This window comes from Stegodyphus dumicola, chromosome 6 (genome assembly GCF_044657685.1).
Source record: "Stegodyphus dumicola isolate Sdum_Otavi_A_Nest chromosome 6, ASM4465768v1".
Lineage (NCBI taxonomy): Eukaryota > Metazoa > Arthropoda > Arachnida > Araneae > Eresidae > Stegodyphus > Stegodyphus dumicola.
In genome coordinates, this window is record NC_140773.1 from 225,779,282 (window position 1) to 225,923,460 (window position 144,179).

A 144,179-nucleotide genomic window follows, 5' to 3' on the forward strand; every position below is an offset into this window, starting at 1 on the left:
TATAAAGCCCCAGTCACATATATTTCCGCTGCACAGGACTGGACGTCGAAAGGGAAAATTCTCAGAACCCACACATTTCCACGAAGCCTACACGTAGCTAGGTAACATTTTTACTTACTAAATAGGCTTGGACGCCAAACAGTAATCGATTATCGCTCAGACTGAGTTCACGTAATCCTTCAGAAGCAGAACTTTCGTCTGATTGGTTGATCTCTACGAGGGACAGAGCTGCAGACGAAACATTTTTGGCGAGGAACAATGCCGCGTAGTCGGTACATAGTTTCCGTAATAGGCGCGACTTCGCTTCCAGCAGATCTGTTTTTTTCTAGGAATCCTTCCGTTTAAACTTGTGCTACCAGAATTTCGTTCCTCAGAAAAGTCCCGTCTAGCAGGGACCGCCGCTAGCTTTGATAACCCCTTAATAAGGTCTCAACCCTCGTAGACTCATTGGGATTTTCGAAGAGGCAGATATGAAAAACGAGCAATGCCCTTGTCGGGACTCGAACCTGGACCTGTCGAATACGCGCTGAGTGTACTACCGTTACACCACAAAGGCACGCATAAAGGAAGGATAAAATAAGTCCCCTTTTAAAGGGCGACTGGGGATTAGGAGACCCGATCGCCAAATCCTGGTGGTGAGGAATCATTATTCGCCACCTTTTTGTTCGAACACCATTGTCATCAGGATCATAGTCATCAGGATTTTTGAAGCAGGAGTACATACAAAATTAGTACTGCTCTCACCGGGGTTCGAACCGGGACTTCTGAAATACGTGTCGAGTATGCTTCCAATTACACCACGAAGGCATGCAGCAAGGAGGTAGAAAATACCTTAGATACTCCCCCTTTTAAAAGGCAACTAGGGATTAGGGAACCCAATCACCAAATCCTAGTTGCCAAGAATCATCATCCACCGCATTTCTTTAGTTCGAGCGCCAATGTACAACGAGTAGACCTCTCGAATACACTCCGAGTGTGCTACCGTTTCACCACGAAGGCAGGCAAAAAGGGAAGGAGAAAATACCTTATAACATTTTTGTTGCATAACTTATAATTCTTTATAATTTTGACCAATAGTTAAATTTTAGAATTTCTAGATTAATATTCTAGGAAATTTTACTCACGAAACGCGGGGATACTGTAGAAGGAGATGCATCTAACGTTGGGATATAAAGTTATTTCCAAAGCCCTACGGAGAAGCCATCTTGTACCCTGAACCCTATTTAGTATCATAATATTTCTAGTGACGTGTTACAGATGAGCTGAGGATATATCCAAGCCCTCGTATAATGCAACTAAAGTTTTCTAAGGATATTTCAGATCTGCTCTGCCTATTTCCCTATCCACTTAACTGTTGGCCGATATTTGCTCTTAAAAATAAGGGAATGCTCTTGAATACGTTTCAGGAAACTTCCTTGAACTCATCTATGTGCTTTATTTAGATAGTGTTCGAGCAGCTGATATCAGTTCGAGCTCTTTGCTGGTATCTAGGAGCAACTTGAATAAATCCATTTCTTGCAGCAGTAATTTGGTTAACACAGCGAGCAAGGAAGATCAATGCTAAATCAATTTCTTGCTAGATAGTTTGTTCGGAATTCGAGTTACGTGCAGAGATTTTTTTTTCCAGTTTGTGATGCCTCCTTTCCCAATATGATGCTTCTGAATCACTAGCACTCAAGATATCTTCTTAACTCAGCCACTTACTTATGTGTTCTGCACCATATATAGTTCCATACGTCTGCATTTTTATATAAGATCTGTTTGGTGTCTTCCTGGGGAACGATGATTCGTCCAGCATAATTTTATACTATTTAAAATAGGCTTAAAGATAGCTAGACCTTTTAATCTAGAAGTTGCATTTACATCCAAACAAGTCCGCTGTATTCTATAGATTAGGTAGTTATGTGACAAAATGAGTTATAAAGGAAAAGTGCAAAAGTAAAAATATTGTTTATTAGTTAAACGTAAGCAAATTGTCATATACTTAACTTGATACTGTCCTAGTTCACAAACAGGTGGTCTCCTTGAGGTTATATGAGTGTCAATCGACTCAAAAGCGTTTCAGTACTACATGTAGTTGAATATTATACTCAAAATATCATACCTGGAACAAACTTAGCATTGTTTCACTGCGACTGGTACACAAAAATCACACGATACATGGATTGTGTTTTCTTTAACTTTATTTAGTTACACTAATTCTAAATATGAATTAAGCTATGTCAAAATATGATACAAAATAAGCCAGGCATTATACATGGCTGTGACAAACACGATTTCCTATCAACCACTAGTCTTGCTGCCGCATGCAAACAGTAAAAAATAAATTTAAACTGTCGCCGAAAAATAAGCGCTGGATCGAAGACTATATTTTTGCGTTGTCCAAAGACAAATACACTCTTATTCAGTTATTAAAAAAAGATGTAAAAAGCATAGTTTTAATATTTCTACACGTACAATAAGGGGCATAATTTATATGAAAGGAAAAGAAACGTCAAAGTTTACATCTGCCTGGGAAAAGGTAAAAAAATGCATACCCAACAAAGTTACGTACAGATTAAATCTAAAGTCGCATCTCATGCTTTAAAGGAAAACCCAGCCCCCCCCAAAGAGCTATTGGAAAATCTTAAAATATCTTTTAGGAACTTTGAACATAATTATAAATTTGAATTAAATCTAATCAAAACCAAAAAACATGATATTCATCGCCTAACGCCGAAACATGTTTCTCAGCGTAAGGCTATGTGCAGATTGCTGTATGAAAATTATTTGGCAGGCGAAAAATGGAAATATGTAGTTACAATTGATGAGGATTGGATATATTTATCTGATTGCAATAAAAAAGATCGATTTACCACCGAAAAAGAGGAAAAAAAGACTTAATATGTTGGTTCATTTATGGTTATTGATGGATTCTCTTAGAATGCAAAACGTAAAATATGGAAAGCAGAAAAAATATCAAAATTAATTTAGATTACTGTCAGAAATATGTTTTACACCTGTTTTTAATGAAGATGTTACATCTCTTTATCCAAACAATCTTCACTGTGTTAAGCTCCATCGGAATAGGGCACAAGACATATCTCTAAATATATTGCTCTGTTTTTTTGAAAAAATGAGAAATAAAACCGGAATTGAAGCTTTTCCCTTTAAATGCACCCCACCCAAATCTCCTATGGGTTACCGTGAATTTGACTTTTAAAACAAACTATCTATAAAAGGCATAACAAAACATTGGATGGACTCTGGAAGATTGTGAAAGAGGAGCGGAATAAAACCAACCTTGTTGATTTAAGAAAAGGACTTTTATTTGGAAATCAAGACTTAATATGATAGTTCAAGTAAAGGGCTATTAGATTAAACATATTAGAAAATAAAATTCTAAGGTTAGTTTGCATCTTAAATCTTTCAAAAATTATTTAAATCTTTCCGAAATCATTGCAAAAATGTGTCAACACCCTCTCTATCTTCATCTTCCGAGCGGACTGATAACTGACAGCCATCAGGGATCTTACATTTTATACGTTGCTCGCAATACTCACGTGCACAATACCTGTGACAATTTCACAGGATTTTACAGTGAGGATAATTTTGAAATGCCCCATTTCCCATAGAAAATATACAAATTTAAAAAACTCAAATAAAGCATAGTATGTGTCGTTGAGGATATATAAAGATACCACACAGCATGAACGATTAAACTGGGGAACGGACATGTGCTCTTGACTAGTCAAATACCAGTGCAGCCGGGTTTGCATTAAACCTCTACGAAGCTGAGATGTGACACCAATCATGTGGTTCAGAAGCGAACGCGATGTCGAGATAATTAACCTATCAGAATTATTCAACTGCATTACCGGCATCACTTCGAGACGAAATGGCCGCATAGTCAACAGTTTGGGCCATGACTGTTAGTCAGCTTTCGACTTTCTATCGCCAGCTGAAAATAAATTTGCTGTTATGATCAGAAAGCATGAGGAATAAGTGTTTTACTGAATTACTTACGTGTAAGAAATTAGTTGCAAAGCTTTCTCAGAAGTTGTTATGCCTTTCACTGACTTCTAGAATAAATTCGTAATTCATTTCCTGATATCTTTTGTGAGTATATTTGTTTTTATTACATAAAAAGTTATATTTTATCAGACGCCGAAAGAATAAATGTAATTGAGCAAAGAACGTGAATTAAAATTTGTTTTCGCAATGGATGTTCTGTGACAATGATGTTTGATTTCTGGACAAAATTTTATAATCAACTATAGTAATAAGTATATAAGATTCCTAAAGAATAAGTATATAAGATGCTTAAAGAATAAGTATATAAGATACTATATAAGATGCTTAAAGAAGGAAGAGAATGGGCTGGAAATGAACCACAATTTGGTAAATCATCCACTTTAACTTATATCGTAATATTGTTACGAAATGTACAGGTACAGTGAGATAGCTTCTCCGCAAAGCAGGTTTAGGGTTGCCATAAAATGACAAGAGAAGGCAGTGTTGCCACGTTTGGCGACAAAATTGGCGATATGCCATGGACGGATGGAGAACTTTCTCGAACGAATTCTTACCGGATTAGACCAGAATGTTCTCGAACGCAAGTCAAAAGCTATATAAACCCTGCTGGTACGCGAGTGCCTCGTATCAAGTGTAAGATAGTTACTCTCAAGTTAGTCAGTCCGTGCGGAATCGATCGAGTTGACAGCCGGGCAGCGAGTGCCGAGTAGGTCGTCGAGAGCATCGAAGAGTCTCTTAGTGTATCGCGGTTAGTGCATCGTCGAGAGAGTGTGTTAAGCTCCGGGAACGACTGAACCGAAGAGTCGGGAGCTGTGCTCTATGTATCGTCGAGTGCATCGCGAGTTGTATCGTGGAGAGTCTCGAGAGTACGTAGAGTTCCGAGAACGACCGAGCAGAGTCGGTAGCTGTACTCTGGTGCTTTGCAGTGAAGCTGTCTCCAGCGTTATTGCCTGATAGTGTGAAAGCTGTGTCGCTGATGGTTCCAGCGTGTTTATAGTAGATCTTCGACGACCGTAAAAGTGTTTTGGAGCTGTCTTGATTAATACTGGCCAATAAAGAGTGTTTATATTCCATCAAGTTCTGTCGTCATTATTCACTCCAAATCCTCACGAACCGCTTAACGAATGTACCGAAGGAAGAAAATAACGTAACAACTGGTGTCAGATAAAAAAAAAGTAACACTATCAATGAAGAGAGAAAGGATTTTGCGTAAGGGCCGTATTAAGACTTTCAGAGGTTATAAGCACTCGAATGATTTTGCTGTCCCCGCATATGTTTACGCCAATTACTTTTTTAATTTAAAGAAATTTTTTGGTGTCTCTTTTCCTGAATACCTGAGTACCATTTTGTGGTGTCTTCTCCATTCCTTGATGCCCTGAGCACATGTATATTCTTAGTGATTTATCCAGCCCAGCTTGGTGTTTATCAATAATCGTATAACAATTAGCGATATTATTAAACAAGTTGCTGTATCATTTAGGATCTGGATCATTTAAGATATGATTTCTATATCATTTAGGATCCGGCATCATCTGGATTTGTCAAGCAAATTTCGAAATATTATATTATATACAATATTTATATATAATATTTATATATAATATTTATATATAATATTTCGAAATATCATTTCGAAATATCAATTTACAAGGGCATTCTTAATTAGCCCAAGTCTAATTTTAATTTCTTGTGCTGTTTTAGAATATCATAAAAGTGTGGTTAGACGTATGTCTGCCAAAATGAAAGAACTTTGGAATTCCTCTTCAGAAAACTGTGTGTTCAAAAGTAAAAAATAAACAGGTCCAGAATGGACCTCCAAAAATTATCCTTAAAACTTTCTCAGTTAGAAAGAGGACTTCTTTGGACCTCTTTTTCTTAATATTTTTTATCTTTGGTTAATGACTTTAATTTTATAAGCCTCCCCTTTCGAACTCTAATACTTTAGCTTTTTCACGTTTTTCATATTTTTCCCGACATATCACGCCGTGACATTCGTTTTCGCTTCGCTTCACCCGTTGCTATCCATATAAAATCGTTTCATTCCTCATCTTGCTGAAATTTTCTTTACTGCTTCTCAAGCAAAAAGCCACATAACTGACAGCTCTCGAAACTGACTTCAAACCCTAAACCAACTGAACACTGCTTTTCTGTCTAATTTTAAAATCAATTTCATATAACATTAAATAAAAACAAAATTGTAGTACGTATCCATAAAACATTAAGTTGTCTACTCAGGAAACGGAATTTGGCCGAGTAAATATGGACAAATTTCACTAAAACGTTGTCACATGTTTTTGTCTAATGTCTAAATGCTTTTTCAGCTAATTGTTTTGTCGGCTAACCTCTGTTGGACAAGCGTTGTTGGCTAAGTGTCTCGACCGCGGATTACCTTCATTTGAGACTATGGAAAACTGACTTGTATCCACCTTGCACTTGAGAAAAGTCATAAAATCTTCCACGCAGTCAGCCGTTCATCTGAATTCGAACCTAGAGCAAACTACCAGTTTTCAGCGATTTTACCACTTATCAGCTGGTCGATCACGTGAAGATTCATTCACTTTAGCCATCTGGTGATAAGTTTGCAAAATACCGTTTCCTGCTTTAGTTGTAAGCCGTCCAGACGGTATAGTGGTTAGGGGAGCTGACTGCGATACCAAAGGACCAGGGTTCAAAGCCTGGAGAAGACATGGCTGTAACTCTCCATTCTTTCATAAGAGATAAAGGTAGTCCACCACTCAGGCACCTCCATAGTAAAGTGACCACTGACCATCGCTTCTGGCCTTAGTAGTGGCCAACGTCTTTGATGAAATGTGCCCGCCTCTGAGGGAAAAAACTTAGTTGTCATGAAAGTTTCTTACTTCTGGAAAGTGCTGACTCTACTTTCATTTACGTATTTAGTTTATTATAGGAGTGCAGACTAGGGCTGTTTGTTTAAGGGAAGGAATGCCTTCAGGGAGGACGTTGGATCGTACATATATTACAGATGAGGAAAACCACGAAAACGTATATGGAGTCAGCCGTTCGCCTGAAATCGAATGCAGATCAGAACTACCAGTGTTCATCGATTTTACCGCTCGGCCGCTGGTGGGCTTACGTATTTAGACTAAAATTTAAAGTTTCCAAGGCTGATCTATAGAATATGGTAACTGGTAGTTTGGCGACATTTTGGAGGCGATAAAGTTTACTACCTGGGACTTTGGTAATAATGTGAGCAGTACTCAGTTCCGATTACGCATTATTTTGTGTGAGGGAGATGAAAGATCATGGGATATGTCATGTGATATTAATGGACGAATTACGGTTCTTTAATCGGAAAAGGGGGGAAATCGGGAAAAAATCTGGAAATTTTGTATTTGGCTTTATTCTGTGTTGTGTGAAACAGTGTTCGTTAATTTTTGGATCCCATGGCCCTAACTAAAGTGAATTCGAAATGGATATTTAGTGGGATTGAAAGGGGTAGTAATAAGTGTTTCTTTAAGGTTGTGCGAGATAGAAGTAAAGATGTTTTATTAAGTTATTTATTTTACCTGGTACCTTGCTGTGAACTATAAGTATGATTTTAAAGATCCTGAAACAGAAATAAGAAAAGTTTATCGGACACGTAATCAAGATTCTGAAGAAGAATAGGTAAGTTAGTATTTTTAATTATTTGAGGATATTATTTTTATGCATTGTTCTAAATGTAAGGTGGAAGTAAAGTAATTTGCGTAAACGTGCATGGAAATAATTTAAATATTTGACACTAAGTATTTGTAACCATTTGTAATGTTTGCGGTATGAATTAGTTAGTGACGTTTGTAATATAACAGATAATGTAGAGGTAAAAGTTTTTGGATATTTTATTTATTTTATACGGGGAAATGTTCATATTTGGAAAGGGTATATACTTTATCGCGATCAGGTAATTTCATATATGTTCTTTTTACCGGGTTTAAAGATTCAGAAAATTGTTATGCATTTTCGTGAAATTTTTCTAATTTATGAGAAAAAAGCAGTGTACATGGATATAGTGAAGAGTGTGCGCAATGCAATTTTTGTGCAATTCTGGGATGTTTTTTTAAGTAAAAATAAGTCGACGTGTACATGGTTTAGTGATATTTTAATTAAATGATAGTTATTTTGTGAATTTTATGTTTGTAGGAATTTGGTATACGTTTAAGTTGAAGTAAACGTGCATGGAAATAATTTAAATATTTGACACTAAGTATTTGTAATGCTTGCGGTATGAATTCGTTGGTGACGTGTATAATATAATAGATGATTTAGAGGTAAAAGTTTTTGAATATTTTATTTATTTTATATGTGGAAATGTTCATATTTGGAAAGGGTATAAACTTTTTCGCGATCAGGTAATTTCATATATGTTCTTTTTACCGGGTTTAAAGATTGAGAAAATTGTTATGTATTTTCGTGAAATTTTTCTAATTTATGAGAAAAAAGCAGTGTACATGGATATAGTGAAGAGTGTACGCAATGCCATTTTTGTGTAATTCTGGGATTTTTTTTTAAGTAAAAATAAGTCGGCGTGTACATGGTTTATGTGTATGTGTTATTTTGAAAAACGCGTAAGGAGTATGGTATTGTGCACTTTTTCCCAATTTTGCAGTGAATGTTTGTCATGATTAAGCAGTTTTGTTAGATAAAATTTCTAGCATAAGTGTAATTCAGCTAGTAGATTGTTGGAAGAAGTGTTCAGTAGATAAAAAGAAAAGAAACATGTCTTTACTTCGTGAATACAAAATGGCGGCGGGGAAAAAAAATAGAGGGTTGCTGTAGGAGAGTTGGTCGCCAAATTTTCGCCAAAAAAACGCCAAGTTACCATAATGTAAAGATCAACCGTTTCCAATTTTTATCACGTTGCCTAGCAACGGAAGGGATGATAACGCTCTAAACGATGGTAGCTAGCACGCTCACTATCAACGCTCTCCGCTGCTGCACAAAGCTTTCACGCATTTTTGTTGTGTTATGCGGCTACATGGGTTTCCTCTCAGGCAGTAGGCAGTCTTCTTTAAAAGTATCTCTCCTAGGGGAGGTCACGAGTGCTATCTGCTTAAGGAAAAGTGTACCATAATAAAGGACTTTACGGAAACGTTCTCGTATTCACGTTAAACAAGGGAAATACCACGCAGACTAGCCATTCATACAGCCTGTTAATCTGGGATCGAACTCCCAGTATTCAGCAGGATATAGAAGCTTAGTCATAATTAATTAACTAACCAAGTGCTGTTAAAATTATATTATTTTCCTGGTCATCATATTGTAAAACTGATTAAATGTTAATAAATTAATTTATTTCTTTTTACTACGTATTAAATTCTTACTTTAGATTAAGAATTAAAACTTTATTAAATTTCTCAATTTATTAACTAACACTAAAGCAATTAAGTATTTAGGTACTTACGTATTTTTGCCAACACCTTAGTCACCAAATTTTCAGAATGTGCCAAAATCTGGCAACCATGCGCATAACCATTCATCCGGCAAACATGCTGATAACAGCTTTTCAATTAAGCAACGCCGCCATTTTCATATGTGTTTTTTGTTGTTGTTGTATTCTAAGTTTCAACGGTTTTTATAAACAAATCGTGATATTTTTTGCCTTTAAAATTAGTTTCAACATTTGAGCTTGTGGAATTTGCCAGCAAGGGAAGAAACGGAGGTAAAATTTCTGCATTTCTGCAGGAATATAGATTTTTTCTGAAGTGAACAACGAGGAAATGCGTCTTCTAGATAGTCTCTGCTGCCGCGGTTTGAACGAAGCCCAGTCTCAGCAATTCTCCAATTTTTTTAAAGCGAAAAAGTTGTGTACTTCGGAAGAAAAACAGCTAGAAAAATTACTGAAAGATTCGGAGAAGAATGTAAGTAACATTATTTTTTAATGCATCACTTAATCCTCATCTAATCATTAAAATTTGTATTTTAAATTGCTAAAGTATGCTTTCTAGGCAATGTTCTGTTATCGGTACAGGATAAAAAAATGTATGTGCGTATGCATGTATGTATGGATATATGTGTTCATGTATGCTTGTATACATGTAAGTACCGAATGCATGTATGTAATATGTGTATATATGTTATCGGAAAAGTATGAAATACCGATATTCTCTAGAATGCCAGGGCATTGTATATAATACCAGACGTTTTTAGGCATGTTGTTTTAGACGTTTAAGTGTGAAACATGAGAATTATTACATACTTTCCTTAGTCATTGTATATAATACCTAGGCATTCTATAGAATGTCAAATGCTATTTTGGGAAAGTATGAAGAAGTATCCTGATAAGGCTATTACGTATGTCAACGGGAAATGCCGGCATTCTGTAGAATATACAAAAATATGTCACTATATTACACGAATGACCCGGCCTCTTGTCGACGTCAAGAATATGAACTCGGACAATACTTCCTAAAGAAAAGTGGGTGATTGTTTGAAATGTTGCAACTGTCTGTAACATGATAAAAATGAAAGGAACTCTAAGTTATATAATGTTAAAAAGCAGTGCCTTAGGGATACGACAATGTACTAGGAGATGCACAAAATGTTCTACATTAATTAGTCCCATAAAAATGCTTAATGTAACTAGATATACTAATGTAAATGTATTGTTTGTATAATATACTAATGTAATTATGTTATATTAATCTGTCATAATTAAACTTTATTAATCTATTAAGTTCATTGAAATAATTGCATACCGAGTTATTGAAACCGTAGGTGAATCTTCAGATTATGGTAACGATTTTTTGGCGAAAGTTTGGCGACCTAGTAACCTTTATCGTCTTACCAAAATGCCGCCAAACTATCTCTGTAAATATCTCTGTAAGTATCTCTGTAAATGTCTTCTGATGCTGGCCAACCAAACTCCCAGCGGGTATAGTAGTAAGGCGGAGCAGTACCTGTAAAAGTCACTGACGAAGTTTTAGTGCTCCGTCCACTTTTCCCTGTCCCTGTTTTTTGAATTAATTTTAATTTTTTTGGCTTGTATTTCCAGATAGATTTTAGAATTTATTTTACCTTTGACAGCACTTGCAGTTTTGAAACAAAGGGTGCAAAAAATATCCATTTCATCGTCTTTTTTAACATAGGCCACAGAAGGTATGAACGTTTTGACATTTTTTTCATGCAAGTGCATCACTCATTTCCTTTAAACACAGGCAAAAGGTATCAGAAACGGAATGTTTAAGATACTGAATGAATTGAAATACACGTGATATTCGAAACGAATTTGAGCTGTATTCCATATTTTACCGGTTTCTCGTTTAGCATTCTAAAGCATGCCTAGGAATTCTGTGAAATATGAATCGTTTCACACATTGCCGGTTAGGTTTAGGCATTATATAGAATGCCTAAGCATTCTATAGAACGCCTGATTTCAAAATGTGCCACTAACATATATATACATATATACATACATTCATACGTTTCTGAATCCGGTTCCTATATCAGAATAGTACCGTTTTCTTTTCGTATGTTGAGAATGCTTATCAACTTGCGATAAATATCTATAGTTTGAGAATCTTTTTAAAAAAGGCGCGAAAACCACCAACTTGCACTCTGTAACTAAATTCTGTTTTTTATCTGTAAAATCGCCAAAATGTGTCAAGATAGATGCATTCACACGTAAGTACACCTTGTACCACAAAAAAAAAAAAAAAAAAAAAAAAAAAAGGACTGTTTTATACCTCGCGTTTTACTGGACTGATTGTCTAAATTTAACTTGCGCTTTCCATGTCTCGAAAGCACGACTTAGGATATGTATCAGATTTAATTAGATTTATATATAGCATTGCTCTAAAATAGGGATTTTGGCATAAATCGGACTTTTTCTAAAATGGCATATCAAGTTTTTTCTATATTTCGATTCAACGATTCAAATTATGCCAAAGCGCCAAGCTTTGTAAAAATCGCACGAATAATTCTTAAAAAATTAGCTCTCAAAACTTTAGCTCCTCCATGTTAATTAAATTCAGTATATATTTAAATTATTCCTTTCACATTACGAAATTTAGGTTCATTCCAAATAAAATTCGCTTGTTTTTTATGATTTATTTTTGAAATTTGTATTTTTAAAAAAATTTTTATAAATTTTCCGAAACTCATTTTGAATTATAACTCATACATTTTGTACCATCATCTTAAAGTAGATATATTTCTAAGCATACGTGCAAAAAATTAGAGATTTTAATTCAAAATTTCCTAATATGCACGTGAATTCACATATTGGGATCATTTTGAAATTTTGCATATTTGTTATAAGCCATAATAACGCCACATGAGGTTTATGCACTTAATTATTTAAAAGGATGAACGATGACGTTTTTTCTTCTCTTGTACAATGAAAAAAAGGAATGGAAAATAGTTTGCCATAAAATAAGAAGTTCGACAAGTGAATTACCGTCGAGACACAAACTAAAAAAAAAAAAAACTGCCCCAAGATAAATTTTTAAATTTCTCCGTAAATTTCTGACTAAAAATTACAAAATTAAATATCTAGGCATAATTTGAATCCTAGATCGAAATATGGGAAAACTTTAGTATGTTATTTCAGAAAAAAATCCAATTTTGCGTCAAAATACCTATGCTAGAACAAATGCTGTATATAAAACTAATACACATCCTAAGTCTCGCTTTCGAGACACAGAAGACGCAAGTTAAATTTCGTCAATTGGTTCGGTAGAACGGGAGACGTAGAACTGTCCCATTTTTACTTTCTTATACGAAGTAAAAAGGAAGTATTGTAATCGCGAAAAGTTTCAGGCAGCATATTTCAATGAAAATATCCATTTTGACCGCTATCGAATGCAATTTAACGATGATTTTCCGTGATATCTGTACGTCAGAACAAAATAAAAGACTCTTTTCCTCCAAAAAAAAATTTAAAACTGCTTTAAAATTAATTCTGAAGAGCATTTTTCGTCGCGTCTGTACGAACGTATGTATGTACGTATCTTGCATAACTCAAAACCGAGTAGCCTCAGAACTGTGAAATTTTGCATATAGAACTGCTATAACATGTCGATGTGCAACTAGTATTTTGGTTGCAATAGGCCGCACCAAATGTATATATATATATATATATATATATATATATATATCCACTCTGTTACCCGGTTCAGTGATCTCAGTTTCTTTACTCTTATATGTTTGTAAATTGTACATTTTTTGCTTTAAAAATGATTGAATTATGTTGTTTTTATCTTTCAGTTAAGGTTTTTATGCCTTTATGAAATCTGTATGCAATATATTTAGAATTATCATGCAATATGTATAGAATAGTTGTTTAAGTGCCGCTAAGCCTAATACTTTTTTTTTTATGGCGACCATTGCTTGTTTATATTTGAAACAGCATAATAGTGGTTTTGTTGCCAATTTAGAGAAACTTAGCTTCGCAACATTAAAGGTAACGCCTTCATTTATTATTGCGAATTAAATCATGCTTAATGCATTCTGGAACGTTTTCGAGGAAATAAGTGTTTAAGATTTACTTCGTAATTTTTAATACAGATATTTTGAGTTTTTATGTATTTTTGCCTTGTGGCGAAGTGAGAACTGAATTAATTGAATGAGAAATACTCAATCGTCTGTGGAAAACTGTTTCCTTTTTGTTTTGTTTGCTTAATTGCTTTTATACATCGTTGTAGTTTTATTATAGTATATGAATAGAATATGTTGCAACGATTAGATAATGCTTTAAATGATATAAATTTTGTGCATTCTGAATTATAATATGAACAAAATATAATACTGTTAAGTGAACCTAACGCCAGAGTGTCGCTATGGTAAACAAATATAGTGAATTTTAAAGAGTGCATTTATTCTATTGTGGTTTATGCGCTGTCGACGAGTAGATTTAATTCTATCTAATAAGTTTAAATGAAATGCAAGAAAAAATGCGTATAATTTATTATTCCGTACAAGTAAGTCATGTGGTGTACACATCAGATATTTTTTAAATTTACGTGTGTGGTGTATCAGTATTTATTTATGAAGAACATAAATTATAAAAGGTTTCAATGAGTGAGGTATATGCATTGGGAAATATTAATCTTTTTAAATATTTAAGACTACTTAATTATGAGACTTATTTTTTTTCTCTTTGGAGGAAGTGATAAAATACCTATTTTTTATTCAGTGTACAATGTATATTCAATGCATAGAATTTATTTTATCATGCAAATGAGTTACATCAGTCTCATTCTGAAACACTGCCAGTCGCGCACGATTAAAAAATGAGCGAACTCTTTTGCTGCTGTTTGTTTTTAATTGCTCTTTTAAAAAATCTTCGGTGTACCCCAATTAAAAACATCATAAACCCTCTATTTTGTGATGAGATTTTACCAGCTTTAATTCTTATGAGTGAACTTTTTCACGCGTGTGTTTCCAAGAAAGCTAAAAAAAAAATTCTTTCTCAGCATGCGACACTTATTTTCATTCCTTCTTTTGCCCGGAACATTTAGTAACAAGTTGTAGAATTTTTTATCCCATACATGCTTAATGAGAAAGAAAGAGTATTTCTTTAATTTCTTCAAACAAATTAGTGGAATAAATGTTTTTATTTTCTTTACAACTTAGTCTCAGCTCTTTGATGAGAGTCTTCAATTTTAAGCACTGTCTAGTGAATAATATATAAATGCGAATCTCGCCACATGAGAGCTTTTTCATAATAGAAGATAAAAATACCACAAAATTTTAGATTTACAAATACCACAAAAGAAAATTACTCTTTTGTGGTATTTGTAAAATTGTTTTGTATCACAGATTTCTTTATAAATATTCTAATATTCTTTAATGAGTGAATGTGAATTTAAGACACCAAAAAAAGTACATTTCGCTTTGATGTAATTTCTTAAATTAATATTTAGTAATATTGTTATAAATTTGTTTAATTTGTGGACACATATCTTTAATTTGTTTCAAAAGGAAGTATACGTTTTCGGAAATCTGCCTACGCAAACGAAGACAAAAGGAAAACGTCGAGAAAGCGAGTGTCACAAGATAGTGGCACTACATATTAAATTTTCAATGTTACAGGCAGAGTACATCAAGTTTTAGCTTGAAGTGAACACTTTTGATGATACAGGGCAACCTATTTACTGCTTTGGTTTGCATTTTCGCATCGTTAAACTTTTTCTCATTGCAAGAAGATCATGTGTATGGCGAGTGGTTAATCTTCTCGTTATTTTAAGCAAACTCCGTGTACCAGAATACTCCCATCCGCAATGGTTTGGTTTCTGTTATTATGGCAAAGCCTCGAGGTCTATCTGCCTAAGGGGAAGCATGCCTTCATAGGGGACTTTCTAAGGAAACTGGCTGCTATACCAGTTACACATGGGGAAAACCATTCGCAGGATTCGAACCTAGGAACGAGAAGATCCGAAAAATATGGCAGCAACTTCGGGACATTTCAGCTTCGTAACAAGCCGAGAAATGCAAAGCTTATTTTGACTCGCCTCAGGATTGGTCACACTAGAGTGACACCTTTTGAAGGCTGAGAATGAGCCTATTTGTTGAAATTGTAATGTTTGTCAATCAGACCGTCATATTTTTAATTGAGTGTCCATGTTTTAATAGTCTTCGTGAGAAATATTTTAATAGCTGTGACTTACCTCTCGACCGTTTAATCGGAAGAGAGGTCAATCGTAATTTATTTTATTATTTAAAAGAGACTAGCTTTTATTACCTAATGTAATCTGATTTGAAGATTGTGTATTGTATTTTAATGTGTGCTTTTACTTTGTTTTTATATAACTTTATCCTCTGTATCTGGTACATTTGTTCGCCTTTTTTATTCACTAATAAATTTAGATCATCCTACCTCGTATTTGGCGCATTATATAATCATCTTTGGTTTTGCGCCAATAATCTTGCTCTCACTCTTTCACGAACTTCGGATCGAACTACCAGTGTTCAACGACTTTGCCGCTTGAGCAAAATTCCGCAATGTCTATCGGGTGGCGACAATGTCTGGAGTTAAACTCCACTTCAAAGTATGAAATTCATTTCTTTCTTTTTAAGATATGAAAAAAGGCGCTAACCACCGGCCCAGCGGTAAACTCGCTGAACACTGGTAGTTCCGACCTGGGATAGATTCCAGTCGAAAGGGATGGCTAGATGGCTAGTTTTGCCAATGTGTAACGTGCGTACGAACCAGATCTCCATGAAGAATCCTCCACGAAGGCATCCTTCCCCTTAGGCAGATAGCCCTTGTGTACTTTGCGTTAATGGAACTAAACCAAACCAAAGATAACGAAACTAAAGATATTCTCCCATAAATTCTTGTGATGTGGAATCTAGACAAAAATTTCTGTGCTTTAGTTATATACCGCAAAGCACACGAGGGTTGTTTGCGGACGGGAAGAGCAGGAAAATGCTCATACTATGAGCCCGTTTGCCTAAATTGGAACCCAGGTGGAATTTCCAGTGTTCAGTGGTTCTAACTATTTGGACTTCATAACTAGTGGACTAACTAACTGGTCCTAACTAGTGGACTTCCATGCAATTATCAGTATTCAACTAATGTTGGTTTTAAGACACAATAACACGCCGAATAAATACTAAATCAGAAGTCAAACAACAAAAATCAGCGTTATATTTACCAAATTTTCACAGGACTAGTTTCGATGGTTTTACCGAACCACCATCTTCAGCTGCAAAACCGCAAATGAACCAGATAGGAAATAATGATAAGATAAGATAAGAAAGCCTGGACAAGAATAAGCAAGTGGCGCCATCTGATGGTGAAACCAGAACTAAAACGTAATTTCTTTAAAGGCCGAAGGCAAATTTGGATTGGAATTAGGATCGTTAACTAGAACAGAAAGATTTTTATGAATGTGAAATGCCTCTAGAAAATCCAGTTCTCCAATGGAAGATGTTTTTTTGAATAATTTTGGCAGCAGAAAAACTGAAAGTGTGGTTTTCGGACCAACAATGTTGAGCAACAGAAGACTTCTGTGTTTCCATTTTTCTAACATATGCCTCGTGTTCCTTGACGCGAAATTTTAAGGCTCTCTTAGTTTGGCCAATGTAAATTAAACCACACTGGCAAGGAATCCTATAAATACCCCAGGAATTCATATCCGGAATGGGGTCCTTGAGTATAGAAGTTGGAATTTTATTGATGGGAGAATAAACAACCCGAAAGTTAAATTTCTGCAAAATATGTGCAACTTTATAGCTAATTGATGGAAAGAAGGGAATGACAACAGAATTTTTATAATCTCTTAAAACAAGAGTGTGCCTTTTAGTGTGTTGAGATGAGAATTTTTTAACTGCTTGATTAATAATGTTGGGTGGAAAGCCCCTGTTAATAGCTATTGCTTTTAAATAACTTAGTTCTTCATCAAGGGCTAGTTTGGAGGAGCAAACTTGAAGATCACGGAAAACATAAGAATAAAATGAAGCTAACTTTTGTTTAGTCGGATGACATGATTTAAAGTGTGGTGGAAGGCAAACCGATGAAGGTCTTAATTATAGAAGCCCCAAACAGGCTTATTTTTTGCTTTCTTTTTGCACGTGGTGTGGCCGCCATTTTGTGATTGCATGAGTTTCGGTAAGTACTTTTTTGCAATTTTCAAGTTATGTTTATATTTTGTATATTTGGATATTGTGCTTTGCTTGTCTGATTTCATGCATTTTGCTTACAAACGTTTTGTTTTCAATTACTTTCAGTGAGGGATTTTTCTGCTGTTTTGTGTGTGCTTTATTATTGTTTAGTTAATTTAGTTTGATTTTTTGTATTATTTATCATGCCTTCATCCGTTAATCGTTTCACTAAATTACGCCTGAAACGGAAAAAATTCCTGAATCATCTTGACTTTTTACTTAAATGTAAATGTAAAAAATTGATCCCCAATTTTATTCAAATCAAATCTAATCAAAAACCTTCGAGTCGCGTTTCAAGAATTCTGTTAAATTGCAAGCTTGCCTTACTTCGGTCCGTGATAAGGGATACACGTCAACAATTGTCCACTCTATAAGCTTCATCTGGAACTCGCTAAATCATATCCAGAATTCACTGCCCTTGAACAAAAGTCTTGGTCTAGAACGGAGAATGCAGTTAACCGTCATAAAAACACCCTTACAGTTAAATTCGAAAAACTTCTTTTACAGTCTTCCAGTTTAAGTAGTTCAAAAAATCTTCCCATTGTAAACATCAAGCCAATAGTTAATATTTCTAATGTTAGTCTTTCAGAAGAACAAGAGAGAATTCTAAAATATAATTTTAACTTCTCACAAACCTGTAAACCCTCGATTCCAAAGATTTTGGCTCCTATCGAAAAAGCTTTCAAGTTCAGTAAAGTTTGATTCACAGAAAGAAATGATTAGGCATCTTATCGCTCATAATGTGAAATTCAATAATAAACCTTTGAAACCAAATCTAACTGCGAGAGAAAGAGCTACATTGCGTGAAATTCATTCTAACCCGGATATTATTATTTCAAAGGCCGACAAATGTGGCCAGATAGTCGTCATGGATAGGAACACTTACATCGATGGTGTCACTAAACTCTTAAACGAAGGACCATATAATCCGATTCCTAAAGATCCTTCACCTTCGGACTTGTCAAAAATAAAAACTGCGATCAAATGTTCGCAAATCATTTCAGGCAACTTAAAACATTCACTTATCCCATCTGTTGCGAATTGTGCCAGATTATATGCTCTTCCCAAAATTCATAAAAGTGGTATTCTTTTCCGACCTATTGTATCAAATTTAGGTACTGCCTCGTATCCATTAGCTAAATATTTAGTTTCTAGATTTTCAACTCTATTAGACAATAACATTTACACCATAAAAAATTTCAATAGAGTTTGTAAAAAAAGTTAAAAACATTTCTCCTAGTAAAAACATTTCTCCTCATGGTTTCTTTTGATGTAAAATCATTATTCACCAATGTCCCAGTGGAGGGTCCATTAAGATGTCTAGAAACCAGACTTCGCGAATTTCATTTCTCTTGCATCGAAATTGATGAGCTAATTTCTCTCACTCAACTCTGTTTGAAACAAACACATTTTGTTTTCCAAAATAAATATTACAAGCAAACTGAGGGATTAGCCATGGGAAGCCCCCTCAGTCCCATCCTGGCTGATATCTACATGCATTATTATGAATCAAAATTGTTTGAAACTTTAAACTTCCCGGCATGGTTCCGCTACGTAGACGATACTTTTACTCTGTTTGAAGGTAATAAAGATGATTTAAATAAAGTTCTTTCAACAATGAATTCTATTGATCCTGCTATTCAGTTCACTTTTGAACTTGAGACTTGCAATTCTCTTCCGTTTCTCGACATTCTGGTCACACGTAACACATCCAACTTCAGTACTACGGTTTACCGTAAACCTTCATCGGTTTGCCTTCCACCACACTTTAAATCATGTCATCCGACTAAACAAAAGTTAGCTTCATTTTATTCTTATGTTTTCCGTGCTCTTCAAGTTTGCTCCTCCAAACTAGCCCTTGATGAAGAACTAAGTTATTTAAAAGCAATAGCTATTGACAGGGGCTTTTCACCCAACATTATTAATCAAGCAGTTAAAAAATTCTCATCTCAACACACTAAAAGCCACACTCTTATTTTAGGAGATTATAAAAATTCTGTTGTCATTCCCTTCTTTCCATCAATTAGCTATAAAGTTGCACATATTTTGCAGAAATTTAACTTTCGGGTTGTTTATTCTCCCATCAATAAAATTCCGAGTTCCATACTCAAGGACCCCATTCCGGATATGAATTCCTGGGGTATTTATAGGATTCCTTGCCAGTGTGGTTTAATTTACATTGGCCAAACTAAGAGAGCCTTAAAATTTCGCGTCAAGGAACACGAGGCATATGTTAGAAAAAAGGAAACACAGAAGTCTTCTGTTGCTCAACATTGTTGGTCCGAAAACCACACTTTCAGTTTTTCTGCTGCCAAAATTATTCAAAAAACATCTTCCATTGGAGAACTGGATTTTCTGGAGGCATTTCACATTCATAAAAATCTTTCTGTTCTAGTTAACGATCCTAATTCCAATCCAAATTTGCCTTCGGCCTTTAAAGAAATTACGTTTTAGTTCTGGTTTCACCAACAGATGGCGCCACTTGCTTATTCTTGTCCAGGCTTTATTATCTTATCTTATCATTATTTCCTATCTGGTTCTTTTGCGGTTTTGCAGCTGAAGATGGTGGTTCGGTAAAACCATCGAAACTAGTCCTGTGAAAATTTGGTAAATATAACGCTGATTTTTGTTGTTTGACTTCTGATTTAATGTTGGTTTTGTTTATTTGGTTATGGCAAAGCAATCGAGGGCTGTTTGCCTGGGAGAAGAGATGCCTTCGTGGATGACTTTCTAAAAGAACTGGCTCGTATACACGTTACACATGGGGGAGGCGGGAATTCACAAAACGCCCATGCAGCCAATCTGTTCGCGGGATTCGAACCTCGTACCGAACTACCAGTGTTCGGCGACTTTACCGCTCCGCCGCTGGATGTCAAGTGCCATTAGAAGAGGAACGTTTCAATTCTCCACAAAGGCATAATTAAATTTTCGACGCCTAGATGGTACCGTGGTGCGGGAAATGATTACGGATACCGAAGGGCCTGGGTTCGAATCCTGGAAAAGGCATGGTGCGTCCTTAATATAATGGCCATCACTTCCGGCCTTAGGAGTGTCGAAAATCTACAAAATAGTGCCCCCCGTTCGGGGAAAAAATGATTAAATTTACAAAAATGGGAATTTTGTAAATTAATTAAATAATTCACTTTACAGTTAAAATTCTACATTAATTATTCGAAGCGTCATTTTACAGCTTCACATTATATGAACAGTTAAGAAATAGAAATTTTTAATTGAAATATAAAAGTTATACTCGTACTTTTACGTTAGAAAGCTATAAAATTTTCTCCTTGTGCAGGTCACTAAATTTATAATAAGACAGGTACTATGTTTATATTCTCACAAGTTATATCTAGTTTGTTAGCTTGGAACGAAACTTCAAATATTTTATTTTTTCCTCATAACGAAATTAATTTTAAAATAAGGATTATTTTTCAGTATTGTATCAGTTGTACACAGCACGAAAGTTCTGTAATATTTCAGTTTTGGATTTCTATTCGGGTAAATGATTTTAAACTACAGTGTTATCTATACTGTATGTATGTCAAATAAATAACTAAATATCTAAGATCCAATAAAATGAAAATTTTCTTTAAATAAATATTTTTACACAAAGTAAATGTTTTCATACGATACCTTTCATTCACATGGTTAAAAAAAATTGAAAGCTTTCAGATTTTATATTATGCTCAAAGGGTGAAGTTTCCTTCCATTTACGCAAACAAACGGTTTGAGAGCACTTAGACTCATGTCTCTTTGGGATGAAAATATTTAAAAAGAGCATATCTTTAGAATTTCCGATAGACAGTCTCGCGCACTGGAGATAAGAATGTTTTTTTTTTTTTTTTAAATTTTTTTTTTTTTTATTTCCTACTATTGCTCACAGTCAACCTATATCTTGTTCAAATTTCCAAATCTTTAATAAAATACTTTTTATTCATCCACTCAAGTTCAAATACATTTTTTAAACTTGTAATGGATGACACTTGATGTTAATACAGTTTTTTTATATATTAAAAATGTTTCAAATTTTTAATTAAAATGTTTTTGTATTTTTAAGATTTTTTTGTATTTTTAAGATTTTTTTGTATTTTTAAAATTTTTCTTTTTTGACCTAAGTAGGAATTGACTTTCCTTTTTTATTTAATTAATTATTATTTTTTATTTAACTAATTATTAATTAATTAATTTTCAATCGTTAATAAAATACTTTTTATTCCTCTACTCAAGTTCAAATACATTTTTTAAACTTGTAGTAGATGATAGTTAATGTTAATACAGTTTTTCCATATATTAAATTTCTCTTTTTGCAGTTTCAAAAAATTTTTTTCGTATTTTCAAAATTTTTTTTGTTGACCTAAGAAGGAATTATAAAATTTTTTTTATATTACTTTTTTCGTGGGTGTTGCCATTGCTAGCCATGGAATCGTTGAGACTTTTAATCACTTAAATTATTTAATGTTTAAACCCTCTGAGCGGCCAGGGTTTTCTCTAAGAAAACACAAATTTTCCAAAACTGTAAGGATCCTAAGTTTTACTAACGTTTATTTTATTTTAAATCTTTACTATCACTTCTTATTTTCTACTTCCGGCCAGAATTAAAAGCTTTAACTTATTTATGCAAATTTGTCTTGCTAACGCCAAGTACTTAAGTTGTGGCTTTTTGCCAAGCAAGAGAGAGGAAAGAGTTATTGCAAGCCGCTTGCCATAGTAGTTTTACTCGGTTACTGGTTGCCTTCAAGGCCAGAGGTTTAGTCCTCTTGATAATTTCAAACGTATCGTAGTTTTAGCAGCTCTCTGTACTACATACGGATTTTGTTAAATAACGGCCATCTTAAAGCTAGGCACTTGTATATTAATTTAGTTATTTAGAGTATATTAAGTTAGTTTATTTAGAGTTTTAGTTAATATTTTTATATTCTTACGTTCAGACCACAAGTGGTTGGTCTCTGTATTCCGAAATCACTCTAAAGAGAATCCGGAAATCATTCTAAAGAGAGAAAAATAAAGGGTTTCGTATACCTTCCTGTGTGTATTGTCTACCTCACAATTTATTGAACATATCTTCAGTAAGCTCCCTGTTCCGAATCAGGATAGTTAATGTTTCCAAAAAGCAAGTAAAGAGGAACACCAGCCCTGATAAGATTAAAGAATTTTTTATGAAGAAACTCAACGATTTGAAAGAGAGCAATGGCAACACTGTACGAAAAAAAAAAACCTTTTTATCTCCAGCGCGCCAGAGTGTGTTACGATGAAAACTAAACATGGCTAAAATATATGGACAGGTTTGTGTTGAGCTGCCATCTACTATAAAGAAAGTTCAGAGTAACATATAGTAACCTTCAAATCCTTTTTCATTCAATTTTTCTGTGCGTACAGAAGGAAGTTTTTAGGCCGGACACCGTGCCGCAAAGGGTTAACAGAGAACACAATTAACATAGTGAATGATAAAACAGTAAAATTAATACATAAAATAAGACAAAATACTAAATAGCAATACTAAAAATACTAGAAAGCAAAATAATACATAAATCAAGTAAGGCAAGACAGTAAAAGTAATACATAAAATAAGGCAAAATACTCAATTCAAGGTTCACAATTCAAGGAAATAACGAAGAACAGAAAAAGTTAACTTAAAATAACTACAAGTACAGAATATACGGTGGTTGTGCTGGTGACGAGGATGGCAGTTGAAAGTTACTCCAGCTTGTCTGAAATATTACGTGCAATATTAACCAATCGCGTATGCGTTTTCGAAGTAGCTTCGGCCCATTTATGGATATGGTCCTAACACATTATCTCGTAACATCCTGTATCATGTAATTTATTCTGCACCTTGTATCATGTATCCTGGCATCTGCGTAGATTACTGTCTTCCGCGCCTTGTATCGTACATCTCGTAATGTGTAACTTACTCTACACATTATGTTCTTAAGTTACGTGTATGTCATTTTATGTATGCCACCTTATGCAGGTTCTTATATATGTCACCCTGCATATCTCATGCACCTTTTGTTCTTTCGTATCATATGCTTCAGCATAGCGATACCATCATCTCCAGATCATTGTATCTACTTATATCTGTATCAGCGTATATATATGCATAATACTGCATATAACTTATTTGTATGTTTATAACTGCATGTATCTAAATCCGCGTATATTCTTATTAGCATCTGCAAGTGTGACAAAGATTATTAGCAAGGCTTTCGTAAGCGAGCCGTAAGTATCTATATACAAGCCTTCCATGCACGCATTACTGGAATACTGAATCGATAAATACTGAGGCCTGGGCAGTTGTGTGTGTGTGTGTGGTTTTCCGGGGGGGCGCTTTAGTCTGCTGGATTGCCCTCGAGGATGCATCGGGCGCTGGGTTTGCAAGGCTTCCGCAAGGCCTCTGAGTGGTGAGGATCTAGATAAAGGTGGACGTGCCGCTATACCGATTAACCGTATTGGTAGAGGGGTGGTGCCCACGTCCTCCGTCGCATATCGCATGCAAACGAACACATACCGGTCCGGATCTCCTGCCATCCTATGGTTGTTTGGACAATGGTTGTTTTCTCGTCGTCTGAAGCGATGCCTCAGTCATGAAGGGACCATGCCTTGTTAGATACTAGGTAAAGTGCGGCCAGCCACTTCTTAGAAGCCGACAGGTCGAAATATTATTGGTCATTGGTTTTAACGCTCGGCGGCTGTTCGTCTCAGTAACAAAGAAAACTCATAAGTTATTTATATCTGAAGCAAAATTAAGGCCGCCCAGCTTATATAATGGTTAGAGTCCCTGACTGCCGTGCTGAATGGCTCCGGCTTCGAATCCCGAAGAAGGCATAGATGTTCGTAAATGTATAGTATACGTGCAACATGGGAGTATTAAAAACATGCCGCGACCCGAAAATCGTCTCGAGAGGTTGGTGTTAGGTAGAGACGGGTGGAAGACCCTCGGACCCGTCCCCCCCGGGGTGCTCTCCATTAAAATTGTGAGCTGAATTGAACTAAATCGCACTTTCACCTATAAGATGCGCAGGTTTTTTTTTCCTAATATCGGAACTTTACAATTTCATCGGTCGAAATCTGTTGATTTGAAAATGCTAAAAGAAATCACGCAACTTTCGCAATATACATTATTGGCATCAGCTACCTGCACAACACCACTCTCGAAAATGATAAAACTGGCAACATTCTAGTACTTTCAAAGTGCATGTACTCGAAAAACTTTTTTTTTCTCACTTCACTTCAACAAGCAGACATACAACCTTATGTTCGAGATTTAATTTCGAACTCGTGTAAAGGGAAGAAAAGAAATAAAATACAACATGTAGGAAGGAGGTGTTTCTTTGATATTTCTTTAATTTTTTTTTGCAATTTTTTTTTCATTGAATTTATTTATTTATTTATTTTTTTATTTCCTACGTCTTTCTTTCCTTTCATTGAGAGCGAGTTCCAGGCTGAAAAATCTTGACTCGACAGCATCAGAACTTTTGAGTCGAAGAAAAGTGTGAATTGAAACTACAACAGCAAAGGGAAGAGGAAAATCGAAGAAGAAATAAGTCTCCGAATCGAAAGGTGGAAATATATAAAAAATATCAATCCGAATTCAATATATTGATTTGAGAATAGGCCGTCTGCCGCGTGAAACAGAAAAAAATACGGTAAAAATAAATATCGCCTTCTTAAAGAGTTTGCACTGAAGTGAAATAAGTTTCAAGTACGGCTTTAAAAATATTCGGGTTTCGTTAAATTTCTACTTATTGAATAATAGACAGTACAAGTTGGATATGACAATGAAAATTTTCAACTATTGTTATTTATTTTATTTTATTTTAAATAAATCATTACTTCCAGTCTACCTTTTGCTCCAAGGAGAATATCTTAGAGTTTATTTGTGTAAAATCTAAGGAATGGATTTAAATAAGAAGTAATTGCATATAGTTGACAAATATCTGTCCTAAAATTTAATTTTAATAAAATAAAATAGCTAATACTCGCCATTAGAAAAGTCTGAAAGATTTCAAATTTTATATTATGCCCAAATTGGGCGTTTATAGTACGCCATACCCTTATTTATTAAATATCATGTTCTTCGCACTTAAACCACAAAAAATTCAATTCAACAGCAATATCGCAAAATATTTTAAAACAGCATGTATTTAGAATTTACGAAATACAGTTTTGCGTGCTGGAGATAAACATGTTTTTTTTTTCGTACAGTATTTCCATTGCTCGCTTTGAAATCGTTGAATTTGTTAATTAAAAATTCGTTAAAGTGTCAGAGAAAATTTGAAACAGTAATAAAACCAATTCAAAATTCTGGCTTCAAAGTGCCCATGTTCGATTGGAAGACTACGTTACTCAGATTGGATGATCGTTTTTTTTTTACAATGCGAGAAACATTCATGAATTCATGCAGATTTTTCATTGTTTAATTGCTTTAAATATAATACACTAGCAGCTATGCGGCCAGGCTTTGTCTGGCTTTAAAATGTACCGGAAGATAAAGGTTTTCTCGCCAAATCTCTCGACAAACGTCCAGTATCCAACAGAAACATTAAATTTAAAAACTGCACAAAATTATCACCCTCATTTTTTCGAGTGACAACAATGGCAACAGTGATATATCAGCAACAATGGCTGTGTGCCATTGATTTGATGCGATTTCATTAAAAAACAACAGAACAAAATCTGAAATGCTTCAGATTTTAAATTACGTCCAAAGGGGCTTTTTTTAACATTTTGTGTGTTACATTTATTTATTAAATATCATGTTCTTCGCACTGTAACCATAAAATTCAGTTCAACAGCAATATCGCAAAATGGTTTTAAAATGAGCATATGTTTAGAATTTCCGATACAAAGACTCACGCGCTGGAGATAAAAATGTTTTTTCTGTATACAACGTTGCCATGGCTCACTTTGAAATCCTTCAGTTTGTTAATCCAAAATTCGTTAATGTTTTACAAAATAGGAAATTGATAATAAAACAAATTCCAAATTTCAAATTTGGTCTTCCACATGCCCATTTTCGTAAGAGGATTATGTCATTCAAAATTCGATGGCTTTATGTACCGTTGTTTTATCACAATGCGAGAAATAGACTTACATTTATGCAGATTTTTCATTATTTAATTTCTTCAAATATAATGCAGGACTCTAACATTTGGTGGCAGCAGGTTGAAAAGTGGTTCGCCGTTTGTAGTGAATCGACGCAAAATCGCAAAACGAAAAGAATAGTCCTTCAGGGACAAATCCCTTTGGACTAAAAAACTCATTCAAATTTTGAGAAAATCGCTTTGAGGTGCACTGGCTGTTGTCTAGATGCACCTATGTACTAAATTTCGTAGCCCTGGGTCTATTAGCTTACGCGTAGCACGAACGAAAGATACACACAGACAGACTCTTCCCTTTATTATATGTAGAGATGGCGATAATATTTGGTGGCAGCAGTTAAAATGTGAACCAACGCAGGAAGTGAAACGATGAAAATGCCATTTTGAGACGAGGCTCCTTTGGGCGAAAAGGCGATTATTAGGTAGAAAAATTTTGACTATTATGAAAATTTTATCTCTAATAGTATTTAGTAGTATCGCAAGTTCTCTAATAGTATCGCATTATATAATTAGTAGTATAATATTATTATATAATTAGTAGTATATAATTGGTAGTATTAATAGTTCTCTTATAGTATAGCAAGCTATGGTATAAAAATTTCATGAATTAAAGTTTCATGAAATAAAGGCTTAAACGTGATTATCTGTAATAAGGTCGCTATAATAAGGAAAATAAACGTACAGATACGTAACGGACAATATTACATATGATTTATCTAATCATTTTGAACATTCAGAATAGCCATACGCCTTTTGATACTTGTTGGATTATTATAATCGTAATCACAAACAGTAATAGCAGGATTGTTTATCAATTTCTGGTTTTCATAAAATTTGTGAGACACACGGACATAGTTACACCTGAGCTGTCAAACGTTCAGTTCCGCCATGGATCCTGTTGTTCCTTGCATACCAAGGTGAGTTGGTAATTTGTCTTGGAACGCTGCTTTGAGAAGCATGCAGTTTTTTAGTCTGGGCAGGCATAACATAACATGGGACGCAGAACGGATTTGTTAATGAGTAACTTGTTATCTACAAGTAAAAAATCGTTTCGAGCAATTAGGGGGAATAGTCTAGATTTACGTGCTCGAAACGTCTGGAGAAGAGATGTAATGTGTGGATTCCATGATAACGTTTTACTGAGGATCACCACAAGATGCTTCGACATTTCTCAGACAAAAGCCCTTTTTATACATTTACCAACTGCATCCACGGAAACTGTCCAAGGGAGGGTGTCCTGAGTTTTTTCCTTGATTCCTTTTCGACCTTTGCAGCAGACACTGGGGTATGTTCTCATGAGAACAGGAAGTTCTCTAATATAAACCTGATGTTTTATCAAACTTGATGTTTGTCGCAGTGGATGGTTACGTGTCATTGGCTACTGAGAAGCGGTAACTGGATTCTTAATCTGAATTTGCTATAGCTGTCATTTAACGTAACACTGAGTTCCTTAACGTCACTGCAAAGAAAAAAAAATTTGGGGAAAGGTTAACAAAACTATATGCGCTAAAAGGGCATTGTTATTATTATGTCAATGATTTTAGCACGTTAAAATGGAGGAATCTTAAACGCGAACAGAAAAATTATTGTTATAAAAAGAAAGGAAATAACAAACAAAAACGCCCCTTTGGACGTAATTTAAAATCTGAAATTTCCCCACATTTTGTGTGTTACCTTTATTTATGAAATACCATGTTCTTTGCAATTAAACATACAATTGAGTTCAACAGCAATATCGGAAAATAGTTTTAAAATGAACGTATCCTTAGAATTGCCGATACATAGTCTCGCTCTGGAGATAAAAATGTTTAATCCCCCGTAGGGTGTTGCCATTGTTTACTTTATAATCGTTGAGTTTGTTTACAAAATATGAAATAGATAATAAAAACAAATCCGAAATTTGGGCTTCCAGATGCCCATATTCGCAGGAGAATTATATTATTCAAAATTGGATGGCTCTAGGTACCGTTGTTTTATCAGTATTCGGAAAACATACATGCATTTATGCAGATTCTTCATTATTTCTTTAAATATAATGCACGGCGATAATATTTGGTGGTAATAATTTGAAATGTGAAACAACGATTATAGTGAATCAACGCAAAATGCCAAGAGAAAATTAAAAGTCCTTCTGGGTAAGTTGTCCCTTTGGACTAATAATGTAAAAGGTGTCAAAATGTTTAGAATTTAGATTTAAAAACCAATAGTTTGGCGATATGAAAGAATGTCCACAGCTGATGTTTTTAAAAGGATTCGAAGATAAGTATTAAAGGAAATAATGTTCTGACCTATGAAGTTTAACGTAGATTGAGATAGGAAAATGAGAAATGTTTAATGTTAGGATATTTTTAATCTGAAATAATTTCAGCACGTAGCAGCTAACATACAACTTTACGGCAGCAAGAAGGAAAACTTTCATACACAGAGCCGAGCTCAGTTTTCATTTATTACTGTAATCGCCAGCAAACAAAAACAATTTCATTTTTAGCACTCTATCCTTCCGTAAAGTACACATAATAAAGAACATGTCGGACCACACCCTGGCTTTCCATTAGCGGGCTGTCAGTCATAATCATCGCCAAGCTTTTTTGAAGGGCAAGGGTTTCTGTTGTCGTCTACACAACCTCGCTTGAGCTTTGCGGTTTAACTGTCAAAACGAATTTCCTCCGACAATGGAAGATAACACTAGGTTAGTGGACAACTTGTCGGTGCCAGCGTGTCCAGTTACTTATTCATTACAGACCTGCAAGCGCACTGTAGTGTTTTTAAAGAATTCAGGAAATTTAGGATAGTATTAAAGCAATTAAGAAAAACTTTCATTTTATTACTATTTAGAGCACCGTTTCTTAAAACACGGGTCGTGAAAATTGAGCTCGATAGCGGAATTTAAAGAAATTGTATTCATAAGATTTTTAAATAAATTACATTAATTGACATTAATGAGATTAGACTTTTAAAGACATTATATAAACAGATATTAATTACCTGTTATATAAAGTGCGAAAGAATTTGCTAAGCTATCTAGTGATTCAACTTAACTCCAGTCTTCACAAAAGTCCTTCATGAATTCTATATCGGAGTTACATTTCCCACTATTTCTGGAAATGGCTTTAAATGTTCTTCTCTCATTCAGCACAACATATTTTCATAAAACTATTTTTTTTTTGACTTTGAGGCTAATTAAAACCCAATGTCGTTCAACGCAGAAACATGTTGAAGATGCTTTCTGCCCTGCAGTGTCAAATATAGCACCAGCATTTGATTTGTTATGCAGTAGAAAACCAGCACATATGCTTCATTAGAATTTTCTTAAATTCATTTTTTTTTTTTTTTGCTTAAAATAAATCCTACAACTATTTCTTTATATACGTATATTGTTTACCAAAGAAGTAAATTATTTACGGGAAAATATTTATTTTTATATCTTTGTTTTACATTTAATATCTGGGGTGACAAATAAAATCCCAGTCATACAAAGATGTCGCGACTCACGAAAGTTTAAGAAGCCCTGCTTTAGAGCACTTGTGACAGATGTCAGAAGATTAATATCTATCCTCAAAAGTTAAAATTTTTTCTAATGTGAAAATTATTTCTGGATTTACTTGTTTTTTCTTTCAACAAATGCTAATCTGCATATGCTAAATCGATTCTTGCTTACAGAAAAGATCGCCAAACCTTGCTAAATTTTGTTGACAAGAACGTTTAAATTTGTATACCAGAAAAAAGGAGGAAGTATTTAAATAAGTGCCAAGAATGATTGATAAATTAATAACTAGTAGTGGTCGAGTGTCTGAGACCGCTTGATACTAAGAGCTCGACCCGGGTTAGGTCAGGTAGAGCTTTTAATATCAGTCGACTGGGCTTGGCTGCGTGGTTGTTTTCCATACCAGTTTCCTTTATAATGTCCTCCACGAAATCATCCCTCCATTAGACAGGTAACTCCCGTGCGTAATATTTAAATAACCTAACTTTTAACCACGCGGCACCTTATTTTTATGCATTAGCTAAATGCATGTACTAATGAAGTACACGATTCTTTTAAAGCATTGAATAGCATCTAACTAATTAATCGACCTAAAATATAAGCAAATATATGAATAAAAAATAAAACGAATAAATAAATAAACCCTACAACAAATAGCGTAAGCAATTTACAGTTGATAAGCAGTGGCTTGAGGATTTCTGAAGCTTTCTTGGGGACAACGGAAGGGGGGCAGGTACAGGCACAAGTATTCGAAATTGACTATTGTTGATTTATAGCGCGCGCACACATACATGTTTTGTGTTATATGGTACTGTGTAAAACTTAAGCACATTTTCTCAATTGGGCCGTAATCCAAAAAAAAAAAAAAAAATCATCAGGGTGACATGAAATTCATACTACAAAGCACAATATAGCACTTAAAAGGATAGGAAAAGTATAGTAGCAAAAAACAAATAACATAAATTATACAGTACAGAAAGAAGAACTTGCAAAAAATGTCTGGCCAAGAGAGAGAACAAATTAGAGATTATTAGCAAGGAATAGCCCTAACTGCAACAACTAAACCTCTTCTAACTGCAGTGGTTTCATTGTAGCAACTGTCAATATACTCAACGCTGCATTATTTAATAGTTCTTGGGGTAATAATCCCCATCCTTGACAGAACATATGTTTCATTTGTCTGGTGTTCTCTGGAGGGTAAGATCGCGCTGCCAGAAGTTTCATTCAAGTATCCTACACATGTTTAGTGGGATCTGAATGTGAACATCTGTCGACGATATGGAGCTCCGTCCTTCTGTTCATCCTAATGCCTCCACATATAAGCACGCCAGGATTCATCTCAATTGTCTTTTATAGTGATATTAGTAGGATGAAAGCGTGTGCCTACCGTTCTTCATCTCCATATCGCATGCCTTCGTGGTGTAACTAGAAGCACACTCGACGCGTATTCAAGAGGTCCAGATTTCAAATCCCGGCGGCTTCATCACAGATTCGTTTTGTTGAAAGACCGCTCAAAAAGGCTGTGTTAGCACATTTTATAGCTGTATCCTCCCAAATTTTGGTTTTAGAATGTCCAAAATTTACCCAAGTTTCATCGGTGCAGTAAATTGTCCTGCCATGTGAACGATATTTTTTATAATCTGTTAGATAACTATGCTTCCAGCATTGAATATCGTCACGTTCAATCAAAATTGACTGCCATTTTCGTTTTCTGTACGCAAATCCTAAAGCATTCATAATTCGTCCTACTGTGCGAATGGACATATTTGGCAAATCAGCTTCATCATTTATAACTTTAGCCACTTTGTACGCTGTGGGAATTTCATTCCGTAAAAGAGAAACCATGAACTTTCCTTCGTATTGTTCCTAAAGTTAACTCATCATATCGTTTGATTGGGGTCAGCGTACCGACTTTCAGAGGTCGTTTCTTCCTGGAGTCGAAAATCCACCAGTTTCTTTCAATTCGGATTTCATGCGATTTATGCTTGTTACAGAAACGCCAATCAGATTAGCAGCAAAAGTAACAATATCGTTATCGGATTTATTAGGAAAATGCTCCCATAATTTGACAAAAACATTCGTAACGATAATCTTAGTGGCACTGCGCAATAGTTTTCCAGCTTTATGAAGCTGAAAATTAAACACATATGTCGAAGATGATGCAGACGCCATGACAATTTCTTTCTTTCTCCTCCCGGTCAGTGAATGACCGGGAATGCTTAAATTCCTTTTCTCATTGAGAGTGGGACGAAGTCGGGGTTGCTGGAATTTGCAGTTTCACCAATAATGCCAGAAAAAAAGGGATATCTTCCTGCTGGTCATCGAATGATTGACATGATTTAGCAAATTTTTAATTAAAAAGCTGGACGCAAAGTAATCTATCGTTTTACACATTTTTTGCCTTACGTTCTCCTTGTTCAGCAGGAATCATATTTCACAGCTTAATTTTTACAATATTAACAGGGTTAAAATCTAAAGAGATAAAATTTAATAAGCGATTTTTTATATAATTCTATTGCTAAAAATAAAATTTTCTAGATCAAATTTCTAATAAAATAATTGTTCCGTTACATAAAAAGAAGTGCCGGAGCCTTCTTATTTAGGGCTCCTGACTACAATTAGAATATATCCCAAAAACTAAGATGTAACGGAGCTAGACTCCGGTGGGCTCCGGCGCAATTTAAGCTCTGAATATTACTTCTTGAAACGGTAGACCTATATTCTTCGGAAGACGCGTACACTTTCTTGTATATCCAGTGTTCTCAACTTAGGTTGACTTGTTGTATATTTGCCTTCGAACCAAAATGTGGTGGACCATAATTTGTTACCACCAGTATTTGGCGATAATATGTGTAGTAATGGATGTGCTTACAGTAAGTCGATCGCTACGTGATGGACATGGGTATCCCACCATTAACTACGGCTGGGACACATGTATCCTAGCCTTTGGCTGAAAAACCATTTTCCAAAAATTATTTACCTTATTTATGATATTATTTTGTTACTTGGATAGAAAACTGGGTAAATATATTTTTTTTAGTCCCAAAGGGGCAATTTGCCCAGAAGGACTATTAATTTCGTTTTGGCATTTTGCGTCGATTCACGATAAGCTTTGTTTCTCTTTTCAAATTGTTGCCACAAAATATTACGCCCTGTATTATATTTAAAGAAATTAAATAATAAAGAATCTGCAGGAATGTATGTATGTTTTTCGCATAGTGATGAAACAACGGTACCTAGAGCCATCATATTTTAAATAACATACGTTTGCACCCAGATATGGACATCCAGAAGCCCAAATTTGAAATTTTTTCTATTACCTATTCCATATTTTGTAAAACTTTAACGAATTATTTTTGGTTAACAAACTCAACGATTTAAACACACGAAACGTTAAAAAATGCCCCTTTAAGCGTGATATAAAATATGGAAGCTTTAAACTTATATATATATTGTTTTCTGTTCTGCATTACTTATGGTTAAATTTAAATAAAAATAAATAAAGTAAACTGTCATTTTTTAAAAATTTGTAGCGAAGGGTTAAGAGCAAAACCATTTTCAACTGCAGTGAAACTAAGAAATAATCCCGATGAAAAACAAAATCGCAAAACTAAAAATGAAAAAAATCGAAGAAAAATTGGGGACCCCCACTTGATAAAAATCTTTGGATTTTCAGAACAACACAATACTGTAGCTTCATGAAATAATGTTTACCGAGGCATAATTGTTTACCGATGTATCTGTATATCGTTCGATTTTTTCCTTTATTAAATGCGTGGTGTCTGAGGTCGGAGTTATCGATCTCTAACACGTTAAAAACATTTCATCTTTAATGGGAAATATTGTCGAAAGGTACTGGTGTGTTAGGCAGTTGATTCAGAGCTTTGGGATAGGTTGAATTGTTTTAACTAATTCTGATTTTAGGATAATAAAATATTATAGTGTTTAGTTTTCGTTCCTATTAGAATGTCTTTTAACTGTGTTTGCTTTTAAATTTTATTTTGTACATTTTTAATTCCTTCTGAATTGATTGCGCTGCGTTTGCGCAATGAGGATAATCTTGTATTTACAACTACTGAAAAATTTTTTCTCTCTCTCTATATATACATGAGCTATATATGAGCTAGCGAAAGTACTGGATGCTAGTTACGTTAGATTGAGAGTAATGTATAACTAAACAACACAGAGAACGATACCGCTGCAATCCTTCTCTTATAACGAAGCAAAAGATGAAATTCATACTCATACATTTTTCAGTCTAATGCGATATAGAACCCACATAAAATATTTCCATACAGAAATGAATTAATTCTCTCTCATTCTATCAGCAACACTGGCACGCAGTTTTTAATGATTTTCGTCTTTCTAATCAAATGGTCGTAAAAGCTCAAGTTCCATCCTATATTTCTCTTATATTCAATTTTAAATATGGCAAAAATTATCATAACTGATCAGAAATCAATAACGCGAACAGCCACACAAAAAAGATATTCCCCATATATAGATTTTGTAAAACTTATCAATTTTTGATTAACAAACTCTACGATTTAAAAGTGAGCAGTAGCAAAACTTTTCGAAATAAAACATTTTTATCTCCAACGCGCGAGACTGCTGCCACTCGGAAAAAATGAGGGCTAAAATTAGCGTTTTCAGAGTTTTTAATTAATATCTATGATTTTAGCTACTTTATTTTTGAAAAAAAGTGGACATCGACTTTTCGCAGGACCCAGAAAAGAATTGTAGAATGTTTAGTGACGATAGCTGTAGTAGTGATTGAGTTAATCGAGAACACACAAACACTCTTCTTTATATATATAGATATTGGGACATATAAAAATTCTCTGTGGTTTTTTTCGTACATTTTAGAATGTTTTTTAATGAAAACCAGTTTTAATCAAGTACATGATGACCATTATTACCTATGATCTTTTGCCGTTTTTCGTGTAGCTTCATAATTGCATCAGTGTACAACTTCTGTGGTTTATCGAACTTGGCCAAGTGATTTTCAGTGGCCCAGTTTTTTATCATCAAGAAAGTTTTGCAGAGACCTAAACAGATGGTAGCCAGACGGTGTAAGGTTCGGGCTGCATCAAACTTCCGCTGGATTCATGAAAACTTCCCGACCAAGTTTCGTTAGTTTGTTTCGAGTCATCAAAAATGCGTTTGGCCGAGCATTGTCCTGATGGAACACAACTCCCTTTCTGTTGGGCCAATTCTGGTTGCTTTTTCTGGATTGTTTCGTTTAAACGGTCGCGTTGTGCACAGTACAGGGCGGAATTGATGGTTTCGCCAGTATTCGACCAGAGGGAGGTGCATCTTTGACATCGAAATTTTCAGAACGGAGTCGAGCAAACCACTCCTGGGTCCTTCGTTCACTCACAACATTCTCACCGTACGCTTCACAAATTTTTCCGCATTTTTTTGCCTTTTTTATAGCCAAAAAGCATCACAAACCGTATTTCTTCAGATATTTCACACATTTTGAAATCAAAAAAACTTTTTACACGAGCAACGAATTACAAAACTATCTTCAGAAAGCTGAATGTCACCTTTTAAGCACATGTTCGTTTGAGACAATCGGGTGAGTGTTATCTGATATATAGGCATCAATACCATCTAGTGGCAAAAAGCCGCGGAGGCGTTTTATGACCCAATGTATATAGATATTTTTTTCTTAAAATACTTTTATATTCATTGCAGTTTTTTTTAAATTGATCGTTCTTAATTTCCCATTGATTTTTATAACGTTTTTTTCTGTGAATGTGTTCTTTTTTGATCGCGTCGGAGAATTACCTTCCTGTCTGAAAACTATTCATTTAAATGCAAATTTTACATATTAGTTTTTTTGCGCTTAAAATAATTCATTAACATGTGCGAAGGAGACGAAACACGATCATAATCAAATTATTGCGCATTTTTTGGGGAAAGGTTAGTTCCCCTCGATAAGTAAACCCTCTTATGGGAAATCAGCAGTTTTCCGTAATATTGTTCTACCTTATTTTTTACGCATGTAATAATATTATTTTTATTTGTATTTTTTAAAATGTACGTTTTTGATGCATACCATTACGAATTTCGAACTTCTTTTAAATTTATCACAATTTTTTTGAAGGGGCCCGAGGCAAGTGCCCCGAATGTTCCTGTCTTAGTCAGACTCTGCACACGGCCCCTGTTAGGCTTACAGGGAAGCCTCCACTTGGGCTTTAACTTATGATAGAAAATAAGAAATTAAACTAATTCTGGCCAGCTCAACTTTAGCCGAAGCTGTACAAGGATAACTAACTGAGTTGGCCCGTAATTATAATTACCTACCGCTGAAGTTTATAAATCTCACGGGGCACTAACAGGCAAACCCAATTCTAACAGGCACGTAAGTCTACGGCTGTAAGTAGTAAGAGAGGTTTAAAGCAACAACGTGCCCCGAAGGCAGAACACGCTTTACTGAGAACTTCGGAGCTCTTCAGCGGAAGTGACCGAACTTCCCATTAAATAATGGTTCTACTTAATTTACATAAAGCGCGATACTGAAATCTCATTATGTCAGATAGTTGTAGGTGGAAAACAAGTATTTAAAGGAAAGGATCTCGAAATTAAAATTAGCTATTAGAAAATTAAAATAATCCCTACAATTTTTTTCCACTTAGATTAGGAAGATATCTATTTATCAAATGCGTGGCCATTGACCATCGATCATTAGGCAATGAGCTCTCCAATATTTTTTACAATACAAACTGATTACCACGCCTTACGTGGTTTGCGTGATTCTGGACAAGTTATGGACGCCTTTTATCTGGATGTGAGCTTAAGAGTTTGGAGTGTATTGCTTAGGATGATATTTCAGCAGCTAAAAAAGGGAATTTTTGCTTTTATGGGGTAGTTCCTTTCTAGTAAACAGTAACGCCAGAAATTATAATTAAATGAATAAAATATAAGTTTAAAAAAATCTGAAGGGTTTCAGATTTTAAATTACGTTCAAAGGAGCGTTTTATTAATGTTTTGTGTGTTACCTTTATTTATTAAATATCATGTTCTTTGCACTTAAAACATAAAATTCAGTTCAATAGAAAAGTCGCTAAATAGTTTTAAAATGAGCTTATCTTTAGAATTTCCGATACACAATCCGCGCGATGGAGATAAAAAGGTCCCCCCCCTTCGTAGAGTGTTGCCATTGCGCGCTTTGAAATCGTTGAGTTTGTTTATCAAAAATTCCCTAAAGTTTTACAAAATATGAAATCGATCGTAAAACAAATTTCAAATTGGGTCTTCCACATGACCATTTTCGTAGGAGGATTACGTCATTCAAATTTCGATGGCTCTATGTACCATTGTTTCATCACAATGCGAGAAATAAACATACATTTACGGAGATTTTTCATTATTGGATTTCTTCAAATATAATGCAGGATTCTAACATTGGGTGCCAACAGTTTGAAAAATGAAACGGACATTTATAGTGATTCAACGCAAAATCGCAAAACGAAAACAATAGTCCTCCAGAGAGAAAGCCCCTTTGGACTAATAAAATTTGAAAGATTTTAAAATTTTAAGACTTTATATTGCGCCCAAAGAGGCTTTTATTTAATGTATTGTATCTTACCTTTATTTATTAAATATCATGTTCTTCGCACTTAAAGCAATATCGCAAAATAAAGAGCACATCTTTAGAATTTCCGATACGCAGACTCGCGCGCTGGTGATAAAAATGTGTTCTTTTCGTACAGTGTTGCCATGGCTCGTTTTGGAATCTTTGAGTTTGTTAATCAAATATCTGTCAAAGTTTTACAAAATATAAAATAGATAATAAAACAAATTCCAAATTTTTCTTCGAGATGTCCATATTCAAATAGAGGACTACGTTATTCAGAATTTGATGTCTCTATGTACCGTTGATTTTCCACAATGTGAGAAACATACGTACATTCATGCAGATTTTTCATTGTTCAATTTCTTTAAATATAATGCAGGGCTCCATCACTATACCGTTTTCCCCATGTTTGACGTATATATGTGCCAATTTTTCCTCCCTTTAGGCAGAAAGCCGCTAAGTGCTTTGCCGTAATTAAATAAACGAAACAGATACTAGCACATTATCTTTAGTTCATTCTTATCCGACAGTTTGTTAGTTTAATTTTTCTTTCGTAAAGTGCTGTATTTTAAAGTAGATTTTAAAATTAAATCGCTGATTGTTTAAATAACGTAAATCTCAAGAGAACTATCATAATAGCATTAAAGAATTTAGAGGTCTGATTATTATTCATGAATTTGACTTTTTTCCCTTTCGAATAACAAATGGGAATTAACCTTTTGTTTAAACTATGGTCTTATAGCTGTCTTTAATTCATTACATTTAGTAAAACAATGAACCTAACACTCATTTAAATACCAGCTGAGCACATCTAAAATTAAGAAAAGATTAAAAAAAAAATCTGAAAGGTTTCATATTTTAAATTGCGTCCAAAGAGGCGTTTTTCTTAACGTTTTGTGTATTACCTTTATTTATTAAATATCACGCTTTTCGCACTTGAACCGTAAATTTCAGTTCAATAGCGATGTCGCAAAATAATTTAAAAATGAGCCTACCTTTAGAATTTTCGATACACAGTTATGGGCGCTGGAGATAAAATCCCCCCCCGTAGATTGTTGCCATTGCTAGCTTTCAAACCGTTGAGTTTGTTACTCAAAAATTATTTAAAGTTTTACAAAATATGATATCGATAATAAAGCAAATTCCAAATTTCAAATTTGGTCTTACATATGCGCATATTCGTAGGAGGATGACGTCATTCAAAGTCGATGGCTCTATGTACCGTTGTTTTATCACAATGCGAGAACTAGACATACATTTATGCAGATTTTTCATTATTTAATTTGTTCAAATATAATGCAGGACTCTAACATTGGGTGGCAACAGTTTGAAAAGTGAAACGGACATTTATAGTTATTCAACGTAAAATCGCAAAACGATAGTCCTTCATGGACAAAGCCCCTTTGGATTAAATAACGTCTACTAATTAACCGTTGTATCAAGCGAAGTGGAATTAAATCCTGTCAGGAAAAGTTCTTGATCTGAAAGGCAATCATTCATACCTTTAAACGGGTTCAAGAGGAATCGGTATAAGTGTGGAAAGAATACCAGGACTCCGTGATAAGTGATACAGATAGGCCTAAATCTACGCTTTTCTGCATTTAAATAATAAAATACATAATGGTAGAGTAGAGAAAATTAAGTAGAAGCCAATTTCCCTTGATAGCCCTCCACGAAGACATCCTTCCACTTAGGGAGATAGCCCTCGAGATTTTAAGCGCCGTAAAGTAACTAGACGTTAACGGCTGTAAGGAATTATCCTTAGTTACGACAAAGTCAGAGAAAGGGCGGAAAGGATCCTTTTTTAATTGAATATTATGCACTAATGGCATCGATTTGTGCTTACAAAAAGCAATATTTTGGCTTAACTCTAAAGGTAACATGTAACTTAGAATAGAATTAAGTTAGCTTAATGGCTTTTGACTGGTTAATTAACGCTCATGCAGACTCTGACTGGTAAAGGTCGCCGTAAACAAGCCTTATGGCTAGAAGGGCTCAGAGCCACAGAAATCTAATTTCTAGTAAATCAAAGATATCAATGTGGCCTTCAGGCAGGCAGAACACGCTCTCTCTATATATATTCACTTTCCCTTAAATATTAACTTCTTTCTATCACATTCGAATACACGGGCTCTATCTCATTCACATTCTGCCAAGAAAGCATGGGTTGAAAGCGGCAATAATAGGAAAGATTGTGATTCAAAATAAAATTAACTGCTAAGTAAGTTAAATAAATCCTCACATCTTAAAGATCTAAGAAAACAATTAATGGATAAGCAATTCAAATTTAAAATTAAGCTTAAAGAATTTAATCATTTCCATGAAATGATCGTGTTGGTTATATGATAATAATGCCATTATTGTCATTTGGAGAATTTTCTAGTTAATGGAATGGAACTCAATATTATAAAAATACATTTCCATGGGGAACGTAGCATGTCAAAGTGCAAATGAATATTCCCATAGCAATATTAGCTTTTAACCTCGTCATCCTTTCTCCCCGTGCGATAACTTATCGAGTACACTCGCAGATTAATATACTCCAACTCAGAAACGACCTAATAGGGAGAAAATGAGAAATTTTGTGCATTAATAACTACAGGCGTCGTTAAATTACAGTCTTATTCCTTGCGCAGGAAGTAGTAAATTGATTATTTGTTGTGCCTAATTTGGGCTAAATAGCAGGCGGGGTTTATTTGAATTATATTTCATTACATATGACTACGATTATGGATCATCATCCTCATTATTAATCAGGGATATCAATACTCAACTTTAAAGTTTAGAATTTGCTCTTTTATTATCATCTTTGAGCACAAAATGTTTACCAAATCATAAGATTTTCTAATTTTGCCCCAAATTATGTTCCCTAATCTCCAGTCGCAGTTTAAAAGGGGGAGTATCTAAAGTATTTCTCCTGCCTTCTCAGCAGGCCTTCGTGGTGTTACGGTCAGCACGCTCGGTGGGTATTGGAGATGTCTGCGGTTGGAGTCCTGGTGACGGCACTGCCTTCACAGATAGCATGAGCGTTCTGAATGCGCTGAATTCTTTTCCTCCAAAACATTCGCACACGGCAGCACTTAGAGAGATCCTCTTGACGTTAGGCTCCTCCATCTCTTTAAAGATCAACTGGATAAAAGGACATACCGGGCAGAAAGGCAACGAACGAGCGGTTCAACTAGCTAAGACTGCAGCTCCCAAACCAGAAATTCAGGAAGATTTACTTACAACACCTTCCCAATACCTACTCTCAAGAGGCTAAAATGCAACCGACTCTTCCTCCAGGCCTGTACCAACCACGGGAAATTCCCAGCGTATTACAGACGATTCCTCAGACGGGACGTCAACTGTTCATGCGGTTTTCGCGGGGAAGACGCGGACGCACTTCATCCTGCCCTCTGACAGAGCACCTTCGACAGCAGTTCTTTCCTTCCGACTACATCACATGTCCTGTGAATAGACTGTTCACGTACTATTACTGCAACAAGGGCATCTTAGAGATAATGAAGCAAGTGAATGAAACTAATTATATTCAAGAAAATAATGTAAAATGTAGAAAGGCCGCCTAAACGACAGATTGCTAGCAATGACTAGGATGACTTTCTAACCCTGTAGTGCCATTAACATAGTTTGGCGGAAGTAAAGTAACCATGTTTTTTACTTAATGTCTATACACAACAGCTAAGTATGCACCCATTTGTCTTAATAAAAGCAACTATGTGGGCACACACTTTTAGCTATGCTCCACTAAAACAAGTTCTATTCTCCACCACAAATAATATGTACTCGAAATAAAATACTGATCTCCAATCTCGACAGTCTCCGTTGTATTGGAGAAGACGAGTCTTCTCAGCTATCTCAGCACAAGATAAGGAAAAATTCATAGTATGATCCTCTCGTCCCGCTGACTGCCAAGAAGAAGTAAGAATCTGTTCATGGTACTTTCCACAAAACAGAAGTCTCTTCAACTTCCGATTCCTGCGATTGTCGTGCAAGTGTTGCACGACGTCTTTCGGCAATCTTCAAATGGTATTCTCTTGCGGGCCTTGACGCAGACTAATATATGAGCTGAGCCCAAGACGAACATTCAAATGTATGAAAAAAGGGAAGTGACCGTGGTCAGGTGAGCAAGTGTAGACATCCGATAGGCTGAATCCTGATCTATTAAAATAAAAGAAAAGGCACCACAAAAAGCACAAAAAATTAAATAAAACAGTCATTCTTTAGTAAAGATGATCTTCATCTATCGCGCCCTAAACAGAGCAACTGCAGGAACAATGTTTAGAGTCCAAACAAAAAGTAGGAAATGCAAAGTTGTTCAGTTCAAAGTCACGTGAGTGGAGATCGCAAGAAACGCAAGAGGAGATCTCCAAGAAACGCTGCTTGATGTTGAGAGTAATGAATCCATAACGATAGTCGTAACGATGTAAAGGTAAACACGATGCAGTATGCAGTCGATAATACTATATACATGTGTACCAATGCGCAGATATAGCAGAAAGTCCGTGCAGATATTGATTCAACAATTCTATTTACAGTATGCATACACTCCGAGCAAGGTGCACATATGATCCCTAGAAATGAATAGAAAAATAAGTCCAATTGGCATAAAAGACATAAATGAGAGTAGTAAATAAATTAGATAGCTGTTTTCAAGAACAGGTTATAAGGTATTTCTTCCGCCTTCTTAGCGTGCCTTCATGGTGTAGTGGTCTGTACGCTGGGCGCGTAATCCAGAGGCCTGTGGTTCGATTCCTCGCGAAGGCGGTTCTCATTTTTTGTCTTTCAAAAATACCTAATGTCTCTACAGTGGCGTCCGAACTAAATGGGTGGTGGATGATGCTTCTCCACACCCAGGTTGGCGATAGGGTCCTCTAAAACCCAAGTAGCCTTTTAAAAGGGGAAGTATATGAGATATTTCTCTCACTTTCTTAGCGTGCCTTTGTGGTGTTGTGGTCAACACGTTGGATGCGTATTCCAGAGGGCCGTGGTTCGATTCCCGGCGAAGGCGTTGCTCATTTTTCATCTTTTCTGCTTTCAAAAAAATACCTAATGGTCTTTACAAGGTATGCAAGTCCGAATACTGAATCTAAAGAAGCAGAATATGGACAAGAAAAGTGGTGAAAAATTCAAATGACGGATTGAAACTTGAACTCAATCGCTCCTTTTCATGGGCAGATGGATTTATTAACGAAGGTGTCTGGATCTTTTTGCTTACTACTCATATTATCTTATTCGCTATTACGTTCCTTCACGCATAATTCGATCTTTACCTCAGAATTCTATCATGACTGTATATTTAATTATTATATGACACTGGAATGATTGTAGCGAATAATGCTGCAAAGCAAGCAGAATAGCCCATAAAAGGTTAGTAAACAGCAATAAAAATAAGTGTATGCAGAACATACAGTAGTAGCTGTTGGTTGGTTGTTTGGTTGTTTTATGGCTCCAAATCTTTCTTCTTCAAAAATTCTCCAAATGTGTCTTTTCCTATGTATATTTAAAATAAATGTTTATTTTTGGTTCAACGGTACCTCAGAGCCATTTATATCTTAAGAACGCATAATGTGGAATATGCTGCTGCAGTTAGTATTTAGTAAATATTTTACATCTATGGCCTATTGGCTGAAGTATAAGAATTCCAAGCACCTATTATTATTTTCCCGGGCTCGCGAAAAAGAAAATAATCATCGAATACAGGGTGTATCAGTACAGCGGTGACAAACTTTCAGGAGAGACAGAGCACACTTAGACATGCATTCCAATGTGATTTCCCATGGAAATCACATTGGAATGCATGGTCGGAAACTCTTTCCTGGTGCAGTAGCGACGATACAAAAGTCAAGAAAGAAAGGATATGAAAAGGGTGAGAAAACATGTTTATTATTCGGGGTACAACAAAAACAACATAAAGAGACAGCGATCATCATCAAAGAAGGTGTTCGAAATTGCAACTTGGACCGTGATGCAGGAACCGTGCGTCATGCATCTTCCATTCGTGATGCAGATCTTTCATGCTCCAAAGAAGTGAGGCCTGCATCACGGTCCAGTGTCGTAATTTCGAACACCTCCTTTAATGACGACCTTTTTTTTTTTTGTTTTTATTTGTAAGTTTTTCTGTATTAAAAATAATACAAAATGTTTTGTCTCACTGTTTGTGTCCTTCCTTTTTTGCGTTTTGCGTCGTCACTACCATGCAAGGAAAGCGTTTCCGACCATGCAATTCCTATGTGATTTCCCATCGCCTAGGTGTACTCTATCTCTCCAGAAAGTTTCTCACCGCTGTACTGATACACCCTGTATAAAATGGTACTGATAACCCTGTATAAACTTTATTTTTGCTTTCTTTTAGCTAAAGATATTTTTAAAAAAATTCTGAAAGGTTTCAAATTTTACATTACACCCAAAGGGGTATGTTTTTTCATTTTCACGTAAATACATCTTTCTAGAACACTTGGGCTAAAAATATTTAAAAACAACATATCTTTAGAATTTCCAACAGACAGTCTCGCTCGCTGGAGACAAGATGTTTTATTCCGTACAGTGTTACCACTGGTCGCTTTGAAATCGTAGAGTTTTTTACTCAAACATTCGGTAAAATTTTACAAAATATGATATAAAAAGGAATTTGAATTTCAAAATTCGGGCTTTCAGGTACCCGTATTCGGCTGGAGGACTACGTTATTCAAAATCTGATGGCTCTAGGTATCGTTGTTTTCTCACAATGCGAGAAGCATACATACATTCATAAAGATTCTTCATTATTTATTTTTTTAAATATAGTACAGGAAGATACACAAAAATACGAAAAGAAATTCAACTCGGTTCACGGTTAGTTAGTCGAAGCAAAAAGCCATTTCGAGACTAATAGCCCTTCTGAACTAACATTCCTTTGCACTAAAAAATTCTGAAAGCTTTCAGATTTTATATTACGCTCAAAGAAGCGCTTTTTCCATTTGCACACACATACGCGTTTCGAAAAGCATTTCGACTAAAAATAATTGGACAAAAAATAATTGAAAAGAACACGTTTTCGATAGATGGACTAGCGCGCTAGAGATAAGTGTTTTATATGGTACAGTGTTTCCAATGCTGCCTTTGAAATCGTTGAGTTTTTAATCAAAAATTAGTTAACAGTTTACGAAATATCACAAAGATAACAAAATAAATTCAAAATTTGGGCTTCCAGGAGTCCATATCCGGGTGGAGGACTACGTAAGTTCAAAATCTAATAGCTCGTGGTACCGTTGTTGTTTACAGAATGCGATAAGCATACATACATTCATACAGATTCTCCATTATTTATCTTTTCAACTATAATTAAGGGCGATAATATTGGGTGACAACAATTTGAGAAGTGAAACGGTATTTATAGTGACCGACGCATAGCCCTTCTGATCTAACGCCCCTTTGGGCTAAAAAGAAATTTTATTGTTGCATTTTCAACTACCTGCACGAAATGGCAGACATTTGATACAGCAATGTATCATCAACAAACACGATTCTCGTTAAACTTAGAGAATTTTAGTGAGCAGTGTTTTAATCTTAATGCTGTTAAAATTATCTATTCCTCAATATACATAAAAGCTTTTAGTTCAAGATGAGCGAAATATGGGGAAAAAAACCGTCCTTTTTTTCTAAGGTTGCCACTCTGCCTTTCCCTTTTTCTATACATAAACGTATGTATCTCCACAAAAGCTAGAGTTCCTTGGAAACATCCCAAAGGCGGAACCTTGGCATGAGAAGCAATTTTCTCAGCTAACGGTAATGCAACGAAAGAGACATAAAATTGCTTTTAAGCTCTATAATTCTTCGATTCTGGCTTTCACAGAGACCATTATGAGGGCTTCTCTAATCGGCTTTGCTTCCATCATTTAGTAATTCTTGTTTTTTTATTCTTTCGTTTATTTCTCGACTGCTACGTTTAAAGTGGTTTAAACATTGAGAAACGTAGAAATAGTCAGCAGTGTTACGAGAACTGAAGTAATATTAATAATCTTAATGATATTATAATTACAATCTAATTTTAACTAAAGTATGCTAACGATTATTTTAAGAGATCTCACAAATTTATTGCTTTTTCCTACAAGAGCACATAAAAATAAAACAAGGGAAGCCATATCAGTTGCTGTTACTACAAAAATAGTATGCTTTCTTTGAAGAATACAAGATCCGGTACATATAAGATTAAAGCTATGTAGACGTATTAGGTCATTTTCAAGCAAGATACAGGAAAAATGAGCAATGTGCTAGCCGAGACTCTAACCTGGAATGCTCGAACGCGCGCCAGATTTGCTACCGTTACACCATAAAGGCATGGAGGAAGAAGGGAGAAAATACCTTCAATACTCCCTCTTTGAAAGGGGGAATTGGGGTTAGGGAACCAAATCGCCAAATCCTGGTGGTTGACGAATTATTATCAACCACCTTTGAGTTTGGGCGCAACCGTAGTGTCATTTAGTTTTTTTGAAGTAGGTGGTGTGAAAAATGAGCAATGTCTTAGCCGAAACTCGAAACTGGTCCTCTCGAATATGCGCCGAGTGTGCTACCGTTACACCACGAAGGCATGCTGGAAGGAGGAAGAAATTACCTTATAACTAAATATAATTTTTTATAAATTCAACTCTTTAAAGCGAAGGGATAAACGTTTAGAAACATAAAAACCGGTAAAATTTGCAAACTTTTGCGAAAGTAAACATTTTCTTTTATATGGGCATATAAATTTATATCTATTAAAGCAAACTTGAAAGAATAAGTAGGGTTTAGAAGTAATGATGCGTTAACATTTTGTGATAATTTTAAAGATATAAATAGAAATTTATTTTGAAATTTAATTTTTTTCTTTTATAATTTATATACCGAGTTCTGAATGATCAAGAATGGTTATAAATATATTTTGCTCTTTTTTCGTGTGAATTTCTATTTTTTCGTTTTAATTATTTTCGTGTGATTGTGCTAATGCAAAGCTAAAAATCATATATATAAAACTAAAATCTATTAAAGTTGCCAAAACTGCCTTAGAAATTTATGCGAAAATGAAAAATCTGATGTGGAAACCACATGACTTCATGGTACATATAATTTCCTATTACACATTTTTTGCTGCATGTTACTTAAACTTATTTCCCCGAATTTTTTTAGAGATATATTTCTCATTCAGTTAGTTCATTTCTCACTTCGCGGCACGGCAAAAATATATAAAATCTCAAAACATCTTCATTAAAAGTTGTAAAGTACCGATAAACATAAAACACCAAATACTGTTAAATACGGTTAAAAAACTAATTTTTGCAATTAAAATTCCAACACGCTACCTTTTAAAGTTAGAATTTCGATACAAAAAACGGTAGGCAGTCTAATTAGGCCTAGAGGAGTACACAAGTAAAATTTTGTGAAGATAGAACTTATCGTTTTGATTCTGTGGGTGTCCCCGAAGCGGGCACACTGAAGAGAGCTTCGAAAAGAGTGCTGAAACGAGCATTGCTGGGAAGCGCGTAAAAGAGTAAGAGATCTTGCCTGCAATTAAAAAACACTAGATTGTGAATACCGTAGCAGATTTAGCATTAGCTAGGGTGTGCTACGGAGAGACCTGCTACTCTACATCCCCCTAAAAGGCTCTCTTTTTGGTTATATGATGATTACATGCGTATGAATGGAAAAAAAAAGTAACTTGTGTATATGATATTTACATTATTTAATTTCATATTTACACTTTAGTCTATTTTTTCATGGTGGTACATTTCGAAGAAAGTGACACCACCTTTGAAAAAGCACAACTCAATATTGTATGTTTTCACATGTATCGGAATCTGTATCAGATTCACCATCTGAAGCAATTCGTGTAGTACTTTCAGTGCTTCACAAATGGTCAGCTTTTTCCTATCTGTTTGGAAAATAATTAAAAATCTGAAAAAATAAACTAATATTATATCTACAATTAGAAATCATAAACTGTAAAATAAAATTAAATAAACGTCTACAACTCAAAACTAATAAACGTAGCGCTAGCGAAAATTTGAACGAAAGCGAAAGAGAAAAAGAGAACTGCTCTAGTGAAAAACCAAACAGCTAAGTGATAAAATTACAATTGACCTTCAGAAAATCACCCCAACAATTTGTTAGTTAATAATCAAACGTCCCATCCCTCCCCCCAAAAATATTGAGAGTGAAAGAGAAAAGAAGAAAGAGAAAAACAGGAAATGACACAGAGATGTGGACCCACCTTTCTGTTGTCAACGAACTGACCGATAAGTTGCGGAGAAACAAAGAATACAGTCTCTCAGTTGTCCTAGTGGCTTGGTGTGCCCCGTTTGGGCACACCTCGGGTTCTCCGTTCGATTTTAGGTACGATTTCAAGGTAAAAATTTAAAACTAATATAGAATAAGGAGATTAGCATACATCGGAAAAAAGCATAGAAATTTCTTTTTAAACAATTTCTTTTATATCATAAAAAAATCCGGAAGATTTCTTTGAAAAATGAGGGTCTTAAAAAACTAAACATGGCTAAAATGTATGGAAGGGTTTGTGTTGAGCTGCCATCTACTATAAATAAAGAAGGTTCAGAGTAACCTGTAGTATTAACTCTAAATCTTTTTTCATTAAATTTTTCTGTGCGTAGAGAAGGAAATTTTTAGGTGTGCCCAGACCGGCACACCGTGCTGCAAAGGGTTAAGAGTTTTTACGCAAAACGAAGCAATTCAACCAGCAGACAAATTTTTGGATTCTCAAAACGACAAATTTTTCTCAAAGACAAATTTTTGGGTTCTCAAAACTGAAAGTTTACTTTTGGTCCGTCGCGCAAAAATATACTGAAGTTTTTACACAAACTGAGTTAATTCGCTATTCCACTAAGAGTTCAAATGTAAACAATTGGCGGCTCGTTAGGCTTAATACCACTTAAACAACTTTTAAATAGTTCGTAATTCTGCAATTATTGCACGCAGATTATTTAAAGGCATAAAACCCTTAACCGTAACATAAGAAAAACATAATTCAATAACGTTCAACCCAAAAAAAAAAAAAAACAATTTACCAGCAACTAATAAGAATAGAAAAAAATGAGTTCACAGAGCAGGGTAAGAAAGTGGGTATATATATATATATATACGTTTATTGAAGCTGATTGCAAGCAAAAATACATGTTATAGCTGTACCATATACTTAATTTCATCTTTCTGACGCTTTGCTGTTTTTGAGTTATGCGATATACTCGTACGTACGTACGACCAGACGTCGCAAAAAACTATCCCTCCTAACTCCAATTTAAAGCCATTTTACAATCCTTTATTATTATGGAAAAAGAGTCCTTTATTCTGTCCGTACGCACAGATGTCACCTAAAAAAATTTAAAATAGATTCGCAAGCAATCAAAATAAACACATTTCCTTAAAATATGATACTCGAAATTTTTCTTGATTACAATACTTCCTTTACTCCATAAAAGGAAGTAAAAAGATAAATATATGAGTAAAGTTTTATCTTTTCGGAATGTTTAACTGTCTGATCTTTATGAAAATCCTTAAACATTTCTTAAGAAAATCCTTAAATTTTATAAATCAGGTTAATGGAATGGAAACATTATATCGCACAATGCAAAATAACCAAGTTGACAATCTGTATGGTATTTTTCAAGAAGCAACCAAAAAATATCATTATATCCACGTTTTAATCCCATAGCTTAATAAACTGCTGATTCGAATGAAAGTAATTTTAGGAAAATATTTAAAAAATTTATTAATTTAACAGTTTTGATTTTTTAACATGAAAGCATAATTGAAATGTAAAACTATATCGATATGACCGGAATTTTCGAAACTTTTTTTTTCATAATTTAAAATAAATTAAACAGAATGAAATAAAATTTATGTGGGCGATATAATGCATTAATGGGTAAAAATATTTAAAAGCAACATGACAATAAAATAATAAAAAAGTTTAAGATCATGATATTTAATAAATAAAGGTAACAAACAAAACGTTAAAAAAACCCGTTTAGGCGTAATGTAAAATCTGAAAGCTTTCAGATTTTTTTTTAAATTAACCTCTGGTCCACTGGGCAGAGCGCCATGGAAGTTCATGTACCAACTGGATTTAATTTACTAATAAGAACTCCAAATGTAAGCAACTTCGGGCCATCTTAGACTTAGCGCCACTTACGCCTTTAAATTGTTGTTAATTCTACAACTATTGCATGCAGATTAACTAAAGGTATAAATCCTTAGCCAGAGCATAACAACAAAATAACTCAATCACTTTTAGAGCAAAAAATCCACAACTTACCAGCGTATCATAATAAACGCATGTTTTCTGCGGTCGATTACAATATTGCAATGAAAGAGGGAGGGGCACAGCTAAACGTTATAGCAGTTCGATGTACTACGGCTAATCGTTTTTGAGTTATGCGAGATACATACGTATGGACATACGTACAGACGTCACAAAAAATCATCAAATTCTGAAACAATTTAATCCATTTTACAATCTGTTTGGGGGGGAGAAGTCCTTTATTCTGTTCGTACGTACAGATGCCACAGAAAAGAGTAGTCCAAAAGTGTTTGGAAGCCGTCAAAATGGATATTTTCGTTGTAGTATGGTACCCGAAAATTCGCGCTATTACAATATTTCTTTTACTACGTACAAGGAAGAAAAATTATTGAACCCAGTAGGAAATTAAATGAAGAAATTATCAATCAGTTTTGTGTTTATAACTCTGTATGAATAATAAAGCTGTATGAAATAAAATTATGCTCCAATAAACTAAAGTATTTAGTTTCACTGTTCAAAAACTGTATTTTATCTTTTTCTATACTGAAGTTTCGTTTATGCAACATAAAACTATTCGAAACGAAATCAGACAACTTGTGTCTGCTCACAAACATTACGCCTATCACACAAAGAAAGTCCTCAAAATTACTGGGAGCTATTCCTTTTTGCGTACGTATTAACTGTTATGTAGAGAAATTATCTGATAGCGTTATAAAAAATTAGGTGAATGATTTTAGGATTTATGGAAATTTAAATTTTATTTTGATTCTGAATTATTTAATTTAAGGCTTTAATTTTGGGGAGAAACAGATGCTTCTGGAAATATTATTTAGTTTAAATGAATATTATTTATTTTCTCTATTTGTAAATCTTGTACAAACTTTTATTCATTGTGAAAGAAGCAGGGAAAGGGAGGCAATTTTCGCGAAGTCATGATTTCGCGCGCTTTAGAATGTTCGAGAAAGAATTTTCATTGTTAGTTGACCTTAAGAGAGGAAAGTACGTGACGGAAAGGTCAAAGGTTGCTACTTGTCTTTCAATGTAAGTCATTCAGGTTTTTGGCGATTGAGGGTCCGGTTGTTGGCTAAGTGAAGAAGGGTGCGCATGCGCGATCACCCTTTTTCCCGCATTCTGGAGTTGAAAACGAAGATTTTGCCATAATTAAGGGGGCGATAAGTGAAGCCATAGTGGGAGCCCGTTTGGGGAAGGAGACGAAGGAAATTCGAGTTGGAGACACTCTGACTTTTTGGCTGACTCTCTGACTGACTCGCTGATTTTCGGGCTTGCTGGACAAAATGTAATTACGACGAGAAATGTTTTCCGGCGGGGAGAGGCAAATATGCTCCCCGGCCGCGTTTGGTTAAGAGGCGAGACACACTTACTCTTGACTCGCTTAGGCACTCACTGCTTGGATTCGCTGACTTTCGGGCTTGACGGACTTGTTGACGGAGACTGAGAAAAAACTTGTGGGTGTTGCGAAGGAGAAAGGAAAAGATTTAGCCGGCATCGAGCTGTGCTTCCGGCGGGGAGCGGCAATTATGCTCCCCGGCCGCGGGTTTTCTCAAAAATGCGAAAAAAAAAAAAACTGTTGAGCGAATAACAAAAAAAATTAACAGAGACTTGGGTCTCTATCTGTATCGGCAAAAGTCAGGACGATGTCCTCTGAACTCCGACTTGAAAACAGAAGGAATTATGTCACCTTAGTCAACTGGAAGCCTGCGTTAGCCGTTCTCTAAAATGCCTAGCTTAATTGTCTACGTTTTCCTTGGTGGAGCTGAGAGTCTAGGCAGACAGCCGTGCGGTGTAAGCTGTTCTCTTGCTTCCAGTGGGAACAATTTTCTTCTATGGAAACCAGTAGCAGGCGTAAGATTTGACGGTATAGCTGATGTAATTTATTGTCGTGCCGATTCGAGTCTCTGTCTTGCGGATTTGCCAAGTGACGTAAGGATAGAGCTAAGATATGAGCTCTCCTCCACTTCAAGATGTCACCAACCACATAAGTTATATATTTTTTTTTGTGTATCAGATCCTCTCACGAAACTTTTAACATAACACTGGTGCCGTGACCTCTGCTTAGTGAAGGATCGAATCAGTAATTGATTTTGAATTTACCTATTTTTAGTAATTTACTGTTTTAATGAAGTTGTTAATACGAGAGTGATAAAGTTTGAGAATGTGTGTGAATTTCAGGAATTTTGGACTTTAAGGTTAGGCAAACAGAATTGAACTTTAAAGTTAGGAAAAATATATATTTTTAATGTAGGAGAATAGGTACTGTATATTTTACTGTTGGAAATCCTTGAGTGTTTTCTAGATGTGTATTTTTGATTTTCGACGTACTGATTTATGATACAAGATGGAAAATGAATTATTTCACGATAATCCTATGCTATTTGTATATCCTTGTAACAAGTTTCGAGTGCTTGTCTTTAAAAACTGGACTCATTTTTTGAGCACTTCTAAGAGAAGGAGATTAAAGACTCTAATTATTTTACTGAATGAGACAAGCCATAGCTATGCGTAGCTAGAAATTTTTTTGTGTGTGTTTTTGCTACTTATTTAACCTAGAATCTTGTGAAATGTGTAATTGTGAGGGGTAACGTTAGAGAAATTTTGATTTTTTTGACTTAATTGAATAATATTTTGTGAAATGTATGTAATGTTTTCATGATTCTCTAGCGTAGTATATTATTGCTTTTTGATTTACAATGTTTTGTTATGATTCCAGTATATTGTGTAATGTGTTAGAAAATTTAATTTAGTATTGAGCAATGAATTTTATAAGTTCTTAAGACATAATGATACAAATGAATGAGTTAGAAAAATTGAAGATTGTTTTTCAATTGCAAAATTCTGTTTTAAAATTAACATGGGTTAGATTTGGATTTTTGCCTGAGATCAGCAATAGTGATGTTTGCACATTTAATTTTTTTTTTGGGATTGAATTCTTCAGCTTGAGTGAAGTTCTAATTAGTTTAATGAGTCAGAGTAATTGAGATTAGTTATCTTTTGAGTTTTAAGTTTGTGAAGAGTTGTCATGTGAGAATTGTTTAAACAGTAGAAACTGAGTTAGTCTTGTGAATTGTAGAAAGTGAATTTTAATGAGAATTTTGGTGACAACGGGAATTTGTTTTGTGAAAATGTTTGAAATAAGTTTGAGAAGATTAGTTACTTTTGTTCTGTACTCATGAGTGGGAATTTTCGGTTGATTACAAGTAGTTTGTCTTGAATTTACTAGTGGATCGTAATAGATTTGATTTGAGTTATTGAATTTTCTTTCTTGGTTGGACTTGTTGCTGAATTTGGGGTTAATTCTTGTTTTGGCTTGAGTTTTGTATTTGAATTGGTAGTATCAAGATAGTTGTATCAGGTTTTTGTTTTGTTTTCTGGTGGTTTCTGCCAAGGTCCGTAAAATGTAAGTTCTCTGATGTTTAGTTTCTGTGGAAGAATTGAGATTTCTGTGGTCATAGGAAAATAGTAGAATTTGAGTTATGGATTTCATTTGTGTGATTTTTAGGGATTTTGAGTTACGAGTTATGAGTATTTTTTTTAGTTTAGCACTTTTGAGAACTTTGCATTTGTTGCTTGCAGTTAGGTCTTGCGTGAAATTGTAATGTCCTGAAAGCTCGTTTTCTTGTAAATACTTGCACTTCATGGTGGCACTTGACCTCTTACACCGGGAGAAACAGGAACTTGTTATCTGAGAAAACTATTGTTGTATCTTTTTCATTGTGTTGGTTCAGGATTGTAACGTTTCAGTCAGCGCACTTTTCTTTCCGAGATAAGAGATCTTATGTTCTCTTTCAACGTGTCTGGAGGTTTGCTTGATACGTAAAGTTTGAGTCTGTCATTCTTAATACAGCGCTTTTCTCAGCTTACATGGACGCGGTAAAGAGTTACTTTGTTTCTATTGTTTGGGTGGAGGTGTTGCTGAAGGCTGCTACTTAGGTTACTATACAACGTTTTGGAAGAGTCTGATGCAGAATAGATCTCAGTTTTTGCCAAAAATTGGGGGGTTTGTTTTGAACACTTTTTTGATTTGTGATATTTTATTTAGTGTTCTAGTAACGTGCTTCAGTCCAGCTTTGATTGATTTCTTTGACTAGGTTGAATTTTTTTTTCTCGTGGACTTAAGGGATTTTTAGAATTACTGAAATTTTTGTTGTCTAACTAAGGGGACTTAAATATGGTGTTGTTACTCACTAGTGTTTACTTTGAGGTTTGAAATTTTTAGCGGCACTTCACTCTTGCTGGTTGATTTTTTTTTGGCTTGATTTGAATTACAGTGAAATATTTTTGACTTGATAGGGTTTAACGTAATGACTATTTGTGTATTTGTTTAGGTATTGCAATTTAAAATTTTTTTTTGTTTAGGTATCACTGATCTCATTGCTCATTTGAATTATGTACGAAATTTTTACAGTTTAATTGTATTTTCATTTTATGTGTATATGTGTATCTTGGTAGTATTTGTAAATTTTTGGCCAAACGTTATTTTGTACATGCATTAGGTTGTATTATTATTATTATTTTTGTGTGTTTTGGATAAAATTCTAATTGGTATTTGCACAGCGTATTCGTTATGTTCATTCTCGGAATTGATTTTGGTTGGATTGAATTTTTGGACAATCACGTTTTCCTTCTTTCTGATTTTTTTGTGTGGGGTATTTTCGGCTGGTTCCGAGGTTCCTTGTGCTGTAACGTTCTTTTCTTTTCTAATGCTTGGCCCTGATCAGGCCGCTTTTGTTCTTAGACGTGATTCTTTGGGATTCATTCCTGGAAGTTATTCAATTTCGTAGTACTTAAGGGGGTCTTTACTCCTTTTTTTGAATACGTTCATGTGACATATTTTATTTGGAATTGTTTGAATTATTAGTGTGTTTATTTTCTCAGGAACGTATTTTATGTATCTGCGGCGCGTTAATTATCTTATTGATTGATCTTAGACATATTTTGTTTGTGATTAACGCCTTATATTTTATTTTTATTTTTGTATGTGTTCTGAGTATTTCTAGGTTTAATTAATTAAGTGATTTAATTGATGTTTTGATTAATTGTTTTTTAATGATCTTCCTTGAGTATTTTAATTAGTAATTGCTTTGATTAATCTTGTTGTTTTACTTGCACATTTTGGACTTTAAATTTAAATGTGTCCGTTACGTCACTGTACCAAGGAGTCGTGTGAAATATTGTTACATTATGTTATCCTTTAGCCTTATTGCACAGTATGAGTCATGGTATTTCAAGAAGTGTCTGTCTGCTAAATTTTGGTAAACCAAAATTTAATTCCTTAGGGGAAAGGAATGTTATGTAGAGAAATTATCTGATAGCGTTATAAAAAATTAGGTGAATGATTTTATGATTTATGGAAATTTAAATTTTATTTTGATTCTGAATTATTTAATTTAAGGCTTTAATTTTGGGGAGAAACAGATGCTTCTGGAAATATTATTTAGTTTAAATGAATATTATTTATTTTCTCTATTTGTAAATCTTGTACAAACTTTTATTCATTGTGAAAGAAGCAGGGAAAGGGAGGCAATTTTCGCCAAGTCATGATTTCGCGCGCTTTAGAATGTTCGAGAAAGAATTTTCATTGTTAGTTGACCTTAAGAGAGGAAAGTACGTGACGGAAAGGTCAAAGGTTGCTACTTGTCTTTCAATGTAAGTCATTCAGGTTTTTGGCGATTGAGGGTCCGGTTGTTGGCTAAGTGAAGAAGGGTGCGCATGCGCGATCACCCTTTTTCCCGCATTCTGGAGTTGAAAACGAAGATTTTGCCATAATTAAGGGGGCGATAAGTGAAGCCATAGTGGGAGCCCGTTTGGGGAAGGAGACGAAGGAAATTCGAGTTGGAGACACTCTGACTTTTTGGCTGACTCTCTGACTGACTCGCTGATTTTCGGGCTTGCTGGACAAAATGTAATTACGACGAGAAATGTTTTCCGGCGGGGAGAGGCAAATATGCTCCCCGGCCGCGTTTGGTTAAAAGGCGAGACACACTTACTCTGGACTCGCTTAGGCACTCTCTGACTGACTCGCTGATTTTCGGGCTTGCTGGACAAAATGTAATTACGAAGCGGGATGTTTTCCGGCGGGGAGCGGCAAATATGCTCCCCGGCCGCGTTTGGTTAAGAGGCGAGACACACTTACTCTTGACTCGCTTAGGCACTCACTGCTTGGATTCGCTGACTTTCGGGCTTGACGGACTTGTTGACGGAGACTGAGAAAAAACTTGTGGGTGTTGCGAAGGAGAAAGGAAAAGATTTAGCCGGCATCGAGCTGTGCTTCCGGCGGGGAGCGGCAATTATGCTCCCCGGCCGCGGGTTTTCTCAAAAATGCGAAAAAAAAAACTGTTGAGCGAATAACAAAAAAAATTAACAGAGACTTGGGTCTCTATCAGTATCGGCAAAAGTCAGGACGATGTCCTCTGAACTCCGACTTGAAAACAGAAGGAATTATGTCACCTTAGTCAACTGGAAGCCTGCGTTAGCCGTTCTCTAAAATGCCTAGCTTAATTGTCTACGTTTTCCTTGGTGGAGCTGAGAGTCTAGGCAGACAGCCGTGCGGTGTAAGCTGTTCTCTTGCTTCCAGTGGGAACAATTTTCTTCTATGGAAACCAGTAGCAGGCGTAAGATTTGACGGTATAGCTGATGTAATTTATTGTTGTGCCGATTCGAGTCTCTGTCTTGCGGATTTGCCAAGTGACGTAAGGATAGAGCTAAGATATGAGCTCTCCTCCACTTCAAGATGTCCCCTCAAGATAAGTATTATTTTTTTTTTGGTGTGTTGGAACTTTAGGCAAGTTTTTCCAAAAACGTCCTTAGCAGTAAAAACAACGTCGAATCCAAAATTTAACTCTCAGGCCATAAATTGTTTCCCTTTCCTTTCTTTTAAATCACCAGACAAACCTTAAGTTTTTTTATGAATTTAAATGAACAGACTCTCAGATGAGGTTAAGATTTTTCTTATTGTGTTGTAATTGAATAAACTGATATTTAATCTGGAACCTCTTACAGTATGTTTTCTTTATATATTTAATATGAACTTTTCCTTTATATCTTGTATGTGTTTTATGTTTTTGATCCTCTCACGGCGCGGTCCCGGAATGCATTTTTTTCACAACGCAAAAATGCTGTACACGTTTCACTATACGATCACTCCCTTTAACGGCAAGTAGTTTCATATTTAACATTTAATAACATAATATGAATTTAAGATATAACGTTGGTGCCGTGAAGTAAGATTCATAACATTATTTCCCGGCGTGAACTCTTCTCTATATAACATAACTTCTTCTCGTCTTTGAGGTTAAAATTCCTTTTCCATACGTCTTCCACCCTTCCCCGCCATTTCTGTTTTTCCAAGGAAAGGCTTGACAATATGGAGCATCGTGGCGGACAAGCAGCACTTGTTTTTCCTTTATTATTCCTCAGTGACGTGAGTAAACAAAAGACGTAGAGAAGGCAAATATTGTTCTATGTCAGTTTCCCCTCGGTTCATCCCTCAGCGCACACAAGGGATTCTAAGAACAAAAGTGATCTTTTGGAGAAGACGAGAGAGCACTTTTTTATTCGGTTGATACGCTTCTCCTGTGTATTATAATCCATTCTTCTTCTTGATTAAGATACAAATTCTTAGCTGAGTTCACGGCTAACCGATGAGAAAAATTTCTAACATAGGCTTTTCATGTCGATGGAAAATAATCCGGAGGAAAAAAAGAAAAAAAAATTGTTTATTATCCAGGATTTCATTACAGAAGCCATTATCCCTAGCAAATGGTGGTTAAAAATCTTGCTTAATTACTTGATGTTGGATCTGGAATATTTTTTGTTTCTTCCTGGTTGATGGCTTGCTAAAGAATTTTCTACTGAATCTTTCTGAAATATTAATTTGAAGAATACATTAATATCCGGAAAGGACCTCGCGGTGATGTGTTTTATGTATATTTGAGTAAGCTGTTCGATTAGCTCAAACACTTCACGAAAAAATGATTTTATGTAAACGTCAATAATTTTAAGATTTAGTGAATATGTATTTTTAAGTGTTCACATATGGATATGGATATGGAGAAATGTGATGGACACCCATTGTTTAACCATTGGTAATGTGGGTATTGTCCAGCCACACTAGATATCCAGATAAATTACACCCCACAGGACTTACAGGGGATCCTGTCAGGCGTTGCTTGCAATGCTTTGTATTTTACCAGACCGCGGGCAGCGCCTTTCTTTTTCCCTTAAATATACATTGGTGGTTTTACAGTTGGTGCCTTTCGCGCTTGCATACTATGTTTTAAGTAATAGCTTTGTTATAGTATTCTAGTTTGTGCTGCATAGCTCAGTGCCTCTTGTGGACAGGAAGCTCATTATAATTATGATTTTTTTTCGGAGATGATGTTCAGCTCTAAGGGGCCATTTGAATATATAATGGTCAGGACTGCCTCTTTCTCCACATGCACATTGATCTGTACGTGGCACATTGAAGTACGTGGGAAAAGGGCCATGCCCTAATAAGAACCACGTTATTTCTCTAGTTATTAAACTGGGAATTGTGCCTACTTTTGGGAACAACTGATAAGTCCTTCTTCCTTGTTCGGCGTTGTCCTACCAGTTCTGCCATTCAACTTCAGATTTGATGGTTATGATTTTTTAAGGTGCGAGCCAGGCCATGGTACTGATAAATTTTGTGCATTTTGACCCCTAGCTGCTTCTTTGGCTAGGATGTCAGCCTCCTCGTTGCCTTTTGTCCCTGCATGTGCCTTCAGCCAAGTGAAAAAGAAGTGTTGATTTTGTGATGCTGAAGTTCTTGCTGTCATCTGGATTAATTTTGATCGGTGGCGCGGGTTTGCGATGGCATGCATCGCTGAAAGACTGTCTGTAAAGATATGTGCTGCATTTAGGGAGTTTGTGATGCTGTATTTTATTACTTCAAGGAGCGCTACTGATTTCGTTTGGAATGCACTATTTTGTTGATCTAGGTGGAACTTCTGCTCAGTTGTCAAAATGGGATCTAGGTAGATTTTGATTGCGCTGCCTTTACCTTCTTCTAGGCCGGAACCGTCTGTAAAGAGTTGGGGGAATTTCTTTTCGCTTATTTCTTTTTTCATGCTTAATGTGATACTATTTTTCTTTCCTGCGTAGTGTTCATATGGGTGTGTTGGTGTCTCGTAATTCTCTGCTAAAAGTTCTAATGATTTGTAATGGCTCTTCTTTCGTAGTTGTAGTACTGTTGTCTTATGGAATTCTTGTTCAGCGCGTATAAAAAGTGGAGTGTTGTTAGCGATTTGAAAGAGTGCCGCATTTGATGTTGTTTTGTAGCTTCCTGTATAGTTTAGAAGGAAGGGTCGCTGAATTGTATGAAGATTTTTTTGCTTTCTTCTTGTCATTGGTTCTGCCCATATGGCTGCTCCGTATAGGGCAATCTTCTCGATTATGTTTCGTAACTGAAATCATTTATTTTCGCAACAGACATCCACACTATCAGTATCCTTCTTTAGACCTGTGATTACATTGCAGACCTCTAATAAAATGTTTTTTAATTACACACGTTCCAAATACCGTATATTTCAGCACACTACCAGCTGATTTGAATAGCCTTATACGCCGGGTATAAAAATTATAGATTTAAAAATAAGGAATGAGCATTAAAAAATTAGATTTCTGGTGTACTTAAATGCTGTTTATTTAAAAGAAAGGATATACATTATGAACTTAAAATTTTCCATTATCGAATAATTTGAAAAGTTCGTCATCTTTGTCTTCCGTTATATCTTCGGGCACATCATCGAATGCTATTTACTGTTCACCATCGTTGTTACTCTGATCCATAAATAAATATATCATCATCATCCGTTCCTTCTTTCACCAACTCCAAACACCCTTGCTGCACAACAATTTCCCTTTTCTTTCGCAAAATGAATGGCCTTGCATTTGAAACCAGTACTGTGTTTGTTTCTTTTCGGCGTCAGTCATATTTACTACTAAAAGGAACACTACATCAACTGAATTCCAACTAAATCAAATCCGATTTATTAAGGTTCGATTTTCACTTCAAAATCATGCCTTCAAATGACTGCAAAAAGAGACAACGTCTAACTTCTAATTGCAATAATTCATTCAGGTTGGAAGTGCATTCTTACTGCAAATTATATCCCTCTTTTCTCAAAACCCTACAGTAGCATTCTTTTGGACACCTGCATTGATTACAATCCACCCTCTTTGCAAGAATATTGACATCCTCAAGCATTTAACCCCATACATATTTATCCCCTTATCATTTGTCAATTCTGCATATTATTGTTAGAAAGGCTGGGACAAATCTTCGTATAAGTGACCTCAAAAGATAAGAGCACTGCGCATGTATCTTTTAGGTTTCTTCGTAAAGAAGTGGGTGCGTATTATACGGCGAATGTACCTAAAAATTAAAACAATGTATCTTGAAATTATAGATGCGCGCTATACCCCGGAAAATTCGCTATATTTTTTAAGCTGCTTTGATCGGTATAGTGGTTAGCACTGCTGGCTGCCGTATTGTTAGGCCCTGCTTCGAAGCCCGGACTTGGATGTTTGTAAGTGTTTAGTATCTGTGCGGCATGAGGGTACTGAAAATACTGACAGAGCGGAGATCTTTTAGAGAGGTTTGATGGCAGGGCAAGAGGATGGGAAATCCTCAGATCTATTTAGCAAGTTGTTTTCCATCAAAATTGGAGCAGAACTTCTCATCGGAATTTTATGTGATTTCTATGATTCAAAAATTATCGGAATCATCGGAATTTTATGTGATTTCTATGATTCAAAAATTATCGAAATCATCGGAATTTTATGTGATGTCTATGATTCAAAAATTAACAAAATATGAGTAAACTGAATTATGGCGCACAGTTTTATACATAAATTGACGCGTAGGTTTCTTTTCTTCGCGTCAGTTCGTCATTTAAACCAGTGGTTCCCAACTCGTCGTAGGCGTACCCTCTGGGAGGATACGGGACAAATTTATCGATATTGGTGGAAAGTATTATAACAAATGCTGATAAAGGGAAAATATTAAGAGAGTTTAAATTTTTCATTTAGTAAATGGGGAAACAAACGAAAGGATTTCGGAAGTGACGTTACTATGAGAGCAAAGATTGTAGTAATTAGTAGAATTAGTAGTAACGAAAGCAAAGATTGGTAGTAACTAGTCTCCGCCACACCTATAATATTACTTGGTCTCTTAGACATTATTTACTGTCATCGAGTATCGATAAAACAATTCGCAGCCAACCATGCATTCAGTATTGAGTGAATCATCAAATTAATCATGAAGTTCATTTTCTTTATTAAATGTGATAATTGTGACAGTTTGAGTTTAGTTTTAAATTAGCTTTGTTCTTTTAAAGTTGTTGAATGACAGATATTATTTATACGTAATTGCTAAAGGTTGAAAAAGTAAAAGTTGTCATAAAACTCTAACTATTTTGGATAATCATGAATCTAGCATTTGTCCCATGATATTTTTTTGAAAACTTTTACTTCAGTTAAGCTTGAAATTTCACAATGATAAATAGCTTCAAGATCTTGCATAAGTATTCGATATCATTTAAAAAATAAATTAATTCAATTTGGAAATATAGAGCAGATCCAAAAATATTTCCAAAGTGTTTGACAGAACTGATTTTAGATCAAAATTTGAGATTTTGGGAGATGGCTCAAAACACTGAGGCGCTTTACAGATGTATGTCAAAAATTAAGCTTCAACTTACAAAGAAAACATAGTTAACAAACCTAAAGAGATTCCAGGGGTCATTTAAACTTTATTCAAGCGAAGTGAAGAGGGCAACTAAATTTTAGATCCTTTTAAGGAAAATTCCTTTAAAGTGGCCACCCATTTATTATTCTCTAAAAAAACAACAGTTAAACAATTATATGTTTCCATCTTATTCCTTACAGATTATTAAATTTTTTGTATTAAAACAATGTAACAGTAAGATATATTTAGGAAATACAAGAAAGCGGATAGACATAGGCTATGAAAGGGTAGGTTAGGAGTACTCTGATTTACAAAGTCTTATCAAGGGATACGTGAAAGACAAAAAAGGCTGGAAACTGCTGATTTGACAAGTTATAAAATCAAACGTTGGTTGTAGAGACATTGGGATATTTTTAGGAAGCCGGAGAGATGAAAAATGAGCAAACACCTTCGGGGGAATCAAACCGCTGGAATACTGGCCCAGCGTGCAGAACCGCTACACCATGAAGGCACGCCAAGAAGGTGAGAGATATAACTTCTATACTCCCCCTTTTAAAGGGCGACTGGTGTTTTAGGGGACCCAGTCGCTAAATCCTCGGTGTGGAGAATTCTCATCCAACACCCTTTTAGTTCGGGCGCCACTGTAGAGGCATTAGGATTTTTTTTGAAGCAAGCGAGCTAAAAAATTAGTAAACGCCTTCGCCGGGAATCGAACTACGGACCTCTGGAATACCGGTCCAGAGTGCAGAACAACTACATCACGAAGGCACGCCAAGAATGTGGGAGAAATACCTTATATGGTTTAAAAATATACTTATGGAAGTTTTCAGATTTTTAGGTTTACCCCAAAATAAGGTTTTCTAATATCTCACTGAGCTCGCAATCTACCAGTCTGCTCTTACGGTCACTCCTGCTAACCGGTTCTTTTTTGGGGGGTAGCTATATTATTCAGCGTCTTTGTTTCGTACTTGCTCCCCACAGAGTTCAACAATAAGATTAGAGAATTATTAAAAGCTGCATAATGTCACAAGTTCAGATTTCTCAACTCATGTTTAACCCTTTGCGGCACAGCGTGTCCGGTCTGAACACACCTAAAAATTTCCTTCTGTACGCACAGAAAAATTGAATGAAAAAGAATTTATAGGTTACTATAACCTTTCTTTATTTATTGTAGATGGCAGCTCAATACAAACCTGTCTATATATTTTAGCTATGTTTACTTTTTTAAGACCTTCATTTTTCAAAGAAATCTCCCAGATTTTTTCAGGGTATAAAAGGAATTGTTTGAAAAGAAATTTCTATGTTATTTTTTGCCTGTATGCTAATCTTCTTATTCTATATTAGTTTTAAATTTTTACCTTGAAATCTTGCCTAAAATCAAACGGCGAACCCTAGGTGTGTCCAGACCGGACTCACCGATAACCTAGGACAACTGAGCGTCTGTATTCTTTGTTTCTTTGCATCTCATCTGTCAGTTCATAGACAACAATGCTCGTTTCAGCACTCTTTTCGAAGCTCTATTCAATCGGTGTGCCACTTCGGGCACACCCACAGAATCAAAACGATAAGAGCTATCTTAACAAAATTTTACTTGTGTACTCCTCTAGGCCTAATTAGACTGCCTATATTTTTTTTTATCAAGACTCCAACTTTTAAAAGTAGCGTGCCGAAAAGGGTTAAATGTCGACATATATTTTTACAGTCTTTTCTCAGTTTATGGCATCAATGTTCAGTTTTCTTAGTAAGATGGCTGAAAAATGTTTAACTTCTGGGGTTCCAACCTTGTGTGGAACCTCGACAACTGGTAAGCGAATGGTTGCTTTGGCTCAGGAAACAGAAACGTAAACTCAGGAAGGATTAATTACGCTTTATTGCTCAAAATAAGACTTTGTAGTCTGCTCCTGTCTTAGAGAGTAGTACGCTCAGCGTACAAAAAAGCCTCCAGTTCGGCTTGAAAGCTGCTATCGCACGTCGGTTTGTTTCGGAAGAACAACTGTTTGGAACAATTTTTCTGCTTCGTCACAACAGCCGATCACCATAGATCGCTTTGGGGGTTAACGTAGAGGAAACTGGTTCCCCATTACAAACAAGCTGATAACATTCGAAGCTGATAGCTGATTGGTTGAAAACGAACAACTTGCAATTTTTTTGGAAAGGGAGGAAAAAGTGGCATGTCTTTCTTTCAATAGTAAAGTAGGCAGAAAAATTGTCCGAAATACAGTTGATGGACAAAAATATGGAAACACCTTGTTAAATGCATGTTTGAAAAGAAAGATTGATTTTAATGAAATATGTAGGTGGCGCTGGCGTTTTTGACTACTGACGCCACCTATACAACTTCGCAAATGTGCTAAACAGTTCAGTTGTTGTCGGAGTACTGTTATGTGAGGTTGTCATTGCATTATGTCAGAGTTAACAGACCTCGAACGGGGGCAAATTGTTGGAGCACGTATGGTAGGTGCTTCCGTAAGCATGGTAGCCGAGGTGTTTAGTGTTTCAACAGGTACTGTATCGAAGATTTATTCCGCATATTTGAAAAGCGGAAAAACATCATCTGCTAAATCACAGCGCGGACGAATGTGTGTCCTAAGTGATCGTGACAGACGATCATTAAGGGCAATTGTGACGAAAAATAAGAAGACCACAGCTGCAAAAGTTACTGCTGAAATGAATGTTGTGTTACCGAACCCTGTGAGTACCAAAACAATTAGAAGGGAGCTTCATAAGCAGGGAATTGCTGGCCGTGCTGCAATTGAGAAGCCACTCATCAGTGATGCTAATGCCCGTAACAGGAAAAGGCGGTGTTTAAGTCATAAAGCCTGGACTATAGAGCAGTGGAAGCGAGTAATATGGTCTGACGAGTCTTCTTTCACATTGTTTCCCACTTCTGGCCGAGTTTACGTCTGGAGAACGCCATCTCAAGCCTATGATACAGACTGCTTGTTGCCAAGAGTGAAACATGGCGGGGGTTCTGTTATGGTTTGAGCAGCCATATCGTGGTTCTCTGCTAGCCCCATGATAACTGTGTCAGGGCACATGACTGCCAAGACTTATGTGAACATTTTGGCCGATCAAGTTCATCCCAAGGTACAAACTTTGTTCACCGATGGTGATGGTGTCTTCCAAGACGACAAAGCCCCTGTTCACACAGCTCACATTGTCCAGGACTGGTTTTCTGAGCACGAGGATGAGTTGTCCCATCTCCGCTGGCCACCATAGTCACCAGACCTGAATATTATCGAACCTTTATGGTCTACATTGGAACGGAAAGTGCGTTTTCGTTATCCACCGCCAACTTCGTTATCTGAACTTGCCACCGTTTTGCAAGTAGAATGGTATAATATTCCCTTGGCAAACATACAGGAACTGTATTTATCCATTCCGAGAAGACTGCAAGCTGTTTTGGATGCCAACGGGTTTCCTACACTATATTAAGCAAAGAAACATGTTTTTTTAAAGGTGTTTCCATATTTTGGTCCAACCTCTGTAGTTGTTCGTGTGAAACAAACGCCGTGTGATATGGGCCTAAGAAATAAAACTTAACTAAAAAGATATAGCCGGAGCTATCAAAATTCTAAGGAGTTGGCCCCTGAATGTTAACTAACTGGCGAAGCTATCAAGGGCCTGAAATACGGCCGAGCGTAATAATAGCTTAGAGAGTGTAGCCAAATGGTAAACGCGCGCTAGTCAGAATCTCTGGCGCTCTAACGAAGTCAGTGGTACTTCGACTAAGTACCGCTCTTCCTCATTTGCATTAACCGCGATTCTAAAAATACACTCTGGCAGGGAACTGTAAGCTGAAATTAGAAGAGACAGCAAAGTAGTTTTAACTAAAGTTAACTGTTAAAAAATTACAATAAACCTTACAATCTTTTTACGCTTAAACCTTGTTCATTAAATATCCCATTCTTCTTCACTTACTCCACAAAAAATTCCATTCAACAGCAAAGTCAGAAAATGCTTAAAAACAGCGTATGTTTAGAACTCCACATAGACAGTCTCGCTCAATGCAGATAAAAATGTTTAATTCCCTACGGAGTTACCACTGCTCGCTTTCAAATCACTGAGTTTAATAACAAAAAATTCATTAAATTTTCGCAAAATAGGAAATAAATAACAAAACAAATGCGGGTTTCCTGGTGCACATGTTCAGGAAGAGGACTATGTTCTTTTAAAATTTGATGCTCCGTCGTTTCTTCCCAACGCGAAAAAAGACATACATACATACAGATTCTCCATTTTTTAATTTTTTCAACGACTTCATAGCTATAATATTTGGTGGCAAGGATCTGAAAAGTGGCAATCCGTTTATAATGACCCAAAATTCCATTTCGAGATTAACAGCCCCTTTAGGGATAATAATAAGTTTGAAAACTTCCCGATTTTGTATTACGCCCAGAGAGGCGATTTCTTTATTTACATTCGCAAACATGTTCCGAGAACATTTGCGTTACTGTCTCTTTGGGCTAAAAGTATTTAAATGCAACAAATCATCAGAATTTCAGATACACAGTCTCGCGTGCTGGACACAAAAATGCTTCCCACCCACCGTTTCCATTGCTCGCTTTGAAATCCTTGAGTTTCTTAGTAAACAATTCTTTAATGTTTTACAAAATATTAGTTAGACAATAAAACAAATTAACAAATTGCAAGTTCGGTCTTCCAGGTGGCCATATTCTGGTAGAGGACTATGTTATTCAAAATTTATCGGCCGCAGCTACCGTTGTTATTTCACAATGCGAGAAACATGCATCTTTGCAGATAGTTGGTTACTTAATTTATTTAAATATAAAACTGGGCGATAATATTTGGTGGCAATAATCTGAAAAGGGAAACGGACATTTATAGTGAACCGACACAAAATGACGTTTCGAGAATAATAGCTCATCTGTGCTAACGCTTTGTGGGTTAATAATGATAATAAAAGATATTACACAAGTTTAGGAAGTAATCATTGTTAAAGGCTTTCCACCCAAAGAGCTTGTCATTTAATTTGAAATATTTTCTTAGTCCACAAAGATCTTGTTGGAAAAGCTTTGTTTATTATGTTGAAAGTTCGCTCAGCTGCAATGCTACTAATGGTGATAATCTCTGTACTTACTATATGCCCTAACCGGTGGCCGAGCAATAAAAATTGATAAACACCGGTAGTTTGAGCAGAGGTTTTAATCTCTCGAAAGGGTTGGGTGCATGGGCGTGCGTTTCGTGGTTTTTCCCATGTGTAACGTGTATACTAGCCAGTTCCCATTAGAAAGTCTTTCAAGAAGGCATCCCTCCCCTTAGGCAGATAGCCCTCGAGGCTTTGTCACAATCACATAAATCAAACCAAACTATACTTACTGTAACTTTATTTACACAGTTACAAATTTCGTAATATATTATAAAGATAAATAAAATAAAATAATAAATAATTGAAATAAAACTATTTTAATTATAATTATGCTAAAAATATGTAGCTAAATACAGATTTCGTAACAATATAGCATATAAGGTACAGATGAGAGGAATACGACGGGATCCACCTGGTCTAAAAATAGACCTTATGATCTGTTTTCTGCCTCCTACCTGTATGCTTTCGTGGTGTAATGTTAGCACACTCGGCACGTATTCGAGAGGTGGAAGTTCGAATGCCGACGAGGGCATTGCACATTTTTCACGTCTCCTGCTTTAAAATAGCCTAATGACTCTACAATATGTGTAAGAATACAATAAAGTAAACATTTTTTTTTTTAATTCGCGAACTGTAGCGAAACAGGTTGTAACGACAGGGTGTATCTCGAATTTATGGTTCTGGTTATGAATAAAAATGCTGGAACGCAGTAGAGGAAAGTAGCATACATATAGCACTTATATAATTGAAATTAGAATATTGTAATTAAAGACATGGATTATTCATAAATGAATCAACAGCTGAATTCCTTATGACAGATTCTCTTTACCTGGTATTCGAAACGATTGGTATTTATCAAAGCATACTTGCCAAAGAACATACGAAAACGCGTCAGGAACAGAAAAGCTCTACAGACATTTGTTGTTCTTTTCCTTTTTTCAACTGAAGCTACATTCTTGCAACTTCTGAAGAAGAATCGGCTTTGCTCAGAAGGCGAGAAATCTCTACGGGGTTTTCTCCAGTCGTTGCAACATTATTACAATGCTGTAACACCAAACAAAATTAAGTTTATAAAGTTTTATGTCTTAGGTTACTGCATCCCCGAAGCTCTAGATATATGAGAGTGAAGGTATCTTACGACCGAGAAGAACTATATATCACAGAGCCTCTTTCCTCCCTTTCGAGATAACGTTGAAATATTTAAGGGGTTGTCTCCTAGAGACGGGTATTATAACCTCCGTTCAAGCGAAGTTGAATCAATTTTTTTTATCATTTGACTTCTATTCATGATTTTATTTATTTAAAATGTTAATAAAATTCATTCATGCGACATTACGCCTCTTTCATGGTGTTTCACAGCGGGTTTTGAGTCTCGGCATAAAAGTTTTAATGTTTTCACTCTCGATACGTTTCTAGATTAGAACTCTCACTATTGTGCAAAGAAATATAAATAATAATACTTTTATTAATACTTTAAAAGTCTCTAACATTATGTGTAGTTATTTTTTAATCAAAGATTTATAATCCTTTTAAAGGACTTGGTACATTTTGAATGATTTTTTTTTTATTTTAAGAACTTTCATCCACTTTTTATGAATAATTTTTAAGTGGTTTTATAAAACAAAATGAATTTAAGCTGAAAAAATATTTTTTGTGAGTAATATATTTAAAATTAATATTCTTTGAGGAAAACGTTAAGAATGAAGAATTCTTTCTTCTCCCACAATTTTCAATGTGTTTGCCCCGACTTTTTATTGTATTTGAAGATTAGGATTTTTGGAAGCAGGCAACATGAAAAATTAGCAACCGTCTTACACAGGAATTGAACCAAGGACCTCTGGAATACCGGCCCAGCGTACAGAACCACTACACCACGAAGGCACTCTAGGAAAGCGGGAGAAATATCCCCTTTTTAAAGGGCGACTGGGGTTTTCAGGGGACCCAATCGCCAAATCCTGGGTGTGGAGAAACTTCATTCAACGACCTTTTAGTTCGGGCGCCACTGTACACCACGAATGCAAGCTAAGAAAGCGGGAGAAATAGCTTACAAAGCGGGAGAAGTAACTTACCTTACATGTATCAGAGTGTTCTTTATTAGTTTAAGGATCTATTTTTGAGATTAATGAATTAGTCTCTGAGAAAAAAAAAATAAAAATCACATTTTTATGTAAAATCTTTAAAAAAAAATATGATCACATTTTCACATCCAAATAATTTGTAGCCCAGATAAGGGCGTTAGCCCAGAAGAGCTATTAATTTCGTTTTGGTATTTTGCGTTGGTGCACTATAAATGTTGGTTCATTCGTCAAATTGTTGTCACCAAGTATTACAGCTCTGTATTATATTTAAAGAAATTAAGTATAGAAGAATCTGCATAAGGGAATCGGATTATTCGCCGTGTCCATTTCGACGTCGTGCCGTTTTGTCGTCGAATCGTTTCGCCGTCAGTACATGTTTTTCTTTACACGACTGTATTATATCTTGTCCTATTATTTTAAATTGATTTAAATTTAAAACTCTGTTTATTAATTTAATTTAATTTTATAAACATTTTATAAAATGTTTTTGGTGTACAGTTTTATACAAATACACTGTTGCGCATGACACGTTAAATTTAAGTGTGTATTTAATTATGGCAAAGCACACTAGGGCTATCTGCCTAAGAGGAGGGATGCCTTCGTGGAGGACTTTCTAAGGGAAACTGGCTCGTAAACACGTTACACATGGGGAAAACCACGAAAACGCCCATGCAGCCAGCCCGTTCGCGGGATTTGAACCTCGGACCGAACTACCAGTGTTCAGCGACTTTACCGCTCGGCCGCTGGTGGGCCTCGTTAAATTTAAGAGAGTAAGGTCCTGACAAGATTCCAAGGTAATTATGTTTTCTATTCAGATTTCATAAAAAGGTGAATTTTCTGCTTGTATGAGTGATTTCTCTGAACTAGCGGATTAAAATTTCAAGAAAGTTTGACGATTCATGTAAATATTGTACCCGCATAATTTTAAAATCGATAATATAATTTCTGTTACATCAGAAGTTTAGCCCCAGTTCTCTTTGATACTGACATAATTTTCCAACTATGTGCAGTTCTTTATATCTCATACTTGTAAATAACTGTATATATATTAAAAGCAACCTTTATTAAGTATACAAAAGGTAAATTGAATTATTAAACTAATAAATTAAATACGAGTATAATACGGCAAGAAAAAATACAGTCATGTAAAGATAAATAAATGTATGTTTGTCATACATGTCTTAAATGTACATGCATGTCTTAAATGTATGTTTTTTGCATTGTGATAAAACAGTGGTACCTAGAGCCACAAAATTTTGATTATGTAGGCTTCCACTCGAATATGGGCATCTGGAAGCCTAAATTTGGAATTTGTTATCTGTTTCATATTTTATAAAACTTCAACGATTTTTTGATTAACAGACTCAACTATTTCAAAGCAAGCAATGGCAACACTGTACGGACAATAAATTATGTTTTCTCTCCAGCGCGCGAGACTGTGTATCGAAAATTCTAAAGATAGGCTCATTTTAAAATTATTTTGCGATATTGCTGTTGAACTGAATTTTACGATTTAAGTGCAAAGAATATGATATTTAATAAATAAAGGTAACACAAAACGCTAACAAAACTTCCCTTTGGGCGTAATATAAAATCAGAAAGCTTTTCGATTGTTTATTTTTTCTTATTTTGCAAAACCCATCTTTATTTCTAGTAGGTATATAATTTTAATAAGCAGTAAAATTATTAACTAATTTAGTCCATATCTGTACAAGTTTTAGGACTTTAAGTAAAAGGATATATTGAAAAAATGCAAACTGAGAAAACGCAGTTTAAAGAATATAAACTGTCTAAACGGTTATTAAATCATTTCAGTTTTCTTAAAACATTTCTGAATTTCAGTACATATATATATGAAATAAAATATATATAAAATAAAACCTAGTACTATCTAATTGGTTACTATAAGTACAAATTGCAAGCTTTTGTTTAAAACATTATTTGGCCAGAAATATTGAAAAAAAAAAAAAAACTCATACAATGCAAGTAGAAATATCTTTAGCTTTTTTTGTTTTTAAAATACGTTCAAAACAATTTTAATAATGAATTAATTATAATATACTTTTTAAAAAACTTGCAACCAATATTAATAATATTAATTTTTTTATCCATTTTTGCAAAAAGCAAAACTTCAAATCTGAACTGACATAAAACATCATATTTAAACAAACTCAGAAGCATACTGATTTCTTCTCTTAATTTAGCTGTTTTTCTCGCATATAAATTGTATTTTAAATTAATTTAGGCGTATTTTATTTAATTAAAGAGTTTAATGTTTTCCAGAATTATTTCAATAATGCTACAGTCAGGAACTTGATCACTTTCATTATATCACCTTTTTCTGCTCCTGTCTTATCAGAAATAATTTCACTTTTTAAAGAAGCATAGCAAAGTTGACTGAAAATATATACAGAACTAAGCTGAATATATGTATATGTATAAAACTGCTAGTCTAAAGGTTCTTAAGTATTTCTCCTGCCTTCTTAGCGTGCCTTCGTGGTGTAGTGGTCTGCACCGTCAGTGCATATTCCAGAGGTCCGTGGTTCGATTCCCGGCGAGGGCAATGCTCATTGTTAAAGTCTCCTGCTTTCAAAATAACTTATTAGCTCTACAGGGAAGCCCGAACTAAAAGATTTGGCGATTGGGTCCCCTAATCCCCAGTCGCCTTTAAAAGGGGGAATATAGAAGGTATTTCTCCCGTCTTCTTAGCGTGACTTCGTGGTGTAGTAGTCTGCATGCTCGACGCGTATTCGAGAGGTACGTGGTTCGATTCCTGGCGAGCGCAATGCTCATTCTTCAAGTCTCCTACTTTCAAAATTTAATAGATATACAGTGTAAAAAATTTTTTTTAACTTCACTTTGCATTTAAATAAATCAGTTATATGTAAACAGTGCTTTCTGATAGTTGAAGTCATATTTAACTGCATTCTTCTTCTGTAATACTGACTTTTAATAAATTAGTATAACAATTTATTATTAGTAATTTATAATTAGTATAACAATTTTTTTAAAGTAAAATAAATAAGAGCTATAGTGATGTCGTATTTAAAGGGCCGTCAAAGTTTATAAAAGTCTTATACAATTTATTATCATCAGATCCTTTCGAAATTACTCTGCAGTGTAGTAAGGGTATTAAGGTATGTTTTTAGCAAAAACGTGAATGTAATTTCATCGATTTTGGGGTACCAAGTCCCCTTAAATAGGCAGGTTTAACTGAAAAGATTGCGAGAATAAAGAAACTAATTAATAAATGAATTAGCTCACCATTCGAAACGCTTGTTACCACTACAGTATTTTAAGACCATTCTTTCATAGTTTAATGCTTTGTATACACAAATACAGAGTTTGGAAGAAAGCAGAAGATCTTTGTACATTATAAGCAAAGATAATGTATTATGTAATAAATTTCAGTTTAGGGGATAGACTGAAATATCTGCGTTTATTAATATGATTAAAATTTGTGTTCTAAAAATTTCTTGAAAGTAGTTGAGTTTTCCAGATATGAAACATTGAACATTTTTATAATGTATAAAAAGCGCATTCCAAAGCCACACATTATTCAGATTAAATCTTCTTCAATCGATACTGAGATAAATAATCTTCCTGTCGAATTAAACTGAAAAGAATCTTATGTTAATGTTTCGCAGACAGTTAAAGAATCTAAAATTCTTTATGGTAAGAATTTTTGCATTGCTACAATACAGAAAGTATACTAAAAGTATTCGATGTATTGACCTTGTTCCTGTAAGAAAATATTGGCTTACAAATATTTACAAGCAAAATACTATTACCATATGCAAAGATCTAAGTTTTATTGCAAATTAAACTGGAATAGGAAATCGTCCTACAGGCATAAAGTATTTTATATGGTGTAATAAAAGAATAATAAAAGTTTAGATCATTTTTATCGCACAGGATGCAAACACGATTATTTTATTAAAAATGCATCCATAAAATTAAAGTGTCTCTAACAAGTAAAATTCTACTAACTTATAGTTACAGATTTCATGTAAATATTGAGTTTCGAAATAATTAACTTGTGCTCTTAATTAAATTCCTACTATTAATTAGCTTTAAATTCCTACTATTAATTAGCTCACACTCTCCCTATATATTGTTCAAATTTTCAATCGTTAATAAAATACTTTTTATTCACCCGCTCAAGTTCAAATAATTTTTTTTTAAATTTGTTGTGGACGACACTTGATGTTAATACAGTTTTTAAAATTTTTAATATTTTTTTTTTGTATTTAATTTTTTTTTTCATTTTAAAATTTTTTCTTTGTTGACCTAAGTAGGAATTGACTTTAATTTCTTTTATATTACTTGTTTTCCTTTCTTGTTGATAATATTATCTATCGTAGCGTTAGGTATCGAAACACCATGGTTTTCACAGCGTTTTTCCATACCTAGATATAAACAATTTTCTTCGGAAAGAGCAAAAACATAGCCTTCCATCCATTGTTTCCTTAAAAATGCCTTTTTGCATGTAAACAAAACTTTGAAATATTAGACAATAATTTATACTTTCAAAAATATAGTTGCAGTTAAAAAAATTCAAATAGAGGACTTTTTTCGTAGCAAAGCAAAATCGTCCAAAAATGTGTCAACAATGTCTGTAGTAGATATAAAACCTCCTTTTCTCTTGTCTCACATTCAAGTAATGGAACTTCCACAAACAGCGGATTTTCGAGTTGAGCGTGCAATTAATAAAACTAATTTATTACTAGAGTATTAAGTAAGAAACAATCAATCAATCTCTTGAGTATTTTAAGGATTAAAACCCTAATTAAAGTAAATGAGTCTGACTAATGCTTCTGAGTTTGATGCGAAAAATGCTTTGTTTTAACTCCCAGAATAGAAAGAAAACTTGTTCAGACTCTTTGGCATCTTCTAAATTTAATTTATTGGAAGCAATGTTATTGTAGAATGAATTGCAATGGGGGTTATCATTGAACTGGATATTTATCGGTCATGGTATTTGTAACTCCCTGTGATACTTTTATTGCTTAATACATTGCTGAAGTCGTCCATATTAGCTTATTTTTTGCCCGCTGAATGTTTTACTGCTTAAATCTTGACCAAAGTCTTCTTTAATAATAGTGTTACGAATTTTTTATATATGTATGTCTTATATATAATTTTTTATATACGAATTTTTAATATAAGTAATTTTAAGAAATTATATGTAAACTGTAATATCTTTTGTACAATGTAACATGAAAGACCTCAAGTGTGCGAAGCTTTGCCAGAAAAACAGTGTTACAGGGGTAAGTCCATTTAGCATTGAGCGCGATGCTGACAGTTATTTTTGGCTATTAAGTTTCGTAGCCGAATTTGGCAAAGAAATCTCCAAAATTAACCAAACTTGGCGACATTTTGCTCTTATGCCTATATGACTGTAATTCTATCCGGCCTTACGAAACTGTAACTGTTATGCCTTGCAGCAGATTCGAGAAATCTATCGTCCTGTGGGCAGAAACATTTTAGTGGGTGCAAAACAAGACATCTGTCTACATTGTCTATCTGTCTTTAAGGGGACGGTGGACTTTAAAAATTAGTTTTTTAAGTTTTTGTGTTTTCATCAAGAAATTTTATACATATATGTATTATATCATTAGTTTATTAAATGTATGTTCAAAATTTCAATTTATTTTAAATTAAATATTTCTCAAACAAATAATGCTAATTTTCAATATTTGTTCCTAATTTTTCCTTTTAGTTAGTTTTAGGGACTTGACAAAAGTTTTTGTGTATCCGTTAGAATATGATGGATCAGAAATTTTTAAAAAGGATTTTTGTGAACTTAAACCCAGTTTTCGGAAAAATTTTACCTTTTGTTAAACATTATCACAAATTTAAACTTCTTAATAATCTCATAGCCAAAAATGCATACCAATATCTACTGTAACATATAACAAGATAGTTTCTTTTAAATATAATTCATCTTTAACTTAACTAAGCATGGAGCATTTTCAAGACATACGAACTGCGAAAACATTTGTTTTGAGAAAACCGAATTTAAAGTTTTCTTCAAACTTACCTTTAATACATGGTCATGAGAAACAGCAAATTAACTTTAAATATGAATATGTAGACACTAGATAACGTTTTCGTATCATTTAACTATTTTTAATCTCGTAATATTACATATGAGAAAAATAAACATTTCGCAAATTGGTATGTGATTCGAAATTAGAAGTAGAGATAATTTATGCATTGTATCCAATGAAACTTGAAATTCACTTGCATTATACGTTTTACCTTCATTTGTTACATTTACATTATCTTTACAATATTTTTACTATTTCTGTATTTTTCCAAGCAGGTAAACTTCTCTCTTTACTTTGGCTGAAATGACGTTGATCACGCGTTTTTGCAACGAGTAGGGAAAACTAGTTTGTTTCTTACTGTTCTACGCGTGCGTAAGCATTCACATAACCAAAGTTAATTCATTAATAGTTGTCAGTACTACATTTCTAAGCCTCTTTTTAACAAATAAATACTTCTTTTGGGCAAACATATAAATTATTAAATCAGTAAATAACTGTTGAAATATATTTTTTTACATTTTCTTAAAACTTTAAAAGGCAAAGTTTACATTTTTTTTTAATTTACACATTTTAAATGCTTGTAAGTTTTTTAAAAATTAGAATATTTGAACTCGGGTTTTTGCATACCATGTAGTTACGTATGTGAAATATTACAAGAGTAAAAAAACAAATTCGATATATTGGTTGATTTTTAGCTATTTTAAAGTCCACCGTCACCTTAAAGGTAGTGGAAATTTCTCGCGTCGGAGGAGAACTCCTCCTTCTCCTCAGTTGAAAGATTTCGAAGGTATATTCAAAAGTTAAGATTTTTCTGAGTAGAAAAATGACAAATAAATTTTGCATCCCTACGTGAAATTATAAAATGAAATGATGCCAATTAAAATAATAATATTATAAAATATATGATGAAAATATAAAATGAACCATTCTGACAAAACTAGCAATATTTATGAAAATGTTAAAGAAATCAAAAGTGCGGCAGCAGCAATTTAATGTAGTTGTTGGCAGTCAGACTTCTGCCAACAATAGTGAAAGGAACCCAGACGACAATTTTCTCTTGTAAATAAATTTTGTACCTAGGCAGCAGTTTAGTTATCTCAGTTGTTTTCTGTTAGTTTTGATTAACATAGTTACGATCGGATCAACTTACGATCGGTGAAACCGAAACGAAAACCCTCGACGGCACCCTGTACATGGAATTTTAAAAATTAATGAAATCGTCATTCCATTTAAAATGTTCCATTCGAATCCCTGGGAATCCATTAAACCGAATCCCTTAAAATGAGCCCACCAGCGGCCGTGTGGTAAAGTCGCTGAACACTGGTAGTTCCGGGTTCGGTCCGAGGTTCGAGTCCCGCGAACGGGATGGCTGCATGGTCGTTTTCATGATTTTACCCATGTGTAACGTGTATACGAGCCAGTTTTCCTTAGAACGTCCTCCACGAAGGCATCCCTTCCCTTAGGCAGATAGCCCTCGTGTGCTTTGCCATAATTAAATACACCACACAAACCTTAAAATGAATTTAACAGAAATCTAAACAGAGAAAGCGCTCTGGTGCATACTCGAAAGGATTTATTTGCTGGTCTACAGATTATAAAATCACAATGTAAAATATGTGAATATGAGTATCACTATGTGAAGATTTTATAGTAGGGAAAAAACAAAGATTTCAAATTAATATATGAGCATATACCAATTATATATTCTGTAGATAACTAGAGGTTAAAAAACAGTTTCGTGGATACATGTGATGACATAACAAAGAAGAAGAATTTAGCGGACGGTCGTAAATTAAACTTAATTTTATTTCCTTGACAACTAAACTTTAGGACGTATATTTTTCTTTACACTTCATCATTATGGATGTGATAAGCACACCACAATTTTATGCAACGGATCACATCGTTAGAAAATGGATGAAGCAGAGAAATAAGCAACACATATTAGCACGTAAAGAGGAAAACAGGCCTTTGCTTTCAGCAAAGGGGGATTAATAGAGTCGGTTTCCTTTTTTTAATTTTGAATTGCGATTGGAAAAAAAAATGAATCCGCAATTTTTCTCTGACGTAATGAAATAATGCGGATTAATTTTCAGATGACGTAATTTAGATTCATATATTGGTAGTTTTAATTCAGGAAGGGGATGTTGCCAAATTAAAATGAGGAATTAAAAAAAAAACTACTTATAAATTAAAGTTAGTACTTTTCTTTCATATTTTCACACACACATATTTATGTTATATCCTACACATATATATGCACATATTTTTATATCCTACACATATATATGCACATACATATATATGTGTAGGATATAACAAAATACAATCGACGACTTCAAAATTAACTATTCTAGATTTGGTGTTCTTTCCCCTAGATTCATCTGTTTTCAAAAATTCGAGATCGTTACGTGTTACGTAACGCTGCTCGAATAAGGTAACTAATCTAAAATTAACCAATCACAGCTTAGGGTTCTTTCTGCATATACTCGGTATAAATACAGTTCGCAAGTTAACTACGTCACCTTCCTTTCCTAGCTTACTGTCTAAAATCTCCCCGCTGCTCTGCTTGATGTTGCCCCCTTTAACCTTATCTATGTGAAAAATTATTGTACTTGTTTATGATCAAAAAGTGTATTATATACGAAGAATGATTCTAATGTGCCTAGAAATAAAGAACTTGGATTGTGTCAGCATCTTCTTATTGGCTTTCCGCGATTATCGAAATCTGTTAAAAGTTCCAGTGGCGTCTACGCACTGAAAACATACATAAAATTAAACTTTGAACATTTAACTTGGGACCGAAGAAATTAAGGACATTACGATACCGATTTTGATAAGCTTTTCAAATAAGTTAAGCACATTTGAAGACGCCGTTAAATCACTTTCACAGTTGGAGGCCTTTCCAAGTAACTGCGAGTAACCCTTTAACCACTCGTGAAAATTTAATACATGAGTTCGTTAAAGTTGTATGCCCAAATACCTTGATATGTGTGTAGTAGGAGAAAACTGTGGGGTCTGCTAGTTTGTGTAAAATAAGGAAATTGTAAAATGTAAAAATAAAAATAAAAAATCTGATGTGTACACCACATGACTTCCTTGTACGGAATATTAAATTATATGCATTTCTTGCATTTCATTTAAACTTATTGGATTGAATTAAATCTACTTCGCCGACAGCGCATAAACTACAATAGAATAAATGCATTCTTGAAAATTCACTTTAGTATTTGTTTACCAAAGCGACACTCTGGAACTAGGTTCACTTAACAGTATTATATTTCGTTCATATTATAACTCAGAATGCACAAAATTTATATCATTTAAAGAATAGAATTATCTAATCGTTGCCACATGTTCTATTGAAATATTATGATAAAGCTAGAATGATGTATAAAAGAAATTAACCAAACAAAACAAAAAAGAAACAGTTTTTAACAGACGATTGAGTATTTCTCATTCAATTCATTCAGTTCTCACTTCGCGACAAGGCAAAAATACATATAAACTCAAAATATCTATATTAAAAATTACGAAGTAAATCTTAAACACTTATTTCCTCGGAAAAATTCCAGAAAGGATTAAGCATGATTTAATTGGCAATAATAAATGAAGGCGGTATCTTTGTTGTTGTGAAGCTACGTTTCTCTAGATTGGCAACAAATCCACTAGTCTGCTGTTTCAAATGTAAACAATCAATGGACGCCATCAAAAAAAGGCTTAGCGGCACTTAAACAACTTTAAAATTGTTGATAATTCGAAACATATTGCACACAGATTTACTAAAGGCATAAAAACCTTAGACGGAAGATAAAAACAACATAATTCAATCATTTTTAAAGCAAAAAATGTACAATTTGCAAACATATACGAGTAAAGAACCTGAGATCACTGAGCCGGGTAACAGAGCGGATATATATATAAATATATTTATATACGTTTGGTGCGGCCGATTGCAACCAAAATACGAGGTGCACATCTAGATGTTATAGCAGTTCGATATACAAAATTTCAACGTTCTGAGGCTACTGGTTTTTGAGTTATGCGAGATACGTACGTACGTATATACGTTCGTACAGACGCCACAAAAAATTCTCTTCAGAATAAATTTTAAAGCAGTTTTATAATTTTTTTGAGGAAACGAGTCTTTTATTCTGTCCTTACGTACAGATAGCACGCAAAACCATCGTTAAATTGCATTCGATAACGGTCAAAATGGATATTTTCGTTGAAATATGCTGCCTGAAACTTTTCGCGATTACAATACTTCCTTTTTACTTCGTACAAGGAAGTAAAATCCATAGTTTCAATAATGCTATTACAAATGATAAAATATTACTTATAAATGTGAAAATTACTATGGTGTAAAATTTTAAGATTTATTACTATTTGTAATAATTAATGGGTACATAAAACTTTTCTAATTGTGATAATGCGTGCAAAAAGTTTTGGAAATCCTTCTCTGAAGTATTAAAGTTGTGATGTGAATCTTCCAGAAAGAAGAAATTTTTACAGATTTGACTCAAATTTTAATAGGAGTCTAAAAATGGGCAATTATTTTTAAAGAATGTAATGTTTAAAATTATTATCGAATTGAAAATTTTAAGACTTGTAAATTTTAATTGTTCAAAAGTTAATTTTATGTTTTGTATTTTCAAAATTATATCTCTCATATTTTGCTGCTGTAATGCTTTTTCTCTCAAAAAGGCCTCTCTATTGCTCCGCTTTTTTCTCCTTGAAGGGGGGGGATGTGTAAGATAAAAAATATGAAAGCAAACTTCTTTTTATTTTTATTTAATTTGGATGAGTCCTCTTTGTCTTAAAAATAGCGCTATAAGTCTTAACTGCGTCATTCAAATTAATCATGCGATCCTACATCACGGTTTAATGCAGACAGCTCTTTACCAATCACCAAAACGTAAACCAAATCCTTTTTAATTCTAACTGAAACTTTTGTTTCCCTCCTTCCTTCCTCTGAATTGATGCGTCACATTTCGCTTACGCTTCCCTCCTGGGAAGACTCTCCTACAAACGACTATGCGCTGCTATGCTTTATATAAAAATTATTGTAATAGCTTATGATCAAAAAGTATATTGCCTATCGAGAAATGATTTTGATGTCCCTAAAAATAAGGCTGGTGATTCTCCGAACTTAGTTTTGCCAACGTCGTCTTCTTGCATTCCCACTCTGTCATTAGGACTATTGAAAATTAAAAGTACCGAATGTTAAATTACGCAGTTTCCAAACAACTTAGTAAAATATTACATATATGTATATATACATAGTTTTAACTTTATTAAACTAGAATTATTTATAGAAATAATGATGCGGGAATATCGCATTCTAAATTTAATTAGTGCGAAGATTTTTTTTTAATAATTTAATTAAAATTTGAATTAAATCAGAAATTAATAGTGGCAGTTAATATTGAATTATTTGTTGTTCAATGAAATAAGACGGAATACATTACGGGGTGTTAGACCTTTTTCATTGCATCATTCAAATAATTTGGGAATACTAATTAACGTTTCTGTTCTTCTAGAACATTTGAGAGTAATTTTAAATATTTTTAGTTCAAAGGGGTAATTTGTTCTGAAGGACTAATAATTTCGTTTTGGCAGTTTGCGTTGAAAACTATAGAAGGCGTCTCACTTTTCAAATTGTTTGCCACCCAATATTATCGCCCTGTATTATATTTAAAGAAATTAAATAATAAAGAATCTGCATGAATGTATGTATGTTTCTCGCATTGTGATAAAACAACGGTATCTAGAGCCATCAAATTTTGAAAAATGAACGTTTCTACCCAAATACGGGCATCTGGAAGCCCTAATTTGAATTTGAAATTTGTTTTATTATCGATTTCATGTTTTGTAACACTTCAACTAATTTTTGATTAAAAACTAAAGATTTCAAAACGAGCAATGGCAACACTGTACGCGGGAGAAAAAACATTTTTATCTCCAGCGCGCGAGACTCTTCATCGAACATTCTAAAGATATGCTCATTTTAAAATTATTTTGCGATATTGCTGTTGAACTGAATTTTATGGTTTGAGTACGTAGTATATGATACTTAATAAATAACGGTAACGCACAAAATGTTAAAAAAATGCCCCTTTAGACGTAATTTAAAATCTGAAACCGTTCAGATTTTTTTTATAATTTTTTTATTTTTTTATTTAAATAGTACTCAAATTCTGTTCACATAAATGCTAATTTATATATATGAACATCAAATAAAAATAAACTTTTACTTGATAAAATACTGAATATTTTGCATTCATTAAACATAACATCACGTGTATTTAAATATCCAAAACAGATGTAAAAGCAAAAAAGCGCTGGCTAAAATAAAGATCAATAAAAGTAAAACTTGATTGTAGGTACATAAATAATTTTTTTGAGAAATAACAAAATACTTCGTTTAAGTGGAGATACATACTTCGCATAAATAAAAATATTTGAATGTACATTGCAACCTTTATATATATATAAAGGTTATATTTAAAGGTATATATTTGAATGTACATATACATGATTCCTAGAAATCATTAATTATCATAAAATCTTTTCGAACCATTTACAAAAACGGGGGAAATTGTGATGAAGTAATTAGTCATAAAATGAAGTAAATGTCTTTTTGACATACGCTAATAATGAAAAATATTTTGCACTGAAAGTAACCAAAAATATTAATGCACATTGGACGTAAATCACAAATAAATCATACAGAACAGATATATCTCATAAAAGAATGAAATTAAAATTTTCTTTTGTTTCAACTTCATTTATTATTAATATTTTCTACACTTTCAAATGATAATTAATTTTCGTAGCATTATTGATTTTCTAATTTTTAAAGATACAAACTAATAGTTGGACTTAAAAAAAAAACGAATTATTTAAGTCAACAGATTTTATACAGCATATTTAAATTTCAGTTTCTAGTACACAGAATGATAAAATTTAAAAGCAAAAATGCTTAGCAAAATTTCAATTCCTAGTATGCAGAATGTTTAATTCCAGGAGCAAAAGTGCGTAGTATATCTATATTATCTATGGCAGCTGCTTATGAATTTCACAAATATAACCATCAGCAATCAGTAGTTCAAAAAATTTGTAGCAAAGTGTCAGAATGATAAATTTTAACAGCAAAAGTGTGTATTAAATCTGTATTATCTATGGCAACTGCTTGTGAATTTCACAGATATAACCATTAGGAAACGGTATTTCAAAATAATTTTATTGTAGTACTATGAATTGATTATTTTTATGAATTTCACATAATTTTTTGTTAAATTTTGTGTCTTTTGGTATTTTTTGTACCCCAAAGCAGGATTTTTCGTTTTAAACCTTTGGAAACTTTTGTTGTTGATGTTCAGCCAAAATAAAGTAATAAAATACAAGAAGCCACGAATTTCTTTGCTTATTATACCTACGGGTGACTGAGCTACGTCCCCACTCGTCTTTTATCAGAAGACTGTCTCACCCCTCCCTCACAATTTATATTCCTCTAGAGTATTGACTCCATTATGGAGATCTGATATATCATCTTTTAAAGCGATGACATAAGAGTACTCTTGTGATAAACTCTTTATATCAGCCCTTGTAGTAAAGTCTTTCTTGTGTTTTCCGTGCAAGCAATTTAAATGCTTTTGACAGCTTTGAAATACTGCAGCAAGTTTAGGAAAGTCTCTAATTATGTTTTGTCTAATGATATGACGATACTTTTGGAATTAAAAAAAGTCCTAGAAAACAATGCATGAAGTTTGGAATACTTATTATGATGCGTAGTGTTTCCATAGTTACCTGGTTTCATGCTCAGTATTTAGAAACAAGAAATGCTATTTTCAAAGATTTATTGTGGAGCCGTATATTAATGCAGTTAATTGTTTAGTCCGAAATTACGGAATTTCAGTTATGGAGATACGTTTTCTAGAATTTCATGAATATTTGACAGTTTATTTCTAGACCTTATATAATATATACCATATAAACTTGTAGAGAATTCTCTCTGTTTCTCGCTTACCTTCGAAGTGTAATTGGAAAGTACGTTCATCCAGCATCGGAAGGTGCGGTATTCGAATCTTGGCAATGGTATTGCTGATTTTTCGTGTTTTCTGCTCCGACAAATATGTGATAACTCTACGAGTAGCGCTCGAACTAAAATGTAGTGGATGAGAGTTTACCAACTCCTAGCTTTGGCGACTGGTTCCCCTTTCCCCAATCGCCTTAAAAATGGGGGAGAATGTAAGGTATGTTCTCTTTCTTTACCCTATACTAGCGGTCTTCAACCTTTTGACTTCAGCGAACCATCCAAACAAAAATTGAAAAACTTTAGTAACACCACTATATTTTACAATGATTATTTTTCAGTTTCTCTATAGAAATATTAAAAAAATATTTTGCCATTTGCGCAATCTGTTGGCTATTTATATTAAATATACAGATATAAAAAATCTTAGATTAGAAATTGGTTGCTATTTTAATTATCGAAATTTAAGCTATAATATTTAATTCTAAAATTTCTGGCCTGTTTAAGAGAGATTAATTTCTTTATGCCTGTTCATACTTCACTTAGCACTAACCGTAAATTAGGATCCACTTTTAATTTTGTTCTGTACTTTTTTCTTTCTAAATATAACAGGGAGGAAAATCCTTGTTCATACAAATAAGTTGTGCAAAAAGAGAATAAAAATTCAATAGCTTTATTTGGAATGCCCTTTAAATACCTTTTTTTCGGGTTCAGCCAAAAGTTAACAAGCGCGTTATTTTTTAAATCTTCAGTTAGACTTCAATCACAGAAAATTTCTATCAATTGTTCTTTTCCTTCAAGAGAGTTTTGAATTTCAACCTTAAAAACACTTTTTTACTTATTTTGTTTCTTTGCGTACCACCGGTTTGAGAATCGCTGCCCTACACCTTCGTGGTGTAATTAGAAGTGCATCTGACTAGCAGTCGGGAGAGTCAGGAAACCATACGCTGTATTGCATTTTGAAGAAAGTATATTGTTGTGTATTTATTATGCATATTTATGCATATATCATGTTTTTACTCATATTCTATGTAGATTTAGGGCGAATTAATTTAATTAAAATAAACTTAACTTTATGTATATTCTATGTAGATTTAATACGAATATGAATTAATATATTTCTGATCTTATCACAATTTGCATAAATAATGTATTTCTGATTTTATCGCAATTGGCATTTATAACTCGCGCTGAAGAATAGCGTTACAACATCCGACAATAAGCAAGTAAATAATTCATTTAAATGATGATTCTTTCATATTTCAGGTATTTAAAGTTTCTTCATGTATTCTGAGAGACTGAGTGGACATTTCTTCTTCGTATAAAGGTATGTTTATCTATGTTTGCCTCTTAAGAGTGAAAAGTTCTTTTGAGAAGTTGTCTACAGTACTGAAAAATCTTACAGTAAAGGGAGAATCATCAAGTGGGGAAATGTTTCTAAATTTAAGGATTGTTTTTATTATTGTTATTAAGCATGTTGGCAATAGTTTCGGCTTAAAAAATGATCGTGTAAGAAATGTTTCATTTCTTGATGCATTAGAGATACGTTCACGAATTCGTTCAGGATAGTCAATGAACGCTCATGAATTCGTTCAAGATACGTTCATTGACTTGCATGAATTTATTTACATATAGTGTTTAATAGGCTTTGAATAATTTATAAAGCTTCAACTGTTAAGAAAAACGAGATTTGATAGATTGACTGATGAAAAATGGTTTGGTTTCATTAAACCACGTGTCTTTAAAGTATGATTCAGAGATAAAAGAGTTTAAAATAAGGCATTTCTGCATATCTGTTCATTATGTAAAATGAAAGAGCTAAATTAGGCGAATAAAGACCTTAACTTTTAAGTCTGCGAATTCGTCAGTTCTTCATATACTCGCGAAAGAATAAATTCGATATGTGACACCATAGTCTTTTTCAACAAAATTAATAAACGGGATGTCATTTTATTTACCTACACAAAAAACCAGTAATAATTTAAGTAAAATAAACTTAATCTTTATCTATACAAGCCTGTAATATGATGCATAATCTAGCTCACCATTTTGTACCTTAGAGCACATTCTAGAACACCAGTGAAGCGCCAGTCTCATTTCTTTTCAAGATACATTTATAAGTAGACGTAATCAATACTATCTCTAATATACAAAGGTGTATATGATAATACACATGATAGACAAAAAATATTCCAAAACATAATTTTAAGATAGAAAATTTATTGATTTTATTTTTATGGAAAATAGATAATTACAATATTACAGACAGAAGTTTATAAATTCTTTGGTTTAAGATCCGTTGGTATAAAAATTGTTTATAAAAAATGTCATTCTTAAGTCAGTGGAATATTTGGTATTGCAAATCATTGGCCATTGCTTCAGAATTAGGAGAGTATGATGATATATGTTACAAAATGCCAAGCAAGAAATCATCAAGATGTTCATCTCTAAGTCGAGATTTTGTCTTTAATTTTTGCTATATTCATTGCTGAAAACAATGACTCGTATATATAAGAGTGTGCTTTTTGTCTTATATTATGTTCTTTTTAAGAACAGAAATTTGTTTCTGTGAATTACATTCTACAAGTTATCATCTGATACATCGGATGTTAAGACAATGTCATTTCGAAGACCCAAAATTTTTAGCTCCACTTCTTCCATTCTTACTTAACATATGACATATGCAGCTGTTTAGGTTGCATTTACTTGGCAAATAAAAGAATTGATGAAAAAGGTGACGATTGTCTTGATAATATTAAACTGTTGAAACCCTTTTTCAAACTGATCTTGGAGTGGTTGAAAAGCAAATGAGGAAAATGTCAATTTCATCTTTGTCTATCGTTGTTTCATACTTGGAAAATGCACAAATGACTTCCTTTGCTGATGTGATATCGACAAAACTAGATTAAATCTAAACGATTTAATAAACCCTATCATTAAACCAGTAAGTTAATAATAATAAGACAATAAGAAAATAGTAACTGATGTTCTTGGAACTCATAAAACAAGCCAGGCTATGATGGGTGTGCCAGATACTAAATTATGCTAAGGAAAATTCTAGAGAAATTGCTGATACTGCAATTATAAGTGTCATAGCTCCCAAATATCAATATTAAATGGTAATGATTGTTAGTGGAAAATTATCACTGGGAAGGTTAAAATATTATCAAAGGGACCTTTTGCCTCTGAAACTTTAGTGTAGCTCTTTGCTGCTGCTTACCAGCTATGATTTCATGCTACTTAAAACAATCACCTTTATTAATACAAACGTATTCTCTAAGAAACAAAAGCTACTCCGTAGTATTCCCACTTCACAGAACATATGGTAAAGCTGGTGGCATGCACGACTCTTGTGGAACGATTTTAAGTCACCTGGAAGCTCGCACAGATAAATTATTAATTAATTCAACTTCTCAATTATGTGTGTGAGAAAATTAAATCCACAATCCAGCGAACGTTTGTTGGTTCAGCAATGTTTTGATTTTTGGTCTAGAGAAAACTTTTTATTTCTTGAATTAAATTTAAGAATCCTTGCAAGAAATAATACTTTGCTGAACCTACGTAATTCAGTATGAAGAATGAGATCAAGATCTTCAGATATTTTAGTAGGGCGATGTTGAAGAGGCTCTGGTCGAATAAAGTATACTATTTTCATGATGTGCCCCAAGAGGAATATTCTACCACACACAGCTTCCTAGTTGATGACACTGATACGATATAGAATTTGGAAGTGATTTATTTTTCTTGCAGAGGACAATACATCCACTAATATTACCACAGTTGCTGGTGCTAATAATTATCGTTGACAACTAGCCCAGATACATATCTATCGAGTTCGCAGAAGCTGTAAATGTATTGTAGATATACTCACTTCTTGTTCGTCCTTTTACGGGTAATATCTTCAGTAGGGTTTCTTCTTTTCATGTTGCTAAATATCATTCTCGCCATAGCTTCAAACTGTACAGTGTAGATTTGCAAATTCTAGTTAGACCTAGTCACAGATTTCCAAGTCGCACTTTAGATGAATTGGCATGCCTTTTGAAATGACAGGTATTCTGCTTATGACGGCGTTTTTCTGGCAGTTATAAATTTTATATTGCTGATATATTCTTACTCTTTTTTAGAAAATCTCTCAAGTAAGCGATCGGTGGTAATTAAAATACTTCCTTTAACAATTTAGTGTTCTTTAAATGCTTTTTCTTCTTTGCAGAACATTCGAAAACTTCTGGAAGAAACTATAGCGTATTTTTACCATAGTTTACTATAGGCCTATTGAAAATTGACTGTTGGCAAATAAGTTTGATTTTAGTTGATTTATTTCTTCCTTTTTTTAATTGATTTACGTAAATACGCCATATTAAAAGTGGGATGAACTATTAAAGTTTTATACTGATGTCTAAGAAAAGGCGCAACTTTTTCATTTTATGTTTATCATTTTTTTAACCGCTTTGCGCTTTGCGAAATAAATATTTTGATTGAAATGTTATAGAAACTCTAGAAAATGTTTAATTAAGGGATCTTCTGTCAGGTAACAAATTGTAAATATCTGTAAAAATAAATTTTTGGAATAAATTTTACAATGCTGTCCAAAAATTTCATTTTAAACTAGAAATAAGCAAATCGTTATTGAAGAACGTCTCTTGTGAAGCAATAAAATTCTACAGTGAATGTTATAATGAATCTAGCCTATTACCAGCAAAAATTTAATAACGTAGTTAATTCGCTATGGTAAATACCGCTAATTAAATGATTGGGGTTGTAATAAAAACAAAGTATTATAATATTAATTCCCTTAAATTGAATTACCTTCATAAAAATCTTTTCAGGAAAACAATATTAAATCAAAAAGGGAAAAATTCATGTATGTTCTTATCTCTCATTTTCTTTATAGAAACATAAATTTTTCTGTTCTCTACTAATTAACTACAGTTCAAATTTTGAATACATCGCACAAAGCAAAATCGACACTTTTTTACTTCGTTAATTAAAGTCGCTTTGCTAATTAAATTTGCTCTAACCAAGTGTAATACCGTATGCTTAATCCTAAAAGACAACATTGATAAACATTCTTTAACAATTTAATAGTTTTTCTTTATATTTCAAACAAATAAAAGTATTTTTTTATAAAAGTATGTATTTTTGAATTATTAACTAGTCTTGAAACTTAACAATTTTAAAGAAAAGCAAATAATTAAGTTTGTCTGCCTTCATAAAAGTTTTATTAATGAAATATTGAAAAAAATCTCTGATTATTTTAATTACGTACTTTCCTCAGCGATGTACAAATGAAATATCATGAAGCATAAGTTTTTTCTTTTATTCGGCCTGAGTAAGTTAATAATAAAGGAACACATATACATGATTATTATAATTATTTAAATTAACGATGTACTTTAATTAAGTCCGTTATTTCATTTTTCAAATTTCACGAAACATTCTTTGTCCTTCATAAAGAGTTGTTATAAAATAATACAGAAAGAGAATATAAACATTAAAATTACTTGTCAATACGTAAATAACAGCATGGTTATAGAACTAGGTTGATATTCTTGACTTAAAATTAATTGATTAGAAAAAAGTCTTTTATTTTCAGTGTCTTTAAGTGAAACAAATAAATATGCATAACTTTATTAAAAACCATTACTCAATTGAAATGCACCTAATTTTGTATATGAGTAGTTAGATGTGTAAAGAATTACTGAATTCCCGCATTTGTGCGTAAACGTAAGGACCAGCGTAAGCACAGTTCGATTCCGACGTAAGAGCAATTTTTTTTCCCTCCTTCCTGCTCGGTAAGAGATACTGAACTATAAGTGCTGTTCGAAATAAAATATCGTAGAGCATCAGGTTAATTTGAATGAACAATGTCCTCGCCGCGACTCGAACCTGGACCTCTCGAATACGCGCCGAGTCTGCTAACCGTTACTGCGCGAAGGCATGCGGAGAGGGGAGAGAAAATACATTGTTATATGATGAACTATATTTGACTATGATGGATTGCTCTATCTGCATTTTGTTCACCCTTTAATCCTCTAAACTCGAGAGGTGACTTTCGGTCACCACTTGATTTGATGCGGTAACTCGAAAGGTGACTCTCGGTCACCATTCGGTTTGAAGTAATAACTCAAGAGGTGAAAATGTTTATTTAGGTTGATTTTTCGTAATGTCGCGTCACACATGCATATAAAACAGCTGCCAATCTTTTATCTTAAATACATTTTCAGATTTATAATTATGTACGTTAGGTTGAACACGACATTTGTGACAACATGACTATTATTTAAAATGTTACCGAGCCCAGTAAGCACGGAATATCATGAAAGAATCAGTCCAAGTGAAGAGGAGTTTGATATTTCGTTACTGAAAAACGAAATTACGCCTATGTGCAGAATATTGCAACTGGCTTTTTAGGAGATCATATCGCCAAATCTTGGATGGGGAGAATCATCATTCACCACGCTTTTAGTTCGGGCGCCACCGCAGAGACGTTAGGATTTTCTTGGAAGCAAAAGAAGTGAGAAATGAGCAACGCTTTTGCCGGGAATCGAACCTCTGGAGAACGCGCCCAGCGTGCAGACCACCACACCACGAAGGCATGCTGGGAAGCGGTTGTACTGGACAGGATGCTCGGCGCGTATTCGAGAAGTCCATGGTTTGAGTCCCGGCTAGGTCATTGCTCATTTTTCATCTCTCCTGCTTTCAAAAAATACTTGATGTCTCTACAGCTTTATAAAATATGTAATTATAATAAAAATTAAAAGAAGCTCTTTTAATAGAGTTAATAATACGCATCAAGAGTACCTATGTTACGATACTACCCGATATTCCGTACTATTACGATATTCACAATAACAATAACCCGTCCCCTAAACCAGGATAGTGGTTAGTGACCATAGATCACAGTCTTCTAATAGTCACTAACCACCAGTCACTAACCAGCGACCATAGTCACTAACCACGATTAGGAGACTGTGACTACCGTACGGAAGGACCCTGGGTCGAATGATGGAGAAGGCATGGGTATTTGCAAATGTATAGTGTGTATGCGGCACGGGGGCACTAAAAATATGCGGCGAGCCGAAAGTCGTCTCGAGAAGTCGATGGTAAGGCAAGAGGAATTCAGATTCCTCCTCCAGGGATGCTCTGTCTCAAAATTGAGCGCGAAATTAGTAAAGTCGTACTGTCACGTGTACAATCCCCAACGCTCTTGCCAACGACAGGCGCATTCTTGACTCCTTGCCGCAATAACTTTCGTGGGCTTGCTCTGATTTCAGAAAAACATAATTAGTGACAACAATAACCAAAAGCTTAGACGTCAAAAGCTACACACAATTGGAGTCGGCAAAAATATTGCTAAATTAGTAACATTTTACGAGCCTCAGTCAGTATCAACTTTTAAAATATGCTGCTTGTCATTCACCTTGCCTAACCTTATTGTATGAATGAGTATCGAGACGAATGTGGAGGAATAGGATATGATTAATCTTAAAACTACTCGTACTAATAAAATTTATTAACTGCTAAAATATCTAGTAAGAAAATTTCAAAATTGTTACAATAAATTAAAAGAAATACATTGATTTCAGAAATGTTTTATACAAAATTTAGGCCTAGATAACTTAGGTCTATATGATCGACTGCAAGGGAAATTTGAGACACTGATCGAAAGTAGTTAACTCTTTGTTGCATACAAATATTCTAGAGAAGTTAAAAGAAAATGTTTGCATTTTTCTACTTAAAATAACCTTAGTAATAAAAAAAAAATTTATTCAAAATTTGTTTTAAATAATTGCCACAGTTTGTTCATTACAGTGGACAGTATGCATATACGTACATGCATACGAATTCCCAACGATTTACGGTCATTGCATCCGAAGTCATTTCCTGCCTTGTTTGCAGTAATCATTACCATCTTCTAAATGGTAAATCTGCAACTGACATGTACATACAGATCCCCCAAAATACCTTCATTTCGTCGATTGTGATTGAATTCATTTTGCTACGATTTTGTAAGCTGTGCCTATCGAATTCAAATGCGAAATGTTCTAGAAATTCCTCGCCAAACATAAACATTTCCGGTGGTGTTTTGGCTTGATAAGCAGTCCATTTGGGCTTCAATTCACTCTTTTCGGTTGATATTTACTTTTTTCCACAATTTTCTCAAACAGACATTTAAAATAAAATGTCTAAAATGACTAATTATGAATAAAAAAATGGCAGTATAAGAAAATGTAAGCAATATTATATGATGTTTACTATGAGAAATTGTACTAACTTGGAAACAGAAGTAGCAGCCATTTTCCAAATAGCAATGCTTTACTTAGTGCTGCTATACAGCCATCTATGAGCGACAGATGAAAGTTCTAATAATATAGAATGAAAAACACAGGAATGGAATCTGTTAAGGCATTTACAGAAGAATAAACAAATTTAAACTTTTGTCTACTAGAGTAGACAGGATGCAACAGAGGGTTAAGTTACCTGTAAGCGCCATCTTGGAATGCATAGTGTTGAGCGGAACCAAGGCATGGATTCTACTTTCAGAGAAGGTTTAGCTATATATGTATTTTAACACTAAAAAGACTGAAACTTAGTATATATGCCTATATTGCCCAAAAGCACTCAAAATGACTGCATTGTGAAAGAATAACTAGCGTGTAAAGAAATTTGTTTCAAATTAATTTTTAATATTTTTATATTATTTACAGTTATATAACAAGTTATTAGTAAATATTAACAATACAAAAATTACTTTACTTGGACAAAAAAAATAATTTATGCGTTATTATTTGTACATTTTCTGCAAATGAAAGGTGAAATCTTTTTATGTGTACATTTTCCACAACTTTTGACATTTTTCACATATATTATTTGTTTTGTTGTTGTGGCAAAGTCAATACTTGACAAATTGTGCGTTTGGTAGAATGGGTTGCATTTGATGATGATGCAGTTGATCTTTGTGAGTCTTCATGTTCTGATGACTCTTTCTGTCTTGCAACTCTGTATTCGGTGGAAAGCTGTTCTGATAATTAAAACAAGAACTCTTTTCGTTGTATTTGTATTCCTGTCGTCTCTTTGTAAAGGATACAAGCATTTATAGGAACCAAACCTAAAATATTGAAAAATATTTGGAGGGGCCATCTACGAGAACTATCTTTTACTGTATATTTTCTGGCCATTTGATCCGTCCTATCAACTCCAATTCTTGTGCTGTTATAAAATTGAATTGATTCCGGTAACATTTTTTTTTATTTTTTCATCAATTTTCACAAACTTATGCTTAGAACTTAGAACAGCTACTCTTTCATTTGGTTTGCTTTTATATATTGTAAGAACACAATTCTCTGATTTATACAGCAGAGTGGAAAAACGAGGCATGTCATCCGTCCGTTTGTTTGGCTGATTTGGGTATTTCTCTTTTGTTTCCTTTAATAGTACCAACTAGAGTTGTTTTTTTGGCCAATAATTTTGTCGCGAATGACATAGTAGTGGAAAAGTTATCGGTCGTTATATTTATCCACAGCTTGTATATGGCTCGACAAGTTTTAGAACAACGTTTTCCCTGAGATTCGAATAACAAGTACTAATTTAGGTTATTGAGAAACTGCAACTTATCATGTATACGTCCAAATCGACAATTTATCATGTACTTGTAGGTTATCGTGTGAGGGTAATCGAAGAGAAATAAAAACTGTTATTTCAATACAGAACCGAGCTGGTCATATAAGAGATTTACTCAATTCAATAATAAGAGTCATTCGATTATTTAAAATTTCTCCAAAGCAGTCAAAATGACTGGTTTTGGGCAATATAGGTATCACACATATATATATATACCGGAAATGAAAGAAGGGGGTAACTACAATTATTAATAAACACATATATAATACAACAATTTTATTATATTAATACAACATATAACAATATGTTGTACAAAAAGCCACAAAATTCTAAGAAATTGTGACCTTACATACATAATTGTTTTCTAATTGAAATTCAAAAGTAGTCAAATTGACTTCCTTTCGCAATCTAGTGTTAACCTTTTTCATGGGAATAGCATCGTTCGTATCCCTGTGGATAACATTCTTCCCTGTATAACGTTCTCGGTGATGAGTTAAATGCCCAACTTCTCTAGTTAAACTCCAATGGGTACCAACATTTGCTACAAATTTATGAAAACGTGCCTGGACATCAAAGGAAAAAAAAATCTGATGTGTGCACCACATGACTTCCTTGTATGGAATATTAACTTATACGCATTTTTTCTTGCATTTCATTTAAACTTATTGGATTGAATTAAATCTACTTCGCCGACAGCGCATAAACTACAACAGAATAAATGCATTCTTGAAAATTCACTCTATTTGTTTACCATAGCGACACTCTGGCGCTAGGTTCACTTAACAGTATTATATTTCGTTCATATTATAACTCAGAATGCACAAAATTTATATCATTTGAAGAATTATCTAATCGTTGCCACATGTTCTATTCAAATACTATAATAAAGCTAGAACAATGTATAAAAGAAATTAAGCAAACAAAACAAAAAAGAAACAGTTTTTCACAGACGATTCAGTATTCCTCATTCAATTAATTCAGTTCTCACTTCGCGACAAGGCAAAAATACATAAAAACTCAAAATATCTGTATTAAAAATTACGAAGTAAATCTTAAACACTTATTTCCTCGAAAAAATTCCAGACAGGATTAAGCATGATTTAATTGGCAATAATAAATGAAGGCGTTATCTTTGTTGTTGCGAAGCTCTCTAGATTGGTAACAAATCCACTATCCTGCTGTTTCAAATGTAAACAAGCAATCGCCGCAATCAAAAAAATTATTAGGCATAGAGCACTTAAACAACTTTAAAATTGTTGATAATTCTAAAATTATTGCTTAGAGATTTACTAAAGCATAAAAATCTTAACCGGAAGATAAGAACAACATAATTCAATCATTTTTAAAGCAAAAAATGTACAATTTACAAACATATAAGAGTAAAGAAACTGAGATCACTGAGCCAAGTAACATAATGGATAGTTATATAAATATATTTATATACGTTTGGTTCGGCCGATTGCAACCAAAATACGAGGTGCACATCTACATGTTATAGCAGTCCTATATACCAAATTTCAACGTTCTGAGGCTACTCGTTTGAGTTATGCGGGATACGTACGTACATACGTTCGTACAGACGCCACGAAAAATTCTCTTCAGAATTCATTTTAAAGCAGTTTTATAATTTTTTTGGAGGAAAAGTCTTTTATTCTTTCCTTACGTACAGATGTCACACAAAAACATTGTGAAATTGCATTCGATAGCGGTCAAAATGAATATTTTTATTGAAATATGCTGCTTGAAACTTTTCGCGATTACAATACTTCCTTTTTACTTCCTACAAGGAAGTAAAAAAACTAGTACAATTAAATTACTTATCATTTACAATTTTTATTAAAAAAGTAATTAAAACAGAAATATAAATAAAAATACATAAAGTAATCAGAATCAATGTAATAAAAAAGACTTAAAACCAAATGTTTTTCAATAACATCATTAGTGACGTTTTAATAATACTTTTAAAATTTATTCGCGTTATCCGGAATAAAAGAGGAAATTTTATTCAAAATTTTAGATTCAAATTTTTCTGGTTGTAATTTATATTTTCTAAAATATAGAAAAGGCACAATTCTAAGTGTTAATTGATTAAACACATAGTAAATAATTTGTCTACTTTTGCTTGAAAGAACTCCTAATTCCTAGGCATGTTTTCTTCTTTACCCCCGAAATCTAAAACAAAATAAAACGGGATAAAAAAACAGTACTGTATGGGTTCACATTTTCTCACTCTAAATAAATTATATTTTATGATCCCAAAAAACAAAAACCTTTCCATCGCATTAACTTCTTTACTCGAGGGGGTGTATGAATTATTTCTTCGAATTTTCGAATGCAAAAGTTTGCGCGTCGACTACGCATGCGAGAAATCCTCGTGAAAGGTTTTGAACGAAATATCCTGAAATCGGATTCATGAAGACAGCAGTATGCTTTTTATGCAATTTGTGGCTACGACCGGAGAAAGAATTTGTCATATAAAATTGCTTCCATTTCAGAAATTTAAGAGAGACATTTCTTTTTGTTTTAAAAGAATTACAAATAGAAGTCCGACACAGATTAAAACTTTTGAATTTCAGCATATTTTGCTTCCTTTACAATCCTTTTTAATGTTTCCTTGAAATAACTACTAAAATCTAAATATTCTAATTAATATTCGTAAACTAAATTATAAACTCATAAACTAAAAACATGTAATTGTAAACTAAATTCTAAACTCATAAACTAAAAAACTTGTAATTGTAAACTAAATTTTAAACACAGTATTCCTAAAACCTAGCAGACAATTATTTCTCTACTTCATTCAGAATTCAGAAATGACTTGTGTTTTGTGATTAATTCGTATTTTTGATTGAAAGACTGTCAGAAATGACTTTGTAATTTGTGATTAATTTGTATTTTTGTAATTAATTATTAAAAGCTAAGTATTCTAACTAATCTAACTAATATTCGTAAACTGAATTCTAAACTCGTAAATTAATATTCGTAAATTCGTAAACTAAAAAACTCGTAAAATAAATTTTAAACTCAATATTTGTAAAACCAGGCAGGCAATTTTTTCTCTACTGCATTCAAAAATGACTTTGTATTTTATGATTAATTTTTGATTAATGTCTTTTTAATGTGATTAATTTTTGTTTTTGTTTGAGAATTTCATGAGCAGCCACTCTACAGAACGTGTGACTGTTTGGCGTGCATTGTCCAAAATAGGCATCACTGGACCATGATTTTTTGAGAACATTTCCTTGGACGCCTTATCTCCTTACGAGGCGATTGTCAGTGGCCAGCGCGCTCGCCTGATTTAGCCACGTGTGATTTCTTTTTGTGAGGCTATGCTATCTGAAATCTCTAATGTGCAAAGACTCTGGCTTAACTTAAGAACAATATTCAAGCTGCTATCGACAACATACCCGTTGATAGGCTGGTAAAAGTGTAAAGAAACTTCAAAACTCAACTATCTCAATGCATTGAACAGAACGGAGGCCACCTTAATGATATTATTTTTAAACCGTAATAAAAAATACTTTAAGTGTCTCTCTATAACTTGGAAAAAAATTACACTGATATCGCTTATACTATTTATGTTATTCATTTTTAAAATAATAATATGATTTTGGCATTCTTCCAATGATAAGTGCTGATAATTGTCTATTTTCCAAATAACGGGGACATATTCACATTCTTAATAAGCCTCAAATCAACTGTTTTCAGATCTCATTGTACTTTGCGTCACTTAGGTCCCTTCTGTATTTGCGTCACTTAGGTTTCTTCTGTATTCCGGCGTTCCCAGAAGTACTAAAACGGTCTTTGCAAGTTTTTCCAACGATCACCAAAGTTTAGCTTTTCTTGAATTAAGTCAGTTTCCGGAAGGACATTCAAAGCAGATAACACCACTTTAAATATCTTGGATTTATAGTCCTGCGATCGCTTGATGGTCAATGTCTTAGAGTCCAGATAAGGTTCAATCCGTGTTATTTGTGTTAAAAATTTCTCCAGTGCTGGAATAAGTGCTCCTAAACATCTCTTTAAATATGTTTCATAGATTTAATTCTTGTTTCCTAACATCTTCAACATGAGACGCAGAGGTAAGACTAAGTAACTACTTCATATTCTCAGAAGAAATGAACCCTTGAAACAGTTCATTTCGTTGACCAAGCGATAAAACTCTCTCCAGTTCTTTATTACCTAGCATAAAAGTTGGTTGTATAATTGGTATGGATTTCAAGCAGTTGTTCATCTGCTGGCTATAAACCTCGTAAGTATCGCAAGGAAAGATTTTGCTGAGAAATCTAAAACAAATTCCAAATGTATTGCCGTAGCAGTAAAGCAAATGAAGACACACGTAAACCAAATCCACAAAAGACTTTAAAGAGCATTTACACTTATATTTTTGAAAGTTCTGTACTCGTTATATAAAAGAAAATGCACAAAAAATTTGACTTCCGTATCGAAACTTGATTGAGATATATATTTTAAATTGAGCAACAAGACAGATAGATTTATTATAATGCATTAAAACATACGCTGATGAAAGATTAAATATAGAGAAACTTCTCGTGTGAATTGTCAGAGCGGATAATTTATAAAGGAAAGACAACAGAAGGGGAAACAGAAGGACAGCAAGAGGAAAGACAACAGAAGGAAATGAAAAACGTCCACTCACATTCAAAACATTTTGCTTTTAAAAAAGCCATCTGTTGGTCGAATTAATTTATAGCTCTCCGCTACGCTGCCAGCCTTCGTCTGGCTTTTAAATTTACCGTAAAAATGTCTAAAGGAACCAAACATCAAATTTAAGAACTGCACAAAATTTTACTCTGCAGAACAACTTTATGAAAAAAAAGTCAACAAAAAATTTATATTAAAAAATTACAATGAAATAAGCAATATCCCTTAGTACAAATATTAATTATCCTAATAAATAAATTATACAAAATCTTAAAAATTCAAATTGTGTAAAGAAAGTTAAGAACATTTTTTCCTAAAAACTAATCATGCAAAATGTTTTATATAATTAAGGGAAGTTGGAACCCCAAAACCTTCAAAAAATTGTGATTTCGGATTTTTGCATTTTCAAATTCTCTACACTTTTATCTTTCTAAAAATACCATTCTTTAATCTCTGTAAAAATTAGAAATGTAAAAAAATCTAGTTTTAATTTGTCATCTACTGCTTTGATCAATGAGGATTTTTACATAAAAACGCGTTTTTCTCCAAACGTGATTTTTTTATACTCGATGTACCTTTCCTCAGGAACTACTCCTCACAGGTATCTAAACATTTTATGTCTTATTTATTAGGTTCCCTAATATTTACTGAAATGAGCTTTTTGTAATAAACTCAGAAATAAATTTTTTCTTAATTTTTTTGTTTGAGAAAAGTGCTAAATTTTACTACAGCTAACAAAATATTCTGTAATTTACTCTAAAATTCAAAATGCTTCAAAAGCTCATTTCAGTATAATCAGATAGGTATACTTTAAGTACAGAAAAAATTTCAAGCTTGTATCTACAGCACATTTTGAGAAAAGGTACATCGAAACTGGCCAATTTAACATTGTCGGTATAGGGGTTTCTGATACCCCTTAAAACATAATATAAAAAAATTACAATGAAATAGCAATACATCTCATATTTTCGAGAGAAAACAGGCAGAAGCTCAATATCCAAAGCAATGATGAAAAACTGTTGCCAAAACCACATTTCTAAAAGAATGAAACTATCATCAGAACGCCAATAAACGATCAAAATATGGCTTTGTGGATGACATAATTCAAAATATACAAACCTCTTTACCATTAGCTAATAAAAAGAGAGGAAAAAGGAAATTCTTTCTGCTGTGCCTCACGAGACACATGCGCGTCAGGATAAGAAGATTGCGATGTGCATGTTGCGTGTCAAAAAATCAAAAGAAAATAAACAGCATTTTATCTCATATTTTCAGCAGTCAGCAGTCCACTATACATTGAATGAAAAAATGCTGCCCAAACCACATTTCTAAAAGAATGAAGCTATTCAAAACGATGTGATTTCATCAAAAAAGATAAAATAAAAATCTGATTCGAATTTTGAAAACCTCGCTTCGAGCTGCACTTGCTCTTGTCTAGATGCACCTATGTAGCAAATTTCGTAGCCCTGGGTTTATTAGCTTACGCGCAGCACGAATCAAGGACATACAGACAGATTCTTTCTTTTAATTTATGTAGAGATTTAAATGGTGGACGCTTTATTTAATAGCCATTAGGCCTGCGATACTACAACGCCAAGTGGTAGTCATTTCATGATGGAAGCATCTAAACAGGTGGCCACAGTTCCCTCCTATGAAGGGACGAACAGTTACAGCCATGTCTTCCCTGGTATTCGGACCTGTGCCTATCGCCACCCCCAGTCAGGGTCACTAAACACTACGACGGCTGGGCGGCGTTGATTTTATATTTTCAAAGGGCAAGTGGGCCAGTGAATATAATTATGTAAACCGAAGTTACTAAAATAGTCTCTTTCGAAGATCCAAGATATGCAATTTTTTGAATAATTGTCTTGCAACATGTTTAAAAAGCAGAAAGCAATTAATATTTCGATAGCAAATGCTGTCGTTTGCTAAGAAATTTCTGCACAGAGCCTTAGGCTTAAAATCTTAACCTATCGTGAGCATAACGGGATAGTGGTTAGCGTCGCTGACTGCCGTGCCGAAGGACACTGGTTCGAATCCCGGAGAAGGCATGAATGCTTGTAAATGTAGTGTCGGTGCGACAAGACGGCACTCTAAATATGCGGTGAGCCGAAGGTCCTCTTGAGTGGTTTGGTGGAAGAGGAGGAGTGTGGGAGACCCTCGGATCCGTCCCCCCGGGGTGCTCCCCATAAAAATTGGGGGGAGCAGAACTGAGCTAAATCGCACTGTCACCTGTAAGGTGCTCAAGACTGTTGCCAACGTATGCGCTTGCTCTGACGTTACAAGACAAGTGAGATAAGTCACAACACATACATGCAAACATAACGGGATTTCCTACCGGCAGCGTATATATAAATGGCACGGATGATTACTAACTATTGCGTATTTTATAAACATAGATAATAAAGGCTATACTCCTTCTTTCCAGTAAATATACAGATGCTGTTCCCACATTGACGATTTTCATTGTAATTACAGAAATATTTGATCTTACATTTTTACATTTTTAATGTTTTATTCGATAACCCTTATTGTTTAGTATCTTTATGCACCGCAATCCAAGGCAATAAAGCCTTTTGTAGTATCGGAAGGGTTATTTTATCCTTTTGCTTTCGAACAGTTTTCCAAAGTCTAAGAAGGTTGTAGGTCGACGTTTGGACAACCCACTTTTTAAAAGTCCAAAAGCGCAAACATACATTTGTGATACGTCAGGATATTTAGTAGGGTTATGAGTGCAGACTATGGCCTTGATTCCTATTTCTTGTTCCATTATTTACAGGAAATTAAGAGTAGATTTTGACGTGTCGCAGCTTGCTTTGTTTTGATGCAGTTCTAATGATTGATGGCACTGTGTATAAGAAGAATCTATTTCATATTATAAGTTATTTCTCCCACATCCTAGCAGGCCTTCGTGGTGTAGTGGTCAGCACACTCGGCGCGTACTGGACAGGTTCATGGTTCGAGCCCCAGCGAAAGCAATTCTCCTTTTTCCTCGCTCCTACTTAGAAATAACCTAATGTCTTTACAATATTTGGGCCCACCAGCGGCCGAGCGGTAAAGTCGCTGAACACTGGTAGTTCGGTTCGAGGTTCGAATCCCGCGAACGGGCTGGCTGCATGGGCGTTTTCGTGGTTTTTCCCATGTATAACGTGTATACGAGCGAGTTTCCCTTAGTAAGTCCTCCACGAAGGCATCCCTTCCCTTAGGCAAATAGTCCTCGAGGCTTTGCCATAATCACACACACACATTGTACAGTATTTGAAAATTGGGTATAATATATGTTTTTGGTAATATATGGAGCTGATCTCAAACTGTTTCTTCACTCTATTCATTTTAATTTGCCGTTGTCTGAAAAACCAACAACAATCATAAATCCCTTAAAAAAACTTTCTTTTGATTTCTTGAACCATGTTTTAAGAATTTTTCCTTCTCTTTGATGATAATAAATGGATATCTCTTTATTGCAGTTATTTAGAGTACATCCAAGATTCGTTTACTGCGAAAATATTTTTCCGTTTTCGTCTGGGTATATCTTATTGTATATTAATTGTCCTAATAAATAAATTAACCATTTTCCCATTGCCTTCTCTCAACAAACGTAGTGGTGATTTCGAACAGTCAGCAGTCCAGTATGCAAAGCATTGAATGAAAAACTGTTGCCAAAACCACATTTCTGTAAGTATGAAACTAATCGAAATGATGCTATTTTATCAAAAAATGAAAATTAATAAAAGTCTGATTTCAATTTCAAAACAAATCTCTTCGAGGTGCCCCGGCTCATGTCTAAATTAACCTATGTACCAGATTTCAAAGCCCTAGGTCTGTTAGCTTACGCGCAGCACGAACGAACAGTCTTTCTTTTATTATATGTAGAGATTTCCTATTTCGTAAAACTGTAAGGAATTATTCGTTAACAAACTCAACGATTTCAAAGCGATCAATGGTAACACTATGCGGAAAAGAAATTTATCTCCAGCGCCGTGTATCGGAAGTTCTAAAGTACGAGTAATTGTGTGTTTTTCTGTTTTTAAATATTTTGTGAAAATAAAGAAAGGTAACACACAAAACGTTATAAAATAATCCTTTCGGGCGTAATGTAAAATCTGAAAGGGGCCAGACTTTCTTTTTTTTTTTTCCAAATATTTGTTGTCAAACTTTTGTTGCCATACTAAATACAACACAAAAGTCGATTATAGAAATCATTACTTCTACTTTTTACTTATTTTCCATAATAATATGCTTCAGATTAAACAAAAAGTCATATTTACTGTTCAATATTTAAGACATAACTTAATATAAGGTAAAATTGTGACAGCACTAGTATTATTTCGAAAATAATTTAGCAAAATTCGTCGCAATAAATAAATCATCTTTGATAATAAATATATAATTGATACCATAAGTAATCATTGATAAGGAAGCAATAGTATAAGGCAAATTTTAAATGGCTTCCAAGAGTATACTTATAACCTTATGTTAAAGCATGGAATTATCATCCCTTATATAATTCCGTAATAAATTATTTAAAACTTTCTAATCACCATATAAAAGAAAAAAGCATAACTATTACTAGAAATTATGATATCGCATCCCATTTTCTAACTTATATACTAATAAATATGATTGAAAATTCGCACCAAACTTTAAGTCAAGTACATTACTTTTCTTCCGCGAATATTCTTTAGAATACTCTCGAAATACTTATTTAGTAATTATGAAATAATTAACTCTTCATTGCATAAGTGAAGAAAGTAATTTTTCTTTAAGAAAATGAAGATTACATGAATATGAGAGCTTCTTTAAGCTGTTGAATAATCTTTTGTGAGATTTAAGCGAGTTTATAAAACTTTTCTTTTGGATATACTCATATATATGCGGGCAATATATCCCAAACATTTACTTACTGGATTAAATATTCATAGATATTTTGCTTTTATTACTTGAGTAATGACCTTAACTCTTTCTGGTTTTAATGTATCGTCTCAGTTTTATGTGTTGGCTGAGGCATTTCAGTTAATATTTAAACAGAAGGGCTTTTGTGGAAGTTTTATGAAATCTTAAACTGCATTGAAATACTAAGTCCTTATAATAAAAGTTTAAGATTTAAAAAATAGTCTAGAGGAAATGCTAAAGCCTCGAATGCACTTCTACGTTATGGAATAAAAGTAACTTGGTAAGAAGCAGATCAGCTAATTGAATGACTTTTAATGAAGTGTGTGCAAGATAAAATACTAACAAGCAGCACTAAACGTTTTGCAGATTATGCCAATGAATTAGATATAATACCTAAGTACATAATATTATATTTCGCAATATTTTAACCTAAATGGACGCTAGCCCAGAAGTTCTATTAGTCTCGAGAGGGCATTTTGCTTTGAACCACTACAAACGACTGAATCACTTTTCAAATTTTTTCCATCAAATATTATCGCCCTGTTTTATATTTAAAGAATCTAAATAATGAAGAATCTGCATGAATGTATGTATGTTTCTCGCATTGTGAAAAAACCAAAGGTACCTAAAGTCACCAAATTTTGAATAATATAGACCTCCACCCGAACATGAACAACTGGGAGCCCGAATTCGGAATCTGTTTTATTGTATATTTGATATTTTATAAAACTTTAACAAATTTTTATTAAAAATCTCAACGATTTCAAAGAGAGGAGTGGCAACACTGTACGAAAAAAAAATAATTATCGCCAACGCGCAAGACTGTCTATCGGATGCTCTAAAGATGTGCTCTTTTTGAATTCTTTTAGCCCAAACTGGCGTTAGCGCAAATGCTGTAGAAACGTGTATATGTCTGTCAATCATAAAAACGCCCGTTTGGACGTAATGAAATCTAAAAGCTTTCACAATTTATTTATTTGTTTATTTATTTATTTTTAGTCTTTTCCCCTGGAAGATAAGAGAGATGCTGTAAAACACTAGCATTTTAGAAATAGAAAGCCGCAGCCTATTGATGCAGAACTTGTAGAATAGGGGAATATTTCGCAAGTACTGGGCGATTCTTAATTTATTTTGTGCACCTAATTCGTATCGAAATCTTAAAAAGTTCTCGAACCTTTCTACTCTTGGGTCCTCCGCATAATAATAACACTAAGGGAAACTCTTCAGGAGAATCTTTTTTCTCTCCTAAAGAAGATAGAACTTCGTCTTATCGTCGTCGAAATTGATAGAGCTTTATTCAAAATCTAGTCCAAAACAAATTTGCTCTTTTATCTGATTTTAAATTTTACATTTATTAGTGCTATCTGTAACTAATATTTGTAAAATGATAATGTTTCTGTTGGATAGAAAGAAATTCTCTGCTAGTTGAAACTGTGGAATGTTACATAACATAGTTGGAGTTTAATTTGGGAATTATTAATTCATATTAAAGCAAGAATATCATAAAATATGTAAGAAATATAATAAAAAATGTATATAATAGTAATTACACTGGACTATATATTTTCAATATATCTATATTCAACTTTTAAACTCAGGACATATTATTGAGTATGCATTAAAAATTTCATCCCTTTCGCATCATAGAGCTAAAACTCTCCAAAATTTTCGAAATTTAATTTAAATTAGCCATGTTACTTGTAATTATTAATATCTCTATGCAAATCATTCAATAATTTAGATAATAGAGTATAAATAAAATATGTAGAATCTAAACGAAATTATATTAATAAAATACGTAGAATCTAAACCATTATAAAAATATGTAGAATCTAAACGAAACATAATTTCGATTAATTAATGTGGGGTATGATTGCACAAATTTCTACAAAATCAATAAAAAAAGAAAGACTGAAGATCTGAAAACCTACAGATTTTATACTGCGCCCAAAGTGACTTTTTTAACGTTGTGTTAACTTTATTTATTAAATAATATCATGTTCTTCGCATTTAAACCATAAAATTCAATTCAACAGCAGTATCATAACGTATTTAAAAGAGCATGTCTTTAGAATTTCCGATACTTAATTTCGCAAGCTGGAGTTTTTTTTTTCCTCGCTTTGAAATCGTTGAGTTTTTTTAATCAAAAACTCGTAAATGTATTACAAAATATGAAATAGATAATAAAACAAATTCCAAATTTGGGCTTCTAGATGCCCATATTCGGGTGGAGACGTACGTTATTCAAAATTTGATAGCTCTCGTAACCCTGCTTAGTTAGGTATTGGTAATGTCTATAACCCTTTTTGTCGGGTGATAAAACACATAAACTTGAAAGGCACATTTGAAAATGGTGATAATAAATAAATACATGAAGAGCAAAGTCTCTGCTTTGCAAAAATTTGAGGAAACAGAGTGATTCAACGCAAAATGCCAAAACGAAATTAGTAGCCCCTCTGAGCAAATTTCCACTTTCAGCTAATAAATCCTATCTACTCTTGTTACCGCAAAAAATGGCAAACAATTGGAACATACGTTTTTGGATTACGACCGTTCGATCATAAGTAAGTAATTTTGGCAATAATTTATATAACGAAGATCAAAACATTCTATACTATTAAAATCTGTGCGCGTCTGTTTGTTTATTTGTTCGTTCGTTTGTTTGTTTGTTTTCAACATCATCTCCTCTGGAACGGCGAGAATTGAGTTTCAAAGGATGTAACCCCCCCCCCCCGTATTCCGAAAATTCGAGGGAAGCCATTTCGACCATATTGCATTTTCGTGCGACTTTAATCATCCGAGATACTAATTAAAAACTCTAAAACCGACTAATTTTCTGTCGGTCTCATTTTTCCAAATGGCAACAGTCGCGCGTACTGAAAATAAAAATGCTTTATTTCGAATAATGTTGCAACTGCTCGCTTTCAAATCACAGAGTTTGTTAATATTGTTATAATATTTGTTAATATTATGTATAAAAAATTGTATATTTTATAAATGAAAGCTATTTATATGCTATTACATTTGCATGTAAAGTGTGAGCAATAAGCATTGTGGAAAATTTTATCATCGATATTACATATATAAAGTTTAATTATTACTCATTATACTGAAAAACTGCAGAGTATTAACTAATGTGTATAATTAAAGAAAATTATATGTATTGGTTTTGAAATTTTTTGATAGTAAGCTACGTAGATTATAAATTTTATAAATTAAAAACATTTTATACAATTCTGAAATACTTAAAACATTTTAAAGTAATTTTGTAGTAACTTTTTTAGTGTATGATTAAATTTCATTTTTTATTTGACCTAATTATGAGCTGAATTCAGAACTGCATTCATTACATTACACTTATGTTTGTACGAATTAAAAATTCTGAAAAAGCTAATTTTTCAACAAAAAAAATTATTTTTGAATGGATTGTTTGCATGTAAATCTCGCTAGTATATTATTAAATCTAACAAACTAAAACTTCCGATGATTACTACGTTGTGGTTCTGCTACGTATTTATTAAAATTTAAGCAGCGCCCTCAAAGGAGAACCCTATTCTCTGAAGGAATCTTCTCTTCTTGAACGGGCGGGACTTTGTTCACATCCCTCATGTTTAATCGATGGGCGACGACATTCACCTCCTCAACACCTTCCGTCATCAAAGGAAAATTGCCGAGATTCCTTCCCCCCTTTTATCACACGCTGCGTCTAAACAGTAATTTGCAACTCAGGGGGAACTACAAGTAAAACGAGGATTGGTATGTTTAGCTGCTTGTTCCTCAAATACCACTTTGCAAGTGACACGTCTGATTCAGCCTTCCTTAGAAGGGATCGTAGCCATCAGAAACGGGCCACAGTTTTGGATATTTTATAGAAATGAAAATTAATTTTAAATAAAGGGCATACTTAATACAGAGGCAAGCATTTTGAAAGTTTAAGAATTTTATTAATCATTTTCAGGAAGTTATTATAATGCAGATGGAACAGCGAAACCGGAATGTTCCATCATATGAATCTCTGCTGTGTATCACATCCGATCATATGTAGCATCATACCTATGCTGTGTTCCGTCAGATGTGTATGTGCCGTTTTATATACATATATAATTTTGGAAGCACTGCATTCGGAGTTAGTTCCACGCACTTTTTCTGAAGAATTTCCAAAATGAAGTAAGCACCCTATTTGAATACTCGATGATATCTAAATTTAAGAACGATGAACTTGCAGATACTTTTACCATTGGAGTTCTAGGCAGCAGGTATGCATCCTGTCCGATTAATAAATGCCATGATGTAAAATGAACGATTTGTAGTATGGAGGTGGCGTAAAAGATGAGCAGCGAAAGAAACTTGGAAAACATGTCCGCATTCAAGATAACATTATTATTGAAGAAAGCAAGTCGGGATTCGCAATATTTGGTTCACATACGGACGAGCGTCTTATGCGCTCTCCATTTTTGTTACATTAGCACATACTACTTGAACAACGAAGGTAGCCGCAAAGCGTCTGGCCAGAAGAAAAGCTTAAGTGAAACCGTCTTAACGGATGGAAGCATAAGCCAGAAGAGAGTGAGTGCAGTAGTAAAGCAGAGGAAGAAGGGAGCGGGAGGCAAAAGTTTCAGTTTTGAGTTTTGGTTTACAATTAGGTGATTGGTCGAGAGAAATCTGCATTAAGGGTTACGTAAGATCGCTTGATTAATTTGAATGACGCAGTTTAGATTTAAGCGCTAATTTTAGGACAGATAGGTGATGTTCCCAAATGAAATAAAAAGTAAAAGAGGTTATAGTGAATTAAATTTAGAAGTTTGCTTTTATATTTTTTATCTTACATATATACATGTAAGCCAATAATTTAAAATTAGGAAACTTTTCATATACCATCTCCAAGGAACAAAAATTAAATTAAAACAATGAATATTAAAAACCTTTTAGTCAATATTTTAATTAGCTTTTTAAAATAGTATTTTCTAAACCTGTATTGCTTTAAAGAATAAAAATACGTAAAGGAAATCCTTAATCGAAAAAAGAAATCAAAGGTTATTTTTTAAAAGTATCTATCAGTTTGTTTATCCCTCTTTCTATCTATCTATCTATCTATCTCTATATATGTATGTATGTGATAATTTAATGCGTAGGATTAATGGGGTATTTTAACAGCAGCTTGCAGTCTCAGATGGCTGAGTGGAAAGATAAAAAGATGACGCTGACAAAAATTCATTTTGAAGACGTCCCAATCTAAGATTATGCTAAGTCTGATGTAAAAGTGCAACTAATTTGTGATTGATTAATTTTAGGTTTTTATGTAACATGGAAGGATCTCGAATTTGGAAGAACAGATGAACTCAGGGGAGAGCACCAAATCTAGAATAGTTAATTTTGAGGTCGCCAATTAATCTTAAAGCATCATATTTTGTTATACCCTACATATTTATATATCCGTGTATGTACGCATATATATATATATATATGTGTGTGTGTGTGTGTGTGTGTGTGTAAACTATAAAATAATACGATAATAAATATACCAAATGTCTAAAATATAACAAAATACGAAAATGAGTAATGTTCAGGATAAAATCTTAAGTCAAACTGAGTTAGTTTTGGTTCTCAATGCATTTTGATTGGATAATTAATACTGATGTAAAATTACTATTGGCTGTTTGAGTTTTAGTTCCATTTACATCATCAGAAGTAAGTAAAAATCATATGACATAGATCAATCTCGAAATGACACAGTGCAAATAGAAGTTACTATTTTTAGAATATAAAGGAAAATTAATTTACGCGTAATTTAATATTTTATGTATTCTTTATTTTTCTCCTATATGTGTGTGTGATGAATAAAACGAAAATCAGTTATAAAATTGATAGCAGTGATGAATGAAACTAAACTCGTGCATAAAATTGAGAGCAATTCCATTAGTACTACAGAAAAATGATAGTTTGGCGATAGTTTTTAACTTGTTTTTTAGCTCAAAGAGGCCTTAGCCCAGAAGGGCTATTAGTTTAGAAACTTCATTTTGCGTTGACTCATTTAAATACGATTTACCTCTTTTAAAACTGTTGCCACCAAATATCATCGCCCTGTATTATATTTAAAGAAACTAAGCAATGAAGAAGTGTATGAATGCATGCCTGTTTCTTACACTGTGAAGAATCAACGGTGGCGAGTTTGAAGTCCGAGTTTACATCACTTTCATTTCCATTAAAAACGAACATAATCAGAAAATCCATAATGAAGCTAATTATTTCGCAGCAGAATGTAAATTTTTTCAAAGTTTTGGAGACACAGATTTCGCTATTTTTTTATTCGTACCTCTGTTAAAATTGAATAAATTCAGTTACTAATTTTTTAGCTAAGATTGGATTATTTAATTATGGAAAAGCAAACGAGGGCTATCTGCCTAAATGGAGGGATGCCTTCGTGGGGGACGTTTTAAGGGAAACTCGCACGTATGCACGTTACACATGGGGAAAACCACGAAACCGCCCATGAAGCCAGCCCGTTCGCGGGATTCGAACCTCGGACCGAACTACCATTGTTCAACGTCTACCGCTCGGCCGCTGGTGGGCTCTTTGAGCTAAGAATAATAGCTTTGTTTGGGAATAAATTTATATGTTAACAGTCTTTCTTCATAATAGAAAATTGGTAAATCTCATTACAATTGACGTATTAAACATTTGCATTTCTTGATGAAGATATTTTTAACAAGTAAAGCTACAGAAAGAACTAAAGAAGTTTAAAATTTTTTACATACGAAGCTATATTTTTTTGTTTATGCGTCGAAGAAAAATTAAGTAAATAACAGAAATAGTCTAAATTGCTTTATTTTTAGTTTAACAAATTAAGGCTTCATTAAACATGTTAAAACTACGGCTTTGCTTTAGTATAGCCCACTCAGAATTTTAACCAAAAAATATCACCAAGCATGGCGATAAAAGAGAGGATGTGGCAACCAACACTGGTGTACCAGTATGTGGTAACCCCTGTTTATTCAATTTCAATACAAATTACCGAGATATCCATTTACTCAAAGACCCCATCTATAGTGTCCTCCCAGACCCAGATCCAACATTCCATTCTACCTTCAAGCGCCTCCAGTGGCATCTACCTTACGACAGCCTTACTTTACTTTTCCGGCACAGCTTCCTCTTAAAATTAGTCTCGCGTTGCATTGCACAGGGTAATACAACAATTTTAATTATAATTGTACTAAAATTAACTATCTAAATACAAAATTCGTAACCCATTATTTAACGCTGAGATATTGTGGAGAATATTATTTTGGAGATACGATGTTTGGCTAATTTGAAGGTGAGAATTTTGCATTTAGTTATGGCTTGCTCTAAACCTGCTGTTAGTGATGCTGTAATTAAAAATCAAGAGATATTAAAGGAAAATTTAAGGTGAGAGTTTTCAAACAAACGTAAAAGTTTGGGAAAGCCGGGCATTCCAAACAGATATTTTTTGTATGAATTAACAAAAGAGTGTGAACTTTTAGAGGATTTTTGATGGATTGTAGATTATTGAAGGATAGAGTTTGTTGTGAAAAATGTTAAGATACCATACAGGCTATTAGTCAGAAAAGTCATCGAATGGTATTATTTGGAGATGCAAGAAGTGTAGGATGCTGAGAAATCGATTCTTGGTTCGCATGTAGTAAGCTTAATTTACAGCTAATTAATTCTTAATTACAGAATTATTTTTAAGGGCAAAATATCTGAAGGTTATCGGCATTGTTTTCAAAATTACATCCTTTTAACTCTAATCATTTTCCTTAATCATTGCTTAATATTTTTTTTTAATTTTAAAATCGTGTATAATAGTGGTAAATTTATTTCAATTATCCACGATTTCTGGTGAAAATGAGATGGCCGCCATTTTTGAAACACTGAGTTTCGTCGAAAATCTTGCTGGTAATCATTTTTCAGGACACGGTATTTGGCGCCAAAAAATTCGCCAATGTTGAAGGTGGAGTTTCAAAACTATTTTAAATAAATCAGAATGGCATTTATTTAAAATATTTCTAACATTTGCGTTAAAAAGTTCTAACGAACAAAAACGTCTTGCAGTTACCAAACTTTAGATTTCGGGTAGAAAATAAATATAAATTTGAATGTTTTCGGCGATTATTACTGTTTATTTGTGATATGAAAACTATGTATTCAAAATAATTAAAATTTGTTCAAAAGATCTTTATTTTGTTAACAAAGAAATTTTATTTTGTTAAAAAGTAAGCCTGGCCGTCAGATATTTTCAAAATGTGAATTCTGCCCGCATAGAATTCCTGACTTTAAAGAATTTTACTATGAAAAGAATATAATTTAAATATTCATAGATAACGCATATTCTTACACCCTAGCAGTAAGAGACATGGCTGAATCATGTATTCCAAAACGTCTTTCAGGCAGAACAATTTTTCAGTCTGAGACTATTCCGTTATTTTATAGAATCAAAAATACACGATTTTACTATAGCTAATTTGGCAGCAATTGGTAAGCTATATCTAGCTTTTCCAAAGTTTTCTAAGTTTTATAACTTTAAAAAATCTATATACTAGATTTTGTACTTGCTAAATATTCCTCTTATAATACGAATGGGTAGTGTAAATTTTAAGATTTTAATGGCAAGAGCGTTCTATTAGCCCAATGATAGACTTTAAATTTCGAGATAGAAAGACGCTTAATTTACTCATATGAGTTTTGATTAAGATTTGCTGACTATCTTATACTTTTTATTTCCTTGTACAATGTAAAAGTATTGTAATTGCGAAAAATTTCGAGTACCATATTTCAACGAAAATATCTATTTTGACCGCTATCGATTGTAATTTAACGATGTTTTTGCATGGTACCTGCATGTAAAGACAGGATAAAGGTTTATTTTCCCCAAAAATGGATTAAATATTGATTTAAAATGGATTCAAAAGATATTTGTTGTGACGTCTGTACGTACGTATATATTTGTCTCTCTTACATTGCCTGACATCTGTACGTAAAGACAGAATAAAGCACTCTTCTTCAACAAATGAATTATAAAACTTATTTAAAATGTTATAAGGTATTTCTCTCGCTTTTCTAGCGTGCCTCCGTAGTGTACTGGTTCTGCACGCTGGGCCGGTATTCCAGAAGTATGTGGTTCGATTCCCGTTTGCGAATTTTTCATCTTGGCTGCTTCCAAAAATACCTAATGTCTCTACAATGGAACCAGAAGGGATTTCTTCGTGGCGTCTGTACGTACGTATGTATGTATCTTCCATAACTCAAAAACGAATAGCTCAGATCATTGAAATTTTGTATGTGAGACTGCTAATGACATGCAGATTGCACCTCCGTTTTTGGTTTCAATCGGTCTCACCAAAAGTATATAAATATATCCACTCTGTTACCCGGCTAAGTGAGCTAAGATTTTTATTCTTTAGTTTTTATGTCTTTAGTTATTCTGCATGCAATAGTTTCAGAATTACAAAGAATTTAAAAGTTTTTTTAAGTGCGACTAAGCCTAACCGAGCAGCCATTTTTTTACATTTCAAACTTAATACAATAGTGAATTAAGTCAGTTGGAGCACCAATTTCAGTGTCTTTTTACCCAGTGTGACAAAAGTGAATTAAGTCAGTTTCTGCACCTTCAGTGTCTTTTTGCCCAGTGTGACCAAACGTAAACTTTTAGTTTTGTGCACCTAAAAATCTGCCTTCTTCCCCGATGGACGAATTGCTAGGTTTTGGGTAGAAGCTCTAATTTTAGTTGTAGAAATTGTATTTTTAACTCTTTTAACTGTATTTGGTGTTTTATGTTTCTCTATATTTTTCAATTTTTTATGAAGATTGTTGGATTTTTGTGTATTTTTACCTTGCCGCGAAGTGAGAACTGAATTGTCTGAACGAGTAATATATCTCTAATGAAATTGGAGGAAATAAGTTTAAAAGAAGTGCAGCAAAAATGTGTATAATTTAATAAGCCGTACAAGGAAGTTTCTACATCACATTTTTAATGATTAGAATTCTTGAATCATGCCCTGTAATTTTCTAGAGATAAATTTGTTTCATTATCATTTATGACAGTCATTTGCTATGCAATATTTAAGCTCTTATAAACTCTTGCCTTATACATAATACTATTTTTAGGACCTATTTTTGTCCTTGGTTTTGTCACCACTGAACGAGACAGAAAATAATTGCATTTTTACTTATTTTAATTGACCGAAATAACATTTTAAAATATATTTTTTATGGAAAATCTGCTTTCATAAAGTCTCATTAAGATTTCTAATAACTTTCTTCCATGTCATTTTCGACAGGCAACAACTGATTTAAAAATATTTCAAAAACTGTGTAATCATATAGCTTTCCACAAATTCTTTCGCATGTAGAAACTGAATTACAGCTTCGTGCAAATATCGCTGTTTTAATTTGTGTTAACTTTGATCTTTCTCTTTTCCCCTTGAGTATGTTTTGAAAACGTGGATAGGTTTTCTTTTTCTTAAAACGCATTAATAAAGTCATGAACTGATTAATTTCCTCTCAGTTCTCTTTTTTACAAAGATTAACGACTTTTGTATTGAACAATTCTTTGTACAGGAAGAGTAATGCCTTTAATGAGATTTTTAGTTGCAGAGCGCAGTATAATGAGCATCTTGGATGGGTTATTTATTGCGGGAATTCTCATTGTAACATGAAACTTCATTTTTATTCTCATTGTCTTACGTGAGTCGTTAGAATCTGAGCATAACTCGATACATGTTTAAAGACTTTTGTAAAATTAAATTAAATTAGAATTATTTCTTATTGAATTGACATTTAAATTTAATGTGGGAAAAATTTTAAGTCATTCTGAAATATGATGTATTTGCTTTCTTATGCAAAATTTATCAGTTTTAAATTTATTATTATTTCTAATTGCTGAATATTTTTTTTTTCGAAATGTTCTGTAACTATCAAATTTTATCAAAGGAAATATTCCAGTTAATATAAAGTACTTTCTCCTTCCTTTCTGCATGTCATCGCAGTGTAACGGTTAGCACACTCGGCGCGTATTCGAGAGGTCCAAGTTCGAGCCTCGGTGAGGACATTTTTTCCTCTTTTCTGCACGCCTTCGTGGTGTAACTGTTGACACACTCGGCGCGAATTCGAGAGGTCCAGGTTCGAGTCCTAGTGAGGGCATTGCTCATTTTTCACGTCTCCTCTCTCAAAAATCCTATCTACTCTACAAGTTACAAAATTCGTATAAAATATGCTGTTTTAACGATATTTAATTTATACAAAATTACCTAAAAATTAATAAGAAAGATTATCATTTCTTTGTTATAGCAGTCATATTTATATCGATATATGTAGCTTTTATCAAATATCAAATTTGTGTATACATTTTCTTAAAGAAATAAGTCTGTTATTTCACAGAACAAAAGGAATTACGGTACTTACGTACTATCGCAACCATCTCGGTAGAAGTAGCCAAATTTTTAGAAATTATTAGTCTCTGATAATCATGCGCATAAACATTCTTCCGGTAACCATGCTCATGGCAATCGTTTCAGTCAAGCAACGCCGCGGTTTTAATACGAGTTCTGTTTTGTTGTATTATAAGTTTTAAAGGTTTTTATACATAGATCGTGAATTTTTTGTCTTAAACTTAGTTTCAAAATATGATTTTGTGAAATTCGCCGGCAATGGAAAAAACTATGTTAAAATTTGGGCAGTAATACGGAATTTTACTGAAAATTTTCTAAACGGAAGAACGAGTACATGCTTTTTCTGATAGCAGCTGCTGTCGAAGATTGCACGAAACCTAATCTCCATAATTCTAGCATGTGATTTTTAAAAGAAAACAGATCGCTGTGTAACTTCGGAAGAAGAATAACGAAAAAAAGATTCGAAAAGGAATCAAATGTTTTATTTTTTATGGTATGGCATAATCCTTTCTTAATAATTCAAATTTGTATTTTAAATTGCTAAAGTATGTTTTCTTTTCCTATGTTGATGCTGTTTACCAAACGTTCTATAAATATCGATAGTTTGGGAATCTTTCTAAAATAGAAAGCCTGAATGCCTCCAACATGCACATGCTAGGTAACATTTCGTCTGGGGCCCCCCCCAGCGGCCGAGCGGTAAAGTCGCTGAACACTGGTATTTCGGTCCGAGGCTCGAATCCTGCAAACGGGCTGGCTGCATGGGTGTTTTCGTGGTTTCCCCAGTAACGTGTATATGAGCCAGTTTACCTTAGAAAGTCCTCCACGAAGGCATCCCTCCTCTTAGGCAGATAGCCCTAGTGTGCTTTGCCATAATTAAATACATCACATTACATCACATTTTCGTCTGTAAAAAAATCGCCAAATTGCGCCAAGATGGTTACGATAGTACGTAAGTACCAGAATTACAATTCATTTTTAGGATTATTTTGTGCCGAAGTATACAGTGCGGGGCTTTAAAAGCATCTTTTACTAATTACAATAATGATGCAAAAGTTTATATATAATATCATTCAGTGTATCACACATTAAATTAACAGTGAAACACCTAAATAATTTAATTAATTTGAATGGAATGAATACTGTAATATGGTTAATTAATTTAATTGATAGTATAACTGGTACGCCATAAACTGAATGAATCATATATGTTTGACGTTACGCCAGATGGAATGGGATTTTGAGACATATGAGAATCAGCAATTCGCCAGTCTGTCTAGATAAGAAATCTAAGAATATATCTCATATAGATTGGCAGCACCTTGGTATATTCTCAAGTCTAGGGAATAATAAATATTTCGATAATATAAAAATGGCAACACAAAGATATATGCATTTCTAGCATCAAATAACTTATGAATAATCAACATGTTACGAAATTTATAATATGAGTGTCTTGTTTTAAGAACATAAATCAAATGTTTAATATCACTTCATGAATAAACTTCTACTTCTGTCGCAAAATCCAGTGAAACTTTTGTAAAGTTTTACAATTTGAAGTTTAATGCAGAAGGCACACTCCACACACAAAAAAAGGGGGGGCTAGTTCTATATCGCTGTTTCTACCGGCGCGTTAGATGAAATTTAATTTACGTTTCTTCTTCATGTCTTGAAAGCGCGACTTGATATATATATATATACACACAGGAATTTAGACACAAAATCTGAATTAATTAAAGTATCTAAACAGACACATTTAAAATCAGCATAGAAATGTTAACAAATCATTTGACTCCGCTGATTTTTCCAAAATAATCATTGATGCCTTTAATTTACTTACTTCTCTTCCCTTAGCACTGAATCAAGATGCCATAGTATACCTTATTTTCATTTGCGTCTATGGAAACTGTCTGGAGAAATTCGCGAGGTGTCAGTAGCACATTGCTCATCCTTGCAAAAGGCAGACACAACCAAAGCAATAAAAAATTATTTTCATTTCCTGTGCGCAACCACCGATGGTTTTATGGCTGAAGTTTAGTTTTAGATCTTTTCTGACTTAATAGACTTCAGCTGTAATTGTTTTTAATGCCTATAGTTTGCTTTTGCTACTGCAGTGAATTATCGTTAGTTTTGTTACTGCAGTAAAGTGTTTTATTTCTTCATTATAAAAGATATTTTTTCCGCGTATTTACAGCTTCGAGAAAGGAACTTCGTGTAAAGATTAAGAAAATTAGTCAAAACAGAGAGTCAAAGACACATATCTTTTTTACTTCCTTGTACGACGTAAAGGAAGTATTGTAATCACCAAAAAATTCCGGCTACCATATTTCAATGAAAAATTTTGACCGCTATCGAATGCAATTTAACGATGTTTTTGCCTAACATATGTACGTGAGGAGAGAATAAAGGACTGTTCCCCCAAATGAATTATAAAACTTATTTATAATGGATTCAGAAGAAATTTTTTCGTGGCGTCTGTACGTACGTATGTATGTATCTCGCATGACTCAAACCTCAGAACGTTGAAACTGTATATATATAGGATTGCTATATTATGTAGTTGTGCACTTCTCGTTTCGTTTGAAATCCGTCGCACCAAACGTATATAAATGTATATATATTTATACATAACCACTCTGTTAATCGGCTCAATGAGCTCAGATTTTTTTTCGTTTTATATGTTGGTAAATTCGGCATTTTTTGCTTTAAAAATGTTTGAATTATCTTGCTTTTATCTTCCAGTTAAGGTTTTTATGCCTTTAGTTAATTTGCATGCAATAGTTATAGAATTAACAAAAATTTAAATGTGTGGTAAGCCTAATATTTTTTAAGCATAGCTGCCATATTTGTTTACATTTGAATGTTAGCAGAATAGAGGATTTTTTACCAGTCTAGAGAAACTAAGCAACAACAAAAAGTACGTCTTCTTTTATTATTGAGAATTAAATCACGCTTGATCTATTCTGTAATTATCATTTAAGTTACGAAATTTTCCCATATATTGACTCAGCATACCGTCCACACATACCGTAAGTTTATTTCTACGCCTTCAGTTATCAACAGTTTAAAAGTCGCTTAATTGCGGCTGAGCCTAATATTTGGTTTCACCGTAGCAGAAATATTTGTTTACATCTGAAACTTAGCAGAATAGTGAATTAAGTCTTTTAGCACCTTCCGTGACTTTTTGCCGAGTGGCACCAAAACTAAACTTTCAGTTTTGTGCTCCGAAATATATGTCTTCTTGCCGCTGGCCGAATTGCTTGTTTTTGCGTAGAAACTGTAATTTTAATTGTAAAAGATTGTGCTTTTAATTGTTTTAACTGTATTTGGTGTTTTATATTTTCTATATCTTTCAATTTTAATGAAGTTATTTTGAGATTTTACGCATTTTTCCTTGCCGCGAAGTGAGAACTGAATTAATTTAATGAGAAAGATATCTGTAATGAAATTCGAGGAAATAACTTTAAATGAAATGCAAGAAAAATGCGTATAATTGAATATTCCGTACAAGGAAGTCAGGTGGTTTACAAATCAGATTTTTTGTAGAAACTCTTGAATATATGGGAAGTCCATTTGCTTGAAGCTGATTCTTTCCCTGAAAGCGAAATTCATATCTTCTACTGCTTTCTTCTCGCAGTCAATGATTTTAGCATCAAAATATATTCGCCCTTCCGCCGTCTAAAACTTTAAGGCTTTAGAAATGCTTTGCTTTAGGTCTAGATTTCAACGTTCGGGGGACATACTCGAGAACGTAATTCTGAAGTTCACATCGGTATCGGAACCACGAGAGGGATTTCATGCAGGAACCAATGGCCTTTATCTCCAGCATTTGTGACATTGGTTATTTAAAAGCTATTTTCGCATTTGTTTCGAAGCTTCAGCGTGTATTTATATGCCTTTCAGCTTCTTTCTACCAGATAATAAAACTACCACAATTACATATATTTGATTTATTTATCATTGGAAAATTTTCACGATGTTTTAATTATTTTGCAGAGGAATCTGAACGACAAGAAACTTCCAGCTATCTTGCCTTAAGCGCCGCAAAGCCAGTGATATAGCAGAAAATGCTACTGGAAGTTCATTGGTCCGTTCTAGATCCCCTTCTTTGGCTAAGATACCGATGCGCACTTACGAATGCTTCCCGAGAATCGTTGTGTGCAATAGCTTTCTAAAAATTTGAATGGGAGAGTTTCTGATATAGCAGGTAAGAAATTTACGTACTGTTAAATATTGTTGATTCGTAAAAGTGAAGACTCTAACTATTGAATAACTTTTTAGAGTGTTGAAACTAAGTTTTTTATATTACAGACAAATGTATCAAGTTCGTTTTTTGGGTGTTTATTGCTGTTTCGCAGAATCGCTTCTTACACGAAAGGGCTTAATGTACTTACGCATACAAAACACAAAGAAGAAAGTGTACCAAAAAGACAGCAATTGTACAACTAGGTTGAATCGTCGATATTGAAGAAAAACATATCTCAAAACGTCATGCTCTGTGAGAAACGTGAAGAGTAGAATGAAGTAAACTACTTTAAGACCTTGCAACTGTACTTCACTGTATAAACAAAGTATATGCAAAGAAACTACTTTTACAGTCGTACAGGCAAAAATGTGGGCAGGGTTTCTTAAGCCTGTCCCAATATTTTAACATCCAGGCAATATTAAGCAAGTGCATTATCTCTCTTAGTCTTCCAGCATGCGCGTATGCGCATAATTTGCTACAATTACATGCGCGTATGCGCAAAATTGCAATGGACATTTTTTATATATCGAAGCTGAGACGTCTGAAGGTCATTTCTATTCCTCCTTTCTACCCCTCCCCATATCACGGAATGTGCCAACAGGAAGTCATTTGACTTTTCTTTATTTTGGCGGGGGGGGGGGGGCTTGTGTGCTACGTGGCAGCGTTTTCGTAATAGTTACGACACGCGCGTTGTCGTGGGTTAAAATTCGGAAAAAATTTTTTTCTCAAATATTTTGCAATTTTGTGTTATTAATTTCCGTGTATTATTTTAATTTGTAATCATTTGACTCTGTAGTTTTTATATCGGTTTTCATGGCCAAAAAAAAATATGTGCAACCAGATGATTTTGCTCGCATAAGAAAGAATGATGAAGAAAAGGAAACCTTTGGATGGGAGAAGAATAGCGATTTCCTTTCCTTATTTTCATTTATTTCTATTATTTTAGAAATGAATAAAAATATTAAAGTTAGTTTAAAGTGAGTTTTTGCAACCGGTAAGAAATAAATTTCCTTGCAGTAAGTAATGCTAAACTTACTTTTTTTCCTACCAAGGTGAGTGTGTTTTACTTTTTTTATCTGTCTATACTTGCCTTTGATGAATATTAAAATTAGCTTCGATTTTAAAATATAATTATTAAATAATAAATTTTTAATTTTCTATAATGAAATACATAATTGCATTTCCATCTCTCTAACATAAGAAGCTTAAAATAATTTACTTATATTTGAGTGCGATATCGTTTATATTTTGCAATAATAAAGTTAATATTTTATTCCGTAGTAAATTTTTTGTCAATATTCACTCATTTCTATCGTTTTTCGTGCCAAAAAGAGTAAAACAACGGATGTCGTAAAAAATGCGATGCGCGCGTGCTCATGTAAAATTGCCAAGCGTGCGTGCTGGTAGGTTAACAAAAGGAATTCTGGAAAAATTACCTCAATGCTTGCTCTTGATTGTTTAATGCAGCTAAAATTTTACGTTTTAACATACAACATAAACGTTTAACATAATTTATGTTTTGTATAATTACTTCATTTTAATAAACACCATTTGTTTAAATACGTAAAAGAAAAATTAACGTATTTGTTTTGGATACCGTGATTAACCGTCTACGAACCTGTATTTTACTTAATGAAGCGCAAAAGAAATAATACACAAAATACCTAATTTGCAGTTTGGGGAGAGCTACGGAAGGGAAAATCTATAGTAAAGGTTTAAATTATAATAATTGTCTAATTAACTCAAAAGTCTTACAACGCTTCAAATGTACCTTCGATATATAACGTTCCCATGTTACTCTTAATGTATATTAATCTAGTATTTTATGATACGCTTTGCTTTCCACGTGAGTCATCTTTGTTGATAATCTCTACTGATAAACTAAATTGAACTATAAATGAGACCATTAAAATCTGATCTATTTCAAACTTTTTTCAGTCCTTCAAGATTTGGAAAATATTTTGACAGGAACAAAAATGTAAATTTCACGTACGTCTCTCTGTTTACAATCGGGCTCAAAAGAGTTTTTGTATACTCGCGGAAATAGACAACTATTCTGTTTTTATTAATTCTTTCAACTCTTTATTTAAAATAATACGAGTATAAGCGTGGCAATTAAAACATCGCAGTGCAAAACTGAAGTACCAGTGTTTTATCCTCAAGAATTTATTTCAAGTATATTTTATCTGTAAAAACAAATGTTTTTCTTCTTGAAAGAAATGAGAATTTTCATAACATCAACGGAACGATTTGTTTACACAGAAAGATTTTTTTCCTCCTTTTGCACTCGGCTAAAGAAATAGAGACATTCTGCAAAATATTCATCAGAATTCCACCAATTCAAAAATCAAAACGCTTTTTCTGACAGTTGCCATTACATTTTATAAATATTGTTTTCAAGATATTAAACTAAGATAAAAATGCTAAATACATGTTTACCGTGGGTGTTATTCGAGGAACTTTACAATTCATTTGCATGCTGAGGAAGAATTACTGAATATCCTTGTTCTCCTTGTGTTATTTCCAACTGTTCTTGTGTTGTGTGGGTTGATTCTTGCACTTATTTTCATAACAAATTATTCATTTCTTACCGCTTATCCGGACTTAATATTTAAAGAAAAACTAACGATCCCCACTTCGCAATGATATGTGTTGTAGTCATTAGGTTATTTTGAAGCAGGATATATGAAAACTATGCAATGCCCTTCCCGGGACTCTAATCTGGAGTCAAGTGTGCTACCGTTACACCCCGAAGGCATGCAGGAACGAGGAAGAAAATATATACTCCCCCTTTTAAAGAGTGACTAGAGATTAAGGCACCCGATCGCCAAATCCAAGTGGAATTAATTATTGTCCACCACCTTTTTATTTCGAGAGTCACTGTAGGGTCATTAGTTTATTGAGAAAGAGGCATGAAAATATGTAATGCCGTCACATTATTTTTAACCTGTGCCTCTGGAATACGCGCCAAGTGTGCTACCGTTATACGACGAAGGCATGCTGGAAGGAGGAAGAAAATACTTTATAGTATCTGCGGGTGGCCTGTTATAACTGTAAGGCCTTGTTTGGTTAAGTTGATGGAGCTGTGATAATCAAAAATTGGTAAATGTTACAAAATCTAAATGTGTAAAGAAGAATGTCTCGTGGTGTGTGTGTTTATTCGCTTAATAATTTCTGATTAATTATAATCCATTTTTTGGACCACATTTAACCGAGTAAAATTGCACTTAGGTGAAATATTGGATGGAACTTGAGCTTCGACCATTTGATTAGAAAGAGGAAAATCATTAAAACCTTCGTGCCATTGTTGCTGATATAATGAGAAAGAATTAGTTTATTTTTATATCGAAATTTTGTATGTGGGTTTCATATCGCATCAGTCTGAAAAAAAGTATGACTATAAATCGTATTTTCTGCATCGTTTTTAGAGAAGGATTACATCGGTATCGTTCTCTATGTTTTTAGCTACATTGCCCTCAACCTAACTTAACTGGTATCGGGTACTTCCGCTAGTTAATAATAAATGGAACGTAAAGAAAAGCTATTCTGTATTTAGACATATAAATATATTTATTTGATTGTAAAAGTCTATTTTGCAGATCAATTTGAATGTCTCTTACCGATATTTAAATAATCTTCCCTCAGAATTTCGTTGAAGGAATAATTCTCGTATTCCAAACTTAAGAATTAAAACTCTTTACCCTCTTTCTACAATAACTCAGCATAACTTCCCCGCATATGTTCAATGACTCACTAAGCTAATAATGTACAATTACATATGAAAGTGGGTTAGAAAAATATTTACTTTAGGTTGGGAAAGTCTATAAAACCTCACGCAGAGAAGCAAAGCGAATTAACGTAAGGTGTTTGTGCAAGAAACCGTTCTTAACTAGTTTTGCGTCGGTGGAACATGCACTCAATTATTGGTAGCCTTAGGCAAAAGTATTTGGACTGTGTTGAAGGATTTCCAATATCAAAATCTTGTTAACTCGTACTCTTCGGGGCATATTAAACAGAATAGATTGCACTGTTATTGAATGTGCTAATTGTAAGTAATAAAAAGTCATAATTAAAATTCAGAATGTGTCTAGTACAACAAATAAAGAAAATAATCAAGTTTCTCTTAAATGTTAACTGATTTTTTTCATTGATATTTGAAGTATATGTTATTCATGGGATTAAGTATCAACTATGATTCGTATTTATTTCAGATATCACCTGAGAAATAAGCCAGATTCTGGCAGGAAGAACATGTTGTGCAAAATTCAAAATAATTTCTTAATTTTATTCGTATCACATCTTATACAAAAACGCATTAGAACCAAATAATGTTAGTGTAATTAATCCGAGAAAAAGAAAATAATAAACTAACCTAGTAAGCACAAATACCCGTTACATTAGAATTCTATAGATATGTTTTTATAAAAATTTATCGTAAGGCCTATCGGGAAAGAATTCAGACGAACTGAAAACGTACGGTCGTCTGATCGCACGAGTTTTATTCTTAACAGTCTTTTACTTTTCTTGTAGATTTTGCGTTTAAGTTAGTTTGACAGTTGTTTCAAAGCTTTTCCTTTAAATAACAAAATTTTGATATTCAGCTCTTGATTAGCAGCAAGCGAATTATTCATTTTCAAAATTTGAAAGTTTCAGAACTATATACGTAAACAGTATGCATCTAATTGGTTACACTATGCACTAAGTTAACATTTGAGTTTTGATTTGATTTACATGACTAAATATAAGTATGTTTTCAAAGGGCAACTACAAGCATTTAAGGGTTAAGTGCGAAGAACATGATATTTAATAAATAAAGATTAAAAAACGCCCCTTGGGGAGTAAAATAAAATCTGAAAGCTTCCATTCCATTTCTGTCAGCAGCATGGAAAAAAATTAAAAACAAAATTACGCCTTTAGGGCGAAAAAAGGCGTATTTTTTTTTTTTCCAAATTTTTTCCATGGCTCCGACAGAAATGGAATGGAAGCTAAAGAATTAACGAGAGTGCTATGCAGACCAAATTCAAAAGCCTCTAAGACATTAAAACTGAGAGGAGAATGAATGAGATGCTTTATTTATTACTTCAGGAAATCAAGAGTTGCATTGTAAATCCCAACAACAGGATTGCTATTGAAGATTTTCTTACTTTCTTCTGTTTACGAACTGGATGTGAAAATCCTTAAAATTCGGAACTAAGAAAGTGCTGTATTAATACTGAGTCTATGCTCCATGCCATATTATTGGATTCAAAATTGTGAGATTCGTTGTTTTAAAGCGTGAGTTCTTTCCAAAAACTCTGAATATGTTATTGTTTTCAAGCATTAAACTGAGAACTCTGTTTCATTTATTTATTTGTTTGCTTTGGATCTTCATTAATCTATCGTGTGAACAAAAAACAATCTATATTTCGTAAATCCACGGCTTTTTAAGGTCAAATTTAGATAAATTTTCGCAATTACGATGGACAAATTTGGCTAATCCAATACTGGTATTTTTACATATCGCAAACTGCGGGCTTTTGAATAACTTAATTGAGCCATCGAATTGCGAAACTTTAGCCGAATTCTGCCCTAATGTCAGCAAGGATATGTACTTTTCGCAGCTAGATGACAAAGTTAACAATAACGTATTTTTTAATGCATTTCAGAAACTTGTAAAAAGTTCACAAACTGCAGCGTTTGTATGCAATAAATGCAAGAAATAATTAAATAATCCCACATACGAAAATAATTATTGAGAAATTTGCATATTTTTCATTTAAAAATGTACTAATATTTACTTTGCGAGATTTAGGAGTTTCTCTTACAGACAGATGCTTAAGGTAGTTGTAGAAAGCATTCTAATATAAATCTTGCCTTAGCATTTTTTTCTGGTGGCATTGTAAATTCAATGGTTAAATGTTGTACTTCGAGTTAAGATTAAGAGTGTTTTTACTTTGAAATTTAAATAGCATTTTCAATTAATTAACGAAAAATATCATAGACAAGTTCTATGCACTTAGAGAATAAGCTAAAAAGCGTTTTTTTAATGCATTCCACATAGTCTTCAGTACATAAGTGCATCTGGTTTTTCTTTTTTGTTTGCCTCTCGGGCTTTGCTTGGTAGTTGTTGCCAAACTTAATTTGTAATACTGTGACAAACATGAGACAGAACCAGATGCGCGTATCTTATGAAGACGATGCGGCATGGAACGAGAAAATATTTTAGCCTATTCTGTAAGTACTTGTCTATGGTGTTTTCCGTTAATTTATTCATATTGCTAAAAAAGTCTTTACATTTTCTAATTATAAATTTAAATAGCATTTTTGTCAAATTTTGGCTCTTCGGATGTGCTATATCCTTTCAATGATGAAACCAGAATTGTCAAAAAATCAGTAAAATGGACAGAACGGTATTTCGCGTGACCATTGGAGTGGGGGGGGGGACTTCATAGCTATTTTAGGTTCTATTCAATTTTCTTGTTCTATATCTATAACGAGGTGAAAAATTTAAATACCTACATAAAGGTCGGTTCTTCATTACTGACGCAGGGAAGCAGAAGGGGGTCCCCAAAGAAGTTTTTTCCTCGAGTTCCAGTTAGACTAAGTCGGGCCCTGAGTAGAATCTGAAGTTAAACTGAAAGGTACAGCTTGAACACTGGCGATTTAGTTAAAATTTAATTCCAAATCTCAATGGTGTTTTCTTCATAATTCTGTTTAATTGTATTTTAATCACACCGCTGGTTTTACTTCTGATAAAACAAACTATTTCCCTATTTTTTTAATGAACGAATAAAATCCTATTATTTCTAGTATCGTATTATTTGTCAGTAATTTAAACTACGCTGAAATACGAAGCGATTCAGAAATTTTCTTAAAATTCAAGTTAGCGTTGGCAGTATTCAGGCATGTAAATCAGAATGTGAAGTCAATTTAGAGATGTTCGGTATTTGCAATATCAGATCATTTATACCTTCATCTTCTAGTAAATGATTAAAAGTAACAGTGGGAAAGAAAGCAAATTTCGAAGCAGAGAAAAGGATTAATTTCTCAAGTATGTTTATTTCATCAAACCTTTGGAGGCATGCTTTCAAAACATCCGACTTTCTTTCTGTCTAATGAATAAATTTGCAAAGTGATAAAAGAGATACGTAGAAATTACACCCTACGCTGTTTATCTCTAGTTTCATGATTTGGAAAAAAAAAGTTTAGTAATACAATTTCTCAGACGGTGCTGCCAAATTAGCTTTTCAGCTGACGAGTTTTTGAAAGCAAAAAAGAAAGTGAATCCTCTCATGAATAAAATATATGTTTCCTCGTTGCCAATTCGAAACGTATAATATTTTAATTTCATTAAACAATAAGTGCAATACCTTACCTCTCGATGGCGCATAAAATCGCCATACTTAAACTTTGTTTCGTACGTATCCCAACCCCACAAAAATTTAAAAACACCATAAAAATAAAAAAAAGCAAGTTTATAGATAAAATTCAAAAATAAACCATAAAAAATAATTTAATTTACAGAGATTGTTTTTTTCTTCGTGGTGGCGTATACTAACTATAAAAGTAATTTAATTTCTCAACTTAATGGTTCGCTAAAGCAAGAGAAACGACGTGAGAAGAAAGAATGTGTGACCTAAAGCACCAGCCTTAAGTGTAAAAATAAAAGTGCAGTTTCTTTTACACCTGTCCAATTTTTCCCTTATTTTTTAAATTCCAATATTGCATTATCGATTATTTTTTCTCACTTGCCTCGGTGGAAAGAAGGGAGGCATTCTTAGCCACGACTAAAAAGAACTGGATCATTCCAGTTATCTTGAGCATCTGAGGTAATTACTCGGGCAGTCCGGCTGCTAATGTATTTCCTTTTGTGATGATCTAAGGGGATGGCGACGAATTTATAAGTACCATTTTAATGTCTTTTCGTTTTTGATTCTTTTGTTATTCGGAAAGAAGACTTCTTAAAAGTCTCCTTCTCCTAGTTCTGACTTTCATTCATCTTAATGCGCATATTGGACTTTGTCACCCTTTCGAGGATAAAAGGTGCAAGTTGCAGCTCAATGAATCACTTTGTGGATTTGTTAAAATGAGTTAGTTAAAAACCCAATTAGAAATTAATATATTTTATGATTTTTCACCGAAACTTAAAACAGAAACTGAAATGCTGAAGGAACCGCTTCTTTTCACAAACTCTGTACTTTTGACTACTTCTGTTGTTTCGAAAATTTACTCGAGAGTTTTAGATCGACTCTTAAACGAAACATGGAACCTATATCGGGGCTTTGTACTAATTTTGAAACAGACGAGCCAGATTATATGCATGACTTTTTCTTGAAAATTAATTTAAAATTATAAGACAAAAAATCTGAAATTTTTCAGATTTTAAATTACGTCCAAAGGGGCCGTTTTTTAACATCTTGTGCGTTACCTTTTTTTATTACACATCATGTTCTTCGCACTTAAACCAGAAAATTCAGTTCAAGGGCAATATCGCAAAATAATGTAAAAATGAGCATATCTTTTGATTTTTCGATACACAGTCTCGCGCGCTGGAGGTGAAAATGTTTTCTCTTGTACAGTGTTGTCATTGCTAGCCTTGAAATCCTTGAGTTTGTTAATTAAAAATTCTTCAAAGTATTGCAAAATATGAAATAAATAAAAACAAATTCGAGAGGAAATGTAATAATTCCTCATAATATGACTTAAATTGGTTAAAAATGCGTAAATTATATTTTATACAACACAAAATAAGCTCATCATAAAATGCACAACAAGATTAAATATATTTTTTGTTCAAATATTTTTAAATGAAAAAATATTGAAATTTAATTTTCTTTCGGGAGGAACTTTATGTAATTTATATGAATGTTAATTTATTATATTTAAAAAGTTAGCAGAAGATTTTACTGAACCATCAGCTTTGTACAGGTCCCTGCGTACAAGAAACACATAACACATATTTCAAATTAATGATTTTGCTATCATTTGCGAAATATTTAAGTATGTCAGACGTTATTGCATTCCTTCTTATGGCCTTTTATGTTGTAAGCGGTTACTACATTCAGCTAGTACTGGAAAATTGTTGGGGCGAATGCCGGAAAAAATATACTTGATTTCTTTCTTGTTTAAAAGGAAAGAAATCTGATATTTCTAATGTGATCTGATAAACTGTAATACCTGTAGTGGACGATGAACTCGTAACCGCCTAGATTTTGTAGGTTGTGTTAAGTGAGTGAGAATGGGAAGAATTATTTCACACTTTATTGCTGCTTATGTGGTGTAAAGGAGACATCTAGCTTACTTTAAAACATCTGTTATTCGAATACCGATAAGGCTATAGTCGAATTTCAAGTTTCTGCTCCGGGGGGGGGGGAGGACTATAAGCTTACATATTTTAAAAGTAAATGTTTTCAAGTTATTTTTGCTGCAGAATGTATCTGCTGTTCCATTATTACAAGATCATGACTATATTAACTCACTGTAGCAATATATGTGAATAGGGATTATAAAGTAAGTTACCAAGTAATTTTCTAAGAAAAATTGGTTTGAACTTACTCTACATATGAGGAAAAGCTTAAACAGCCAGCACAAAATGTAACATTTTTCCGAAAACTGGGTTTAAGTTCACAAAGATTCTTTTTAAAAATATCTGTTCCGTTATATTCAATAACGGATACATAAAAAATTTTGTCAAGTCTTTATAACTAACTAAAAGGAAAAATTAGGAAAAATATAGCAAATTAACGAGCAAGGAGCATTTTAAATCTTTAATTAAAATAATTAATTATTTCTTTTAAAATTTTTTAATTTAAAATAAATTGAAATTTTGAACATTTGTTTTAAAAAGTGATGTTATAATATGTATATGTATAAAATTTCTTGTTGACAACACAAAAACTTAAAATCTAATTGTTAAAGTTCACGGTACCCTTAAATATTTATAAGGTATTTTCTTAATCCTTTCTGTATGCCTTCGAGGTGTAACGGTTAGCACACTCGGCGCATATTACAGAGGTAAAAGTTCGAGTCCAGGCGAGGACATTGCTCAATTCTCGCTTCTCCTGCTTCAAAAAAATAAAAAAAAAACCCTAATTGTTCTACACTGGCACCCGATCTAAAAAGTGGTGGATGGTTATTGCTTACAACCGGGATTTGGTGATTGATTCGCCTAATCCTCAGTCGCCCTTTAAAAGGGAAAATATATAAAGTATTTTCTCCCTCCTTTCTGCGTGCCTTCAGGGTGTAACGGTTAGCACACTCGGCGTGTGTTCGAAAGGTCCAGTTCGAGCCTCGGGGAGTCCTTAGACATTTTTCACGTCTCCTGTTTGAAAATAACCTAATGTCTCAACAGTGGAGCACAAGCAGCTACTCGAACCTGGATCTCTCGAATACGCGTCGAGTGTGCTAACAGTTATACCACGAAGGCATGTAGAATGAAGAGAGAAGTATTTTATATACTATCTTTCCTACATCATTTGAATACTCGTGAATTAAAAATGAGCATTGTGACAGGAAAACGGAAAGGGAGTATAACAGTATAGATATTTGACATAAAAATATATAAATCCCTACAAATATCGTAATAAACGTAGCCGACAAAATTAACTGCTAATCTTTCCTCAAGTTTAAGATGCTAAGCGAAGCATTTGTCAGAAGAAATTTCTAGAATTCTAGTTCGTTTAATTACAAGCGCTAAAAGTACAAATGGAGAGATTCTCTATGAAGCTGCTTTTGCCGTAGTTATGTAGTCCCGATTCAATTATTTATAATTTATGACGCCTTGAAATAAACTCGCTTAAGAAATTCTAACTTCAATTCAGTTAGATCATTGCTTTAATGACCTAATTAAATTGAAAATATTACCAAAAATTTTGAATCAGAAAATTCCAATTTTTTTCCCAAGCTGTAAGTGCTATAAATTAGCAATTGTATAATGTGAATAAATTTCCAGCCTTCGTTAACAAGTTTGAACTTCACTCTGTCTTTTTACGCCTCCTCAATTGTAACTCATTATACAACTTCAAAAGCAACCTAGCATTGATTTGCCGCTGTTCTTTTTCATTTTATCTTCTTCAGTAAGAGCACAAAAATCTGCTAAAATCGCACTGCGTGAAGCTTCTCTTAATTGGATTTCTTTAGTTTTTTCTTTTCTTTATTTTTTTTTCTTCTTAGCCAATTGCGAACAGGCATCCTAATTTATCTTTTAAAGGAACTCATTTAACTGTTCTCGCATTCCTATGGGAATGACTTTTAAAGTTCGATTTTAGCCTTCTAAATTTCTAAAGAGATGATTCCGATTCTTCTGAAGGATTTCTAAACGAGACTGAACATTCTTTTGGATTTTTGCTCAATTTTTGGATTCTAATGGAATAGTTGCGATATTTATCAATTATGCTCGTGTTTTAATGCGTAAAAACCCTAAATTGTGAATTTGCCTAATTTTTATTGTTTCCCCGTACTTTTTAAAGTTCTTCCAAATACCACATAAGATTCAAAGAGAAAGAGAATCGGCATTTCTGCCTCTGAATTAGAATCTTTAGAAATATATCTTAAATAATTTTCAAAATACTTAAAATTAATGTATATATATTAATCTTTAAAAATATTATAACACTACGCATAAGTTATTTTTTAAAAAAATCCTAGCTTATGATATACTTAAAGTCTTTTTTCTTTATTTATCTACTTCATAGCCTTCCTTGGTTGCTTAGGATAAAGTATAGTGTACTTATCTCTATGCAAAATCATTTGTACTTTATCATAGTTCAGTTGATCTTAAAAAAAAAAAAAAAAAAAAAAAAACCTTCGTGACTTTTTCTCCCTTTTTTACTCTCAGTCACAATATTATTCCCCTCTTAACATTGTCATCCCCCTAAAATTGATTCAATTGATGCATTGCAAATAATATGCAAAAGGGTTAATTACGAAATATTTGATTTTTCATTAAAAGTTATTTGTAAATTGAAGGTGCCTGTTGTTAGTGGAATTCGATATATTTGCGTAATGAAACTCAATGCAATATTCGTCAAAGTTGTAAAAATAGCCAAATGATGAGACGATATATCCTTCCAAACTTACATACAGACGCCACGTAAAAATAACTTTTGAATTAATTAATTTTTCGCGATTACAGTGTTTTCCATGTAGAAATGGCAATATGTTTATGCAAAATTATTTGTTTAGTAAAATAAAATTTAAATCGTTCCTGTCAGAGCATGAAATACTTCTAAATAAAATCAATTCGAAGAAAGATTTTGTTAGGAATTTTGTGCATAGATGGATGATTTTGGTACAATTATATGTGAAATTGTTGTAGTTTTCTGTGCAATGGAACGCGAGACAAATTTTAAGAGGAAGCTAAGCCGGAAAAGTAAGAAATACAGGGCCAAGTGCATTCAACATAAAATAAATGTGTATCTCAGTAATTTGGCGAGACATAGCCAAGCTGACAACGTTTTGGCGACTTATTTTGTTACCAAATTCGGCGACATTTTGGTCCGGTCCTTGTACCAATGTAGGAAAATTTAATAAATATAATTGATCACTGTGTTAGCTGTAACTGTAATTCCACACTCGTATTGCTTTCCAGCAATTTTGAGAAGCAAAATGTTCTAGAAATATCTGGCGGCCGACTGAAAACTATATAAAGCCGAAAAGAGAGCATTTGCGCTCAGTCATTCAATTAGTTTTGTTATTATTCTTGCGAGTTCAGCGTGAGATCGAATTAGCTTTCTCTTTAGATGCGCTTTGCACTGCATTGTGTTTAACGTTCGTAGTAGTTTGAAGTCTAACTCCTGAATATACTGTGTGATACTGTGAACATTTGTATGAATAATTCTGTGGAAAATTCCAAAGTTATGAAATATTTCTTTTCATAAAAATTAATTTTATTAACCTATTATCGGACTTGTGCATTCAATCTTTTACGAACCCGTCCGCACGTAATAATATCAAAAAAATTATTGAAGCTTAACAAACCAAAGCATCAATGAAGACAGCTGTTGATCTAAATCGTTTATCATATTTGAGTCCTTTACTCACCTGCTCAAAGATTTTAAGATGTTGTTATCATATGGTTAGGTTAGGTAATTTAATTACGGCAAAGCCTCGAGGGCTATCTGCCTAAGGGCAGGGATGCCTTCGTGTAGGACTTTTTAAGAGAAACTGGCTTGTATACACGTTACTCATGGGGAAAATCACGAAAACACCCATGCAGCCAGCCCGTTCGCGGGATTCGAACCTCGGACCGAACTACCAGTGTTCAGCGACTTTACCGCTGGTGGGCCGTTATCATCTGGAAACGTATCATCCAGTAAAGATTCTATGAGATGGCCCAGTGTTACTGGTTTGCTGATAAGAGCCAATAGCTAGACTCTTATTTTTGATATCTCTTGCTGCTGTTTCTAGTAATCATCCAGTGCCTTTAGATAATTCAGTTTATCTTTTGGTCGAATGAATTTTCTTCTCAATGACGAAATTAGAAAATTAAAAGAAATTTAATGTTCGCACTACATGGCTTCCTTGTGTGGCATAGGAAATTATGCGCTTTTTTTGCTGCATTTCATTTAAACTTATTTTCTCGAATCTCCTTAGAGATATATTTCTCATTCAATTAATTCAGCTCTCGCTTCGCGGCAGACCAGAAAAACTCAAAACATCTTCATTAAAAATTATAGCGTGCAAGGAGGCAGATTTTTCGATTCACAAAACTTAAAGTTTACTTTTGATCCTATTGGCAAAAAGAGATTGAAAGAAAGATTGAAATTGTAGAAACTGACTTAATTCACTATTCTACCGAGTTCCAAATGATGATGGTTCGTTAAGCTTAACTCGCCACTTAAAGTTTTAAATTGTTGAAAATTTTAATACTATTGCATGCAGATTAACTAAAGACATAAAACCCTTAACCGGAACATAAAAACTAAGTAATTCAATCACTTTAAAGGCTAAAATGCACAATTTACGACATATAATAATAAAAAAAACTGAGCTCGGGTAACAGAGTGGCTACCAGGTAACAGAGTGGTAATGTTTATATACGATTTGTGTTGCTGATTGGAACGAAACATTAAGGTGCATCACTACATGTGATAGCAGTCCCATATACAAAATTTCAACAGCTACTCATTCTTGAGTTATACATACATAAGTGTGTATGTATAGGCCTGAAGAAAAAGAATCTCTTTCTGAATCCATATTAAATTCATTTACAACTCTTTTTTGGCAAAAACACTCCTTTATTCTGCCCGTACGTACAGATGTCACGTAAAAACATCTTTCAAATGGTTTCGAGAGCGGTGGAAATGGATATTTTCTTTGAAATATCATACCCGAAATTTTTCGCGATTACAGTACTTCCTCTACTTTGTACAAGGTGTAAGAAATTTTATGTGGAAATATATTTTAATCGCCAAAGAGGCCGTAAATCTTTCATGATGTATATATACTTCTTGTTCTTGGATCTGGCACCGCCAGTTGAATGTGTGTTAGACTTGAATAAACTTGGCAGTTTAGAAACCTGGTTTGTGTGTTCATGTATCTTTATGTTATGTGATATGTATGATTCGAATTAGTGTTTTTTGAACCAGGATATCTTGAAATTCTTGACAGTTAATATAATATTTTATACTTTTGGCGCCCAACAGTGCGCACGAACAAATTTTTTTTTTTTTTTTTTTTTTTTGATTTAGAATGTGGTGTTTTCGTGTTAGTGAATTTATTCCTTTGCACTGAACGTGGCGGGATTAAAGTTCAGAATACTTTGAATGTGTTTCATCAGGAAAGTGAGTTACCAAATTAAGAATTAACCATTTGAAGACTGCACCAGGTAAGAGAATAAAAATTACTTTTGTTGTTATTATGGCAGACGATATTATTAAATTGAAATCTGCTATAAAAGTCCTGAGAAAAGCTATTTCTAAAATAATAAATGTCGTAGAACCTGAAATTAGAAAAGACATATGGGATAAGAATATGGTAGAAGAAAATGTGTTTTTACTTACTTCTAAACAGTCTGCGTTGAAAGAAATTAATGAAAAAATATTGGATTGTTTTAAAGGGGATAAGTCTGAAATTGAGAAAGAATGTAATACTGTGTTAGAGTATGATGAAAAAATAAGTTTATGTATTTTTAGGGCTAAAAAGAAACTTAATTTAAATTCTCAGATAGTGAGCATTGAAAGTGAATCGCCTGGTAACCATACTGCTGCCGTAAAGGTCGAAAACAAAACTAACATTCGATTACCTAAAATTTTAATTCCTAAATATTATGGTGATAGTAGTTTATTTTTGGAATTTTATAATTCTTTTGAAAATGCTATTGGTAATAATAATGAGTTAACAAGGTCGAGAAGTTTACCTATCTTAAATCCTTACTCGCAGGACCTGCTTTAAGTGCAGTATCCGGGTTTGCACTATCTAATGAAAATTATGACGCTTCTATAAGTTTAATTAAAGAAAGATTTGGACGAACAGATTTGGTAATATCTTCGCACATAAATAAACTCTTGAATCTTGAACCGGTTAGAAGTTGGTCCAATGTGAAAGCACTAAGAACACTATACGATTCCTGTGAAATCAATATAAGAAGCTTAAATTCATTCGGTATTGTGTCGGAAGCTTACGGAACCCTTTTAGGTCCTGTTATTTTAAAACTTTTACCAGACGATATGAATCTGGAGTTTAATAGAAAAAGAAACTCTAAACAGCAATATAGCCTAACAGAACTTCTCGAATTCATTAGATTGGAAGTTGAGAGTCGGGAAGCTTCTAATTTAATAATAAACTCAAAGAAAAGGGACACAAATTACGGTGTTAAGTAGAATAAAAATAATTACTTAAAAGGGGCAAGCGTTCCTACTGCTTCGGCGTTAGTTACAGTGACTAAGCCGTATTGTTTCTATTGTAATCAAAACACACATGATGTAGGAAAATGTGAGAAAACAAATGAGCAAAAAAGAGCGATATTAAAATACCATGGACGTTGTTACAGATGTTTTAAGAGAGGTCATGTAGCTTCCAGATGTAAAATGAAACTTCAACCTTGTCAGTTGTGTAATGGTTTAAATCATAATAAGCTACTTTGTAAAAGTATTCTTCCTGAAGTGGAAGCAGTTTCAGATGTTAAACAGAAAGTAGTTACAGTATCAGATTCTAAGCAGAATGTAGTTGCATCCCTGTCGTTTAACTCTGAGACTGTTTCTGAAACTGCTGATAAAAGGTGTATATTTACAAACTTGCACTTTACGCTTCAGATACAGATAATACTAGAAGCCAAATAGTAAAAATCTTAATTGATGGTGGATCACAGAGGTCATTTATTAGATCTGATTTGGCTAAAGAACTAAAATTAAGGACTTTAAAAAAAGAAAGGTTATATATTTATTCATTTGGGTATAGCCAAGGTAGACTAATAGAATATAATGTTGTTCAAATTACCCTGAAAAGTATGCATTTCCCTAATGACTCAATCACTATTGAAGCTCTTGTTACAGATACAATTTCTGAAACGATCATAAAAATTCCCTCCAAAAACATTTTAGAAATATTAAAATCAGAAAATCTAAAATTAGCCGATAATGGTGAAGCAGATGAAATAAAAATATTGTTAGGGTCTGATTCATGTTAGGAAGTGCAAACAGGCGAAAAGAAAAGAGTAACTAATAAATTATTTGCGGTGTCTTCTATATTTGGTTGGTCCTTAGTTGGATCTTTAGAAGGTGGTCAGTCTAGTGCCTGTATTTTTACAACTGGTGCTTCTCATTGCTTGAAGGAAGATAATAATTAATTTAACGACTGTTTGCGAAGGTTTTGGAGTCTAGACCATTTGGGTTTAGAGGAGAACGAGAATCCTGACGATAAATCAGTCACTGAGAAATTTGAAAAAGAATTGCATTTTACTAATGGTAGATATGTAGCTCGTTTGTTATGGAAATCACATCATGTAAACTTGGGTAATAATTTAGAAAATTCCAAGCGACGTCTAGTATCTTTGGTTAATAAACTAAAAAGTGATGAATGGCTTAGGGCGAATTATAATAGCATAATAAACGAACAGTTAAAAAATGAAATAATTGAAGAGTGCGAAATTGAAAGTTGTGATAGTAGTAAAATGTATTACATGCCACATGCTCAAGTTGTAAGAAAAAATGTATCAAAAACTAAATTCCGTATCGTGTTTGACGCATCTTCGAAGTGTAATGGGATATCTCTGAACAATTGTTTGATGCCTGGCCCAAATTTGAATCCTTCTGTTTTGGACTTGATATTGCGGTTCAGACAAACATGAGTTCTCAGAGGACATTGAAAAGGCCTTTCTCCAGATTGGAATCTCTGAAATTGATAGAGATGTATTACGGTTTTTATACTTTGATAGTAATTACAATTTGAAACTTTATAGAATGACTCGCGTTCCTTTAGGTGTATCAGCATATAAAGAAAATAGAGTTAGAAAATCCAGATATTTTTGAGATGTTGTACTGTTCGATCTACGTATAGATGATGTTTTCTATGGTGCAGATTCTGTGGAACAGGCTTTTAGGTTAAGTACTGGAGCCTGTTGCGTGCTTAAAGATGCCGGAATGAATTTGCGTCAGTTTAATACAAATTCCGATAAACTAAAGAAACTTTGGGATGATTTGGAATAATTAAATCAGAAAATGAACTAAATAGTTCCTTAAAAGTATTAGGGCTTAACTGGTGTATGAGTAAAGATGTAATTTCCTTGAACATAGACAACTTGTGCGAAACATTAAATAGTTGTAGAAAAACCACAAAAAGAAGTATATTAAAGGTGACTGCTACTATTTTCGATTCAGTAGGTTTCTTGGCGCCATTTGTATTACGTGCAAAATTGATAATGCAAAACCTTTAGAATTTGACGATGAAGTTCCAACCGAGTGGAGCGGTGAAATTGAGAAGTTAAAGAAATTAGAAATTTCTCGAGAATATTTTCCTGGCAAATTGAATTAAAATAAGAATATCGAACTTCATTTATTTTGTGATGCATCTATTAAAGCGTATGGTTCAGTTGCATATTTTAGGTCAGTTGAAGAAGGACAGGTAGCATTCATTATGGCAAAATCTAGAATTGCGCCAATAAAACAAAAACTCACACTTCCAAGGTTAGAGTTGCTAGGAGCATTAATATCAGCAAGGCTTGCTAAACATTTAAAAGAGCTGTTTTCAATTCATGAAGAAAATATTTATCTGTGGACTGACAGTATGATAGTGGTTCACTGGATTCATAGTGCTCCTGAACGATGGAAAATGTTTGTAAAAAATAGAGTATCTGAAATACAATCATTAACTTGCCCAAATAACTGCAGGCATTGTAATGGGAAGTCCAATTCAGCGGACATTTTATCTTAGGATGTTCAGCCGAATATTTGTTGTCTTCAAGATTATGGCAGTCTGAGCCAGACTGGTTAGTTGAATCAGCGAGTTCTTGGCCTAGTAAATTTATCGTGACAACGGAGTTTTCTGATGCTGAATTAGAGCGCAAAAAGTGTATAAATGATACGACAATACTACCGCCTATTGCAGAAAAATCTAATTCTCTGTTGAATCCTGAAAATTATAGTAAATTAATTAGAGCTATTAGAGTAACTGCATGGATATTTAGGTTTATTCACAATCTGAAAAATAAAACTGACAAGAAAACCGGACCCTTGATAGCAGAAGAACTTTTTGCCGCAGAATTATATTTGATAAAAGAAGTTCAATATGAACATTTTTCTGATGAAATTAATAGTTTAAAGTCGGGACAGTTGATTTCAAAATACTCAAACATTTATGAACTAAATCCTTTTCTAAGTGGGGAAAGAGTTTTGTTAGTAGGAGGAAGACTACAAAAATCAACTTTAAGTTTTCATAAAAAGCATCCTATAATTATTCCTTCAAAAACTCATTTTACAGATTTTATAGTACGTGATGCACATGAACGAGTTCTTCATACAGGTGTAGCTAGTACTCTCATGTTCCTCCGTGAAACGTACTGGATAAATAGATCCAGACAAAATGTGAAACGTGTTAAAAGAGACTGTGTACTGTGTCAGCGTTATAACTCCCGACCGATGCGACAAGTTATAGCACCATTACCTCTATAAATTTAGAGTGCTAAGAGTATTAATATTGTATGATAGTATATTTCTTACTGAAAACGTAATCGTAATGCTACTAATGTTGTATCTATTTTATTTTAATTGCTATTTAACGTACTGTATATTTAATATTTAAAGAAATGTATATATTAGAAATTTTTAAGGTTGTAGAAATGTATAAGTGTATTTAAAAATTTTAATTTAATTCTGAAAAAAAGACAGGTTTCTTGCAATAATTCTAGTATTTTAGTTGAATTATGATAATCTTGATTTTGAAATCATTTGTTTAATATTATCTTGAGTTATATAAATTCTTGATTTAAATCCTGATGCTTGAACAGGAATATTATGACAATAATTCTTGATGAAATTTACTTGAAAATTTACTTGATTTTCTTGAAACATATGGTAAGTTTTACATGTTCTTGATATTTATGTGACATTTCTTGATTACAAAAACTTGAATTTGTATTGAAATGCATAATGATTCTTGAAAATAATTCTTGAAAATGTTCATGTAACACTGATAATCTTGATTGTTCTGAACTACAGTTCAGCCGGGCCCAGTGTGTAAGAAATTTTATGTGGAAATATATTTTAATCGCCAAAGAGGGTGTAAATCTTTCATGATGTATATATACTTCTTGTTCTTGGATCTGGCACCTCCAGTTGAATGTGTGTTAGACTTGAATAAACTTGGCAGCTTAGAAACCTGATTTGTTGTGTTCATGTATCTTTATGTTATGTGTGATTCGAATTAGTGTTTTTTGAACCAGGATATCTTGAAATTCTTGACAGTTAATATAATATTTTATACAAGGAAGTAATAATTTATATACGGAATCAAACTTGTGATTCCGTATATAAATTATTACTTCCAAAAATAAAATTCACAGTTTAAACTCTCAAATAATCTATCGAGTTGTTCAGATATCCTTAAAAAAATGATAGAAGTATAATCTTTTAAAAATTATTTAGCACTGAAAATTTAAATTTGCTCTACCTTTTAGATTTTATGTCTGAACTAAATTTAATTTTCAATTATGTTTTCTTTCTCCCGTGCTTATAAAATTGTTTAACTGTGTTTGATGATTAAAATTAGAGATCACAGATTTGTTTATGGAGTGAAATTCTAAATTTTCCCTAGCTTCATTTAAAGCTATTTGATAATCAACTCTACTTTATGGTAAATTACGACTTACCACTCTCAGTGTAATTTTAATAACTATTGTAACAAAGCTACGATCGTTCGTTAAGTTTTCATGCGAAAGTTACAATATCTATCAAACTAGATAAAAGATAATTTAGCTTAGTATTTTTTCCAAAAGAAATTTCATTTGTATTAGCTTATATATGGGAAAAGTGTTTTACGTATATAAAAGCTTTCTACCACACAACCAACTCAAATAACACAAGCTAGAAGTTACTTATAGTTCAACTTTTAATATTCCATAAATCACAGAGTTACAGAAATTACAAGTACGACGTCAAATCCTGTAATCCTGTTTTATGGCTGCCACGATTATCACATCTGACATCTTTGGACTTTTTTCCCGAGGAGCCATATGATGGAACTGTTCTGTCGAGGACAAATTACTACAGAAAGTGACTTAGTTGCTTTTCTGTTCATGCTGTTTGTAATTTAGTTGCTTTTCTGTTCATGCTGTTTGTAATTTAGTTGCTTTTCTGTTCATGCTGTTTGTAATTTAGTTGCTTTTCTGTTCATGCTGTTTGTAATTTAGTTGCTTTTCTGTTCATGCTGTTTGTAATTTAGTTGCTTTTCTGTTCATGCTGTTTGTAATTTAGTTGTTTTTCTGTTCATGCTGTTTGTAATTTAGTTGCTTTTCTGTTCATGCTGTTTGTAATTTAGTTGCTTTTCTGTTCATGCTGTTTGTAATTTAGTTGCTTTTCTGTTCATGCTGTTTGTAATTTAGTTGCTTTTCTGTTCATGCTGTTTGTAATTTAGTTGCTTTTCTGTTCATGCTGTTTGTAATTTAGTTGCTTTTCTGTTCATGCTGTTTGTAATTTAGTTGCTTTTCTGTTCATGCTGTTTGTAATTTAGTTGCTTTTCTGTTCATGCTGTTTGTAATTTAGTTGCTTTTCTGTTCATGCTGTTTGTAATTTAGTTGCTTTTCTGTTCATGCTGTTTGTAATTTAGTTGCTTTTCTGTTCATGCTGTTTGTAATTTAGTTGCTTTTCTGTTCATGCTGTTTGTAATTTAGTTGCTTTTCTGTTCATGCTGTTTGTAATTTAGTTGCTTTTCTGTTCATGCTGTTTGTAATTTAGTTGCTTTTCTGTTCATGCTGTTTGTAATTTAGTTGCTTTTCTGTTCATGCTGTTTGTAATTTAGTTGCTTTTCTGTTCATGCTGTTTGTAATTTAGTTGCTTTTCTGTTCATGCTGTTTGTAATTTAGTTGCTTTTCTGTTCATGCTGTTTGTAATTTAGTTGCTTTTCTGTTCATGCTGTTTGTAATTTAGTTGCTTTTCTGTTCATGCTGTTTGTAATTTAGTTGCTTTTCTGTTCATGCTGTTTGTAATTTAGTTGCTTTTCTGTTCATGCTGTTTGTAATTTAGTTGCTTTTCTGTTCATGCTGTTTGTAATTTAGTTGCTTTTCTGTTCATGCTGTTTGTAATTTAGTTGCTTTTCTGTTCATGCTGTTTGTAATTTAGTTGCTTTTCTGTTCATGCTGTTTGTAATTTAGTTGCTTTTCTGTTCATGCTGTTTGTAATTTAGTTGCTTTTCTGTTCATGCTGTTTGTAATTTAGTTGTTTTTCTGTTCATGCTGTTTGTAATTTAGTTGCTTTTCTGTTCATGCTGTTTGTAATTTAGTTGCTTTTCTGTTCATGCTGTTTGTAATTTAGTTGCTTTTCTGTTCATGCTGTTTGTAATTTAGTTGCTTTTCTGTTCATGCTGTTTGTAATTTAGTTGCTTTTCTGTTCATGCTGTTTGTAATTTAGTTGCTTTTCTGTTCATGCTGTTTGTAATTTAGTTGCTTTTCTGTTCATGCTGTTTGTAATTTAGTTGCTTTTCTGTTCATGCTGTTTGTAATTTAGTTGCTTTTCTGTTCATGCTGTTTGTAATTTAGTTGCTTTTCTGTTCATGCTGTTTGTAATTTAGTTGCTTTTCTGTTCATGCTGTTTGTAATTTAGTTGCTTTTCTGTTCATGCTGTTTGTAATTTAGTTGCTTTTCTGTTCATGCTGTTTGTAATTTAGTTGCTTTTCTGTTCATGCTGTTTGTAATTTAGTTGCTTTTCTGTTCATGCTGTTTGTAATTTAGTTGCTTTTCTGTTCATGCTGTTTGTAATTTAGTTGCTTTTCTGTTCATGCTGTTTGTAATTTAGTTGCTTTTCTGTTCATGCTGTTTGTAATTTAGTTGCTTTTCTGTTCATGCTGTTTGTAATTTAGTTGCTTTTCTGTTCATGCTGTTTGTAATTTAGTTGCTTTTCTGTTCATGCTGTTTGTAATTTAGTTGCTTTTCTGTTCATGCTGTTTGTAATTTAGTTGCTTTTCTGTTCATGCTGTTTGTAATTTAGTTGCTTTTCTGTTCATGCTGTTTGTAATTTAGTTGCTTTTCTGTTCATGCTGTTTGTAATTTAGTTGTTTTTCTGTTCATGCTGTTTGTAATTTAGTTGCTTTTCTGTTCATGCTGTTTGTAATTTAGTTGCTTTTCTGTTCATGCTGTTTGTAATTTAGTTGCTTTTCTGTTCATGCTGTTTGTAATTTAGTTGCTTTTCTGTTCATGCTGTTTGTAATTTAGTTGCTTTTCTGTTCATGCTGTTTGTAATTTAGTTGCTTTTCTGTTCATGCTGTTTGTAATTTAGTTGCTTTTCTGTTCATGCTGTTTGTAATTTAGTTGCTTTTCTGTTCATGCTGTTTGTAATTTAGTTGCTTTTCTGTTCATGCTGTTTGTAATTTAGTTGCTTTTCTGTTCATGCTGTTTGTAATTTAGTTGCTTTTCTGTTCATGCTGTTTGTAATTTAGTTGCTTTTCTGTTCATGCTGTTTGTAATTTAGTTGCTTTTCTGTTCATGCTGTTTGTAATTTAGTTGCTTTTCTGTTCATGCTGTTTGTAATTTAGTTGCTTTTCTGTTCATGCTGTTTGTAATTTAGTTGCTTTTCTGTTCATGCTGTTTGTAATTTAGTTGCTTTTCTGTTCATGCTGTTTGTAATTTAGTTGCTTTTCTGTTCATGCTGTTTGTAATTTAGTTGCTTTTCTGTTCATGCTGTTTGTAATTTAGTTGCTTTTCTGTTCATGCTGTTTGTAATTTAGTTGCTTTTCTGTTCATGCTGTTTGTAATTTGGTGAACACCACACTACTGCGACCTGTGCATTGTAAATACGGATGATTCTGTTTCCAATAAGTCTTTTCCCCACACCGGATATGACGTCATACTTTTGTTCTACGGCAGTTTGTTTACGTACACTTCTTTGTGCATTTTTTATCTATTCTAAAGAAGAAATGTGGCTGTTCAGAGGGGGCGATTTTGAGAGGACACCTAGTATATGCATAAATCTGAATTGACTTGCCTCTTTTAGCAATTCATAACTATTTTTATGATTTACAAATATGCTTTTATTTGTTCAGTTGTAGAGTCCACGTGTTCATTTTCGGGAGCATTCACCGTAGACCCTACGTAAAAGAGACTGCGTAGCGAATCCTCGCTATGTCTTTTTGAGGAACAACTACTTCAAAAGAAGGTTTAAATAATATTTTTATTTGAGCTAACTTAACAAGAGGAACTCAGTCGGTGTAAAATCACAACAAATGTCTGTCTGTTTATTTATCTAAACTGCTAAATTGACTGCACACAACAAAGTCGAGTTTAGAATAGCAATATGCTCTAAAAAGTATGCCTAACACCAACTAGAGAGCTATTTCAAACAAGTAGCATAAACTTGGACCTAAATCCCTTACTACTTCTCACGAACTCTTGAAACCGAAGCTTAAATACTGCTTCTGAACACACTTAGATTTTGCATACTACTATGCATTAAAATTTACATTCCGGCAGGAAACTGAAATCAGGAGGGAAAGGAAAGTCAAATGAGAAATAATAGTTAGAATAAAATAAGGTCTTTACACACCGGGTTCAAAATTTTTCGCTTAGATGTTAATTTCAGATGTTAATCTAATAATTTACATCTACAATTAACATCCTATTCATTCACATCTACAATTATGCTAACATCCACATTAATATGTACAATTAACATCTACAGTTAGCATCACAGTTAGCATCTACATTAACATCTACAGTTAGTTCTACTTTATCTACATTACTAAAATTTTGCAACTAAAAACAGGAGGAATAGGAAAGTCAAACTAAAAATAATTGGTTAAAATAAAGTTAAGATCTTCATAAATCTGGTTCACAATTTTTCGCTTAGGTGTTAATTGCAGATGTTAATCTGATAATTCACATCTACAATTAACATCATATTGTTACGTTAGTTTCTAACACCAATTGTTATGTTGTTTTCTTCCTTCACGTTCGTAAGGGGTTCGTGTGGATTTGGAGAGAATAACGACTACAGCACTTGATGGAATATCGAAACACACTTTAAGGCCTACCAGCGGCCGAGCGGTAAAGTCGCTGAACACTGGTAGTTCGGTCCGAGGTTCGAATCCCGCGAACGGGCTGGCTGCATGGGTGTTTTCGTGGTTTTCCTCATGTGTAACGTGTATACGAGCCAGTTTCCCTTAGAAAGTCCTCCACGAAGGCATCCCTCCCCTTAGGCAGATAGCCCTCGTGTGCTTTGCCATACTTAAATACCCCACACCACACCACCGAAACACACTTTATTTAGCCAATATTAATCAGGACAGCTCCAAAGTCACTTTTTACAGTCGTCAAAAATCTGCTATAAACATGCAGGAACAATCAGCGACACAGCCTTCACACTGTCAAGCAATAACGGTGGAGACAGCTTCACTGCAAAGCACCCGAGTACATCTCCCAACCCTGCTTGGTCGTTCTCGTAACTCCACGTACTCTCGAGGCTCTCCACGCTACAACTCACGATGCACTCGAAGACACACAGAGCACAGCTCCCGACTCTTCGGTTCAGTCGTTCCCGGAGCTTAATAAACTCTATCGACGATGCACTAATCACGATACACTAAGAGACTCTTCGATGCACTAGACGACCCATTCGGCACTCGCTGTCCAGCTGTCAACTCGATCGACTCCGTATGGACTAACTAACTATCTCGCGCTTTAGACGAGGCACTCACACTCTAACTGACTGCGGACCAGCAGGGTTTATACAGCTTTCGGCTTGCGTTCGAGAACATTCTGGACTGAACCGGTAAGAATTCGTTCCAGAAGTTTCTCCATCCGTCCATGGCATATCGCCAATTTTGTCGCCAAATGTGGCAACTCTACTTTCCCTTACCATTTTATGGCAACCATAAAACTGCTTTGCGGGGAAGATATCTTACCGCGCCTGTACATTTCTTAACAATATTCATTCACATCTACAATTAACACCATATTCATTCCCATCTACAATTATGTTAACATCCATATTAATATGTACAATTAACATCATCTACTTTAATCCACATTAATATGTACAATTAACATCATCTACTTTAATACACATTAATATGTACAATTAGCATCATCTACTTTATCTACATAAAAATTTGACAACTGAAAACGAGAGAGAAAGGAAAGTCAGGATAAAATAATTGGTTAGAATAAAATAAGATGTTTATATATCGGGTTCGAAATTTTTCGCTTAGGTGTTAATTTCAGATGTTAATCTGATAATTCATTCACATCTACAGTTAATAATTCATATCTACAATGAAAAATCATATTCATTCACAGCTACAATTACGTTAAAATTCACATTAATATGTACAATTAACATCTACAGTTAACATCGTCTATTTTATCTAGATTATTAAAATTTTTTCGTTTAGGAATTCGAGAAATCTCATAAATTCCTTACAAAAAGAGATATGAGAGCAAAAAAATACTTCATTCGGATTCATGTATGCGTGTTCCCTGCAGCCGTGCAAGTTGTGGATTCGGTTATAACAAGAGATCTATTCGGACGATATTATAGAGATTTCCAAAATATTGGAAATGCAGTTTCAGAATATAAACCGGCCGAGCTGGAAAGCTTTTTGACTGATAAAAGACTACTGCTGTTTCATCACGTCTGTTTCATTTTAGGGTTGCCCAAGACATTTTGCTT

At 33.7% G+C, this 144,179-nt stretch overlaps 1 long non-coding RNA gene across 1 annotated transcript; it reads left to right on the forward strand.

Moving 5' to 3' along the window:
• Positions 1-9,521: 9,521 nt before the first annotated feature.
• On the forward strand, positions 9,522-117,846 carry LOC146996977 (uncharacterized). Its single transcript, XR_015041511.1, has 3 exons — positions 9,522-9,872; positions 84,331-84,391; positions 117,642-117,846. It is a non-coding gene; the product is annotated as an uncharacterized LOC146996977 (long non-coding RNA).
• Positions 117,847-144,179: the final 26,333 nt, after the last annotated feature.